The following is a 141,869-nucleotide window of genomic DNA, read 5'->3' as shown; positions in this document are numbered from 1 at the left end:
TAACAATAGATCTGCCATTGCCAAACATGATTCATCTTGTATCAGAGGGAGCTTTTGATCTTTAAGTCTCCAAATTCCCTACCACCACCGCCATCCCTACAGTCTAAAAATTACTTACATGTCACCTAGCAACAGCCACAAGGCCGAGTGATGTCGCTGCCAATGAAAAGTGAAACAGCCGAACTTCAAGCGTGCGGCTGCTCTTGTTCTCAGTGTGAACTGACTGTTGTTGTAAATACATCTTTTCCTCCTCAGGTTCAGATGCTCTGTGGTGAACTCTCATGTTGCTGTAGCACATTTTGTTTCCTCGTGGACAAGTGTCGATATCTGAATGTCTCAGATTTGTGTTGTTGGTTTGACTTTGACTCGAGCGGGAGTAGAAATCACTTTTTTTTTAACCTGTACTTTGCAAAGTTTGACTGAAAACAAACTATGAATGTATTCTTTATTTTCCTTGAGGCATACTGTGCACAAAGTTTTATTATTCTCAGTCTTTAAATAGTTTGCAACAGGTTTTTGTGCAAAACTGAAATAGTCTCCTAGACAACCAGAGGAATCACCTTATTTGACATGCAAAGCCATATCTACATAAAATAAACTGAAAAATTAAATATGCCACGACTGCTAAAGAAAGTAGAACGCTTTTTGAAGTTTTCACAAAACGAAAAACTATCTGCTGCACATTAAAAACAACCCGGTCTTACTCTGAAGTTGTCGAAATCTGGCGCTTGGGCAGTGACTTGGTGTCAGACACGGACCAAAAAAAGCCGTCCCTTAATGTCAGCATGATACATGCTTTTATTTTGAAGGAGACTATATGTAAACGGTAAATTTCCTGTGAAAACAGAAGTGTATTTTGAAAGAACACAATGCATGTAACAGGCTGACGTTGACACACAGGGTACCTTGCATGTCGTATCTGGACGTGGAAAGTCCATGACTAAACGTCGATATATGACGAGGTCGGAGTGAGGATGTGTTGTGAAGAAAAAAATGATCCGGAGCACATACAAAATATTTTGCTGCTCATGAAATACACTCTGGTGCTCATCTGAAACTCATTGCTGCACCTAATAAACCTCTGTGGCCCTGACCAGAAACATGGACAAAAAACATTTTGCTCATGTCCCCGACTTTTTGTGTTACCATTCCTGCATTGGTAGTTTCCTGTGTGAGCCAAAAAGTAGTTTGACAAACTGTTTCTCTGCACAGGATCCACTCAGGAGCTCTGAACCAGCGCCCTCATTAATGTAAAGAGCAAATGTCTGATAATGTTCTCCAAACAGCCTTCTTAACCACAAACTCCAGAGAAAATGTGTTTGTGAATTTGGGCTCTCCAGTTAGATTTTACAGCTTGATGTGACGTTCAGAGGCATCAGGAAATCTCACAACAGATCTTAGTAAAAATGTGAAAGTAAAACGAGTTGTATGACTCCGTGAATGTAGAGAGACGAACAGGAACTACTGATGTAGCTTCATGATGTAGCTTTGTAAAATCATCACTTCATCCACTGTCTTGTTTCTTGCTTTCTTTCCTCTTGTCTTCCTTTTTTACTCTCTTTTCCTACCTTTCCTTTTCTTTCACTCAAAGACATCATCTGGTCTTTTTCATCAGGTTTACATATTGCAGCTATATGTAAAATTTTCATCCAGGTGAGTCAAGAAATTCTAACATAAACCCCAAAGTACCATTTTATAACGTGTGTTATCGGTCTTATCACGACATAAGATAGAATTAAGAAAAAATAAGACAGGTAGCCTCATGATACCGTCTACTGACAGTTTGTTTTTCTTTTATTTTGGTGGCAGGTCGTCTTCACGGTGCTTTGTTCTAATTTGCTCCGTACAATAAAACGATCCATTGCCCCACTCATATTATTATCATCCATCACACTGGCTGCCAATCAGGAGCTTTTGATGTGTCACACGCTTATAATGTCTACGTGTGAACACTGACAAATAGGTTCCCCATAAAGTTTTTTTTTTTTTAATTAAATTCAATTTAATTCAATTTTTTAGCCAGAGTTTGCCTCTTTATTAGGAAAAGTGTGCACATAGTATATTGATACAGTCAATTAAAAACTCATTCATATGAGGACATCACACTTTGGGTTTACTTGACCCTTATACTTCATCCTTCTTAACTTAGACCTGTTGTCTTCATTTGTTGACCCTTTTTTCGCCATCTAGTGGTAGTAATGGCACATTCCAGGCAACCTGTAACTCGTGTTTTTACAACCTTCTACCCGTGAACGTGCACTGGAACGGCAGTCAAACCTGTAACTTCCCACTCGTGAACACGTAACAGATCGATGTACTTCCCTCTAAACCAATTAGCTTACTCCTCTAAACAACAATGGCCGCCCCCGTGGATGCGGTGCTGATGCAGGTGATACACGGTGAGAAATAGACAAAAAAAATAACCCTAATGTTAACGCATTATTGGGAGCCGCTCTAACAGGTAGTTTCCAGTGCAAGAATATATCAATACAAAATACGTTTCCAAACACAGATAACATAAAATAAAAAGTATAATAGCATCTGTGACCTTATGCGCCGTTTCTCCTCTTCCGTTTCACTCAGATGAGCAAGGAGCAGGCACCTATGGTGACAGAAGTGATCATAAACAAACATAAACCCCACACAGTCCGCCATGTTGCTTTGACAGTTTGGCGTGACTTGCCTGGAACACTATGAAGTCGTGAGTCGTGACTTGAAGTGGTGACTTACGGGCTCAGAAACTTGCCTGGAACGAAGCATAAGGGTAGTGTTGTAGTACTCGAGATTGGTCTCGAGACCATTTTTTGAGGGTCTTGGTCTCGTCTCGGAATCGAGGGCATTTTTATTCGGTCTTGTCTTGGACTGGGCGGACTCAGGTTTTTTGAACGAGACCGGTCGAGACCACCACTGATGCTTTTTGTCCGTGCTTTACTGATAAGAGTGAAAAAGACCATCTCAAAAACAGCTAATGACTTCAAATCATTGGTAGCATAAAGATTTCCCCCAGCTGCAGCTGCTGCCTGCCCAGTGTCAGTGTGAGTGACTGATATACAGAGGATGGAGACGGCAGGAGGAGAGGCTGTGTGAACTCTAAGATTTGTTTGATTGTGCTCTGCAACAACAGAGCAGATATTGTTTTTGTTGTTATATTTATTTAAAAGCAAACTTAAATGAAAAAAAACTCACATTTTGTTGTTTTGTTATGATTTTCCTTCGATGTATATGGTCTCGGTCTCGGTCTCAGTACTCTCTGGTCTCAATAATGTCTCAGTCTCGGTAATGTCTTGGTCTCGGTTGGTGTGGTCTTGACTACGACACTACATAAGAGCACAACACACTTATCCATATAAAAACAAGATGGCAGCCATCTCTGCCAAGTCAGTTTACGACTAATGTACAAGCTAAGACGCTGTTAATTAGGAGGTACTCGTTTGACGACATCGGGACTTTATTGTCATTGGCTGTTTTTAGTTTTTTATACTTATCAGGTCCTACTGATCCCAGTTAGCTAGGAGAAACAAAAAACATGCAAACCAAACAGAAGTTCCAGTCTCAGGAGGATATGTTGGTGTGACTTGACTCATGGAAGTGTTATCGGTAATTGAAATGCATAAACCGGACAAAATAGACCGAATAATTTCTTTGAATGTTCATCCTCTATACTTTCTTATTTCTCTGACTCCCTTAGATTATATTTTATCCCTTTCCTCCTTAGTTATTTCATTTTCTCCTTTCTTTCTCCTCATGTTCCCATTGTTTTTATTTCCTTTAAAACATTTTCATGTTTGCTCTTTCTGTCTTTTAGTCTTTCTTTCTTGCTTTAAACCAGTCGGATAAAAGTTTTGCTTTTAAGAAATTAGCAACTTGTTACAATCAGTGTCACAAAAACAAAACAAATACACAGAAGCATAATGCATTCAGCTGGGGGGAAAGATCGGCTCTGTTTTTTCTGAATTAAGGAGATCAGCCCGTTTTCTCATTAATTTAAAAAGATTTATTTTCATGGGTTTTTTTCTCATAATTCTGAGATAATATTTTAATTAATCCAGAAAAAGTGAGCAGATTTTTTTCTCAGGTAAACGCATTAAGCTAATGTACAAATATAAAAACAGAAACCTGTATGATAAAAAGCTCACTCACACTTTTATGAATCAGATTTGTTTCTGCTGTCAACTCTTGTTTTTCTTTCTGTATCACATCATTAATATTTCAGTGCCGTATAAAGTGTTTTATTTTTGTTCTCTGGACTTCTCCTGAATCATTTGTACTCTCCAAAGAAAATGTAGCTTCACCGTAGCATTTATGTGTATTTTTACGAGCTGTTGTCGTCTTTCTGTCTGAGATGAATAATGTTAGATTTTCTATCTGAAGCCATATGCTAAGCTGTGAACTGCAGTGACATCTAAACTTTAACTTTATTTTGCTTCTTTACCATAAAACGTGTTTAATTTTACTCTTACAGATGTGTTTTAGGTATTTGATGAGATTTTAGTTGATATTCTGATTTATTTCCTCCTTGAGTTAATTAAACACTGTAAAGTTCAGTAACTGATTTCTGACATGGATGAAAATGTGTTTTATTTTACTTTAATGTATTAACACCATTATAATTATTATTATTGTTATTGTTGTTGTTATGATGAGTCTTTCTTTTCTGTCACACCTTTGTACTCTGCACTGTGTCGTCTGCAGGTATTTTGTCGTCCTCCATCTCCTCTGAACCTCTGCTGTGTACCATGTGACCCAGGTAGCCGCTTTGTCCATGTTTTAATGATAACGATGATAACTATAGTGCCTGATAGAGATCTTTAAATAAAAACACATTTTATCTTCACATGGAGTCGCACTGCAGCCTTTTGTGCTCGTCCAGCCTCACGTTAATCTCAAATGAATCATCTCCCAGATCTTTATCACATTTATTTATTTTAAGTTTCATCATTATAAACAGGTGTAATCTGCTTTGTTGCAGCCCAGTCGCCAGAAGAGGTGGCCATTGTACGTTTCTGCAAACTTTCTTTCATGTTAAGGTTTCTAAAGTGACGTGTGAGCTAATTTTGTCATCAGGAGGACGGTGGATGGTGAGACACCTCGGTGAGACGCCTGCCAAGCTCCACACAGCTGTTCAACACCATTAAACAACAATACTGGTTATTTTTTGGCGAGTCATTGCCGTGTTTCCAGCAACTTCTTAGCCACAAAACATGGGTGATTGTTTGCAATCCCTCACTTTTTCGTCTGAGGTTAGTGCCACAAAAAATGATTGTTTTTCAACGAGACATTGCTGCGTTTCCAGAAGGGTTGCAACGATACACTGGTTTTAAGTTATACAATGATATATAAGCTGATGGTTATCACACCGTGTATATTTGCTTATCTATGACTGAAAAATTTGTTCAACCAAAAACAAACCCTCTATTTTCATTCCTTTAGCGGCCCATCTGACTGATAAAAATATAAGTAATGCTATGATAAACTGAAACCGCTATATTTTCTAAAATGGTTGTCGTATTGTGAAAATCTCATACAGTTGCAACCTTAGTTTCCAGCAAGGATCGTGCCCCAAAACTGGGTATTTTAGTCAAAACATGCTCTTATTCTGACAGTAACCACGTGGTTTTTGTGCCTAAACATATCCATACACTAACCACAGTGTTGTTGAAACATAAAGCTTCAACGTATCCACTACATTACAACGTACAAATGTAATGTATCAGTGGTTTGCAGAAATGTAAATTTAATTTTTCTATAGGCTGACACAGAAGTTAGCATCACCCTGGTTTATTTGGGTTTGGGTTATTGCAGAACATAAGCTCTGTGGCGAATTAATGTTTACGATACTTATATATTTTGTTCAGTTAGATAATTTTCACAAATGAACACAACATTTTTGAAGCCTAAATGCAATTGCCAGAAGTAAAAAGCTAACGTTAGGCTATGAACGAACTGCAGTCGCTTGACTTCAGTGTCACCACCACAACAAGGCTGTAAAGCCAAGTCCAGTGTGATGATGCTCTGTAGCGTCATTGAGCCACTTGTTAGCAAACACCTTTTTAAAGACATGTAAATGCTACTAAATTTACAGTGGGGTATTTACTGACATATTTTATGTAGTAGAACAAAACATGGCAGTCTCTTAAGCTTGTCTTAACCACAGACCTTATTTCAGACATCTAACCAAAAACCCTCTGACTTTGAAGCAAGGGAACCGGGAGTGCTAAAATGCTGAGTCATTCCAACAGCAGTCTGTTGCCAACATTTATTTTGGTGATTGGTTGTTGTTGTCATAGAAAAAGCTCAGCTGTAGTGGGGAACCATATTGCCTTGAAATGTTATCATAATATTTCAGGGTATTTTTGCAACAACAATATGGTGAAATACTTAAATATAGTGTAGAGTAGCTACTATCTTTGCACTTTCTTCCTATATGTCTGTCTGTCCCATCCTTGTAAACAAGATGTCTCAAGAACGCCTCAAGGGAATTTCTTCAAATTTGGCACAAATGTCCACTTGTGTCAACAATGAAGCAATTGTTTTTTGGTGGTCATAGGCCAGCTAGGTTAGGTTAGGTCATAGGTTACTGCTGGTCTGTCTCATTCTTGTGAATGTGATATCTTAAGAGCACTTTGAGGGAATTTCTTCAAATTTGGCACAAACGTTCACTTGGACTCAACGATGAACTGATTAGATTTTGGTTGTCAAAGGTCAGTGTGACCTTGCATCCATTTCATTTTCGTAAACGCAATAGCTCATGAATACCTCAAGGGAATTTCTTTAAATTTGACACAAACATCCACCTGGACTGAAGAATAAACTGATTAGAATTTTGTTGTCAAAGCTCAAGGTCAGTGTGACCTCACAAAATATGTATTTGGCCATAACTAAAGAATTCATACACTAATTTTGACAAAACTTGACACAAATGTCTAACAGGATAAAATATTGAAGGTCAAAAGGTCAAAGGTCATCTTGACTGTGACATCATCATGTTGTAACGTCATATCTCAGGAACAGAAGGGGAGACATTTGGTCAGATACTGAATTGGTGACTCTAATCTTGAAACTGTGCTGATTGTATAGATCTTCTGTGTGTGAAGCATCCATGTTTTCACTGACATGGATGGAGACTGTCAGAGACACTGGACTGGTGGGCGGAGTCATACAACCACAGGGTGGACTGGTGGGCGGAGTCATACAACCACAGGATGGTGATTCTAGTTTATTATTATTTTGGGCATTTTATGCCTTTACGGGATAATGTAGAGAGGAAACAGGAAATGAGGTAACAACAGAGGTCAGCCATGTTGTAATAAACCTGAATGTCATTTGGTTTTGTCTGCCATATTCGTCACTGCATGTCATACTTATTGAACTCTGTCAAACTTAATGACAGCAGTTGTTGTCAGTGATGAAAGAAGTATTCAGATCCTAAATGAAGAAACACTGAACAAATGATGGAAGGACATAAAAACAAGGGGAAACAATGACAACATAAGGACAAAGAGAAGAAGAAAAAGGTAGACGAGACACGAACAAAGAATTAAAAAGGTCAATGGAGACGCGGCGTGGATGTAACAATGGTGCAGGTTTGTTTGGATGTGAGTGTGTCTTTCCTTTCATCTGTCCTCCCTCTCCTTCACCCTCATCTTTATTCTTTCATTCACAGACCCCATCAACATGGAGAGAGTTGAATGGCCTCCTACCAGACAAGAGGACACACACACACACACACACACACACACACTCTTGTATCGCCTCAGTCAGACCACTCGTTCTTTAAAATCAATGAATATTCAGCGACTCTCTCACACACACATATTGACCCTCTCCGACCTTGGACAGGAGCGTTAATATGAGACCACTTAAACACACCAAACACACACTTACACTGCTATCACATGTTTTATCCAGTGCTGAGAAGTAACTAAGTACATTTACTCAAGTACTGTACTTAAGTACAGTTTTGAGGTACTTGTAATTTACCTAAGTATAGCCAGTTTGTGCTACTTAACACATAATACTTTTCCTTTCCTACTGTTTCAGAGGAGAATATTATACTTTTTACTCCACTGCATATCGTTAATGTATTCTGATATTTTACATAAACAAAAGCAGTGAAGAAATACTCTGATACAAGTAAAATTTCAAAAATAAGCGAGGTATAATTATATAATTAGAGTACCAAATGTAGATGGTAGTCATTATGCAGAATGGCCCAATTCAGGATAACAAAAATTATTTCAGTGGATTAGAATTATTAAAATATTAATCATTTTAATGTTGCAGCTGGTAAATGTAAAGCTAATGTTCTACTGATATCTACACTTTGCAGTAATCTATAATAATACACTAGAATTTAAAAGCTTATTACATTTTGTTTAACAATAATCTGGACCCCCAAAGTAACTTCAGCTGTCAGATACATGTAGTGCAGTAAAACGTACAGTATTTCCCTCTGACGTGTGGTAGAGTGGAAGTTTCTCTGTTAATTTATCTAAATTTTAAGAGACTGACACCATTCATGGTCTTGTTTTTAAATTGTAATACAGGTTTACAGTCTGTTGGCAGTTGCTTTTATGTCTTGTTGGCAAATATTACATCCATAAGGATAGAGTGTTTACACCAAATGTCCTTGACTCTGCTTCTAAGACAGCAACGAATAAGAAAGCTGTTATGACCTCTCAGATAACTGGCAAAATTATATCTAATAAAATCAAATAAAGTGTATTATATCTAGGTTTTCATCCCCCTCGCACTGTTTAATGTATGCATTATTATTATTATTATTACATTATATTATAACAACAATAATAATAATATACTTTTTTGTCTATTTATTTATTTTTTTCTGAAAAATAATCATTCAAAAAAGGCGGTAAAACAAGGAAGTCCCGCCCCCTGCGTTGTAAACAGCGCCCCCTGGGCTGTCACGTGAGGTGACCCGTTAAAGGCTGTGGTCACACAGAGTACTGCAGTCACACTTTGACCGTCAAACCAATCGGATCCACCGGAAGACGCCGATAGAAAGCCGGGGAGGTGACTTTGACCGCTTTTGACCAGAAAACCGATCCGGTCTCAGTCTGTCTGGTATAGTCACAGTCAGTTTAGCGGTACACCGTCGAAGGTCCGTTTCCTTCGGGTGTAACTACCGAAATACTTTCACAAAGAGCCGAGAAAGTTTTAGCTAGCTAACTAGCTAACGGCTAATGTTAGCTAGCTAAGTTTAAGTCGATCATTGGTTAGCTTAGCGCTAACACGGAGGTGGACTAAAGTTCAGAGGAAATTACTCGACAAGGATATTAACAACTTTCATTAACAAAAGGAGAAAGGTGAGATTAATATAAACTCTCTCTTCCTGTCTGTATGTATCATAACCTTTATGTTTTTTGTTTGCTTGCTTAAAGTTTGTGGTTGCTACAGCTTAGCTAGCTTAATAGTAACATTACTACTGTAGTACTGTAATGCAGCAGAAGACAGAGTATTTCTTTATCATACAATTATATTTATTATTTATATATCTGTATTTATATGCAGTGCTTTAAGTGCTATGTGAACACTTCGTTCACTTCAGGTAACCGGAGTAGACAAAAATAACACTTACATATAGTCATTTCACTACCCAGTACATAAAGGGCAATTTTGCTGAATGTATTTATTTATTATTAAAGTTTAAGTATTAAATAAGTACCCAGATCTTTTATTTGAAGTGAGAGTAGCAGTGCAACAGTATAAAAATGCTGTAACAAGTAAAAGTCCTGTGTTCAAAATCTGATTTAAGTAAAAGTATAAAGGTACTAGCATCAAAAAGTACACCTAATTCAGAATAGCCCATTTAAAGTAATGTATATTATATATTTGGGTTATAAATAGTCATGCATTAATGTGTTTATCACTTTAATGTTGCATTTGGTAAAGGTGGAGCTGATTGAGGCTGATTACTGGGTATCTTACAGTGATTCATAGGACATCATAATTTATATAGTGTATTTTTATTTTTTTTTTTTTTTTTGCTTTAATCTAAATCTGCAAAGTATTTAAAATTATGAAACTGTTTAAGTTGACCAGTCTTTTTTCTTCGCTCCTCTGTGTGCTGTGCAGGGTACTTCAGGGGACATTTGTGATCTGTCGTTAGCAGCATTAGTTTGTTACTATATTACATGAATGCTGCTGTCACACTGAACATCCCGCTGAGGCGCATTCAGACTTTAAAACTTTATATTGACTTCAACACTGAATATTCGTATGAAATGGCTGAATCTGATTCGACTGAAATAATCTGAGTCGGGTACAGCCCTAAAAATAACAGCACAGACAAAGAGGACGCTGATGCCTTCACAGACACAGCTGGGTGCTGAGGTAAAATCAAGAAGCCAACTTTATTCTTCTTTCAGTTACTCCAGTGCAGTGGTGGAAAAGATACTCAAATCTTTTACTTCAATAAAAGTAGCAGTACCACAGTGTAAAAATACTCTGTTACAAGTAAAAGTCCTGCATCTGAAAAGTAAATCTCTACATTTCACTTTGTAAAATGATAGCAGTAGAGTCGTCTATGCCTCATAGTGTACATTATACCTTTATATAGAGATACTTCCTTTACTATGACATTGCTAAAATGAGCGGTTAGTAGGGGTGTGCCATATCATGTTCTTCTTCACAAAAATACCAGTATCATTTTTGATATGATATGAAAAATTCATATCGTGATACTCGCCATATTTGAAAGCAAAATTATTAGTTACTCCGTGCTGGTTCCAAAAAGAGGAGCAGCTTCAGTAGTGTGAGATAAACTGTGGCGTCCTGAATGTTTTACTTCTCAGACTCTTTTAGTGACTTACCGCTCAGAGTGAACTCATTCAGCGGCTCCTCTGGCAGCAGCACAGTGTCTCTCCCTCGCCTCTCTCGCTGCGTCATCAGGTGATTTTGTCGTAAACCGACGTGATGCTCGCAGCTCCACAAAAAACTCCATATTTGTGACTGTGCGATAGTTGTGGTATCATAACAGCCTGTTACAGGTTACAGTGTGATGATTAGAGGAGAAATGGCAGAGCATAAAGGTCCAGGTGGGGAAAAAAAGCAACTCAATCATTTAGGATTTTACTGAAAGAAGGAAATCACCTGTTGATTTATATATATCGATCCCAGGGGACATTTTTGTATTTGGGAGCTGTTTAAATGTGTAATTTGTGGTAGATTTTATTTAGTTGAACTATTAATATTGTAACAGAATCTGAATCTCACTCTGAGTTACTGTTGTTGTTCACAAACTAAAGAAATGAGAGATCATTTTTGTTTGATTTTTACTGAATATTTGAAGCAAACTGTAAAACTATGTCACTTATTTTGTTCTGTGGTCTTGAATTAATAATCATTTATTTTTACTAATTTGTCATATTGTCAATAATATTGTTATCGCAAACATACCCTGAAATATCGTGACATTATTTTAGGGCTATATCGCTGACCCCTAGCAGTTAGTTCATGAATTACCTTCATTATCCTCTTCATAAGACCAGCTTCTTATTTCTTCTTATTTCCTCCCTCAGCTTCAGTCGCCTCTTATTTTAACCGTCATTTAGCAAAGTCATCAGTGAGAGCAGCTGCTTTAGTGCTCAGCTGGATCAAAAACCTGCAGACTCTTGGCCCTCTGTGACCATTTAACACCTTAACACTTCCTCTCAGCAGCAGCATCCTCTCATCCCCATAAATATTAACAGCACTACCATCAGCAGAACCACAGCCTAATTGAGAGCAGTACATCACCTCCCTTCAGCACAAAAAGAAAAAAGACCTGAATGACCTCAAACTGTCTTTTAAGCTTGGTCTGTGTTCAGCAGTTTGTCCCAAGCCTTAGATCAGAGTCCCTCAAAGGGTCGAAAGATAAATGTGACAGGTAAAACAGGAGTAGGGACAAATAAAAAACATCTTACCTCTGCAAAAGATAGTTAATTTTTCTTTGATAATCCCTGAAGTTTTATTAATTTAGGCCTTTTAATGGAACAACTTGAGTGTTGTTCGGTCTTAGTTTGCGAGTCCCTAAACATTTATGTAAGTGCGACACTAAATCAGTTTCAGTAAATTTTCTGCTGCTGTTGTCTTTAAATCAATAGCACAGTTTAAACTCTGACACACTGAAGTAGAACGCTGCAGCAATTTATCAACACGAGAGTTTTTTATTGACAATCAATACGTCTAAATTACTGCGTTTTGGAGCCACGGTCGATGTTTGTCTCCACATCAAGTGAACAGGAGGATCTGCTCTTAGTTTTGTTTTGTGTTTTAACAAAAACTTTAAAGAAAGGAAGAGCATGCTCATAGATATTCAGAAAACTAAAATAACTTTATCTTGTCTCCTAGACCTTGAGCTCTCCCTCTGTCTCCTGGTTTTGATGGTCTTTTTAATATCACGTGGAGTTTGTGTGTTAAAGTAAAGAATGTAAAATGTCAGGCACTCAGATAATGGAGGCTTTGAAAGGTCATCTCTGAGATATTCTGCTCCACCATTAAAACTCAAACAGGACTCGTTTAGTATCTTGGGGTAATAATTCACCACAACGACGTGCTGATGGGAATGAAAATGAGCCTTCTGTTAGAAAAATAACACAAGTTCAGCTTCAGGTCGACGTTAACAAATGCAATTGTGTAAAGACGAAAACGCTCATTTAGATTGTTGAGCTGATTGTAGCTCTGATTTGGGATCATGACCTGTCGGATCAAGTTGGACTGTGTCCATCCCAGTGTGGCTCAACTGACTTCAGGAGATAAGGTGAAACAATGTGTGGTTTTTAATGGTTTTATTGTTTGTGTTTTGATCCAGTTGTTTCCCATCAGTCTTACTGATTGTTGTTGGTTTTTACTGGAATCAGGACTGTTGACATCAGGAGAATTAATCACTTTTAAACATGTCTGAAAACAGTGAGAATAATAATCCACTTCATCGCTCCGCCTAAGAGTTCAGGCCTGCCAACCTGTACGCACTTTGTGTACCAGACACGCATTTTGACATCAAAGAACGCTGGTACGACAAGTTGATGTCCGGTGAGCATAGGCGAGTAGGCGGAATGAAAAGATTTTGACCAATCAGAGCACTGCATAGGCGAGATGGACATACACAAGATGGTATAACTCCACTTTAGAAACAAGCCCAAAAAAATGTAACCTGTGACTACCAATATTTGTAAGCGACTTTACAAAATAACAAGCCCAAAGTCGCGGCTTTTAAGCGCAACCAAACCTGACGTTGTTACCTGTTTGTGTGACACCGTTGCTAGGTTACCAGGGAGCAAGTGAGTGTGTTCATGCAACCAACCTTGCACAGCCTGACTCCGAGGGTAACATGCGCAGCTTTCCTCATGTTTTTCCCCGACAGAATAAAGTATCAAAAATACAGTATCTAATGTTATATTGAACGTTTTTTTTATCACATAAGTGTTTATCGCGAGACGATATGTTATCGTTTTATCGCCCACCACTTGCTTTGAGAGCTTCTGTCTGTAAACAGTTAGCTTGTGTCTATTAGAGTTAGCTTCTATCTCTTAGCAGTTAGCTTCTGTCTGTAAACGGTTAGCTACAGTCTCTTAGCAGTTAGCTTCTGTCTGTAAACGGTTAGCTACAGTCTCTTAGCAGTTAGCTTCTGTCTGTAAACAGTTAGCTACAGTCTCTTAGCAGTTAGCTTCTGTCTGATATTGTCGGGATTTTTGCATTGAAAAGTTCATTTCTTAATGTGAAATGTCCTATTTAGTACATAACATAGTCACAGTAGTTATTCAACCCAGTTTAAGGTGTTGTGTTTAGTTTGTGTTGCAGAGCTGTGATGCTGTGGGAAGCTTTGACCAAAGTTACATCATGAGTTTCTTTCAGAGTTTCTGAGCAGCACAGTGAAACCTAACCTGTCACTTCTGAGCGAATGTCCAGCTTGTTACTGGAGTTGTGTTTTCCATGACTGTTCATGCTGGCCGGACTTGTTTGTTCCTCTTTGAGCTCACTGTCATGACTGACTTGAAGCTCGTGGGACGTCGGCTGATTTCTAACTTTGTCTCTGTATAAATCTCTGCCAGGACGGAGAGGAGAGGAGGATGAGCTGGAGGTTTGGTCCTGAGGGACTGGGGCTCACTGTCAGGGACTCCTCGACTCTCTTTTAAGCCCCTGATAGCTGCTGTATCTGGGTTACCCAGTTCTGCTCTGGCCTCAGCATGCCCTAGATCAATATGGAAATCAGAAGTTTCACAGATGCAGAGTAGAAAAGTAGCTGGAGCTTTTTCTGTTACTTTCTGTTTTCTTGCCTGTTTGTTGGGACAGATTTAATCACCTGAGCAGCTGAACGGGTCAGAGTTACACAAAATCATAAAAGGCCTCACTCTTAAAGGAACATTCAGATATTTACGGGAAGCCCTTGTTTGCTTTCTTTACTGGCAGTCAGATAAAATCGATATCAATTTCATCTTTGAGTGTACAGAGGATGTTTCACTCCCATTTGCACACTTTTATCTAATGATGGTTTCAAAGGAGTATAAAAGACTGAAAAGCTTCCTGAAATTGTAGCTTCAAGATGTCAGTTTTTTAAGTGTTTGCTATAAAATAATACAGCCGCTCAAATTGTCATAATGCAGATTTAAACATCTTCTGTCGTCTTTTTAGAGTTAAATCCATTAAGTTGCTGATGACTTTCCCCCTTAAATCATTTAGCTTGTGGTCTTTCCTCTTGATAATGGAGCCTGACTTTCCTGTAAGAAGAGGGACTGAAGCCAATTATCATTTTCATTATTGATTATTCTCTCTGCATTATTTTTCTTGTGAATCAGTTTATTGGTGAGTGTACAGTATATTTCCCAAAACCCAAAGTGGCTTCTTTAGTCATCATGTTTTGTTCAGCCAACAACACTAAATTTGTTTCACCTAACTTTGTCACATGTGTGTATTATCTGTGACATCACTAAGTCGCCACTATGGAGGTACAGCTACAGCCATGTTCAGACTACACAACATTTTTGTCTGTTCCAACAGTCGCCATGTCAGATTAGATGATTGTGGGGTCATAAAATCTTTACGTAACTCAGCCGACCAATTAGACAGACTACATGTTGGACCACGACCAATCACACCCGGTCATCTTTCACAACATGTGTGAGATGTCATCAGATTATTTGTGTCCTATTTTTATTACTTTTACTATTATTTCAGTCACTGTGTCTGTTCATGTGCCAGCTGAACTGTTACTGTAGTAACGTAAAAAGTGTCACCAGGTGGCAGGGCCTACATTTGAAGTACGGTCCGCAAACTATGCAAGTCATTGAATCCTCCACAGGAAGTTGCTGCAAATGTTTCACAATAAAAGCCTATTTAGAAAATGAAGGGATTCTCTCAAGAAACAAACATTAACATAATTTGGCAGTTGTTTTAATAAGCACTTAATAATCCAGTTTACAGTGATGTGACAGCAGGTCGTTAAAACTGCATTACATTCTCACTATAGGGCTGGATGATATATCAATAAAATATATCGATATTTATCTTTATGAGTATAACAAACTTATTCTAAAATCATAATATAATCAAACTTATTTTGCTAGTCTTTATTATAAGATCACATCATAATAATATCGAATTGTCCAGTCCGATATTTCTCCATGATTAAAAAACAAATCATTATATCCTCAGAAATAAATCCATAAAACAAATGATGATTTAAAAATCCTCCAGCAGTCGAGACAAACAGAAAGAAAACAGGGTTCACCAAATATTTAATAATTTTGGACTTGCAAGTGTGAGTTTGTCATTGATGTCAAAAGTTTTAAAAACACAAAATCGGATTTATTTTGTTCAGACTGCTGTGATCATAAAAAAAAAAATCCACAGACTCCTCAAATATTTTAACAAAATTGCACAAATTTTTCAGATATTTTCACAGCAAAATCAATATTTTAATCCCAGCAAGTACTTAAACTAAGGGAAAGGGGGAATTCCTGTTTTGTATTCAGACTTTTATTCAAAATGTTCTAAATTCATTAACAAGTTTATGAAATAATGTGATTATATAAGTTTATGAGTGTTTGTATTTTTAGAAATGAACAAATGTCACAGTAACTTAAAGTCTGAATACAGCAGGTTATACTTTATGCAGCTACTTGACGTGTTTGATTTTATAAATGACACACCGAAAATATCTAAAAATCGCACAGCATAAAAATGATTGACATACAGTTTATATTCAGTAACATATATATATATATAAAAAAAGGAGTATTACATCAATATTTACATACAGCAATATGTGTAACGTTTTAAATAAACAGCTTATATGGAGCAGTGAGTGAGAACATACAGTTATAATCGAAAAAATACATGGCTCTTTCCTTCCCTGTGATTGGTCAGTTATAATGCTAGCTAACATCAGATGTCTTTAATAACCACCAGCAACCTGAGATCAACCCGTGTTTCCCTTTAACACTTAAGACTATCGTTAACCACATTAATGTAAAGGATTCGTCTCAAAAATTAAAATGTTGTTGGGACACTTTATTTTAAAAAGTTGCCAACAGGTCACAAATTGAACAAAATATCAATTAACAATAGAGTTTAGCCAATAAAATAAGCTTCCCTGTAGTCACAGCACATAACAGGTACATTTCCTGTTCATTAAAATATGTTCTTTGTGTCTTGTTTTTCCTGTAGTTGTGTCAGCATTAAACTTCCATAAACTGGTCACACTTACAGTCTGACAGTAAGTCAAGAACGTGATATAAAAACAGGGATACTGAAAATCTCTCACATCATTTATGTGTCGTCTTCACTTTTATACATTTCTGTATTTTTCTTGTATTGTGTGATGTGTAGCTGATGCTCTGTGTTAACTCAGATAGTTTTGATAATGTCAGAATGAGCTAACGTAGCATCGTTTCTTCTCTATTGATCAGACGGATGTCATCGTCTCTTCAGCGTCCGGTGTAGATGAAATCTGAGGAGAGACCAACAAACAGAGTTTTAAGGTCAGTAAAAATGCTTTGATGAATACAGTTAAGTTAAAATATACTGCAAGTCTTTACAATTCAGTCTGTGAATATTTTGTTTAGTGTGTGGTTACTTATTTACTAAAGTAATTAGTTGAATGTGTACTTGTTGATGTTACAGTGAGGTTTTGAGGTTGTCTCACCTCGGCAGTACTCGGGGTTGAAGTTTTCATAGATGGGGTAGAGAGGGTTCTCCTGTTCACTGCGATGTTTCCGGGCTCTCAGGACGTCCCGTACACACTGGTGCAGGAACGCATACTGGCACTGAAGCACACACACAGGAAATGAGTTATAAAGTGTAATGGCTATGATGATATTTAGGATTATTATTAAAATTTTACTGATATTCTGAAGGAAAAAAGTGTTACATGGTTTGGCCCTATAATTACTATTTTTTTAATCCTAGTTTGGCACTTTAGTCACTGGAGTTTTAGCCTTAGTTTGGTCCTATAATTACTTGTCTTTCAGCCTTAGCTTGGTGCTATATTTTCTGTTTTTTTAGCCTTAGCTTGGTCCTGTAGTTACTGGTGTTTTAGCCTTAGTTTGGTCCTGTAGTTACTGGTGTTTTAGCCTTAGCTTGGTCCTGTAGTTACTGGTGTTTTAGCCTTAGCTTGGTCCTGTAGTTACTGGTCCTGGTCTTTTCGCTTGACTGGTCCTATATTAAATGATGTTTCAGGCCTAGTTTGCTCCAGTTGAGGGAGGCAGGGTTTGTGTGTGACAGAGTGTAGCAGTGTGGGGAGTGTACCTCAGTCTGGACCATGTGTTGGCGGTGCAGGCGGAGGTCAAACACACAGCCGTACAGGTCAATGTTTCCTTTAGAGTCCAACTGCTGCAGAACCCGATCCAAGGCGATGAACGTCCCCGTACGGCCAACACCAGCACTGACAAACACACACACACACAGAATAAACCATAAAGCAGCATATCCTCATTTAGAAGAGGCTAGAAGATTTTTACTAAATAATTAAGTACATGACTATAGAAATAGTATGTGTTTTGTTGGTTTGATTAATCACCTAATCGGCCAATTGTCTCAGCTGTTGTTGACTCCCAGTGAGGTTTTTTTGTCGGACTCTGGTAAGCTCAACAGCACAGAGGTCCACAGAGGTCACACTCACACTCTTGTGTCCTACCTGCAGTGCACGATGGTTGCTCCGGTGCTGGGTGATCGGTCCACGTAGTCCCGGACCGTTCTGACAAACTGGATCAGGGACTGGGTGCTCTCTGGGACTCCATGATCGGGCCACACAGTGTAGTGGAAGTGACGCAGCACCCGAGGGTAAGTGCAGCTGCTCTCCTGTCAGGATTAATTGATTATATATTAATAAAAAATGTATATTTAGCTTAACTATCAGGAGACAAAGCATCAGTGCAGTGAGGTACAGTCAGAGATAAAGAGCAGGTACCGAGGTAATCTTGAACTCTCTGATGGTCCATTCAGGCAGGACGGACTCTGACAGCATCTGAATAACCAGGTCACCATAGTACAGAGGCTCTCTGTCTGCAGGCCAGTACTGATCACACTTCACCTGCAACACAAAAATTCATCCTTCACATATTAAAATACTTTTCAGTAATACAGTTCCTTCATCATGTTTTTAAATGTTCGCTCTGTAACATACAAAAAAGACCCATTTATTCAGTTGTAAAGTTGCATATTTTTTCTTAATCATATCATTGTAAACTGAATATCTTTTATGCTCTCACACGTGCCCTGTTTGGTTCGGTTCAAACTAACTCAAGTTTGTTTGCCCCTTCAGTGCAAGTCGTTTGGGCACTGTTAAACAATAATAAACAATAAAAATAGTCTCTGATTAATAAAAATAGGTGTTAGTAGCATCCACAGTAATTTATTTTATTATGTTAATATTTAGTCTCCTATAAACTTGCTGTTAATCTGTCAGAAGTAACTTAAAAGCTTGATAAAAAGTAAACGTTGGAAAATTGTTCACTTCTTACTCAGGCTGCAAAATGATGGTAACAGCTACAGATGACAGCAGATATTTTGTCTAAGGCTTTTTATTCTTCTTGTCTTGTCTTTTCATCTGGGGATTAAACGAATTTCCAGCAAACTGTCTATTAGATTTTGATATTTATGTACTGGCCCCCCAAAACAAACCATGGAAATGGTCCCATAATGAAAAGGCTCCAGATATCAGAGTCTGGCCTCTTGATGTTGAGATATTTTACTCTTGACCAGGACAATAAAACAAAGAGACCCAAAATTAAACTGTCAGTGACTCACCCGCCCCTTCTCCACACACTGCGTCACCATGACGACATTGTAGACGCCGTGCTCCCACACCATCCGCCAGAAATCGTCCTTAGTGCCGGGCAGCGGGCCCTGGGTGGCAATGTACTCCCTGCGGTAGTTATTACCCTGCACACACATGTAGAAGAGAGATATTAGCACTGTGTGTGCAAATGTGTGCGTGTGTGTGTGTGTGTGTGTTAAATATGTGTGAGTGTGTGTGAACGTACAGGTATGTAGCTGGCATTGATGTAGTCAGAACAGGGGTCGTCCTCCAGGTACGTCAGCTTCACTCTGGTAGAATCATCTACAGAAAACACACATTATTTATTTACATGAGTTTAATAACGTACAGTTAGTTGCTAGTTTGGGAAGTCTTAGTGTTTATTGTAATCTGCTTTGTTAAAGCACAGGTTTAAGGCTTTTAATGTAATAATTTAGAAGCTAAAGATATTTTAATATTTATTTCTTAAGCTGCTAAATGTTCCACTTTCACTGAGCTGAAATGCAACGAGTGATTAAATGATATATTTTGGTGGTTTGAGTTGAAGGTGTGAGAAAGAATAGTGTCAGTAACATTGTTAACACTGTGCTACATTACAGAGAAATACAAACTGTACTAATGAACCTTCATTAATATAGGCCTATATTTTATCTCCAAGTGCACGTCACACACTGAGCGAGCCGCCTGTTAATGACGCTGTGGGCTAATGGGCATGTAGCTACTTCCATGTTTCAGATGATACGTCATGTTTGTAGTCGACCAATGAGGATGAGTTTACATATCACCTTGGGTTCGTCCTTCACCTTCTCAAAATGATCCCACACTTTGGATTTCCTGCCCGACATGTTATTAACTAGCCTGTGGAATAACCGCAGGTACCAGCCCTGGAGGTTAACCTGACTCCTGTCTGACTGCTGAGCGTGGACACTTCCTGTGTCTGTCCTTTCAAATGATAGGTTTGGATTTATTGACAAGGCACAGCTCCTTATAGAGTTTCACATTTGTTTGAATAATGTCACATCAAACTCTCTCAAAGCTCCAGCTGACATTTTTAAATCGTACTTTTGGCTGGGCAAACAGTTTGAACCCCAAATATATTTAATGTACAAAAATATGAAACAGAGAAAAGCTCCAGTTAAATAATTGTTTTAAACTAACTCGTCCGCTGCAGCAAACTAACAACACTCAGCTTTCTTCTTCTAAATGACACCAGCTCTTATCACGTTCAACAGCTTTTCAGAGGCTTTTATTACTGTAAGTGAGAATATTTGTTTAAATGTGAAGAGGTTCAGCTATGACTCACACACACTGAAGAGGATGATCCATTTTACTATATGACTGTGTGTGTGTGTGTGTGTGTGTGTGTGTGTGTGTGTGCGTGCATGTGTGAGAGATTAATTATAGAGCTGTAAATTTATCACCTCAAGTCACAAATTATATTTTTCTGTTCGTATAGAAAATTGGCTGCAGTTACACATGACTGACACTTAATTACTTTATTCACACTGTGATACTGATGGATACATAACTCTGTAACACACACACACACACACACACACACACACACACACACACAGATGTCAACTCCTCAGTTAGATTGAAAAACACAGTATTGTGTCATTTTCTGTAGCCATAATTAAATAGATCCTTAATAATTCGTTGTAAAATTCTAAACTAATCTTTGAGCATTGTCGAAGCAGAGATCGCAGCGTTTGACAGGCACCAAAGAAGAAGAGAAACAGACAGGAAGAAGAATTATGATGGCCGTCATTGAGTTAAAAACAGAGAATGATATCTAAACATATGGTCTTAATTTAACTAAACTGCATTTCCTGCTACAGCACGAACCGTCATCTGCATGTTAAGTTGTGTAGTTATTAATGTTTTATCACCTCGCGGCTCGACCCACAGACTGGTGCATCGCTGTTGCCATGGGAACACGTGCCGTCTCATTCATTAAAGCTCTTAACGATGTCATCATTATAATGATTTTCACATTGATTGATCAGTTTATTTTTTTTCTCACTGAGGGACTCGATGGCGGGAGACTATCTCTGTAACTTTGTTATCATAAAATGTATTTCTAGGCTCAATTTATGTCATTTAAGTTTTATATAAATACAGTTTATTTAATGTTAATGATTCGAGAAAACATTTAATCATGCAAACATGTAACTAACATGGCAGGATGTTGTTGTAGCGGTTCTTCCCTCGGTTCTCCGGCAGTCGGGCGACGTCCATCGTCTGGTTGCGTCCAACATCCTTCAGATCCTGAACAAACAAGAGATGATTCAGTGAGTCTCAAGTATTTTGACTTTAAAATTAAATTTCTGAATGTGTTTTTTTTTATTCAACAGATGAAGCCAAACTTCTGAAGTGTGGAGTGCCGTCTGAACACCAGCAGCAACCAGAGGTGACATGTAAGTGTATTTCCACTTTATGCTACTTTCTTCTTCTCCATCTCACCAGTCAATATTGTATTTCTTACTGCACTACATCTTTTCAGGGGTAAGTTTTTCCTCCCCTTTCTGAAAACCATGTATCTCCAGATGTGTTGCTGTTGACTGTCTGTGATAAACTGAAGGAGGAAGTGTTCATTTATGTGTTGAGAAAATTCTCTTCCTTCTGAAGCTGAATAAACTCTTTAAAAACCCTTTTAGATCAGCTGGAAAAGTAGTCGTCACAGAGCTAAAAACAAGATGTTTTTTCTGACTTTTTAAGCCCAGTTCAGACCAAAGATTGACAACAAGACGATTTGAAACAGGCAGATACTTGTAATGCTCCATTCTGCAACGTTATAAAAACCTGCTGCTTCACACCAAGTCACCACGATTAAACTCCCCAACAGGATATAAAGGAGCTTAAATGAGCACAGTCTTAAAGTACGTTGCATTTTACAGCTGTAGATGTTTAAAAACATTTTACTGATAATACATACTTTTACTTAGGAAAGATTTTGAATGCAGTGAAACAATTTGCTGTAACTAAATCTGATCACAGAGCAACTTTTACCTCAAACTCCTCAGACAGCAGGTAGTTGGAATCGGCCTGCAGTTTGGTCAGGTGGGACTCAAAGTGACAGGCTTTGATCGGACTGGACACAGACAGTTACGAGATATGAAAACAGACATTGTTTGAAGCCAATAACAGATATTTCCAACAGTTTGAATATTTTGGTGTTAAAATAACTATCAATTAAGATCTGGTGCAACAGAAGAGATTCTCACCTGGTGACTCGGCGATTGCTGCAACAAGAAGAAAGACAGTCAGCTTATATTTAAGCAGCTATTACACAGGCAGGTTATGAGTCATGTGTCACAGAGTTAATAGTTTTTAGAAAGTTTAGGAGTTAGATTAATAATTATTTGTCTTTTTTTTAGACAGGTGTAAACATGTATATTTATGTGGTTATAAAAGGTCACAACAGAGGGCATTTTAATTCTGGAAATGTTAACATGACCAGACAATCAGCAGGTATACAAATTATAATTCTCGATTTATTAGAGTGATGTAATGTTTTCTCAGCATTGTAATTACTTTATCTTTTAAAACATTTGTCAGTGTTTGAGCCTTCACTGAAAACAAGAAAAAACTAATGAAACAAAATTTTCAGTCACAATTTGTCCACAGTCATTTATTAAAATAAGTTAAGCAGCAGACACAACATGTAGCAGCAATCTGACAAAAATAATTTGAAATATTTAAAAAATAAATAAAATAAATAAATTAATTAATTAAAGCCCAGCCAATATAATATTTGAGGGTTTTTTTTAAAAGGATGATATATTGGCAGATATTTAATTAACACATTTTATTTGTACAGTCTGTTAAATATTATCTTTGCAAAAACATTTTTAATTGTTTGATTATAATATTGTTCAAAAAGTGGAAAAATTGAGAATTATTTTCAACATAGAGTAAATTTCATGATTGTGCGGTCCTGTGAGGCATCTTTTCTACCGAAGTGCTAGAAAGCTTTTGAAAAACATAACAGTATATCCCAAGATATATAATCATTTTTTATTTGTACAGTCTGTTAAATAACTTTTTTTGGGTGTTGATGTTTTTAGAAAAATGTAGACATTTCAAATGATTATTTTTAAACATATAGGAGTAAATTTTATGAATGTGCACTTGTGTTATAAGGACAACTTAAAGCTGTTATGAAGCACAGAGAAGCTCAGAAATAAAAACTTAATGAGTCGTGATGAACACATAAACATCTGCACACAAACAAACAAACACACACTCAGGTTATTAAACAGATGCTGTGTACTGTGGTGTCTGAGTGATGAGGTCATCTGAGAGAGAGACAATACTTTTGGAAGCTAATACCTCACACACTCACATATTGGACGTAGGAGGTATTGAAAATGAAAGACTTTCTCACACACATACTGGAGAAAAACAATTACACACTCAGTTACCTCCTGACACCCAGGTATAATCCTGAGGCCGGTACTTCTTTCCACATATTCATCCTCACCACTGGATTCTCCTGAACAGCCCTGCACACATAAACACACACGTACAGATACACATTAGAAAATATCTGCACCAAACAAACTGTTTAGAGTACCTGTAGACATAGCTGTTGTTGGGAATGTTGTAGACAGATTTTTTTGTGATAATGTAGCTCCGGTTGTAGTTTTTACTGTCCTAGTTTTAGTGATTATATATATTTAATGTATGCATTTAATAGCAAGAAATACTCCAATATGTTTAACACTATAACATGCATTTTTATTACATACTATACGATGACTTTGTTTGACATATCATACTGTGACTTTTTTTGACATACCATATGGTGACTTTTCCGACATATTATACGATGACTTTTTTGGACATACTATATGATGACTTTTATGTACATACCATACTATGACTTTTTTGACATACTACTATGATTTTTTATGACATACCATACTATGACTTTTTATGACATACTATACTACAACTTTTTATGACATACCATACTGACTTTTTTGACATACCACTATGACTTTTTTGACATACTACTATGACTTTATGACATACTATACTGACTTTTTTGACATACTACTATGACTTTATGACATACTATACTGACTTTTTTGACATACCACTATGACTTTTTTGACATACTACTATGACTTTATGACATACCATACTGACTTTTTTGACATACTACTATGACTTTTTTGACATACTCTACTACAACTTTTTATGACATACCATACTATGACTCTTGACATACTACACTATGAATTTTTCGACATACTATACTATGATTCTTTTGACATACCATACTATAACTTTTTTGACATACTATACTATGACTTTTTATGACATACTATACTATGACTTTTTTGACATACTATACTATGACCTTTTTTTGGATTTTCTTGTGTATTTTTTTTTCCTTTGTTTTTAATGTTTTAATCACATACTGTACTTTTATATCATCTCAGTCAGGCATAAGCCTGGAGGGAATTGTACATTTGGTCATGTATTTCTGAGTGAGTGTGTGTATTCATCTGTCCGCAGCTCATCTTGCAAACTAATGGACCAAGCAGCTTCATATTTTATGTGCATGTGTATGACTATGCTTAAGGACGTCTTGTGGTTGTGATGATTCATAATAGTTTAAACGTGTTTTAATTGACTGTTCAATATCATCATATCCACCAGGTCCAGCTGTGACCCTGTTTTGTACTGTTCACCACAGGGGGTCAATCTCACACCAGGAGCGTTTCAGAAGCAGAGGGTTATGTCTGCCTGTTTTTGTAGACTTACAGATTTGTTTGATTTGGTCACTTCTCCTCTTATCTTCTACTACTACTATAAGTCTGTTATTACCATATGTCATTAAGTAAGCAGAATGTGTAGTTAATGGTTTCCTTTTCTCGTCTGTTTTAGTTGTGTTTATCGTTGTTATTTCCGACCCCCTTGTGCTGTAGCCTGCTCACGAAGTTAATAGACTTCAAAGTCCAGTTATGAATCCATGGATGGAAGATTTCTAGCTGTCTTTAAGTCATTTAAAACACATTAATCCTCACAGACAGTGCCTGTTAGCAGGGAAATTCAATCTGCTCTGTGCAAGGCGCCGTGACTCAAAAAATAGACGAGGCATGTATTTTTATTAGCTTCTGAAATGTACTGTGATGTGCTGCTAAATTACAGGAATTGTCAAGAGTGGCCACTATCAGCTTGGTGCAAAAGTGCATTTTACTGAGTGTACTTTTCTTGTTGCATACTTCGTTTTTTGTTTTTTTAATTACAGTGGCGGGTGTTTCTGCGTTCTTTCTCAAATCCACAACAGTCTCAGTGCTCTAAAGATAGTGAAGATGGTTGTAGATTTAAGGAAGCAAGCAGCCCCACCCACCACTATATCTCTGTGTCATCTCCCCAGTTGATGCTGGACCTTCAGTGGGAGCTGAACATTGGCACCTTCATCAACAACTTCCTGCAGCAGTAAAGACAGTGGTGCTCTTGTACACTGCCATCATCGAGTCCATCCTCAACCAATTACGCTGCTGCTAAGGACTAGCAGAGTGCAGCGTATCATTCACTTTGGGGAGAAAGTGATTGGCTGCAATCTGCTGTCCCTCCAGGACCTGTGGCAGGCAGGGAAGATTGTGGTCGACCTCTGGACCCTGGACGCAAACTCTTTGAACCACTCCCCTCTGGCAGGAAGCGGTCCATTGGGACTAAAACCTCAGGCCACAAAAAGTTTCCTTTCATCTTAAGCAGGCCTCATCAAAGACACCCACTGACACTAGGCTCTTTGGACATCTTTTAGACTGTCATCTCCGTACATGATGGGACATAAATTCTCTATACAGTATACTGAGATCTTTGGCACATTCTTGCCGTTCAAAAACTGATGAAAATGTCATAGTATAGTATGTCGTCCTAAATGCGCTAAAAATGTCATAGTATAGTATGTCGTCCAAAATGTGATAAAAAAAAAAAGTCATGGTATAGCATGTCGTCCTAAATGTGATAAAAATGTCATAGTATAGTATGTCGTCCTAAATGCGATAAAAATGTCATAGTATAGTATGTCGTCCAAAATGTGATTAAAAAAAAAAGTCATAGTATAGCATGTCGTCCTAAATGTGATAAAAAAAAATGTCATAGTATAGTATGTCGTCCAAAATGCGATAAAAACGTCATAGTATAGTATGTCGTCCAAAATGTGATGAAAAAAAAAATGTCATAGTATAGTATGTTGTCCTAAATGTGATTAAAAAAAAAAAAGTCATAGTATAGTATGTCGTCCTAAATGTGATAAAATTGTCATAGTATAGCATGTCGTCCTAAGTGTGATTAAAAAAAAAGTTATAGTATAGTATGTCGTCCTAAATGTGATTAAAAAAAAATGTCATAGTATAGTATGTCGTCCTAAATGTGATAAAAAAAAGTCATAGTATAGCATGTCGTCCTAAATGTGATATAAATGTCATAGTATAGTATGTCGTCCTAAATGTGATAAAAAAGTCATAGTATAGCATGTCATCCTAAATGTGATAAAAATGTCATAGTATAGCATGTCGTCAAAAATGTGATTAAAAAAATGTCATACTATAGTATGTCGTCCTAAATGTGATATAAATGTCATAGTATAGAATGTCGTCCTAAATGTGATAAAATTGTCATAGTATAGCATGTCGTCCTAAGTGTGATTAAAAAAAAAAAGTCACAGTATAGCATTTCGTCCTAAATGTGATAAAAATGTCATAGTATAGTATGTCGTCCTAAATGTGATAAAAATGTCATAGTATAGTATGTCGTCCTAAATGTGATTTAAAAAAAAAGTCATAGTATAGCATGTCGTCCTAAATGTGATATAAATGTCATAGTATAGTATGTCGTCCTAAATGTGATAAAAAAGTCATAGTATAGCATGTCATCCTAAATGTGATAAAAATGTCATAGTATAGCATGTCGTCAAAAATGTGATTAAAAAAAAGTCATAGTATAGCATGTCGTCCTAAATGTGATAAAAATGTCATAGTATAGTATGTCGTCCAAAATGTGATAAAAAAAAGTCATAGTATAGCATGTCGTCCTAAATGTGATAAAAATGTCATAGTATAGCATGTCGTCCTAAGTGTGATAAAAAAAAAAGTCACAGTATAGCATTTCGTCCTAAATGTGATAAAAATGTCATAGTATAGTATGTCGTCCTAAATGTGATAAAAATGTCATAGTATAGTATGTCGTCTAAAATGTGATTTAAAAAAAAAAGTCATAGTATAGCATGTCGTCCTAAATGTGATATAAATGTCATAGTATAGTATGTCGTCCTAAATGTGATAAAAAAGTCATAGTATAGCATGTCATCCTAAATGTGATAAAAATGTCATAGTATAGCATGTCGTCAAAAATGTGATTAAAAAAAAGTCATAGTATAGCATGTCGTCAAAAATGTGATTAAAAAAAAGTCATAGTATAGTATGTCGTCCAAAATGTGATAAAAATGTCATAGTATAGCATGTCGTCCTAAATGTGATAAAAATGTCATAGTATAGCATGTCGTCCTAAATGTGATAAAATTGTCATAGTATAGCATGTCGTCCAAAATGTGATTTAAAAAAAAGTCATAGTATAGTATGTCGTCCTAAATGTGATAAAAATGTCATAGTATAGTATGTCGTCCTAAATGTGATAAAAATGTCATAGTATAGTATGTCGTCCTAAATGTGATAAAAAAGTCATAGTATAATATGTCGTCCTAAAAGTGATAAAAAAGTCATAGTATAGTATGTCGTCCAAAATGTGATAAAAATGTCATAGTATGTCGTCCTAAATGTGATAAAAAAAAAAGTCATAGTATAGTATGTCGTCCAAAATGTGATAAAAATGTCATAGCATGTCATCCTAAATGTGATAAAAATGTCATAGTATAGCATGTCGTCAAAAATGTGATTAAAAAAAAGTCATAGTATAGCATGTCGTCAAAAATGTGATTAAAAAAAAGTCATAGTATAGTATGTCGTCCAAAATGTCATAAAATGTCATAGTATAGCATGTCGTCCTAAATGTGATAAAAATGTCATAGTATAGCATGTCGTCCTAAATGTGATAAAATTGTCATAGTATAGCATGTCGTCCAAAATGTGATTTAAAAAAAAGTCATAGTATAGTATGTCGTCCTAAATGTGATATAAATGTCATAGTATAGTATGTCGTCCTAAATGTGATAAAAAAAGTCATAGTATAGTATGTCGTCCTAAATGTGATAAAAAAGTCATAGTATAATATGTCGTCCTAAAAGTGATAAAAAAAAAAGTCATAGTATAGCATGTCGTCCAAAATGTGATAAAAATGTCATAGTATAGTATGTCGTCCTAAATGTGATAAAAATGTCATAGTATAGTATGTCGTCCTAAATGTGATAAAAAAGTCATAGTATAGTATGTCGTCCAAAATGTGATAAAAATGTCATAGTATAGTATGTCGTCTTAAATGTGATAAAAAAGTCATAGTATAGTATGTCGTCCAAAATGTGATAAAAAAGTCATAGTATAATATGTCGTCCTAAAAGTGATAAAAAAAAAAAGTCATAGTATAGTATGTCGTCCTAAATGTGATTAAAAAAAAAAGTCATAGTATAGTATGTCGTCCAAAATGTGATAAAAATGTCATAGTATAGCATGTCGTCCTAAATGTGATAAAAATGTCATAGTATAGTATGTCGTCCTAAATGTGATAAAAAAAAAAGTCATAGTATAGTATGTCGTCCTAAATGTGATAAAAAAAAAGTCATAGTATAGTATGTCGTCCTAAATGTGATAAAAATGTCATAGTATAGTATGTCGTCCTAAATGTGATGAAAAAGTCATAGTATAGTATGTCGTCCTAAATGTGATAAAAATGTCATAGTATAGTATGTCGTCCTAAATGTGATAAAAATGTCATAGTATAGTATGTCGTCCTAAATGTGATAAAAATGTCATAGTATAATATGTCGTCCTAAAAGTGATAAAAAAGGCATAGTATAGTATGTCGTCCAAAATGTGATAAAAATGTCATAGTATAGTATGTCGTCCTAAATGTGATGAAAATGTCATAGTATAGTATGTCGTCCTAAATGTGATAAAAATGTCATAGTATAGTATGTCGTCCTAAATGTGATGAAAAAGTCATAGTATAGTATGTCATCCTAAAAGGAGTCTCAGTGTTTGATGTGTGTTTTTGTGCACTCACACTTTGCGGAGTCTCTGTCTGTAGACCAGCAGAGAGACGACAGCCACCATCATTCCAATCAGGAACATCCCCGCACTCAGACCCTCTACGACGCCACCTAAAGGCTCTGATACACAACAACACACAGTGAACCCCTCGCTAGATACATGCATGGTGTGTGTGTGTGTGTGTGTGTGTGTGTGTGTGTGTGTGTGTGTGTGTTACTCACCTGATTGTGTCCTGAGTGGGGCGGACAGGTAAGTGTCAGTGAAGAGCGGCTGAGGAAACTCTCGGTGGTTTTCATCAAACAGTCTGGTGAAAGCTCGGACACTCAGCCTGAACACACACACACACACACACACATATAAATACACACTCCACAAACTGCACATGGAGAATTGTGTGTGTTTGTGTGTGTCATACCTGTAGGAGGTTTTGGCTTTCAGTGGCCCGTCACAGAAGCCACCGTAGCTGTCGCTCAGGTAGAGGTCGTCGTCATGGTAACGGTCACAGGTCCCGCCCAGCCGATCCCCTCCAGCCCCGAGGTTCACCTCCACCACCTGATCAGATATTGACTGAGTAAGATTGATTTGATACACACAAAATAAAAACACCAACATGTACAAACAGATTTATATCTGCAGTGATATTTACAGAGCTGTATTTGGATGATTTGTTAAAGATTTTATTACAGGAATTATTGTCCCGTTGTAATCGAGGTGTTTTCACTACATTTATTTCTAGTGCTACAGAAAATGTTGAAAAATAAATAAAATATATATATATAGTATGTCCCTCACTCAACTGAGCTGAGAAAAGGATTTGTTATTAGTGTTAATTTGAGTTTGAACGCTGTTAGCTATCAGAATCTTAAAAAGCGTCTTCTGAACTCTTCTCGTCACCTGGCCGCCGGCGGTCTCTGTGTCCTGTGGACAGCGGCTGGCGAAGTAGGCGGTCTGATATGCTCTGACGGAGGAGTTACTGATGTAGTCGCGGTAGGAGGGCAGAGGGTGGCGCTGCTCCGGCTGCAGCATCTCATTGGCTGTCAGGAGAGATAAGAACAGTCAGTGGACGAGCTGACCGTGTGTCAGTACAGTCTGACCTAAAAATCCTGCTGACAGTCGGTCAGTTACAAACTGAGCTTCAACAAAGACGTATCATCAGTGGATTCACGTAAAGTATTTAAAATGTGTGTTCGTACCGTCAGACTCGGCCACGATCACGGCGAAGTATCGCACGGCTCCGTTGGCGTCACTGAACCAGGAGCAGTTGAAGCGAAACAAGATGGAGGACGACGTGACCTTCGACGTCTTCTCACTGACACGAACACTGGAGGGCGGGACCGGAGGGCCTGAAGGAAACAGATTAGACTAATCAAATCAAATAAAGAAAACAGCAAAACTTTATTTCATCTCATCGTAACTTTATTTCTGTTTGTTCATTTGTTCTAACCCCTGTTTTTACTGTATGTACTGCCCAGCTCTGTGTTTGTTTTTTTGTCAATAAAGGTTATAAAAAAGTAAAGATTAAAATTATGAGAAAGCAAAAATTTAAACTTCTAAGTCACAATTTATTATCTCTGTAGACATAGATTTGACGACAGAGTCCAAACAGATGAACTGTCTCAGCTCTCTGTGTGTGTTTCTCTTCTGCTGCTCTCGTCTGTTTGTAGGTGAACTGTTACTAATAAAAAAACGTTCTTGGGGATTTTCTGGAGTCGTCGCCTTTTTTATTTCTCGTTCTTTTTCTGTTTGTGTCTCCCAGTCCAGTTGTGTCGGGATGATTTATATTTCAACACAGGCAGAGAGGAAGAGGAGGAGAAGAAGGAGGAGGAGGAGAAATGGACGTGAAGAGAGGAGCAAAGAAAAGGGTTGTAACGAGAAGAAGGAGGAAAGTTTTCAGAGTGTTTTGGGGTCACAGAAACTTTTTAAAAGAAGTTCAAACTTGACCTGGTTTTAGTTTCATAGTTTTATTGTGAAGTGGAGATCACTGCCTCAGTCACCATATTTTAACAGACATTGGTTGTTACTAAACAAACCAACTTCCTGTCTGCGGCTCTCAAATACACAGTTAGTTTCAAGATTCACCTTAGAATTCTGTGACATGACCCCGCTAACAGCTTAATATAACTCATTTTATTCATTTTCCGTAACCACTTATCCTGGTGGGGGTCGCAGGTGTGCTCGAGCCTATCCAAATAAACTGGGGTTATTACTATTTATTTCATCTGTAAAGTGCTGATGCTGTGACCTCGTTTCATCACTGACGAGTTGTTTTGACTAAGAACGGGAAACAGACTTTAAAGTTAGTGAGTGAATCCTGCTGCTCTGCGTCTGTTTAAATAGGACAGGTGGTCATCTGGGACACACACACAGCTTTTATTTAAACACCAGACTCAACTACAGCACCTGAGGGTGTGTGTGTGTGTGTGTGTGTGTGGACTCACGGTCTATCATGGTAACAGTGGTGTGTGTCGCTGGCAGACTCGTCTGTCCGGCTGACGACACTCGGACCGTCACCGAGTACTTCCTGTACGCATCCAAGTGGTCCAGCGTTACCGCGGTGACGCCCTCTGCCAGCCGCAGCGCCGAAGTCAGCTCTCCGTCGTCATGGCGACGACACTCGACCTCATAGGAGTCAAAGTCGGAGAGAGGAGGCGACCAGGAGCAGGACAGGGACGAGGACGAGAGAGGGTAGCAGTGGATGGACTTCAGAGGGGACGGACCTGAAGGAGGAGACGAGGAGAGGAGAGGAGAGGAGACAAGGAGAGAGCAGAGGAGGCAAGGAAAGAGGAGAGGAGAAAATAGGAAACAAGGAGAGGAGGCCAGGATACAAGGACAGAAAGGAATGGAGGAAACAAGAGTAGAGGAGACAAGTAAAGGAGAGGAAAAAAAGGAGGAAAGGAGACAGGAGAGGAGGAGAGACAAGGAGGGAGGAGAGGAAGCAAGGAGAGTAAATGAGGCATCAGGAGGAGAGGAGACAATGAAAGAGGAAGGGGATGCAACAGAGGAGACGAGGAAACGAGAGAGGAAAAAAGGCAAGGAGAAAGGCGAAGAGAGGAGGCAAGGAGAGGGCAGAGGAGACAAGGAAAGAGGAGAGGAGAAAAGAGGAAACAAGGAGAGGAGACAAAGAAGGAAAAGAGGCAAGAGAGGAGACAAGGAGAGGGCAGAGGAGAGGAGACAAGGAGAGAGCAGAGGAGAGGAGAAAAGAGGAAACAAGGAGAGGAGGCCAGGATACAAGGACAGAAAGGAGTGGAGGAAACAAGAGGAGAGGAGACAAGTAAAGAAGAGGAAAAAGGGAGGAAAGGAGAGGGGGAAAAAAAGGGGAGAGGAGAAGAGACAAGGAAGAGAGGAGAGGGAGTGAGGGGCCAGGAGGAGAGGAGACAATGAAAGAGGAGGGGAGAAAAGAGGAAACAAGGAGAGGAGAGGAGACAAAGAAGGAAAAGAGGCAAGAGAGGAGACAAGGAGAGAGGAGAGGAGACAAGGAGAGAGGAGAGGAGAGGAGACAGTGAAAGAGGAGGGGGAGGCAACAGCGGAGACGAGGAAACGAGAGAGGAAAAAACGTAAGGAGAGAGGAGGGGCAACAAGGAGACAAGATAGGAGAGGAGAGGATTTAAGTAGAAAAGAGGAAATGAGGAGTCAGGAAGAGAGGAGATGAGAAAAGGAGACAAAGGAAAGGAGAGGAGACAAGGAAAGACAATGAGAGGATAAAATATAAAAGATAAGGAAACAAGGAGAGATGAGATAAAGAAGGGAGAGGCAGAAAGTGAAGGAAAAGAGTGGAGAGGAGAGTAGGAAGGGAAATGAGATGAGTGAGGAGAGGAAAGGAAGGAGAGAAGGAGATGAGATGATGGAAGAAAGGAAAGGAGGAGAGTAAAAAAAGGAACAAGGACAGAGGAAAGGAGAAGAGAAGTAAGGACAGAGGGAAAAGTAAAGTTAAGCAAAGGAGATAGGAGACAAGGAGAGAGGGTAGGAGAGAAGGAAGGTTAGTGCATGCCCAGGTAACATTTCTTTTTGCTGAGTCACAGTTTGTCTTTTTCACAGGAAGGTCGAAATTCAGCATTTAAACTAATGAGGTGACGTCTGCGGAGCGATGAGTCTGCGCTGGAGGAATATTTGTCCCGATGAGACGATAAAAGTGTCTCCTAACGGGATGATGAATGTGACACAGAGGACACAGAGACCAAGGTGAAGGGGACATTTGTCTTTTTCTGGCTCGCAGCGAACTGAAGATAAAACCTGATGAATTCATACCAAAATATCTCTTCAGGCGTTTGTGGGGGAAAATGGGCTCGTCCGAAACATGAGCGTTAAAATAAAGTTTAAAGATTCATTCTCAGATTTTTTATAGTGTTCTCAAAAACCTCCACATTTCTTCTTACAGTTTAATTTAAAGGGACATAGTTCATTTGTTGGGGACTATTTTCAGTGGCGGATTAATCCACACTTTGTTTACTGTTGGATCTTTAAATGACATTTGTTGGCACACAACACACACACTCCATCTGCACCACTGAAACTTTGTCTGCTCTTCCTCCTCTAACTGTGTCTCAGTGTCTGACTCGTCTCTTTGGCCGACCTCAGCTGAAAGAAACCAGGTCACTGTGCACATATTTATAATGTGTGATTTTATTTATTCCTTCTGGCGATCAGTTTGATCCCTGCAGCCAAACAACCTCACAGAGAAACAGAACGTGATTAAAAATGGATTCAGAAACAGACGGACGGCAGAGTGTGTTCTCATTTCACTGTCAGACTCTTTGTTATGTTTCCATCTGGTGGTGAGAACGAGAAACTCCACCCTGTCTGATGCTATGACCCACGTCAGGCCCTTTTCGTTCTGCATTGCTGTTCTTTTGTCTTGTTTCAAATGTTGAGAGTTTAGATCAGAAACTTGTCTTTTGTTTCACTTAACATTTCATCCACCACATATCCATGCCGAGGGAGGCTCAGGTGAAGTTTTAGAGTCCTCACATCACTTGCAGAGATCCAAGGGGAGAGGAGGTAGCAACACAACTCCACCTAATGGAGGCTGACGGCGCCCCAGATTCAAACGTCCAAAAACACATCATTGAAACCACAAAATATCTCCATACTGCTCGTCCGTAGTGATCCAAGTGTCCTGAAGCCCCGACATAAAAAGTTGTTGGAAAAACCTCATTTGAGCTCTGTTTTTAGCCTCACTGTAGCCTGTAGCTCTGACTGCCTCTCTGGGCACCACGCTCATGCGACGTTTTTCCAAACAACTTTTTATGTCGGGGCTTCAGGACACTTGGATCACTACGGACGAGCAGTATGGAGATATTTTGTGGTTTCAATGATGTGTTTTTGGACGTTTGAATCTGGGGCGCCGTCAGCCTCCATTAGGTGGAGTTGTGTTGCTACCTCCTCTCCCCTTGGATCTCTGCAAGTGATGTGAGGACTCTAAAACTTCACCTGAGCCTCCCTCGGCATATGGGTGAGTAGATAATGGCTGAATTTACATTTTTGGGTGCACTATCCTTTTAAGCCAGTGTGGAGCTACAACCGACCTCTGCAGCCAAGAAGGGCTCACTTTTGGTGGGGTGTATTTCCTGGAGCTTCAGGTCATAGTAGGTGTTTCAGAGCACAAGTTTGAAGATGTGGTTTTTGCGGTGAAAAGAGTTTCAATACCAAAACCCGCAGCAGCAGAGTTCATGTCATCTTTCTGACAAAATCAAGGTAATGGGAATATTTCCAGCTGCTAAGGTAAAAAGTGATTCCATCTTTCAGTCTAGCTTGCTACTTTGTAACGAGCATGCGCAGCACTTAATTATAAGTAATTAGTTATACTACTCATTACAGAGAAAAAGTGGTATCAACACAGGCCCAATGCTGGTCGCCAGCAAAGGTTATCACTGGCACGAAGGCATAAAAATAATGTATATGCAAATTAAAATAGTTGTAATTTGACTCAGATTCTTAAAATGATCTGAGTGAAGCTCTGTCCCACAGACGTGTGATGCATCCACCTGAGAAAACAGAAAACTCTGCTCTTTTGTTCTGAATTAACGAGATAATAAAGTCGAGTCAGGTTAGCTTAGCTTAGCATAAAGACTGGCAGCAAAGGGAAACTGTTAGCTATTTGCCCAAACTTCAGAACAACACTTGCCAACACCAACAACGTCTTTCTATAAAAATCAACATCTGTAAATTTCAGACTGTCTCCACCTACTTGTCCTGACGTTCCTCTGGATTGGCTGGCTCCTGACAGAAGGCCCGCCCCTGGCCCCACCCCCGCTGACAGTCGCCACAGTGAAGTTGTACTGTCGCCCCGGGAACATGCCGCCCAGGATGCGGCTGGTCAGGTGCGTCTGTGTGACTGACAGGCGATCCGGAGGGCTCCACTGCACGCTGAAGCTGTCGTAGTCCCCGGTGACGGGACCAGACCACATCAGCTCTATCGTGTCATTGGTCGGGCCTTGTTTGACGGACAGGTGGGTGGGCGGCTCCGGAGCTGAAGGGAAGAATGGAAACAATATTAACTCAGAGTATAAATGCGACTCTTCACTCTGTGTTTGTGTGTTTCTATTTGAGTTACCGGTGCGTCCGAACGCTGAGATGTTATTGGTCAGTTCCCCGCTGTGTGTGATGACCTCAGCACGGTACAGCCTACCAGGGGTGAGCCCGGAGAACACGTGACTCGTGTGTTCTGGCCCAAGTGTCTGAGTTCCCAGAGTGGCTCCAGAGGCATCGTACAAAACCACCTGAAACCAGACAGAGTGAACAGGATTTATACCCTGGACAGGTCGCCAGACTATCACAGGGCTGACACATAGAGACAGACAACCATTCACACTCACATTCACACCTACGGACAATTTAGAGTCACCAGTTAACCTGCATGTCTTTGGACTGTGGGAGGAAGCTGGAGCACCTGGAGGAAACCCACGCTGACACAGGGAGAACATGCAAGAAGGGCTCCTCCACCCTGAGGGTTGAGCTGGGAACTCTCTCGCTGTGAGGCAACAATGCTAACCACTGCTCCACCATGCCGACTTTAACTTACTTAATCACAATAAAATGAATGAATGATGAACCTGATAGCTGCTCCAGCTGCCCTTTCCGTGCTGCCAGCTGACCGTCACTCTGTCCGTCCGTCCTGAACTCTGAACCTGAAGAGATGACACTGAGGAAGGGACTGCAGAGCAGAACAGAGAGAAAACATTAAGGACGAGAATGATAAATAAAAAAGGACAGAATCCAAAAATCATGTAACCATCAGGACTTACAATATCATAACTAATAATACTCATAACATGATAGTAATGAATGCACTGACCCGTTCTGGCGAGCACTGAGGAGTCGCTGCTCATGCCTCTGCTCCAGCTCACCACCTGCAGTCTGTACAGACTTCCTGCTCGCAGGCCGGAGAACACACAGCTGTCTGCAGCTGGACCCACTTTCTGCAGGTCCAGCGGCTCGCCCACCGCCTACAACACACACACAGCACATCACATCATCATATTAAATATATATAAGTGATATTTCTTACACATAAACTTGTGATAAACTGAAGGTCAGAGTGTTCCTGTATGTGTTGGGAAAATTCTCCTCCTTCTTAAGCTAAATAAAAACCCTCTGGGATCAGCTGGAAAAGTCATCACAAAGCTGAAAACAGGCTGTTTCTCTAACTTTAGAGATACATGGTTCTCACAGGACAGGCACACTACAAACATATTTTAGACCATGATGCATCGCTGTACATTAAACTACCTAACAGGATATAAAGGAGATCAATTTTAACATAAGCAAAAGATGAAACTGATGAAATATTATAACCCACCTGGTGATGCTCCTTCCTGCTTTCTGCAGCATCCTGATTGGTTGTCGCCTCGCTGACGCTGTAGAGTGACAGGTCATAGATGTCGACGTGGCCGTCAGAGGGACGCCAGGTGAAGGAGAGAGAGGAGGTGTTGGCCGAGGTGACGGTCAGATTACTGACTGCAGCCGGACCTGAAACACAGACAGAGAGAAGAATGTAACAATTTATTGTTTGCTTCTGCATCTCAGAGTTCAGAAGTTTTGATATAAAAACTGTCATCATCAGTAGTCACACTGAGGAGAACAAAATCCAGAACAAAAAATAAACAGCTGTTATTTAGTCTTTTAGGTTAGATGGCCAAGGCGAAATGTTTCACTTTCAGTTCGCAACTGGAACCTGTTCATGGAAACGCACCTGTTTCTTTTTTGCAGCATTTCAAAAGTTCACTTCAAATTCAGTTGACAACTGAACCGAAACACGACTACGTAGCTCCAAAATTTCCTCCTGATAGTTGTGTATTTAAGAAAAATCTGAGTCACATGTGACAACTGTTTGTGCTGTATCGTAACGTAGTGACTTACGAGTTTGTCCCTCCGCTGTAGCCTCCAATGACGGGACTCCACCGCTGAGCGTCGCCACCTTCACTCTGTACCACTTCCCTGATGTCAGACCCTCCAGGCGCTCGCTCCGACTCTCCACAGAGACCGACCGATTGGCCACAACAACGCCGGCCTCGTCCAATAACTGCAGGCTGTAACTGTCGTACACGCCCACCGGCCTCTCCCAGCTGACCGTCAGACTGTGGGTGGTGTGGTCGTTGTCGGCCTGCAGAGCGGTGACTCTGGCCGGAGCTGAACACAACAGACAATTATCATATTATTACAATATTAACACAGTCTTTTCTTAAATGTAAATGAATCAAATCGGTCAGTGTCATACCAGTTCTGCCAGTGGCTCTGTTGCTATTGGTTAGCTTCCCACTCAGTGATTGGATGGTGATGGTGTAGGCATTGCCTGGGATCAGATCCAGGAAGTCCAGGGAGGTGACATGTTTTGGGACGGGACGAGTCTCTATGATGACGCCATCCTTGAGACAGGAAGTGACAACAGCATATACATAAACACATCATCTCTTAATTCATCCATCGTCTGTTCCTCTATCCATTATAAATAAATCCCTCCGTCATCAAACATCCATCCATTCATTGTCTTCATTCATCTTTTTCTACTTCAAGCTCCTGTGGTGTTCCACAGGGATCCATTTAAGGCCCAATTTATTTCATTTTTTTTTAGACACCGTTCTTTCTAATGTAGATACACAGACGACACGCAGCTGTATTTTCCTCTTAAAGATGGGTAAGTCATATGATCTGTAATCATCTCTTACACCTCCAGATGTTAAATGTTGTGAAACGACAGTTATTTTTTGTAATGTAATATCTCATTTCTGCTCCCAGGAGTACCACAAGGGAAACAAAGGAATGTACTGCTGTGGATGGGGGCAGCAGCAAAACATATTTTACACACCTAAAAATATCAGTGTCAGTTTAAGTATATGCTATATTTAAAACATTTTCACTCTCCCCGTCCACAGCAGTGCACTGCCAAACAGCATCTATTATAGGTAATACAGCGACTATGGATAAGTACCTTACACGACCCCACTTCAAAAGATCCAAATTAATCCCTTAAAACAAGATTTAAAGTAGTGAGAGGTGGGTAAAAGTAAACTGTCCACAGTGTGCGAGCAGAAATGAGATGTCACATTACAGGAGATAACTGCCATTTCACATTTAACATCCTGGAGACAAAAGAGATGATTAGAAACCATGTGATTCACCGGGCTTTATGAGGAAATTAAAGTTGTGTGTCGTCTGCGTATCTATGATGAGAAAAAGAAACCACCTCCTGTGGAAGGACACTGTATTAAAAAATTCAATAAATTGGGCCTAAAATGGATCCCTGTGGAACACCACCAGAGCTTGAAGGATTAAAGGATCAAACCAATAGTAGACAAGGGACTACTTTATTCTGCAAGGCAAAATTACAGTTCTTCTCACTGGAGCTTTAACAAGAGTGTAGATGGGCAACTGAAGCTGTTAATGGCTTCTCCGTCTAAAAGGGTAATAAGCTGAAAATATTCTAAATATAGCATAAACTTAAACTACTTTTGATTCTTTTAAGTGGCTAAAATTCATCTTGCTGCTGCCCCCGTCCACAGCAGTACACTGCTTAGCTTTCATGGCAGTACTCCTGTCTGCTTCTCCAAACTGGGGGTGTATCAGCTGCTCTCTACTAAAGGTAATACACTTATACAACCCCATTTCATAACATACAAACTATTCCTTTGAGACTCCTGCACTTACTTACCTTGATTTAATCTAAAATGTTTCTGTAAAGCACGTTAGTCAACATTTCTTGATGCTTTAAAAATAAGTTGACTTTATACATCCATCTGATGTTTTTGCTCTGTTCGCATAAATACTGGTTTCATTCTCACGATGTGAACCTGGCATGCGCAACCAAACTCACCGTGGTGGATAAGGACACAATATACATGTCCATGTCTCCGTCTCCAGGTGTCCAGGAGACCAGCAGCCCATTAGCAGAGTCTGTCAGGCCGGGTCGAGGAACCATGTGAAGGTTCCCGACTGCACTGGGAACTGGAGAGGAGAGAGTAGCTTCAGAAAAACTGGACTCAGTGTTGATCTGAAAAATAAAGTTGTCTCGATCGTCTCACCTGTCCGTCCCTCGATGAACTGCGGTCTCTGGTACGGCCCGCTGAACGTAGACACCACGATCTTATAAAGACGCCCAGGGGTCAGAGAGGTCAGCTGGTGGTGTCGCACCTCGCTCCCTAACGTGACCGGCGGGAAAACACGAGTGTCGTTGAAGAGCAGAGTCACCTGGGAGGCAGAAAAGATTGTTACAGCCTGCTGGTGCAGAGAGTATCAGTAAAAGTCACGTCTATAGCGATGACAACATAAAGCAAAATGTAGAAAATAGAAATGAGCCAGATGGACATTTATTTATGTAAAATAAATATAGGATTTTGTGAACTTGATTAAATGTGCTCTGATCAATATTTTATGTGTTAAGAACAGATTAAAACAGATCTCTGAAGCTTTTGAGCCTCTTGTTTTAATTTTTGGTTCAGTAAACTCTCCATAGGACTGAGGGGAACTGTAATGTGGTCATTTGAACCATGTGCTTGTATAAAAAAATGAATAAATAAATGCAGCTTTAAGTAGTAATAAAGTAAAGTTTAAAAATACAAACACACACCTCATAGTGGTCCACATCTCCGGGGGCGGGGCTCCAGGTGACCGTCAGATCACCTGTCCCTGCGTCACCGAGCGACAGATTTCCAACAGCTGCTGGAACTGAAGGGAAACAAAACTTTAACTCAACATCATCAAAAATAAAAAATAGAACTGAATGACAATATTTGTCTTCTTCATTTCAGACTCACAGGTGCGTCCGTCGGTGGAGACGCTGCTGACGTAGTCCCCGCTCCAGGTTTCCACAGTGACGGTGTAGAGTCTCCCCGGTGACAGGGAGGAGAAGACGCACTCGTTGTGTCCGGCAGAGACGCTTTTGTTCTGCAGGACGCTGTTGTTGTAACGGATCAGAACCACGTAACGGTCCAGATCTCCAGCTGCTTGACGCCAGTACACCTGGACACACATCATGATGATACATTATGTATATTACTTATAAAATATGAAGAATAAGGTTTCTTATGATAAAAGGCAAAATAATGATTTAACATTTACTTGGATTTGAAGTTTCTTTCTTCTGGAAATAAACGTAATGAACCAAAGTACAAAAACATTTCTCTCCATTTTCTCTTTACTTAAAGTTATTTTCAGGAAACTCTCTGCAGCCCACTTTGGGTCCCAAGATTAATTTGAGCAGCCATAACATGATTGAAGAGTAAGAAAGAATAATTTATATTTACATTTCATCTTTTCTGTAATTTTTCTCTTGTAAAATACTGACAAAACTTTAAAAAGAAATCTGAGGAAAAAAATTAACATTAAAGTGATAATCTTGAGGATTTTTAAATGTAAATAAATATCTGTTAAGTTACTATCTATCACTGGATGAGGTGACACAGTGGCGATGGAGCTTGAGGCCCAGATAAATATTTGCAGTATTATGAAAGTTACTGCTGATGCTGACCGAACATTTCCTGCTGCTTCAGTTTCACATTAAAAGTCTTTAACTGGCGAAGCATGCATTCAGTTTGATCATAAAGGGGTCACAGAAATCGCAGTGTGTTTTTCAGTAGGTTCAGCACTTACTGCTATCATTAAAAATGCAGCTACAAAACAAGACAACAGCTATTTTCGGCATTTGTTTACATCCAGTCAGTTTGAACTATAACAGGAAGCAGTGGAACAATCAGGAACAGCCACCACGAGCTGTGAGATGAAGAGACCTCCAACTCAGCGAGTCAACGAGCTCCTCCAGTGTGCAGCGTAAAATCAAATCACAGTAAAGTCTATTATTGTCTGACTTTTTAATCAAAGCAACTGGAGTTTGTTGCTGCTTCCAAAACTCTGTGACCTGTAGTGTTAATAAACCACTTTGCTGCTCCCTCCAGTAACTACAGGTGTCACCAAATCAACTGGGACTGAAATCTTTCAGGTTTCCACTTTAATAAGATGCTTTAAAACCTGTGAAAAGAGTTAACAAGCACAAATGTGTCTGTTTTGAGGGCTCACATGCAAAAAGGTTTTCTAATACTGCTTAATAGTAAAGGTGAAATCTCTCTCTCTCTCTCTCTCTCTCTCTCTGTCTATATATATATATATATATTTATTTATTACACGGCTCTATTAAATGCTGTATTCTGATTGGTCAGTAGCGGCATTCTGCGGTCTGATATTACTGTGTAATGACCGCTGCTAGTAGCAACGGTCATTACACACAGTTGCTATGTAGCCCAGCGTTGCTAGGGATGCTGCCCTGCAACACTGCAGCTGTCAAACAACTTCCGAGGGAAAAAACAAACAGAAGTGGCTGATTTTAATGGATGCCACTGAAGAAAAAGAATACCTACGGACTTTCTCTGCCAAAAACAAAAGAAGACGGATTTGAATACACACTCGGCAGTCATGCTTAATGACATTTTACGCGAGTTTTATGCCTCGGTTCAGTCCACTAAGCCTGGGTGAGTACAAAACTTTCACCAAAAGTTGTCCTCCGCTGTGCGTCAGGGTTCTATTCCCCTGTCGGGAGTTATTTTCCCAGTATTCACCAGCTCATTATACATTATCCCTTACATATATATATATAAATATATATATATATATATAGATAGATAGATAGATAGATAGATAGATATAGATATATAGATATATAGATATATGTGAATAAAGTGAGTTATGACAAACACACCTTGAGGAAGTCGTCTCTTGCAGAGTGGACAGCTGTTGGGTTTTGCACCGTCGCAGGTTCTGCAGGAGAGATGGCACAACAAAATACCAACAGGCAGGTTTTATGACATCACTCTACACAGAGTATGGTTTTAAATTATTTCGCTGTGGCCTTAGGTGTGGAAAATATTACTGTACATAAAACATATTCACAAATAAAAGAAAATGCACATGAAATAGAAAGTGGACTGAAATATAAATAAAGACAAATACACATAAATGTCAAACATACGTGTTCGTGCTTTAACCGTGGTGGTGTTCTCCAGGCTGCCGCTCCTCGTCACTATGACAACAGAGTACAGACGCCCGGCGACCAGCGAGCTGAAGGAGCACTCAGGTGGCGAGGAGCGGGACACTGCCCGTGTGTGGACGGTCTGGCTCCCATCCTGAAGACGGACCAGGTACCTGTCCACCACACCCGCCGCCGGGTGCCACGACACCTGCAGAGCATCCGACCTGCCGCCGTTAGCAACAGTGACCTCTGACACCAACGCCGGGGCTGAAAGACGAAGATGAGATCAGTTATAAAGGAGGAATTAAAATTAAAATTTTCTCACCAAGTATCACTAATAATCTGTCAAACTTTAATTCAATTCACTTCAATTAAACTTTATTCATTCAAAAGGAAATTCTTGTGCCAGAGGACACTTCAAACTACAGTAACACTGAGTGCACAACAACCAGTGGGTCCAGTTTTAGAAACAACAGAGTTTTAAATATCTGGAAAATATTCAAATATACACATAAGAAGTGTTTTCAAGGAGCAGAAGCAAAACCAGTGCCTAATGGAGAAACAATAGGACTAAGAGATGTACAAGAGTCAATAAAAATGAACTAAAATGGTGGAAAAGCAGAGTGTCCTTTGGTTCAGCCCTCCTCCGTACAGAGGGGGGAGGAGTTACAGTTTGATGGCCACAGGTCAGTGGAATAGTTCAACATGTGGGGGAATTCGCTCTTTTACCAAGGAGGTCTGTGTTTTAAGTTTGGAGCTGGAGCTGTTTTTACATTTCTGTTTGTGTCACTAATGTAACCACTAATGTGTCACTCTGAGATTCTCAGAGGTGCTGGTGTCGACCATAGACTGTATGAAATAATGGACGTAGCTGCTCTGATGTTGCTGATCGGTTTGTGAACCCTCATTTTAAAGCCTCAGGTTTAGTATTTCATCGCCGCCATCTTGGTTTTTTGGAGCCAGAAGTGAACATATTTGGCCACGAGGTTGGAGCTGTGGAGGAGCGAGGGGTGGACCTGACGCATTAGCTCCTTTTACACTGCCAGATTTTCCGTGAATGTTGGGCCGTTTTGCCGGCAAGCTGCGAGCGTTTAGACACACAGAGCTGGATTGGCGAGTTGATCTGAGGTGCCCAATTTTCCTCCTCGTAGGGTAGACATATTGGCCCTTTTTAGACAGGAGTTGTGGAAATTTGCAGGAAAGCCCAATCAGTCTTTTTTCAGCATTGGCAGTATAAAAACAAAATCGGGGAGTGCAGCAAAATGCCGCCTACCTACTTTTGTTTATACAGAATGCGCCTTTTTCGGGGCAATGGGGGGCGTGAGCAAGTAACAAAACGTGTAGCTCAGCGTGTGACGTAAACAGTGACGTGGGAGGGAAGCCGCGGCTGGTCAGTCCTTCGGTGATTCTCTCGTAAGTCGGCCCGTTCTTCACCGTCCCCGTCATCTGACGGTTAATGGCCTCTTTGTTTGCGAGGACAAGGAGGGCGCACAATTCCTTGTCTCCCCAGTTGCTCATCTTTACAGTGTCTGTCAGGTTTGTGTTTCCCTCTTGCTACTAGCTGCTCGCTAGTCGCTAGCTTGCTTATTATTGTTATTATTTCTGCTGTAAAGTTTCAACATGGAGGTCTGTGGAGACTGACTTGCTCCTGAGTCAGCCTCAAGTGGCCATTAGAGGAACTGCAGTTTTTGGCACTCCAGCGTTGGCATCACTTTTCAACACCAGATGTCGCTGCTCGGCGTGGACGGAGCGAGGCGAGCTGTTTCCTTTGTCTCCACTCTGTATGCTGAGATAAACTGACCTCGTCCTGACATCAGACTGACGTCCATCTGAAGAGGAGGAGGACTTTCTGAATGTTTCCACTTGGTGGCGCCAGTCATCTGACCAGTGTGTCTGTAGTTCTTTGTATCGACCAATAGGAGGTCATCTGAGGGGGCTGGGGGCGGGGTGCGTTTTTGTTTTCGCCAACCTGCTTGCTGATTGGCTGGCAGGTGAACCCACACACAAACAGTCTGTCCTGAAAATAACTGGGCCATTATGTGGGAACACAATAGGTGCTTTGAGCAGGAATGTGTGTGTGTGCGTGTGTGTGTGTGTGTGTGTGTGTGTGTGTGTGTGTGTGTGCAGGAAGTCTTTGAGCACTGGGAGTGTCTTTGTGTGTGTGGAACATTTCAAACCCTCTTTCTGGTATTTCGGCCATTGTTCTAAAAACTCTCTGATGTTATCACATAATACACTTTTACTGACACACACACACACACACACACACACACACACACATTAGGTTAACGTGTGTTACAAATATTTATAGGTCCAGAGTAGTTGACCTGGACCTTTAAATATTTGTATATCTGATGTCGTTCAGATAAAACAGATTTGTCTCCATCTGTGAAGTTTTATTTTTGTGATCTTTTTTTTTTTTATAGTGATGATGATGATGATACTAAAAGTGGGAAAAGGTGTGTGTAGAGATGAATTTCCCATGATGCAGTAGTGAAAGATCACAGTGTAATAAAGATGATGTAAAGCAGGAGGTTGTTAAATCAACGTCTTGATGCTTTTTTTTGGGGTTGCAGAAATCACCTGCTGTATCAGAACAAAGGTACGTGTCTGTACGACATCTATTGCACGTCTGTCCGTCCTGGAAGAGGGATCCCTCCTCAGTTGCTCTTCCTGAGGTTTCTACCGTTTTTTTTCCCCCGTTAAAGGGGTTTTTTTGGGGAGTTTTTCCTTATCCGCTGTGAGGGTCTTAAGGACAGAGGGATGTCGTATGCTGTAAAGCCCTGTGAGGCAAATTGTGATTTGTGATATTGGGCTTTATAAATAAAATTGATTGATTGATTGAAAGGAGCATTTAACATGTGACTGTGTTCAAAAAACAGAAATGCTTTGTTGTCTTTTACAGTTTTAAGTTATTTTCCATAATTATAAAGGTAAATAATTTCTGAGACAGTTACGAAAACATCTGTGGCCCGTCTCTGATCTTACAGTAAAGGGCAGTATCAGACAGTTGTAGTGTGACTGTTGGCTAACGCTCCTGTTGGTTGTTTGGTGAAGAGGGTCAGAGAGTTTTTCCTGTTAACAGCGGCTGAATGTGTCTGAGGGGGAATATTGTTTCCACACAATGAGAGTCTGACCGACCGCCAGTCAAACAGTCTTATATAACTCATCACGTTTTTATGGTCTCTCAGGCGCTAACAAAAGTCACTGCTCTGGTTGCGTGCGAAAACAAACTTCCACTTGTTTCACTTTTGTTAGTGATTTTTTTTTTCTCCTGCTGTAAATCTCACGCTGACACACAGAGCAATGCTGTTTGAATCTTTCCACTGACACCACGACGTGTGGAGCAACGAAAGAGTGAAGATCTAACTGGAAATATAAAGTTTGTTTAATTTTCCAGACATTTTCTATAAATAACTGTCAGTATTTTAACACTGTGAAGAATAAAGGACCGTAGACGAAGTCAAGTCTTAAAGGGATAGTGCACCCAAAAATGAAAACTCAGCCATTATCTACTCACCCATATGCCGAGGGAGGCTCAGGTGAAGTTTTAGAGTCCTCACATCACTTGCAGAGATCCAAGGGGAGAGGAGGTAGCAACACAACTCCACCTAATGGAGGCTGACGGCGCCCCAGATTCAAACGTCCAAAAACACATCATTGAAACCACAAAATATCTCCATACTGCTCGTCCGTAGTGATCCAAGTGTCCTGAAGCCCCGACATTAAAAGTTGTTTGGAAAAACCTCATTTGAACTCTGTTTTTGGGCACCGCCTTCATGTGACGTTTTTCCCAACAACTTTTTATGTCGGGGCTTCAGGACACTTGGATCACTACGGACGAGCAGTATGGAGATATTTTGTGGTTTCAATGATGTGTTTTTGGACGTTTGAATCTGGGGCGCCGTCAGCCTCCATTAGGTGGAGTTGTGTTGCTACCTCCTCTCCCCTTGGATCTCTGCAAGTGATGTGAGGACATTTTTGGGTGCACTACCCCTTTAATTCATAGAAATACTGAAAGCTTTTTATTATCTATTGGCCTTAAAGTACTTAAATTTAAAGCTGGAATAGGCAGTTTTATTTTGGCATCACTGGGCAAAACCTCATAATAAACTTTGATGACGTTACAATCCAAGTGAAAACTAGACTTCTGATCCTCCTCTGCCTTCGTCTTTTATTCAGCTTTGTAAAGCACTTTGTAACTGTGCTTTGAAAGGTGCCATATAAATAATTTTAGTTATTATATATGGACACTAAAGTTTCCATCAATAATTAATAAACATTTATTTTGGGTTAAAATGAGCACTTCTTTGCAGGAAAAAAAGGAAACCTCAGATGAAATTATTAATAAATTTAAGACCCATAAAAAAATAACTTTATCTTAAAAAACCTGACTATCCATAGAGAGATAATAATTAAAATACTGGTAACAATGACAATAATAATAGTAGCTGAATAAATTTAGTGTATCGCCTACATCATATTAAGGGACTACTTTGTGTTTTAGTCACATGTTGTTGCCTGTGTTGTGAGGTGTGTATTGATCTGTACGTGTTGTTAAGTTTAGATTCAACCAGTGAAGAATCATAAAACGTTGGAAAGTGTATTTATTAATAACATAACTGTTATTAACCGCACTACGTGTTTACTCACCTGTTCGTCCGTCCAGACTGATGTTCTTGGACTGCAGCCCCCCGCTGACGGTGGCGGCCTGCAGCCTGTAGAGGGAGCCGGGGATCAAACCAGCCAGCAGCAGAGAAGAAGAGCCGACGGGAACGCTGTGGTTCTGAACCACCACACTGAGAGAAGAAAAGAGACGGATGAGTGTCCACACTGAGGTGAATCTTTCACTGTAGACAAATCTGCTCTCACAGCTGTCAAAATATGAGACCCTGTCAAAATAATAGTCCTCATAGTGTGGTTCAACCACTGGTTCACTACGTTTTTTAGCATCTGGCCCAGTTTCAGACGTCTGTCTTACTCCTGGGGGGGGCGGCAGCAGCTCACTGCATAGGGACCTGGGTTAGGAACCTGAGGGTCACTGGTTCGAGTACCCATACGAACTAAGTATGGAGCACAGACTGGTAGCTGGACAGGTGCCAGTTCAGCTCTGGGGCACCACCAAGTGCCACAAGTGCTCGGGAACAGTCTGATATCTCTCCACATGCTCCATGTATGGGTCCTGTTTGTGTGAGTGTGTATTTCCGGGCTGTGTGTCTGTGACAACACATTCTTCTTCTTCATTTCAATAACTGAGGCCCAAAGAGGTCTCAAATGTTTCACAACAAAAGCACAGATCTGAGAAGAGTCCTGAACAATAAAAACAACAACTTGTTCCCTGAACTCTCCAGATTTATTTTAAATAATCAAACACTTTGTTGAAAACCACTGACGTTAAACTTCTGGACATGAAGTTAAAAGAACGAACAAAAATGGAGGTCAACAGCTGTTAAAAATACGTAACGACAGTAAAAACATCGCAGATCCCGACTCACTGAGACTCTGGTTAGAAACACACCTGTCCTGCAGCAGAGTCAGTGTGAACGAGTCCACGTCTCCTGGTGGTTTTTCCCATGATGCCTGGAGGCTGTTGACCCCAGAGCTTCTCAGAGTGATGACACGCAACGCCATGGGGACTGCAACACACACACAATTCAGTTCAACTGTATTATTATAATATTGTTGCTAATTTAAAAACAGCGTAGGTTCAATACAAAAATGATGTTCTCTCCACTAAAACAAAAAGGGATTAAATTCGTGTTTATTGTAGATGTTCAGTCATATATTTTTCCCTTTTTTAGACCTAAAATATATATTTAATGTCAAAACAAAACAATGTACCTGCCTTTAAAAACTCCATAACGTGTAACTTCACATTTTAAAATGTAAACTGCACAGTAAATATAATCTGTGTCCTCAGAGTGCAAATACCTGCTTGTTAACATGTAAGTAAGGTGTATTACTGAACATTTACAAGAGTTTATTTTAAAACAACTCCTCTCCTGCTCAGTTGAAACCGTTTACAATAAATCAAAGTCCCTGAAGTCATTAAAGTTTGAAAAATAAGCGCCCTGACGATGTATTTCTACCTGTAAGATATACTTCTGGACTTACAGATACAGACACATAAGAACACACCTGTCCTCCCCTCCACTGACACAGAGGTGTTCAGGTTCCCGCTCCTGGTCGTCACGGTGATGGTGTACTGTCTCCCAGGTGTGAGCACATTGAACGTGCACTCCCTCATGTTTGGCTCCACCTCTCTGGTATCCACAGTGATGTTACCTGCAAGATAAATACAAGATATCATCGAGTGTTTCTGTATTTCTGTGGTAACATTTTTATTTTCTGATATTATTTCTGTAGTAAAATATAATTTTTCTGACATATATATTTTGGTAAAATACATATTTTCCATATAATATTTCTGTTGTAACATAATTATTTTCTGTCTTATATTTCTGTGATAATATTAGTGTTTTCTTTCATATTTTTATTCTTATTTTCACATTTATATTTTCTTTATATTTTATATTTTCTGTCGTGTATTTCTGCAGTAACATAAATATTTTCCATTAAATATTTTTGTAGCAACATAAACATATTTTCTGTCATATATTTTTTTGTATTTTCTTCCCATAACTTATCGGAGAGTGACAGACGCCGAAATGATTCAGTTAATCTATGAAATCTTAATGACTGATTACCGTGGCGAATGGTCAGGAAGTAGTTGTCACGTGACCCAGAGGGGGCGTGGCTCCACATGGCGCTGAGTGAGGTCTCGTCTGCGTGTCGTATGTGGAGGTCCAAGACTGAGGCGGGAACTGCAGAGACAGGAAGTACTTTAGCTCAGGTGAGGTCAGGCTCAAGTGTCTCTCTGGTGGAGAATATTTTTTATTGTATGTTTCTGCACTTATAAAACATATATTTGTATATCGTTATATCATAAATATATTTCCTGTTGTACACTCCTGCAGTGTTCTGACCTGTTCGTCCGTCACAGCTGCTCTCTGCCGTCAGTCCTCCACTCTCCACTCTCAGCACAGCTCTGTACAGTCTCCCAGGCGTTAGTCCCGTCCCAGGGAAGCTGAAGTTCACTGCCTCTCGCTCCAGAGTGGTGCTGACTAACTGCTGGGAGCCATCAAACAGGAACAGTGTGTAGCTCTCCCAGTGGCCAGCGGGGGGCGTCCAAGACAGTAGGAGGCCACCGGAGGAGGCGGAAGACAAGGACAGGAGGGACACCGCCGCCGGAGCTGGAGACACGACAAAGACAGGATGAAGAAAAGAAACAACGAAAGAGAAAACGAGAGGAAGAGGACAACACCTCACCTGTCCTGACAGTCATTTCTGATTGGCTCGTCAGTTTGCCGCTCATAGACGTCACCACGACCTGATAGGCTGAGCCAGGAGTCAGCTGATCTATGGTGACCTCCGTGGCGTCCGGGGGAAGCATCGTCTCCCTGCGGCTCGTGCCATTGGTCAACACAGTGGCGATGAGCATGTCCAGGTCGCCTTCAGGCTGTTGCCACGACAACAACACGCTTGTGCTGTTGTTGTGGTCGACGGTGAGGTTAGAAACAGCAGCGGGAGCTAGGAGGAGATTTAGAAATAAGATTTACTTCCTGCAGTATTTCCTTTACTTCCTTCCTGTCTCCTCCTTCTTCTTCTTCTCTCCGTACCTGTCTGAGCCTCCATCGTCTGGCTGTTCTGCAGCCCACCGGCCTCCGTCACCATGGTTACGTTGTAAAGTCGTCCAGGCGTCAGGTCAAGGAGTGTGTGCTGCGTCGCCGTGCTCTCTAACGTCTCGTTCCTCAGCAGACCTGCAGACACAGGTCAAAGGTCACATGACTGTACTCATAGAATTTTATTTTACATTTTATTTTGGAGTTTCATATTTGATGAATGTCGTCCTTCAGCACAGGAAGTGCTCAAATTTTTTATCAAAGTAAAAGTATAGAAATATGTGCAGTGAACGTGTGAGGGAGGAACAGTTGAGTTTGGTTTTTTAGGTGATTTTGAAAAGGATTGAAAAGGAAAATAAGTAAAGCATTTCAAAACACGGGACATTACAGAGGCACAGGGTGAAAGAAGACAGAAAGAAGTTAAAATAAGAAAATAAAGAAAAAGAAATTAAAAAAAAAAATACTGTAAAGTAAACACAAATATACCCCCGAAGTTTAGGAAAAGAAATACTCTAAAAACATTAATCAAGACACCAGAACTATAAACTCTACTGAACAGAACCACTTCAGTAAATGTTGTATCTTTGCACCTCTCGTCGTCACTCTCACCTGCACAAACTGAAGTGAAGGAAGAAACACGACAGCGGTCAGATAAGCGTCTGCTGCTCAAACACTAAAGTTTCCACTTTCAATATATCATGCAAAAACAAAATAAAGATAAACATAGTTAAAGTACTTCCTGGTTTTAAAGAGTATTAAGAGGTCGACACATTTGTTTTCTGCACGATTCCAAAATAAATTAAACCTCTAAATCGACTTTAATGAGTCTTTGTGTGTTAATTTTGTAGTGTGAAGGTTTTTCCTTTTGATTAGAACTTTATCGTCCTCCACACACTGTTACTGTAAATAAGACTTAAACTGTGATGTCTCGTTAGCGCCCCGATGAGGTTGCAATGTTCATAACATGATAAAGATTTGGATCAAACAAACATCCGTACAACATCAAGATGTCAACAGAAACACCAGGATTACTCCTCTGAGGTTTATGAATATCTGCAGCAGGTTTTTGTGTAAATGATAACTTGCAGACTTCAGGTTGAAGTTTGGGGGGTTAGTGTCGAAAACTGTGTTTAGCAACCCCTGTTTTTTTAGATCATTTCTTGTATAATTTGCCTGTTTTATTAGTGTGATCCATCCAGGACCATTCTGTATAAGTGTCAGATCATGTTACAAGGTTTTCGGGATGAGTCTTTAACGTGACAGCTCCTCATTACGTCTGGTTATAAACCAGCTGTGATAAAAACATGGAGGACGTACCTGTCTGGTCCCACAGCTGCAGCCTGAAGCGCTGCGTTCTGCCCGGGCCGGCCTGCCAAGAGAGACCGAGGCTGCTACATGTCCTGGAGGTCACTGTCAGGTCGCTCACTGCTGACGGCCCTGATGATACAACACAAACACAAACACACACAGTCAGACAATAAGCCTTAAACTCCATCACTCATGCAGCGTGTGTGAGACCAGGAAACACTTTTCTACCTTCATCATCATTAACAGACACTTACAGTTTGTCTGAAAGACAGTAATGGAGTGGAACTAAGTACAATTACTCTTTAAAGTACTGTGTAGAAGTGTAATTTTATGGTACTTTATACTTCCACTACACTGACTGGGCAGCTTTGATTTCTTTCACATTATTAATATGAAAAAATTAACGATGATGTTTTATTACAGATTAATTAAAACTGTAGGCCTATTTACAGTGATTAAAATGAGCGCCACCTTTACCTGCTGTAAAATTAAAGTGATGAACACATTAATAACTAATAATAAAGCTTAGTTTTGTTCCTACTTATTTTAATGGAACACACTTCAGTTCCTTCACCACTTCATCACAAAAATTAGAATCACCACCTCACAGCTGTACACCTCCACGCACCAGTCCACCCTGTGGTTGTATGACTCCGCCCACCAGTCCACCCTGTGGTTGTATGACTCCGCCCACCAGTCCACCCTGTGGTTGTATGACTCCGCCCACCAGTCCAGTGTCTCTGACAGTCTCCATCCATGTCAGTGAAAACATGGATGCTTCACACACAGAAGATCTATACAATCAGCACAGTTTCAAGATTAGAGTCACCAATTCAGTATCTGACCAAATGTCTCCCCTTCTGTTCCTGAGATATGACGTTAAAACATGATGATGTCACAGTCAAGCTGACCTTTGACCTTTTGACCTTCATTATTTGATCCTGTTAGACATTTGGGTCAAGTTTGGTCAAAATTAGTGAATGAATTCTTGAGATATGGGTCACACTGACCACCAAAATCTAATCTTTTTTATTATTATTATTTTAGATTTATCTTTTTTTTTTTTAAAGATTTTTTTGGGGCTTTTTTTGCCTTTAATATACAGGACAGTGTGAAATGGGGAGACAGAGAGAGTGGGGGGACGACATGCAGCAAAGGGTTGTTGCAAGCCGGAGTCGAACTCGCAACCGCTGCAGCGAGGCATCGCCTCTATACATGGGGCACCGGCACTATCCACTATGCTACCAAGATTTATCATTTATAGTTCATCATTGACTCTAAGTGGACGTTTGTGCCAAATTTATGGAGACTCCCTCAAGACCTTTCTTGAGACATCACATTCACAAGAATAAGACCAACACAAGGTCACAATGACCTTGACCTTCAACCACCAAAATCTATTCAGTTCATCTTTGAGTCCAAGTGGACGTTTGTGCCAAATCTAAGGATCCTCCCTCAAGGCCTTTCTTTAGAAAGGTTCACAAGAATGAAATTGACACAATGTCACAATGAACTTAGTCTCGCTCACCAGACCTTTCTCAAGAAAAGAAAGGTCTGGCTGCGCCGACTCTCACTTTAAGATTGGAGAAAAAAACACCCTGGCTGCTTGTATTTCTTTCAACCAATCACAATCGTTCTGGGCGGTGCCACAGCAACGGTGCACTTGCAAAAATATTGCCGGGGGGAAACAGGTTTTGGTGTAACACGCCCACAAAAATATCACCTACAGGACGCGAACCATGGCAGAAAAATGGCTACATCCCCGCAAGATCAAACACCACAAAAGTTAGTAAAGGACGTGTTGAAAACTGCTACACAACCGGAAGTGGTAGGGCGGGACTTAAGAGGGTGGCTCGTTCCGCCCAATGAGAGGCTGATCTATGCAGCGAACTTCTGCCCACTCAGACTACAATGAACTTGACCTTTGGCTACTTAGTTCTAATCAGTGGATGTTTGTGCTAAATTTGAAAAAAATTCCCTCAAGGTGTTCTTGCGATATCACGTTCATGAGAATACGACACACGAGGTCACAGTGACCTTAAACTTTGACCTTTGACCACTAAAATCTAATCAGTTCATCTTTGAGTCCAAGTGGACATTTGTGCCAAATATGGAAATTCCCTCAAGGTGTTCTTGAGATACCGTGTTCACAAAATCAAGACAAACACAAGGTCAAGGTTACGTTGACCTTGTGTTTGTCTTAATTTTGTGAACACTTAATTCTAATTAATTCATCCCTGAGTCCAAGTGGACGTTTGTGCCAAATTTAAGGAACCTCCCTCAAGGCCTTTCTTGAGACGTTCACAAGAATGAGACGGACACAAGGTCACAGTGACTTTAAACTTTGACCTTTCGCCACCAAAATCTAAACAGTTCATTTCTGAGTCCAAGTGGATGTTTGTGCCAAATTTAAAGAGGACAGACAACCAAAAGCATAATGCCTCCAGTCATGGCTATCTCAGGCACAGAGGCATAAAAACATCACCTTAATAAACAGATGAAAACAGTAATGTTTTTCATGTCTGTGACGGGCTGTAGCTCCTCAGTCCGCAAGTAATGTGTCCTGTTACTGTTGCAATTAATAATACGTAATACATCACATATATAAATATATTTTAAAAATATCCCAACATTTGACTTTTCTTAGCTGTGATTAACCCCATGAAACTCCCTCAGCTGGTCTGAAACACAGTCAGCATAAAACTGATCAGAGGAGCTCCTGTTAATTGTTTGTGAGGAGGATATTTCTGGAGTCAGACGAGAGGATGGACATCCGTCTCATCTCTGAATTTACTGCGTCCTAAAACAGTGGGACTGTTCCTTTAAAGTGATGAATGTGTTTTGAACATGAGGTTCAGTCGACCTGCAGGAAAAGGATCCACCACTTCAACCTGTGGCCTTGCCATCAAAGTCAGAGCGCTGTGGGAGTCCTGCTGACACTCCCACTCCCCTGCCTCTCTTCAAGCCATCCGCCTGTCTGAGAGCTCCGGTTTTTCCCACAATGCCTGTGCGTGTGTGTGTGTGTGTGTGTGTGTGTGTGTGTGTGTGTGTGTTTGTGCCACCGTGTCGCCACTGGTGCTTCAAGCTCAGGTTGAACAATATAATCAGCCGTTGAGATCTCTGCCCTGAGTGCCACACGGAGACAAACAAACACTGAGTGTCTGCAGACGCTCTGCTGATGTCTCTGTGTCTGAGCTTTGAGGGAAGTGACAGTTTAAATCATCTAAAGAGTTCTGGATGGACTTCAGTTTGTGATGAACAAACTCTGCAGCTCTGCAGACCCTTTTAGCCTCTTTTAGCTCCTTGTTTTGGTTTTTAAGGCACATTTCCTGTCTGTATCTCAGTTGAAAGCAGAATGAAGGATATTTCTAAGTGATTTTTAACATATTTGTCAGGAGAGGGCAGCAGAGGAGATACTCAAACACCAATGCTACTGGACAGCAACAAAAAAGGTTCACAGGCTGAGATGCAAATTAAAAGGTCAGTTTATTTAGAACATGCGTGCACAAAACTAAGAGTGCTCAAAGTGCAAAAAATACTGAAAAGGTGACTATAGACAGCAGCAAACACGTCAGTCGTTGACTGTATCTTGACAGCACCTTGACATCTCATTCCTGCAGCACTCTCATCACAATGTTTAATGACTTTGTCCGATAAACTGCAGGTATCGGTCAATTCAATCGTTAAAGACCTGGAAAGTTGCAATGAGTTGTAATGATTGTAATCAAGTGACGACCTTACAACTAAATGTGTTAAAATGTTCTATGAAAGGTTTTTATACTTCTTAGAAATGCTTAACATAGGGGTTGGTTAATGTGACTGTTCATCCCAGAATAAAAAAAAATTGATATTTATCCTCTTAAGTGGGATTATACTTTTGCGTGGAACCAACGTGCACCTTCCCAGAAATGTAACTACAAGCCGCGGTGACGCAGACCTTCTGTCTGTCTCTGTGAGCTGAAACCATTTCCCTCAGTGGAAACAAAGCTTTGATTTACTTTAATTTCACAGATAAGAAACAATAAATTGTGAAGACAATAAAGCCTCCACTAAAATAGCATTTTAAGTCCTGTGTGTGATTTATCCTGGCTTCATATCAGCAGAGGAAATCTCTGCTAGCTGCTAGGCTAATTTATACAATGTAAAATGCCATAGGCTTGTGCTAATAACGTTAGCATGTTGTATTTGTTTGGAAAACATGTTTAGTATCAGACAGTTGTTTTGTCAGTGAACCTTGTGAGCTGTAATGGAGCTGAATTTTGTAATGTTACCTTTGTTAAATGTTGCTGTTGTCCCTGGTTTTATATGAGTAGAGGAAAAGTCTCCTAGCTGCTAGGCTAATTTATACAATGTAAAATGCCATAGGCTTGTGCTAATAACGTTAGCATGTTGTATTTGTTTGGAAAACATGTTTAGTATCAGACAGTTGTTTTGTCAGTGAACCTTGTGAGCTGTAATGGAGCTGAATTTTGTAATGTTACCTTTGTTAAATGTTGCTGTTGTCCCTGGTTTTATATGAGTAGAGGAAAAGTCCCCTAGCTGCTAGGCTAATTTATACAATGTAAAATGTCATAGGCTTGTGCTAATAATGTTAGCATGTTGTATTTGTGTATGTGTCCAGATAAAGACAAGTGTTTGTCTGTGAATGCTGCGAGTTATAGTGAAGCTGATTTGTGTTTGAAACTGTCTCTATTAAGCCATGTTTAATGTGTGTTTAATGTGTGTTTAATGTGTGTTTAATGTGTGTTTTGGGTCACCTAAACTTTACAGCACTTCACAGAAACCCCACCGCCAACTAGTGTTTTGGAGACAGACACCTCTACGGCCGATATCTCCAACACTCTGCACCTCACACCAAAACTATCTAAACTGATAAACACCTCTCCAGATGAGAGGTAGAATATGTATTTTTGATTTTAGGGTGAACTGTCCCTTTAAGGAAGCAACTGACACTTGCGTCGGCACCTTGAAGACCTGAAACAGGTAAAAACAAACCTGCAGAGGTCGTGTGAACTCTAAAGGTCGGTGGATGTCACTGTCAGAGTGCCTCGAAAGATAAGAAACCACAAACACCACAGAACAAGTGTTTTGCATTGCTGAGAAGGTTTACTGTCGGGACTCGACTGGGTGCAGTAACACCCTGTTTCCTACACACACACACACACACACACAACACATTTTTACACACCCTCACGCCCTTTCCCAGTGCTTCCCACAGAACAAAGAAACAATGGAGGCAGGAAATGGCTGAACCCGGAGCTCTGCCCACGATGGAAATACACACTGAGGGTCCAACTTCTGTTCTGGACACCGGCCAGCGTGCAGCTGCAACACACACACGTACATGTACTGTTACTGCTCTATCACTCTCTCTCAGCAGGGCTGTGGTTCCTGTAGCTAATCAAAAAGCTACAGAGAGGGGAAGCTACATGACATTAACTCTGAGACACACACACACACACACACACACACACACACACACACACACACAGACTCAACACGACAAGGAGGTCAAGTCGTGTTCTTGCACTTCAAAAGACGAGAGGTCAGAGGAGACAATGGAAACAATAGAACACAACAGAAAACAAAAGACATTTTGACTAAATATTGTTAAAAGCGCCAACGTTTAACGCTGCAGGTTTGTACAGGTGATCCAGGAGATCGGTCTATTTTTAAATATCCAAGGTGGAAAACACACTCTGATCCTTTTGGTTAAGTAAAAGACATCAGAACTTTCTTCATAACTGTCTGTCTTTTTAATGTAGTCTTCACACTACGAGCAACAAAGCAACAGCATGACCGGCTACATTGTTGTCGGGTCACCATTAAATTGCTGTTCAAGTTCTTGTTGACAAATTTACGTCGTCATGGGCTTGCTACAAACACCTCGACTCATTTAAAGTTCGTATTTGGTCAAAAATAAGGGTGGGGAAAATAACGATACAGCATAGTATCACAATATTTTGCGTGGCCTTTATTATAAACATGATCAATTTTTGCACATTTTATTACAACTTTTGGTACCAGAATAATAAAATCAGTTGCTTTTTCTGTCCACTAGATGGTGCTGATGTTTAGTTTCTCAGTCAGCGGCATTTAGCAGGAAGTTCATCGAAACATTAGCCCTTTTTAAACAGGAGCTGTGCAAATTTGCAGGAAAGCCCAATCAGTCTTTTTTCAGCATTGGCAGTATAAAAACAAAATCGGGGAGTGCAGCAAAATGCCGCCTACCTACTTTTGTTTATACAGAATGCGCCTTTTTCGGGGCAATGGGGGGCGTGAGCAAGTAACAAAACGTGTAGCTCAGCGTGTGACGTAAACAGTGACGTGGGAGGGAAGCCGCGGCTGGTCAGTCCTTCGGTGATTCTCTCGTAAGTCGGCCCGTTCTTCACCGTCCCCGTCATCTGATGGTTAATGGCCTCTTCGTTTGCGAGGACAAGGAGGGCGCGCAATTCCTTGTCTCCCCAGTTGCTCATCTTTACAGTGTCTGTCAGGTTTGTGTTTCCCTCTTGCTACTAGCTGCTCGCTAATTCCTGCTATCAGCTGTTTCCTGTTTATCCACCGCCAGTGGCTCGCACGTGCAGCGTCATCAACAGCCCCTCCCACAAGTCATCAACAGCCCCTCCCACAAGTCATCAACAGCTCCTCCCACAAGTCATCAACAGCCCCTCCCACAAGTCATCAACAGCTCCTCCCACAAGTCATCAACAGCCCCTCCCACAAGTCATCAACAGCTCCTCCCGTTGCAGAAGGGCACCTCTGTCTGTTTAAACCATAAAGGTTCCACCAATATGTCTACCCTACAAGGCGGAAAATTGGGCACCTCGGATCAACTCGCCAATCCAGCTCTGTGTGTCTAAACGCTCGCAGCTTGCCGGCAAAACGGCACAACATTAACTGAAAATCTGGCAGTGTAAAAGGGGCTAAAGACGGAGGCACCAGAGACAGAAATCAGAAATGTGCCGTCAGCATTTAAATCAAACATCTGGACATATTTTGGATTTTCTAACACAGAAGAAGGACTTGGATATGACACGTGTTATTTCAGCAGTGTCATAAGAGAATAAAATACTCTGGGGATACTACGAACATGACAGCTCACCTCACGCCGCCGTCCAGAGATAGCGTTAGCTGCTGTCAACCAAGCTAACGCTAAAAATCAACACAGGACACACTGAGCTCGACACAACTACCATCAACTGTGAGAAAGAAAGAAAATAACACAGTCCATCAGCTTCTTCATGTGCGAAGATCTGCGTCCATACAGCTGCTGAAACCAAGGCTTTTGTTACATGCTAAAAACACGTGAACCCAGGTATGTGACTCCGCCCCCTCACAGCCGTACCCAAGCTCTACAGAGAAGTGAAGCATAAAGCTGAGGAAGCTTTGAGTACAGCAGGAAGGGTGGCACAACAAGTCAGAACAAGTCAGGACATGGACCTTGAGCGTGTTGTCTACGCACTGACTGGTTTATGTGTGGACTGGGTGAGGACTTACTGGTGTTCAGGGTGATGTTTGCTGTCTCCTCGTCTTTCTGGGACTGAACCTGCAGCAGGTAGGTGGTTCCAGGCTCCAGGTGATCCAACACGCAAGTGAAAACACTTCCTGTCTCCTTGTTCCCTCCATCCTCAACTCCTAGCTGGTTTGTTCCCAGATAATTAGCTCCCGTCTCCTCCTCCTCCTCCTCCTCCTTCTTTGTCTCCTCCTCTCCTTGCTCCTTTCCTCCAATCTCATTAGTCTCTATCTCCTCATCTCCTGCTGTTCTTCTTCTACATTCGGCGCCGTCTGCTCCGGCGTCTGGTGATGTCACAGTGAAGGAGCAGTCCCGTCCAGGTGTGCTGACGGTCAGTGAGATGGAGTCCAGACTGGATACTGGTTCAGTCACAGAGATGCTACATGGGATGGACTGGGCCTCAGTGGGAGCTGCGCTGCTCACATCCTGACGAGGAAACAAGACCACAAACATTAAGAAGATGAAGAACTGATAGACTTTTGAAAAGCTTTGATTTGCCACCAAAAACCTGTAGTTCAAAGGAGTTCAATCTGACATCACTGTCTGAAAGAGAACATTCTCACACATGGCCTCCTGCAATTCAAGGTCTTACACCCCCTTCGTCTACCCAAAGAAAAGTGAGCCAAGATTTATCTGGCTTTATCTGGAAACAGCGAACACGCCAAATCTTCATTGCCAAAACTAAAAATATATTAAATATACTGCTTTAAAAAATATCTGGATATTGTTCAGATAAAATCTGTAAAACCAAAAACAATGGATCTTTTGTGTCGCTGCCAGGAAAGCATCAAATGGACTGTTGTGGTAGTTTATCAGCTGCGGCTATTTCAAGGACAGTTACTGTGTGTTTTTATCACTTTTTGGGTTCAACCAACCTTTGACCTTGTGCATGTGCGTGTGTGTGTGTGTGCTTGTATTAACCTTTGATACTGTAAAGCAGTGCAGAAAATAAAATCATTCATCACTGATAATGAGGTTCAGGGAGTTTAGAGAGGAACAATGCTGCAGGGAAGACAGAGACGGACGGACAGATAGTGAGACAGTCAGACGGGAAGTGAAGGAAATGACAGAGGAAAATGAAACTGCCTAAGTATCAGTGTAACACACTGTGAGATCCTGCAAGATATCAGCACATTGGTCCTCTCTCTTCTCTGTCTCTGTGAGTCCAGTACAGAGACAGATCCATGTCATGTTTAGCTTAGCTTAGCACAAACACTGGGAACAGGGGGAAATTGCTAGCCTCCTGCTAGCTCCATCTAAAGTTTAAAAAAAAAAAAAATCCATCTTCCAACAACTCAAAGTCCGACTTACATGCTGTACACCAGTCAGAATTGTAGTTAACATCCACGCCAGACTTTTTACTATACTGTATGAAGTGAAGACTTAAATTAAAGGTATTAAGTGTATTTTAAAGCAAAATATTGACAGGCAAGAGTCCAGTGAATAACTTCTAGAAAGAAACTTGCCTCAGAGATTATTTCTACAGGAGTACAGAGGACTGACGAAGTGCTTCATCACTGGTGCAACGACAATCACCTGTATGAATTCCTAAGTTGCGGCCTAAAACATGTTTTGTGAGGTAACAGTGACTTTTGACTTTTGACCACCAAAATCTAATCTCATTGTTGAGTCCAAGTGGACGTTTGTGCCAAATTTGAAGAAACTCCCTAAAGGTGTTCCTGAGATATTGCGTTCATAAAATTGGGATGGACGGACAACCCAGTGACGGCTGTCATGGACGCTGAGGCATTAAAAAACACATTGTAGTTTAAGCAGCAGTTAGCATTGGCGCTATTTGTTGACGGAAAACTACCTAAACTTTGTCCAAACTCGACTGGTGACAAGCCTGGGAGCTATAAAGAAACAACATGCACAGTAAATCAGATCTTTGGAGTCATTCTGGTTTTGGGAAAGTAGCGTACAGTAAGCTTTTTGTTAACTTTCGTGCAGCAGGTTGCGTACAACTAGCTCATGTTAGCTTCCGTTCTTGGAGCATGAGCCCACAGGAAACCAAAACTATGAGATTAATCTGGCTAAAACTTGGTTAAAGCTGCAGTTTGGTGTTGATTCTCAGTTGGATCGGCAGTACGAACGTGTTTTTGAGTCATTTCATTAGGATAATAAAAAAAATATTTATCATTTACTTTAAATTTTAAATAAAAGTGCGCTGCTGTTTGGCATGAGGTGCTTTTCCACACGACCACTAGGGGGCACCTTCAATTCTACATACAGATGCTTTAATTTAACAGCATAATAGTGTACACAGGTGCTGATGAAGCGAAGCCGAGCTGCTACAGCCAGAGATAATCTTTCTTTACTGCAACAGTTTTCTTTTGTAACTACAAAGTATCGTCAAATAAGACGGATTAGGCACATACCGTATAACCTTATCATTATTGGTTAAATTCTATCAGAGGATTTTGTTGTATGTTATTAAACTCTCTCTCTTCACCCAGTTTTCGTGTCAACCTCAACTCAAGGATTCAAGAATCATTTATTGTCATCAACAAAATGCAGGATGTGGTCCCTTTAGACGTCACAAGGAAGACAAAACAAAAACATATTTTGAGTTTGCATCAGGAGGAAGGTAAACAGCAGCAACAAAAACTCTGGTGAGCTCTCTGGACAGTTTCCATTTGATCCCTGGCGTCAGAATCTTATGAAAACGTGTCGTTGTTTGTCTTTGTGCGTCGTCTGGTTCAGGAGTTAAGAAAATCAGCATTTTTCGCCGTTAGCGTGGACATCAAGATGGCCGCCAACCGAACCCCATGGGCCATGAGTTGACCTTAGCAACAAGTAAAATTCTTACCTAGACACCAAACCAGGTTACAAAAAACGGGAACTTGTCCTGCTAGACTAAATACTGTACGTCCGACATCTTAACTAAGATTCACCTTCAAGAAAACATGGTCTATCAATCCTGACAATGTTTGAGCATCAAGCATTTCTTTTCGAGACAAGCTTTTTATCCCTAGTTAAAGGAGAAGATGTTGGCTGAATGACTTCAGAAAGACGTTTAACACACATCAGCCGCCTCACAAAGAGCTGCAGGCCTCTCCAGGACTCTCACAGTAAGGCCTGTATCAGGAGACTTCAGGGATTTGGTCCAAACTTTGACTGGATGGATGTGGTTACTGATAACATGTCCCGAAAAGGCATTTATGTATTTACATTTCCTTTTCTCTTTCTTATTATCGTATATTGGTGCACCCTGCGCCAGTCTCTGCACTGCTTGGCTCTGATGAAGACGAACCAGGTGCTGAAACGTTCGTCTTCACCATCAAGTCTGTGCACTCCGGTATACTTTGGACCGAATCGCTGACGTCTCTTCTGATACAACATGACTTCAATTTCTCTTTAGTGAAACAGATGTTGCACTAAAATGCACAGCCGGAAAAGTCCTCCTGTAGATAGCTCGCTCCCGTGCGTGCAGCTCACAAGAGAAACATTTTATACCCTATAAAGAAGTCTTTTTAATTTTGATTGATTTTTCATTGATTTTTTTTACGAAGACAAACATTTCTTTTACATTTCGTTACGACACAGCATCTCATCAGAGAGAAACATCTTACTTTCCCTTTCTCTCTTCAACTTAACTCTTGTGTATGATGGTAAATAAAAACACCTTATTTATTGTATTATATTCTACACTTGCATGCAAATATGACGGGAACTAATGTTTAATTTTGGAAGCATGGTGAGTAAGTAATGATGGACTGTGGTGGCTGATGGATTCTTTGATGTAAAGCTGCGGCTTTGTTTTGATAGAGATACTTTTTCTGGTGTAATGACAAAATACAATAGATATTTTAAATACTAAAATACTAATACTGTCCCTTAAGATGAGGCTCGACTGCAGCAGCACGCAAACGTGTCGACTTTTAACCATTTAAACTCATAAAAATTACATCATTTTCACTTTTTGTTTCACAGAATAACTTGAATTGCATCTGAAACTTTACAGTGTGGAACATAAACATGAGAACTAAAGGAAATGGGAGCAGACTCACCCAGAGCAGCAGCAGAGAGGTGACCCACAGGCAGCAGAGATAAAAGTGAACTTTACATTTCAGCATTTTGATCGTCTTTCAGATCTTCAAGCAGAACAAACTCCACCATAATCCTGAGGATGAGGTAGAAGACGTGACTTTATATTCACCCTTTAGAGACAGAAAATATTCCTTTCTTTTGTCTTTGAGGTCCGTTTGGAAAATTAAAGTCAGTGGAAACGAAGCAGCTGGAAATTTAAATGTATCTTAGAAAGACAGAGTAAATCCCTTTCATCTGATTTGTTCGTCGTCTCTTCTCGGTCTCATGTCCATCCTCAACTCAGACTTCAAACTCAGTCTTTCCTCTCTTTTCTCTGGACTCCCTGCCTGTCTCACCCTCAGCTGTCTGTCTCTCTTCCTGTCTGTCTGTCTGTGTGTCGGTCAGACTCTATAGTGTCGAGGTTGGGAGTCACTAACGGACTTCCTCAATCAAGCCAACAGCTCTGTGAGTCACGACAAAGGCACGACAACACCAACTCTGCCTGGATGGAGGCTATAAATAGGCCTGTAACTACAATGGCAGCACACCTAGCCGCACCAGCAGCAGAGGTAGATGTTAAAAATAGAGACGAGTGTTTGATTAATTCCCACTGAGATGAGATCGTCCTGGAGTTTAACGTTTGCTCTCTTTCTTTTCATGACAGCGTCGTCTTTTGATGCGGCTCCATCTGTTTCTCAGGTGTAAATTTAGTTTGGGCTCCACATTAACATCGTCTTTGGTTTCTGATTTATGGTTCTGAAGACACATTAAAAAGTATATATATTTTATTATCACTGAACCAAATAACTGGGTAATAGTAGTGCCAATCCAACTGAGAATCAACACCACACTGCAGCTCTTTTACTCACTTTGAACTAAGGATACAAGATCCTCCGCAATATTCATTGCCTTATAGAAGCTCAGTTTTAGGAAGTTTTCCAACTTTTGCCAAGAGGGAACTTTAGATATTGCTCCCTAGATTATGTTCACCCAGTTTCATGCAGATCGCTCAAACTTCCTAGGAAGAGATCCATTTGAAGTGTTTTTCAAAAAATTCAAAATGGCGGAAAATCTATATAAGCGGAAGTTATGGGTTCTTGAGGCAAATGTGTTCCTCATGAGGAGAGGCATCTCTGTGCAAAGTTTCATGTCTCTACCACATACGGGGCATGAGATATGCCCATTCAAAGTTTGACATTTCAATGGGTTGCTATAGCGCCCCCCTTTGGCCAATTGATGTAATATTGCTTCATTGGCATCCTCCCATGACCCTCTACCACTGTGCCAAATTTCACATGGATTGACCAAGTCAGTGAGGAGGAAAACATGGAACAGACACACACACAGAGTTTTTGTTATAATATAGTAAAATTATTCCAACAATAAAATTATAGCTGATAAATAGGGCCGAGACTACAAAGCCAGAACAGGGTTGGAAATTAACTTTTTTGCCCACCTGCCACTCAACTGACCTTTCCCTAAGACCCGCCCCTTTGTGATGGTCCAACAAGTTGTCGGAGTAATGGTGCGTTCGTTTTGTACTCGGAGGTCAGAAATTCCCAGTTCCCAGTCGGAAGTTTAAACTCGAACGCACCCTGAGATCGGATTTCCAACTCGGAAACTCGGAGCAACCGTATCAACCCCGACTTACGAATTCAAGATGGCTGCCGGTCACATACATAGTGAGTAAACACTCTGCTAAAGTACTGTTTATAGCAATTCTATCTTATTTGTTTTACATCAGGTCAGCCTCATCTGCGGCGTTCATCAGTTGGAGTGCATGATGGTTTTGAAGCTGTCTATACTCCGAAAGTGCAAGGGAAACAAAGGCTTTCTTGCAGGCGTCCATGTTTTTTTCCAACTTGTCCGCCGTTGTCAACTAGAACGCAAAAACTGTTGTCAACTCAGAGGTGACGTCATTCCCACTTCCGACTTCCGACCTTCGAGTACAAAACGAACGCAGCATAAGCATGGAGCCCACACTGTAACTAACTGCACTCCCTGAAGAAAGACAAAGAGGAAGAACAACCACAGCACACTGACGAGAGAGACAAACATGTCGTCACTGGTGTGGACGTCTTTTACAGTTTCAGAGGAAGACAACTGGTCTGATCCCCGACCACCTGACTCCCCACCAGATCAGCAAACATCTTTCTGCTGTTAAACAGGTTAGACACGGCGCTGAAGGACTGTCTGTGGAGCCGATTCTCTCACTGCAGTGGTCAGTGTCTGCCCTGTTAGCACAAGCTAACACAGCAGCAGTGGCTCACATCCATCACCGAGCCTTTAAGTAGTCCCAGCATACACACACCAGCCTGTGTGTGTGTGTGTGTATTCTTTATATTATTGGATTTATTACAGTTTTATTGACTGAAAAATACATCTTGAATTCTGTTTTTGAATTAGTGACAGAGCCAGAGAGCCGAAACAGGCAGAGACAGAGACATGCGCTAAGTAGGAAGAGGAGAGAGGAAGAGACTGATGATGTCATATTACTGGGGGACATGTTCAAATGTCACAGAGGCTTCAAAAAGAAAAGAGACAAAAGAAGAAAGTCTTAATTTGCACAAACACACACACGCAGCAGCAGCCTCTTAGTGTCTATGTGGGGAGGTGGAGGGACTTTACTTTCTGTCTTCTGTTTCCGTTGTGTACACGTTCACACGTCTGTTTTAATAGATTACCTTGAAGCATTCAATTTACATTCTCAGGCAAAATGCTTCACATGTTTCTGAAATACTTCACAAGACAAAAAAAGAGAGTCAGAACGTTCACTACCTGCAGCTCAAAAGCTAAAACACCATTAACAGAGAGGCTACATTTCTCCTGTATAAAGTTAACTCTTCTGTCTGCAGCGTTACGAGTTAAAAGCCAAACCGCTTTTGTTTCAGTGGGTTGCAGCTACTTTTAGTCATCCACACCTCTTTCCTTCCTTCCTGCTCCCCTCCGCACTCCCTTTGTCTCACTCTCTCCTCTATTATGACAGAAAGTTTCTAGGAACGGCAGCTTAATCTCCAAACATGAAGTAATTTCACCATCATGACTCACTGGAGTTACTCCGAACCAATCCTCAGAGTGAGCACACAACAGTCAGCGTGAGCAGTCAGTCAGTCTGTGCAAATTTCTGTACACTGTACTTTAAGCTGCACTTTGTTTTTTTAAACCACTGACCATGACTTCGCAGATTTAAATTACTGATACAAAATATAATCAATTAAAACTATCTGGTGTGTTTTTATTTTTTAAACTATTTTATGTTCTACCAAGCCTCCTGTGACCCCGTGTCCTCATACTGTATGAGGACATCTCATTTTGGGTTTACTTGACCTTATACATCATTCTACTGTACTTAGACCTGTTGTCCTCAGTCATAGACACTTTATTGTGCCATCTAGTGGCCCTGAAGGTTTTTGTCTTTGAACGTGCAGAAGAATAATTTGCACAACACACTAATCGATGTAAAAACAAGATGGCGGCCAACTCTGCCAAGTCAGTCTGCAGCCGATCCCGACACAAAAGTGGACAAGGTCCAAAACCTGATCACATTTAATGGTTGAAATGTGTTTATTTATGATTAATAATGTTCGTAGTTTGATAAGGAATACAAATGTGACTAATTTTAGCAACAGTAACGAGACAGTGTTGAAATAAATCAGTTCTAATTATCACTGATTGAGTTTTTTATTGTTATCAGGTCCTACTGATGCCAAATAGCTCGGAGAAATTAAAAATGCAAACCATCAAAAGTTCAGGTCTCAGGAGGATATAAAGTCATTAAAATGAGCTCCATTTTTACCAGCTGCAACATTTAAGTGCACCAGTGTACAGTAGAATCATTTTCAAAAATCTAAATGTACAATACTTTCAAAATGTCATAGTTCTTTTTTTACTTATTTATTTACTTACAGCAAAAGACTAAAATGATCTTGAGCTGACTTAGAATCAGCCTGATTATTCATCTTCTAATATATTATAGAAAACTGACCCTGATCTGCCACAAATGACCCAGTAAGATCTAAATGGACAGTCAAAGACACTCACAACCTGTTTTTGTTTTTTCATGCTTCATGTTGCAGACAGATGCTTAAAATATATATATATCAGTGGTCCCCAACTGGTGGGTTACAGTCCAAAAAAGGGTCCTGGGTCCAATCTGAACGGACCGTAAGTGACTCGCAAACGTGTCAAGCTTGTGCAGTGAATTTCCTGCCTCCTGACTAACAGACAGCTACCTGACAGAGACAGAAAACTAGCTCAACGACATGGCCAAACACAAGTATGACGCTGAATATATTAAACTGTGTGGACCTTGAACGAATGACTAAAGAGAAATCTGGACCTTGTGACTGGACCAGTTGGTATATATAGTTTTCTAGTGTTTAACGGTAAGTTATCCACACAGTGCTAATGTTGTTGTACTTTGTTTTGCTGCTGTGACACTTCGCATTAACCTGCTTCAATAAAATGTATCTGATCTCGTGTTTGTTGTGACTGTATTTTATTTTTGATACAGTTTAAGTATGTTTAAATTGTTTGGTTTGTATAGTTAGCCTAAAGTTTGGTTTGGTTTATGGCACAAAAACACGATATGTGTAACACACTAGGATGCATGGTGTGTCCTGCAGCCTGCATAATAATGAGCCAAAGTCATGACATCACTTCAACACAATCTCTCATTCAGCATTTCTTTTATCTGTCTGTCAATAGAAATGAAGAGTGTTCCCGAGCTCCACTACAGCAGCTTGAAAGTTTCGTTATTTTAACAAAGTCAAGATTACTCACAGTACTGTGTGTACACGAACACGTGGTTTCATACATATCCATAAAACTAACCCTTAAACATAATGATTCTGAAGCCTTTGTACAATTATCTGGTCACACATCAGTCAGTCAGAGTCCAAGACAACATGAGTCAGAGCGCCATTGTTTTTATGTCCAGTGTTTATGTACAGATTACAGGGAACAATATATATGTAGATAGAGTAGATAAAGAGGTTACAGCACTACTCAGTGGCTAATGTTTCGGACTATTACAACATTCAAGTTGATTAGTAATACAATTAAAAAACCACGTACCGTACGTACACTATTTAGCATCAGGTGTACTCTGACTGAGCTGTGACGCCCACACAGCAGAAGTTTAAAGGGACACTGACATTTTTTATTTTAATGTGGTAGTTTCAGTTTGACAGCACACTAATGTATCAGAAACTACTGTTAACATGTTAGCATTAGCATGAGTGTCCTTACTAAATGAATCTGCTGGCTAGTTGATGAGCTAATCGTTATTCTCCTTGAGTTAAAAGTTTACTGGCAGATTTGGTGTCTTTGAAAAGCTTTAAATAATGTAAAAGCAGTTTGAATGTGCAGATCAGGACCTGTTTATTCATTAATGTGCAGGAAATATAATAAAGCATTTAAATCAGTTTTAATTAATTAATTTGCTACCATCTGTTCTTAAATGCAAGCTAATTAATTAATTAATTCAAAGAGCTTTGAACTTCTGGACTGGACAACTTTACATGATCTAAAACTGGTGCTTACACTCTGTAAAATTAACAAAAACTGAATATGTACATGAGCTGAGATTTTTTTCTTCACTAACTAAGGTAGCAAAAGAGCAAAAATTTACATTAGCTAAAACTGGCAATGTCATTGGCTAATGTTAGCAAAACAACTTTAAGATGAGCTGACATTGTTTCTTTAATAACAAACATGACCAAAAGAACTATCTTTGACATTAGCAAAACTCGGTCATATGATGAGCTATGATAGTAAAACAGCATGTACTTCAGCCAAAATTGGTCATTCCATTAGCTAATACTAGCAAAACAAATTTTTACCTCAGCTAAAATTTGCTGTAGTTAGCAACACAACTTTTCTACAAGCTAAAGTTGGTCATTCCATTGGCTAACGTTAGCAAAACAGCCTTTGCTTTAGCTAAAGTTGGTCATTCCATTTGCTAATACTAGCAAAACAAATTTTTACTGCAGTTAAAATTTGCTGAAGTTAGCAACACAACTTTTCTACAAGCTAAAATTGGTCATTCCGTTGGCTATTGTTAGCAAAGCAGCCTTTACTTTAGCTAAAATTGGTCAGTTCATTAGCTAATACTAGCAGAAAAGAAACACAAATTTTACTTTACCTAAAATTAACTAAAGCTAGCAAAATAATCTTTACTTTAGCTAAAAAAATTACCATTTTATTAAACTTATTTTAGCAAAATAACATATGTAAGCTAACCCTTTTTCTTGTTATGATTAAAGTTAGCAAAACAACAAATGTATTCATAACTTTTTTCTGTCTCACTAACCAGTGTTGCCAAAAAAAAAAAAAAAAAAATCTTTTACATTAGCTAAATTGGTTATTTTACAAGCTAATGTTATAATTAAATGTTCTGCTGTTATGGTACGATTATCTTGTCAGCTTTTTCCTCACATTTCACATGCAATTTTACATCTTTAATCAGGCTTCAGTTTCTTTGGTTTAGACTAAATGTTACCGTGGAGTAAAGTGCAGTAGCATCGTAAACTGCGACCGGAAGTTCTGATCCAGGTGACAACGATTAAGTGATGGGGCTAAACAGATTATTCTGAGGAAAGCTCACAGGAACTTAATTAGTGCCTGGGTGCACACTAAAAGTTAAGGTTTTATTTTTGGGGTCTGTGAGTTCCCAATATTTTTGTAGCAAGTTTCCTGGAAAGAACTCAGCTATATAATTTGGTACTGCTCACAGAAAATAGACAAAAACTTTAGTTGTGTTGAGTTTATAAACATTTGTTGATGTCCAGAGGACTTTCGAAACTTTCTTTGTCCGTATATGTTGAATTGTGTGTTTGCCTGTTGCCACATTTTTGCATATTCAGCTGGCCTGCACTGTCTACAAGAATCAACAACAATTAACTGGAATTTTGTAATTACAAGAGTACCAATCGAACACTAGTTATTTTCAGTTTCATACTGCAGAGTCCTTTACGGGAAACTTCCAATAAATACGCAGTTACAAATAATTTCTCACTAGAAAACTAGTGGATACTATGTAACCTGTAAAATAAAACCTCATCCACAAAGTGCAATCCTAACATTATAAACCAGTAAAATAAAATGTTATACAATTAAATTAAAGTGAATACAGTATATTTGTTCTGTCTAAAAATGTCAAGTGTCCCTTTAAGAGCAATCGAACAGTCAACAACAATAAAGTACAGGACATGAACCACCACCTACTGTATATACACAATACTAAGTCAGAGGCAGTGTGTGTTGTTGTACCCGCTTCTGCAGTGGGTATGGAGGCTGGGCTCAACTCACTCTCACTTCAGTCAGTTCAAACAGGATCTTACGTCACTATCACACTTCAGTGCGCCAGATTTTTAACCACTTTGAGTCTGAGATCGACCCTGAACTGACTGAAGTGAAAACTGGGTTAATGGTCCCATGGAGGCATGTTGGACATGTAGACAAAGAGACACTGGTCCAAAGTCCCTTGATTGTATCACAAGAAAAGAAATAAATAAAAAATACATAGAAAAAGAGGAGTTTTCAAAGTTTCTCTCATTTATTGTCCGTCAACGGTCCCAGCGGTCCCAACGCTCCAGTTTTAGCAGCAAGATCTCCGTGTTTGTTTGTGGTCTGTGGATTGGAAATTTAACTGCCCACATTAGGTTTAATAGCACTTTAACACGTACTGTACAAGTTGTCCCGATCACACGCACAGAGCAGGTTAGATGTATAATGTTAATGTTCTTCGTTACTGGCATTACTGCAGAAACCTCACATCTCTAAACCATATCAACAAACCAGGAAGTGACAAAACATCCGATTTTTGTTTTGCGATCCGTTCTTATGTTGGACATCTGAAAAATTAAAAATTACTGCTCTATCATAAACACAGGGAGCCGTACACAGGGGTGCTTATTCAAACATCACTTTTCTGGCTCAGACGAAAAACAAAGAGTCAATAATTATTTCCACTCAGCTTGTTAAGTTGACGATTCAGAGATGATGAGGTTTGAATCCTAAATAGCGAGCTTACATGCGAGTCGAGAGATGGCTGACAGCTGCTAAAACACATCGAAAACATGTAAAAACAGTATAAAAATAAAGTTATTATTACTTTGATGCATCAAAAATAACGTACTCACTCGATAACAATTTACAACAGCACATCGATGAGATAACTGCACCATTGTGACGTAAATTCTTTCACATTTTTGGTATAAAGCAACTTGTCACACAACAGGGGAATTGTCGATGCAAGAAACAAGGTTAGCCACTGTGCAGAGTGTAAATTCTGAGATCAAGCACCACAACATTTCTCAGAAAACTATGCTTTTTTAATTTGGCTGAGAGCTGAAAACTAAACTTTGACGTAAATGTCAAAATATTTTAACAGTACTGGGCTCAATTAATCAAATATATTATGACTGGAAGCGAGCGGCTACTTTTAAGCTAGCTTGTTTTTCTACTAGCCTCCATTTCTTTATGTGTTTTTGGGTGTTGTTAATTTAAAATAAAAGATAAAACAATTATTTTGTTAGCATTTAAAAAGTACAGCTCCCATAATTCTTAGACTCGGTACTGCTTTCAAAGGCTCATGGGAGCTGTAGTTGTTGGACAGTATAAAGAATAATTGTTGTAGCAAACTAAGTACTACTTTAAATGCATGGTTTAGCGGTGGAATACTGGATTTAATTGGTTTAAACAATATTGCATTAGCATAGCAGGCTAATATTAGCATGAGCTTATAGGTTAGCATCTATCTATTGACATTAAAGCACAAGAATTAACACTGAGCCACCAAAGCTAGAATTAGCCTCTATGGAAGATTTCTGTACTACGAGAGCTAGCTTAGCAGGAGCTTATTTGTTACATTGGTTTGTTAGCTTTAGCATTTGAGCTATGGCTGAAGGTTAGCGCCATTTGTGACTTCGGCACTCCGTGAGTTACCGACCCAAAGACAGACGCAGTTACTAGAAATAAAGATTACAAAGTTGGTTTTTGATGAAAAATTACTCGATTACAAATTAAGTAGCACTGTATACAACAAAATAAAGCTTGCGTACTCAACACCGTCTGGTTAAACACAATAGCACACTTGGAAACATATCATAAAGTATTGTTAGCATATAAATATGAAAAAAATGTAGTTATCAAGTGTCAGGTGACTTGGGCTGACACACTTAGTATTTCTGAGAAGTTTAAAATAAGTTTCAGTGGTTAAGACATCTATGAGATCATGAAAATACCTTTGAAGATACATCAAGTGTTTGTTGGGAATCACAGGTAACGTACGAAGGACCGAAGTCACAAAGGCGGTGTGGCAGGAGGGGTTGGTTCAACAGTGGTATATTAGCTTAACCAAAGGTGCAACCAGCTAACAGTCATTTTTCAATAGTCTTTCTCATAAGAACACCACGTTACAAAATAATTTTTAAATCCTATAAGACACAGAAACACAACAGTGTTATTGAACAATGTTGATCAATTCCAGTCGAACTATTTCTACGTCTCCATGACAGAAAAGAGGTAACAGGACAGTCTGGTTAGTTAAAAACGACACGATCCCACAGTCAGTTAAGAGAAGTGAAGTGAGTCTTTCGAGTTCCTCCAAAGAATCGCTCGCCAACAACACACGAAGAAGAAACAGCAGAGAAGAAGAAGAAGGGGTATATTCCATTTCCTGAAATGTACCTTTCCTCTTTCCGTCAGCAGGCCCCGCCCACAACAGTCCTTATTGGTTGTCCATCAAACTCAAAGACCTCCGAGATCATACCTGCTATAAGGACTTCGCTATGTTAGCGCACTTCCAGGTTTAAGTCAATGCCTCCTGTGGTGGTGGTGTGAGCTCATTGGCCAGTTTCTGCAGAGAGGCGGGCCTCGTACAGGCTCAAGGCGTGATGGACGAACTCGTACTGCTCACCTGTCTGGATCATACCTCCCCTGCAGACGGATAAAGAAACTTTTAGTCATTGTGAAAATGACTTTTTAACCATTTCTCACCACCAAATTCTCATCAGTTCATCCTTGAATCCAAGTGGAGTGTGCCAAAGTTTATGAAGTTCCCTCTCGTCGTTCTCCACCCAAAGACATAATGCCTCAGGTCGAGGCTGTCCCCAGAGAGGAGGCATTAAGTAAAGTAAGCATCCAGTAAAGCGCTTTATAAATCAAATGTATTATTACAATTATTATTAGTAGTAGTAGTATTGTATGCCGTACCTGTAATGGCAGAGGAAAACTGAAGCAATAGAAAATAAAAACTGAAAATATGTTTCGACACTGGGGGCAAAGAGCTGGTTCCATCACACATTGCTTGGGACATCAACTTCATAACACAATAAACCAAAAATGTAAAATGCAGAAAACTGTGGCAGTAGACAAAACTCTGAATGTACAAGCGTTGTGAGGACACACTGACATTATGGGGACATGGTGACGAAAGGCTCCTCAACAACTTGTTGTGAGATCATTTATTTTATGATTTTCAGAGGCAGCACTGCAAACTTCATTTTCCTCTCCTGTTTCAAGGTTTCAGGATAAAATAAATATGATTCCCCCCTTTATTCTTTCATATATTTAATGTTACAATGTCGGATGTTCGTATGAAACGTGACCAAAGTTTTAAATAATGACATAAACTTTTGTAAAAGTAATCAATGTGAGCAAAAACCTCAGGCTCTGTTTCAAACCAGACAAGCTGACATCAACCCGTGACAGATTTCTTTATATGGTCATCTGCTCCTGGTTCACTACTGTAAGTCTCTATGTTGCATACACTGCTACATGTAGCCACATGCTAACGTCATGGAAGTATATAATCTAGGTTGCTGATTTTAATTTCTCATAAATGTTTGATCATATTTCTCTTTTAAAGTTTTTATTGGCTATTTTTTGACAGTAGAAAGTGATGCTACTCTCCATCACAGTTGTTCCTCAGCTGTGATGATGGTGCAGAGACGGTAAGATGTTTAAAGGGATAGTGCACCCAAAAATGTAAATTCAGCCATTATCTACTCACCCATATGCCGAGGGAGGCTCAGTTGAAGTTTTAGAGTCCTCACATCACTTGCAGAGATCCAAGGGGAGAGGAGGTAGCAACACAACTCCACCTAATGGAGTTGCTCGTCTGTAGTGATCCAAGTGTCCAAGCCCCGACATAAAACCACTTGGATCACTACGGACGAGCAGTATGGAGATATTTTGTGGTTTCAATGATGTGTTTTTGGACGTTTGAATCTGGGGCGCCGTCAGCCTCCATTAGGTGGAGTTGTGTTGCTACCTCCTCTCCCCTTGGATCTCTGCAAGTGATGTGAGGACTCTAAAACTTCACCTGAGCCTCCCTCAGCATATGGGTGAGTAGATAATGGCTGCATTTACATTTTTGGGTGCACTATCCCTCTAATCAAACATCAACTTCAAAACATAATAAACCAAACATGTAAAATGCAGAAAACTGTGGCAGTAGACAAAATTCTGAATGTACAAGCGTTGTGAGGACACACTGACATTATGGGGACATGGTGACGAGAGGCTCCTAACAAGGTCAGCAACTTGTTTTTAAACTTGTAAAGGCCTTAGTCGTTTAATCAATAAAGTGTCCTTGCAGTTATAGTAGATGAAACGTTTGTATGTCTGTGTCACCTGTCAGCTCGCAGTCGGCAGGTGATGCTCAGAACATCCACCACTCCCTCCAGCTGCAGCTGTCGACAGCCTATCGTCGTGGCGATAAAGCAGCCTGTTCGGCCAATCCCAGCGCTGCAAGCAAAGGAGCATGGGTAATGGAGTTATTTCAAACCTTAACAGCAGCAGAAGAAGAAGAGTGTCCCAGTTCACTCTGTCTCTACCTGCAGTGGACGATGACCGGTCCAATGACGGCAGCCGTCCGTCTGTCTGTCTCAACGTCAGTCATCAGCTGCAGCAGCGGCATCGTGGAGTCGGGAGTTTTGTGGTCGGGCCATGATGTGTACCAGTAATGCTGCAGCACGCGGGTTTGATTCCCACACTGCACACACCAACACATAAAATCTGAATCCCAACACAAGCTATTAACACAAACAGAAACAACAGAAATATAAAGTGTGTGTACCTTGAGTGTGAGGCTGCGAGTGGTGTAGTGTTCACACTCTCTGATGCTGTTCACCAACACCTCCACCTTCCCATAGATTCCCCTCTTCTCCGGCCAGTACAGGACACACTTCTACACAGACAGAGACAGAGACAGAGACAGGGGGAAAACCGTCAAAGGATCGTACATTATCCCATCCCACAATTTCGTTTCTAACTTTCCATGTTTATTTGATCCTATTCTGGGTTCCACTTTCCAAAAATAAATACCGAACCTGTCAGATGGAGAACTGGACTTCAACCTCATCATCATCATCATCATCTTCCTTTCCTGCTTTGTTTTCTAAATGTTATTAAACTTTATTTAAACACCTGTCACATTACCTCGTTCTTCTCCTTCAGTTTGGTGATCATGACGATGACGGGTGCCTCCTCCTGCCACGCCATCTGCCAGAAGTCGTTCACCGTGTTCACCATGGGACCCTGGGTGGCGATGAACGCCTTCTCTTCGCCTAGGTAACCCTAGAACAAGAGCCAGTTTAAAGAATGAATAAACATGAAGCTGGGAGACTTCATAACGTAAGGAATTTATTTATAACGTCACTTTTTCTGACAGCAGTAGAGCTAAAATATATTATGATTTTATTATTAATCATTGGTGCACTGGTGGAGGTCTACGCTGTCAGTGCCCTTCATATTACATATATTTATCATACACAGCGTTAGTGTGTACAGTACGATGAAGAATTTGTTCTCTCATGTGGTCTGACAGTGTAAATTGTTTCAGTGGAGTTTCCTGCCAGGAAGAAAGTCTATTGTATGGGAGTCTGAGAGCGACATTACAGACTTCTGCAGGAGTATACTTTCACTGCATGCATGTGTGTGTGTGTGTGTGTGTGAGACATTCCAGATAGATGATGTGATAATGTCAGTGTGTTGCGATCGTTTCCAGGTTTAGAGACGATCTAACAAACAAATGTCATCGACCCGATGAACAACACAACTGAAGAAACGACCGTCACCTGGAGACAAAAGCACTGATTTTTTTTTTTAGCCTGAACAAGTGAGAAAACACGGTGAACTACACTCAAAATGGCGGCAGACTACATGGTGTAACAACAACCTCCACACACACCACGAACACATGATGTCATGTTGGAGTGAACCAGAACAAAAGGGACAAAAGGCGAGGAACTGGAGCTTAAAAGCTGCATCATGTGTGAAACAGTGGATGGAATAATGTGGCAACATCAGAAAACTAAAAACTAATGTTGTCTGTATCGTGCAGACTGATACGACTCACCCGTATGTAGTTAGCGTTGATGTAGGAGCTCAGCAAGTCGTTGCAGCTCTTTGACTTCAGGATCACTCTGGAATGAGGATCTAGGACAGATGGCAAGGAGAGGAGATGAGGACACAAGGGAGGGAGGAAGGTCATTTTGGATTCACTGTGCGCTCCAACACCTATACTACAAAACTATACAGTACGCCAGAAAAAGCTTAAGTATGTAGTATTGTCAAACGCAGTATGCCAAAAATACCAGGATGTTCCACTACACCCGGTTGAATTCTGCAGTCTGCAAGCCGACATGACTTTTCTGGCTGTTCTGACCCACAATCCTTTGTGCAGCCGTAGATTTGTCACATCGACTGAGCTGCAGACGGATGACAGCTTGACAACTCATTGAAGTCTGTCAGAAGTCTCAGTGATGGATGGCAGCACATTCAGGTGACTGAGGACCAGTTAATAACAGGAATATGAACTGTTTAATTAAACAAAAGGTCATATAATATAATTATAGAATTATATGAATATAATATGTTACAAACTATAATGTATGCAGTTATTATTTACTGCAAAATACAGCATCAGAGCTCTCCAGGTTGACCTCCGTCTCCCGTGAGCTTTGTTTCATCTCCAAGGTAACAGACGTATGAGTAAGAGGGTCAAAGTTCAGGGCGTAACAGTATGTGGAAGTGGTACGTCTCCATTGTGTGCATACTGCATTTAACAGGACATACTTTTAAAGGACAGCTGCAGGTTTGATCCTGACTCACTTATCACTCTTTTAAACTCGGTCTGTACGTGATCTCGAGCCCTTTTTCATCTTGGTTTCCAGGTTCTTTTCAAACTAAGTCGTGTGTTTGTTTTGTGTCATTCTGGACTTGATCTTGAACTGCTTTTAGACTCAGTCTTGACTTGATCTAACCCCCTGTCAGATTTGGTCTCATGTTCCTGTTGAACTCAGTCCTGACTTGATTTAATGTCTGTTTTAGACTCAGTCTAAACCTCTAAATCAGAGGTTCTCCATCATTCTTCAGGAGTTCTGCTGGGATCAACAGATGTGAAGTCTGGCAACTAGTGGCTGCTTGCTCCGCTGCCGTTTAGCGGCTACCGAGCGGAGCTAACTGCTAACAGCCACCACTAGAAATCCATTCAGCAGCTCCACCACCCACAGCCAGACACACACAGCTGCTCCAGTGTGACTCTTTCTGCTGGCTACTGAAACATCCTGGCACAGACTATTTACTGGAGTTTATTTACTGGAGCATTTGAAGATAATGACAAACACAGCGGTTCTCGGCTTTCAATGTCCAATAGTCCACCACGAACATTTTCACCACGTCTTGTCTCGTCAACAAAAATGAAACATAGATTTTGTCTTAGTTTTTGTTGTCAAGATCTATTTTTAGCTCGTCTCGTTTCCGTCATGGAAAAATGGACGTTGATGAAAAAGCTTTGTCATAGTTATGGTCAAAAACATGTTTTGTGAGGTCACAGTGACCTTGACCTTTGACCACCAAATTCTAAATAGTTCATTCTTGAGTCTAAGTGGACCTTTGAACCAAATTTGAAGAAATTCCTTGAAGATGTTCTCGACATATCACGTTCACGAGAATGGGACAGACGAACGTATAGGCGTACGGACGTATGTATGTATGGACGGATGGACAACCCAAAAACATACCGCCATAATTAATATTATCCATTCAACTATTACATTTTTGGAAACACATATAAATCATTACATGCTTGTGCCACAGACCCACTTTTAGAATCACTACTCTAAATGTTATCTAGGTCTGATTTTCGACTCCTGACTCAGTGTCGAGCCTCTCTTCCACTTCAGCTCAAACTGTGCTGATGACGGCCCCGGACAGAGCCACGAACATTTCAGAAAAGATGAAACTTGAACACAGGAAGTGGTTTGATTGACAGCAGCTATAGGTGAGCATTCCTTACTCTTGATTGGCCGGAAGGAAGGAAGGAAGGAACCCCCCTCCTTTACTGTGTATTGATAACCCCTCCCCCTCTCCAAAACATGAGTGTCCGAACTAAAAACTGTTGTGTGTGTGTTACATAACGTCTTAATCAGGCTAAGTGCTTGGCTGGCGGTGTGAGAACAAACTGTTCTCTGAGGAACATGTATTGTTCCAGTATGTGTGTGTGTGTGTGTGTGTGTGTGTGTGTGTGTGTGCAGGGAAGAGGGAGGTGCGATTTTAACTCGTCCTTGAGGTTGATGGCCTTTGACTTTGAGCTCCTCCCACATAATAAAACAACTTCCTGGTTCAACAGGAAATGAGAGACAAGGACTGTTTTGGGACGGTTTCTGCTTCCTAGCAACACTGAGATTATTTCACAGACACACACACACACACACACACACACACACACACACACACACACACAGCACTCACTGGGCAGTATGGTCTTGTATCTGTTCTTGGTCCCGTGGTTTGGAATATCGAGCTCTTTCGGATCGATGAAATTCATGGGGATTTCCTGAGATGGAAAAAAGACGTTCAGTGTTAGAAATGTGTTAAAGAATTAATCCTGCAGCTGCACTGACAACCAGACAGGTACATTTACCTACAAGCACTCTGACTGACATGTAACGACTCAATCGGTACACCTGGAAATGTTCTGTATTGATAAAAAGTCTATACCATCAATTAATCAATATCTTAGTTTGTAGGAATATAAGTTATATATCTGTTGCAGCTCTTTTGTTTATTATTTAACAGACTTCTTACAGTGCTGACTGCTGCTTTATAATAGTCCATGTTTCCAGATGGTTCTGGTAGTCCTTGGTTTCTGGTTTGGAGACCAGACTGCTGCATGGTCACTCCCCCTGAACACAGGCCGCACCGCTCTGCAGCCACCTCTGAACGGAGCACAGCAGTGATCCGCAGCAGGAACAGGACAGCGCCTCACATTTCCACCATCACACCAGTCAACTGAAACAGCCCTGGTAAAAATCACCAGTGACCTCCTGCGTGCAGCTGACTCTGGACTGCTCACCATCCTTATCCTCCTCGATCTCAGCGCCCCCACTACTCCTGGAACGCATGGCTGAAATTGGGATCACTGGTGTTGCACTTTTCGTGGTTCACGTCATATCTTACTGACAGACAACAGTTTGTCCAAATGAGGAACCACAGGTCGAGGCGTTCTGCTGTGTCAATGGGTGTCCCCCAGGGGTCAGTATTGGGTCCACTTTTATTCATCATCCACCTCACTCCCCTGGACACAATCCTCCGTCACCATGGTGTTCATTTCCACTGCTATGCAGACGACACACAGGTCTACATCTCCACCAAACCCTCCACTGCCCTTCCTCCCGCCTCCCTCACCACCTGCCTTCAGGACATCAGGAGTTGGCTGAGCAGGAGCTTCCTGAAACTCAACGGAAGCAAAACCGAGGCCCTGCTCATTGGTTCCAAAAACACCCCATCCAAAATTCAAAGCACCCATGTGATTGACAGAGAATGCTTAAAATTACAGTAAAATTAAGTACGGTAAGCACAATTTTAACGATTCACAACCAGTAACAGCCAGAGTATTAAATATCTGGCAATCCTTATTCAACGTTAAGCACAGGTCGGGATCAAAAGGACATTACAGTTCCTGATATCCCGTTGGAAACTGATGCTCAACACCTGTACAATGGCTAACAGGATGCTAGTTCACTTGACGCCCATTCTTCTCCACCTTTCCTCGATGTTTACTGATGTTTAAATTTGCAAACCTCGACCTGGCTAGCAGCTAGCTAGCAAGAAGTCAGCAGAAAGAGAGTTTACAGATCACATTACATTATGATTTCCTGCAGCCACACGCCACCACCGTCCAAAGCCAAGCACAAAAACCACCACCAAGACTCGTAAAATTGACATAAGAGCCTGAATTTAGCACAAATTTAGCGGAGCTGGCAGAGAGGCGACTGGAAACGTCCGCACTTCTATATCGCGTCATTGTTACGACATGTTCCTACTGTACCTGATATGAGATGAGCTGTTAGGGTGCTGGAGTATCACAGCTGGAATTCAGCTATCTGTTTTATTTTTGTCTGTTTTTAAGTAGTTTGAAAATACCAGCCAAATCAAGGTGCTTGGTGGGCGGGACTTGAACCGCCAACCTTGTGTTTCTCAGTGAAGCCATCCTGCCTCAACATTTAAATTAAAGAAAACAGTGAATGTGGGATGAACGATGTGTTTAAGGACTCACAGCGAACTCGGCATGCAGCTTGTGCGTGTTGATGACGACGTCGCGGAGCTGCTGTCGCGTCAGAGGCCGGCCGGCTGACAGCAGGTACTCCCTGGCCGCCGCCTCCCTGGGGGTTACCACAGCAACGTTGAGCGGCTCCACAGAGCCGAGAGCCGACATGTCCAACACCAGAGAGACGTTAGAGCCACGTCTGGAGGAGAGAGAGGGTGAAGGTGATGGAGGGAGGACAGGGAGGAAGGAAAGAGAAGATAATAATGTTAGAAATGAACAAGGCAAGAAGTTTCTCTTCCTTCCTGTGTTTCATTCATCGAGTTTATTGACCTGTGCTTTGTGGTTTATAACAACGTGTTCTCCACAGTTACTGCGCTGATGAAGTTCAGACTAATATCATCTGGAGTTTACAGACATGACAGTTTTCTAAAAAGAAAATAAAACTTCAGAGGAAAACCACAATTGTCTACCAGACGGAGAGATTGAGGAAATGAGTTACTCATGTCAAGACACATTTATGAGACATGAAGTCACATTTACTCTGACGAAATCATGAGTTATTCAGTTAGATAACAGTATGAGAATTACTAAATAAAAACTATGATATAGTAAGTAATTTTTTTAAATAAGATACTTAATCAAAATAAGGACATTTATCAAGTCAAAATTGATGATATTTATGAGATGACTTTTATAAATAGGAATTTGAACAAAATTATTAGATAAAATACTTTAAAATAATGAGTTTATCTGAATTAAAATTAGGAGTGAAGGAAAGTTCTTTTTAAACTAAATCAAATTAAATTATCAAATGGCTACATTCTTTTATTTGTTTTTAAATTAAATATGAAAATGAACTGAATTAATTCTTTAAAACTAAATTAAATGGTTTTAATTTTTGACCAGGCCCTGGGTGAGTGAATGAAAATGGAAAATTAATGGTTTCATTTTAAAAGAGGATCTACTTTTTAAATTAAATTAATTAACTATTAAACTGTTGCATTCATAGCAGGAATTTCTTTTTGACTAAATTAAGATAAATTAAATTAAGTGAATGGTTAAATTTCTATAGATAATTTTTTTTAAAGTAAGTTAAAATATCAAATTGTTGAACCAATATATAGAGGATTTTGTTAATTAAATAATAGAATTTCAATAGTTTTTTTTTTCAAATTAAATTAAATTAATACATTTACATAAAGCAGGGCTTCTCAAAATTGTTTTATAGATTTTTTTTTTAGAATTATGATGTTTAAATTAACATTTTCTAAAACTTCCACGTAGCCCCTGAAGCACCACTTTAGCAACACTGCAAAAGAGGATTTTTTTCATTTCGTTTATTAAATTGAAATAAATTAAACGGTTGCCTGTAAACGGAGGATTTATTTTTTTAAATGTGAATTAAGAAAGTTTGACAGAATTTCAAGTTAAATTCGTTACGGGAACAAAACTGCTGAACTGATTTCAGACGAACAGCGATTTCTGTGGGTTTATCAGAACAGAAGAAGAAGACGACTGAGCAGAAAAGACAAGGTGTGCTTTGGCGGGGTGTGGGCGGTGGACTCTCTCCGTCTGGCTACGTGTCAGCCGGCTTCCTCTCCAGGATGCTGTTACTTCCTATTCGTCTGATTGCTGATTGGCTGCCATCCAGAGTGGACAGCGCACACACACACACACACACACACACACACACACACACACACACAGACAGACACCAAGAAAAACATCCTGTTCTCACTCTGAGCCTGAAATCTTCCTTCCCTCTCTTACCTTAAGGATCACAGGGTGTTCTCCACACTTTAACACCCTCGCTCTGAACGCTGATGTAACCAGAACAAAATGGGTTCAAACCCACAAGTCAACGGAAGAGTTACGAGCAGCAGATAACGGCTAAAGTGCTCGCCGCTGAGCGGAGGCGCAGATAAAGATGTTTTCTTTACTCTTATGAAACTACCTCAGAGGGAGAGTTACGAAAGAGCCGTTAAAGCAACATTCTGAGGTGACATTTTGAAAAATGAGGTTGATTTTATTTTACCAACAAAATCCATGTTTCTCACGCCCAAACTTTGTTTTTAAACTCGTGGAAAATTTACTTTCAAATAAACTTTGAACGGTCCTTCAGCACTGAAAGACGAATTCTGACACTGTGAGAATACTCCACTACGAGCAGAAGTTCTGCTATTTAAAAGTATGTAATAATTATCAGTGTGTGTCATTTTCCTGCTGTAGATGTTTAAAGTTGAGCTCATTCTAACTCCTTTATATCCTGTCAGGTAGTTTAATCTACAGCGATGCATCATGGTCTATAAGATCATCATCTCTTTGGGGCGTCGGTGGCTTAGTGGTAGAGCAGGCGCCCCATGTACAAGGCTGTTGCCGCAGCGGCCCAGGCTCGAATCCAGCCTGTGGCCCTTTGCTGCATGTCACTCCCTCTCTCTCTTCCCCTTTCACACTTGTCTGTCCTATCAATTAAAGGCTTAAAAATGCCCCCAAAAAAATCTTAAAAAAAAAAAAAAAAAAAGATCATGTGTTCGTAGCGTGGCCGTCCTGTGAGAAACACACATCTCGAAAAAGTCCCCCCAAAAGAACCTGTTTTCAGCTTTGTGACGACGACTTTTCCAGCTGATCCCAGAGGGTTTTTAAAGAGTTTATTTAGCTCAAGTAGGAGGAGAGTTTCCTCAGCACATAAAGGAACACTCCATCCTTCAGTTAATCACAAACATCAACACATCTGGTTTCCTCCTCTCTTCATGTGCTGCTCAGGTTCATTTTGTTTTGTTGCTTTTCCTTTTTCCCGGCTCAACCAACAGCCTGCCAACACACTTCCCATAATCAGGCTGAACTGCCCAAAAATATTTTTGCACCAGGAGGAACCCAGGGCCCTCTGCGCCAGGAGGAACCCAGGGCCCTCTGCGCCAGGAGGAACCCAGGGCCCTCTGCACCAGGAGGAACCCAGGGCCCTCTGCGCCCAGGAGGAACCCAGGACCCTCTGCACCAGGGGGAACCCAGGGCCCTCTGCACCAGGAGGAACCCAGGGCCCTCTGCGCCAGGAGGAACCCAGGGCCCTCTGCGCCAGGAGGAACCCAGGGCCCTCTGCGCCAGGAGGAACCCAGGGCCCTCTGCACCAGGAGGAACCCAGGGCCCTCTGCGCCAGGAGGAACCCAGGGCCCTCTGCGCCAGGAGGAACCCAGGGCCCTCTGCGCCAGGAGGAACCCAGGGCCCGCTGCACCAGGAGGAACCCAGGGCCCTCTGCGCCAGGAAGAACCCAGGGCCCTCTGCAACAGGAGGAACCCAGGGCCCTCTGCGCCAGGAGGAACCCAGGGCCCTCTGCGCCAGGAGGAACCCAGGGCCCTCTGCGCCAGGAGGAACCCAGGGCCCTCTGCGCCAGGAGGAACCCAGGGCCCGCTGCGCCAGGAGGAACCCAGGGCCCTCTGCGCCAGGAGGAACCCAGGGCCCTCTGCGCCAGGAGGAACCCAGGGCCCGCTGCACCAGGAGGAACCCAGGGCCCTCTGCACCAGGAGGAACCCAGGGCCCTCTGCACCAGGAGGAACCCAGGGCCCTCTGCACCAGGAGGAACCCAGGGCCATGGTGATTCAATGCACAGAGCCAGTAAAATAACAGGAATTGATCCTTTATTGTAACGTCTGGATGAAAACACACCTGATGATTGTCCGCCATGTTTAGAGACGGAAGTGTGTGAGTGTTTGTGTGTGTTTAGAGAGCAGTAACCTCTAACCTGTAATTGTTGGAGCGGACAGGTGTTGAGCTGCGTACGTGCCGATGAGGAGGCTTTAGACTGAGGTATGTGTGTGTGTGTGAGTGCGTGCGTGCGTGTGAGAGAGTGTGTGTGTGTGTGTGTTCTGTTTTCATCCTATAGCTCTGAAGTATCTCGTGGATTTACATTCACATAACGATGCAGGTTTCCTTTATTAACAATGTACACAGAGAACATGAACACGTCCTGAGGCTGTGTGAAGGGAGGCGTCTTCCTCTGTGGTGTTTCTCCTCATGTCGGGAGAAATGGACGTTAGAGCTGCTGTGAGGGAACACATGACCTCTGACCTTCCAAAGATTAACCTGTTTTGTTCTCGTGTTATCATCATTACAAATAAACGCTGTGTCCAAACTGACTTAGACACACACTGATACACGGAGGGGGCGGAGCTTAAACACCTGTCTTCTTACCTTTCTTGCAGGCCTGCAGCAGGTTTCATCCTGAAGGGGGAGGGGCAGGGCTTTAGCTCGTTAGCGGCTGTCACCGGGGCAACGCTGGCCAGGGGGGCGTGGTTGTTACTGCTGATGATGGGGACGGGGGCGGAGCTAGGAGGAGAGGCGCAGTCAAACATGTGGTTCATATTAATTTATGGGAAGTTTTGGGACACGATGTCAGCTGACTCACCTGGGCAGAGGGACGACAGGAGGAGCGAGGCGGCGGCAGGGTACGATTGGCGGCGGCTGGGGAATGGGCGTGGCTACAGCTGGAGGGAGCTGGGCTTGGACCATACTTCCTGACGTCACAACCTGGAGAACAAATAAGACACATTATCAATCAGTCATTTGTATGTTTTATATACATGCTTATGAGCAGAAATTGGCGTCTGGTGCCGACCTTGGCGCCCTTTGACTTCTGGGCAGAGTCTGATTGGACAGTCGGGGTCAGGTGGACATCAGGGGGCGGGGCTTTCAACTGTCTGTCAGAAACCTGAACCTTCTCCTTAAGTCGGTACAAAACCTGCAGATTAGACAGGAGAGAAAAAACTGAGTTCACTTCAAATAAAGATCTGATGACACCTGTGACTGAAAAGAGAAATCCAGGAAGTAGTCATGTCCTGACAAGGCATGTTTAGATTTATGTATAAATACTTCAATACTTTTTATAACTTTTTAACCAACCTCTCTACAGTCCGTTATTTAACACAGATTTATTGGAGAATTTGTCCAATTTTGTTGAATTAAAACAAAATAATTAAAACATTTTCACATTCCTCAGACCAAGGAATCAAAAAGGGTATTGTTTTGGTGTCGGTACTGACGATACCAGCACTACCCAACTCTATGTTTAGCTTTCATGTTTATTTTTGATCAGTAAATAAGTTGTGGAAAAAATAAAATTTTTTTTTTTTTAAAAATCAATCAGTACATTAATATAAAAAAATTATCAATAAATAAAATAATAAAAAAGACATTTAAAAAAAAAGTTAATTAAACAAAATAATTCTAAAAATTAAATAATGTGTTGAAAATTTTTCCAGCGTCTTGTAGTCACATTTATCCCCAGATAATAATGTCAACTATTTAAAGTTGTGTAGAGAGGAGTGATGTTTTAACTACATAATTAAGATCTGTGAGACAAATGATTGCTGTCTGGAGCTGCAGCAATAAATCATTTAGTTGTCAACTATTAAATCAATCACCAACTAAATTTACAATTGATTAATCAGACTGAGTAATCTTTAAAGAAACATCAGAATTATCTAAATTAAATGTGAATATTTTCTGGTGTATTTCCTCCTCTGTGACAGTTCACTGAACATCTTTGGGTCGTTGATGAAACATTTGAAGATGTCGTCTTTGACTTTGGGAAACACTGAGGCCAAAAACTAAACAATAAATCAAGACAATAAACAACAGAATAATCGACAATAGAAATAATTTTTCTCTTCAAATAGTTGCAGCCCTGATAGTGTCAGGTAATTCTACTCACACTAATTATTATCAAAAATAATATGCAACACATAAAGCTCATTTTTTCCCCTTTTAAAATAAAGATTTTGTCTTATTGCTGCAACTTTCTAGTCTTGAAAAACTTCATGTGTAGTTGTTTGTGTCGTCTTTAAATTGTGCCTGTGTTCTTTCAGTCTTGCTTTGTGAAGCTCTCTGGGCGTGACGGTGTCTGGGTTACATATCCACAGGTTTATATGAGTAGAATACAAACGATCTGCTGTTAAAAGGGTGCAATAAAATAAAGATTTAGGTATTTTATGGCAATTATAATGTTTCATTTGTTCCTAATATTCCCACTCTTGGAAACTCCAGACTGTTGAAAGGTTTTATGATGTTTTATGGGACAGGAGGGAAACCTGAAACTCCCCTGAATGTTGTTTTTACGAATTTCTCTGAACACGTTGACCTGATTTCACAGATCAGTAAAAACACAGCTCAGAGACACACAAGAAGAATTAAAGAGTGACTGTGAAACTACTGCTTCCTTCATATGATTTGAGGATGAACGGCTGAAGTGTGAGTAGAGAATAAAATCGGAGAGAAAGGACAAAAATATGTTTTAATTCAGATTCATTTATCTGAAAATAGATCAGTTCTTTAATGCAGGTCTGAGAAACATTGTAATAATTACATGAACTGAATCCCCGTCTGCTTTCTCTGTACAAGTGCTCCCTCCTGTGGGAGACACGTCACACTGCAACTGATACAGGAAATAAAATCTGACTGTTTAATTATAATAAACTGAATTATTAACATTAAAATATCTTCTATAAATGTGAATATTTATTGCTTTTATTTTGTGTTTTACAGCTGATATAATCATGTGAATAAAGGCTCATACATCTGCGTGTGTGTGTGTACAGTGTGGCTGGAGGCCAGGACACACTGACCTTTGACCACGGCCACAAATTGGCTAACGGCAGTCTGCTGCCTCAGCCAGTCAGAGCAGCTGGTTTAGCAACGTGTTGCATGATGTCAGTGATTATGCTGATCTCTGTGTGTGTGTGTGTGTGTGTGTGTGTGTGTGTGTGTGTGTGTGTGTGTGTTGTATACCATCAAGCAGGTGATGACGATGACGAAGACGGTGAAGAAGAGGACGACGGCGTAGAAACCCTCTCTGCTCCACACGTGATCCCTCTGCTCGCCCTGCAGCACGTTTTTCTACAGGAAACAGAAACAACCAGTTTCAAAATAAAGTTTCTGATCGTCCTGGTGTTCAAACACATCGTTATAAAATCCCAGATGCCTTCGTCCTTCCTGTGGCGAGGAGCAGACATCATCCGTATCAGACATGTCAGCATCACTGACAGACGTGCACGCTCACATGGCGCCATGTTTATAAAGATGTAATGGTGCAAGACACTGGAAACCACTTCAAGATTTCTACATATTCAGACGAACAGTTCAGTGAAGGCCCAGTTTTTCCTCTCACTGGTCTCATAAGTCACTGATGCAGTGTTGTACAACTCCAGGTATTCAGACACCAACACCATCAGCTCCTCCATCTTGTCTTCCTGCGTCCATGATGCCCGCCCCCTTCTGTTCGACCGTCCAAAGCCAGGTGGATACCACCAGAAGTTTAACACAGTGACGTCTGTGCGGTGCAGTGTAGGCAGCAACTGCTTCACACTCCTACTGCCACGTCTGAAACCTCCTCCTCTCTGCCACCTTCCCTCAGTGTGAAGCAGCTTAAAGGTGACGGAGCGCATAAATTAGCATTAAAGTAGAGCTTGTTATAAAAAAAAAAAAGTGCCAGGGGAGGAAGGGAAGTCCCACATGTCATCAAATCCTAGAAACATCCCTGTGTACATGTGCGAGGCCTCTGACCTCCTGTCAGGTTGCAAAAGTTGAGTATCCCTGCTGTGGGCGAACACCTCAGGTCAGCCTGACACCAAATGACTTCTGAAGTGATGTCACTGTCACAGACGAGAGATGCCTCTGTCAAGACATTTTCCCAACAGTTAATGAGCCCATGACCAGCGGTGTAGTGGAGGGTACACGCACCTCTTTCAATCAGCCAAAAGCGGCTGGAAAATATTGTGATGCATATCCACTTCCTCTTTGGTAACCGACCCATCTACCTACAGTAGTGATCATAAGTGCGAGTGCCATGAGAGGTGAAACATCTTCAAGAAACACAAGGACGTCCAGTTGCACTTCTGATCACCATGACCTGCATGACTGAGAATCTTCACCACAACATCTACCTCGTAGTTTTGTGTAAGGTGGTCTTTTTCTCATCTCTGCGTGCCAATAAAATCAAATATATTAAATACTATCTTAAGTTTTTAAGTCTTGGTTCCTTTGGGTTTTGTAAAGGGCTACAGAAATAAATGTTGATTGGTTCATGCAAACAGTGAAGTTAAATCACTCACACCAAGCCTCATTCATGAAATGTTAATAAATCTGCGAGTAAATTTGCACATAAAAAAAACCTAAAAACCTACTCCAGATTCATGAAAGCTGCAGAAAACTCTGATTTGATTGTAGGCACATGTGTATCAGTGTGTATCACTGCTTCCAATCAGCTGTAAACTGATGAACAGCCAGTGACCGCCATATTTGGATAATTACAGGTGTGTGTTACAGGTAAGGACAGGTGCCTCCTGTTGACCTGCGAACATGGAGCAAAGAAAGAAAGAGAGAAAGAAAGAAAAACTTTTCCGACGCTGAGACCGAAGTTATTTTAGGTAACGTGGGGTCGAGAAATACATTTCGTTTTCTTCTGTTAGTGGTGGTGTGACAGGGACAGGTAAATCAAAGGCCGTTAACTTCATGTCCTCTGTTGTAAGAACCATTTAAGAAGTTAAACAAAAATGGTTCGACATGAAACTCGATGCAAAAAAAAAAACGCACAAGTACACACAAAAAGCTACAGGAGGCTCCGCCCACTCACAGCTCCCTGCTGCAGACGAGCGCATTGCTTACATCATCAGAGAGAACTCTCTGTCAGTTTGTCCTCAGCCTCAGCATCGTTTGTCACTGTTGTGAAATCAAACCACCATTAAAACATCTTAATACAGGCAGTCTGATGTCGGCAATAACCCACCGTTTAACAACAAGTCAGACAGTCTGGTGTAAATCACACCGTCTCCCTCCAACTCTCTGACAGCTTCAGATTCACCAGCTGTCCGATGTGACCGCAGACAGACGCCGAATTGCTTTCCCACGTCCACCTGTCTTTTTAAACCAAAACTGAATTTGAAATAATGTTTACGTCTCACATATCGCGTCTGTAATAATTAAATTAAACAAAAATGACATTCAGTTTGGGGCTGTGGTGCGTAAAGAGCACAAAGGAGGAGCGCGCTGGTCAGAGTTTTCCAGGATTGTATTAAGTCAATTTAAATAACTCATTCACGTTTTTAAGAAACCTGATCTGAAGCTTAAACCTGCTCAGTTCCAACTTATTTATCTAAATGTGTTATATTTCTAATCTTTTGTCATGTTTAAAGGAGCTCTATGTAAGAAATCTAAAGCAAATAGTCATAAAATCCTCCTAATATGTCACAGAGACTGAGGAATAATGTTCATATAACATACTGATCTCACCAACAACAATAGTACAGCCAGAATATTCACATTTAAAAAACATTTTTACAGTCCGCAAATCATGTTTATGTTTTGAATTTGTGTTTTGGCCTGTTGCGCCACCCACCGCTGTCTACCAGTCACGCAGTCAGTAGAGTCTCAGCATCAGTTACAGTTACGACTGAGCTACAATGGCTGACGGTGCGACTAAACCCAAACGACCTCGTTATGATTCCCAAAAACGCCAAGACAAAACTCGAGGCAAAGCGAGGGTCTATATAGGAGATGCTTTGAACGGTGGAGACGTTTGAAAGCGGAGAAGAATTTGAAATCGGATGTCGAAGTGGCTACTCTTCTCCTCGACAGGTAAGCTTTAGCCAAAGTTGGCTAACTAGCATCATGGCTAGACGGGGATGGACATTTCGAATACTTTCAACTGTTATTCATTTTCGATCATACATTGTAGCCCATGTGCAGGTGGGTCATCGACCCGACTGATTTTTTTGAGAAACAAACGTAAGCAGCACGGCCAGCAGCATTAGCAGTGTCCCGGTACATAGCATTAGCAGCTGGCTCCTCCTCAGCTGCATCCTGGCAGCAGCATTAGCAGTAGGGCTGCCACGATTAGTCGACTAATCGATGACTAATTAACTATTAAAATAATCGGTGACTATTTTAGTAGTCAACTAATCGGTTTGAGTCATTTTACATAGGAAAGTACTATAAAAGTACCCAAAATACTCTTACTGCAGCTTCTTACATTCAAATATTGGCAGCTTTACACACTCTCCCGTGACAGTGAACTAAAACCCTTTGGCGTGAGCATGAAACAAGACATTAGATGACGTAATTTTGGGGTTTGGGCGAGACAGACCGACATTTTTCAACATTTTAACACATTTTTCGATGAAATGATTAATCGACTAATCGAAGAAATAATCGACAGACAATGAAAATAATCGTTAGTGGCAGCCCTAATTAGCAGTGTCCCGGTACATAGCATTAGCAGCCGGCTCCTCCTCCGCTGTATCCTGGCAACAGCGTTAGCAGCAGAGAAGCAGGACTTGCCCGAACAGTCCGCTGGAAAACCGAAGATCAAGGACGCGGCGACGCGGCCCTGCCACGGCAGCCGCCCGTAGGTAAACAAATCAGTCTCCAGCGTGCCGCTGTCCAGCAACCTCGAATCTGTAGAGGAGGGGGGGCGGACACGACTCGCGGCAGTATTTTGAATTTGAGTGCAGTAACCGTTTTGGCCACATTCTTACATACGGCGCATTTCAAAGGCATGTGTGTGTTGTGAACACAAAAGAGCACAATATGAAACTAGAAAAGCAGTCAGAGTGCAGACCTCCGCCAAGCAGGTGATATCCCCTCCCCCTCTGCATCACTATCATTATTAGGTTATATATGTCTTCACCATGGAGACACTGTGGTGTATTCACTACGTTTTTTTTGTATTTTTCACTTCCTTTCTTTCCAACACAGAACATTAATTTCAACTTTAGAATTACAACAACATTTAGCAGGTAGAACGAGACGTGCTTTCCAGCCACCAGATGGCGCTATTTTAGTCTTTAGAAATTGGAATTGCTGCTGAGGCTGTCAGACAATAGACTTTATTTTTTATTATTTTATCCACTTTGCTTCAACCGATCACCACCAAAATGTTATCATCTGTTCCTTGTCCCATTATCCACCTTTCCTGAAAATTTCATCAAAATCTGTTAAGAACTTTTTGAGTTATTTTGCAGACAACAGACCAACGCCGGTGAAAACATACCCTTCTTGGCGAAGGTAATGAAACTCATTTCTGATAATGACAAACATTTATGTGCAGTATCTTATTTACACACAAATTTGTTGCGCTCACGTTTCATGAATGAGACTTGCTGTCTTCAGACGTGAGGAGGTGTCACACTTCTAGTTGATGGTAACAACATTCACGTATGTTTATTTGTGAAGTGATGGGGGGAGCGACAGGCTAAGCGTTTGATTGTGGTGTAATGTCCCTTTAAAGCGGCAGACAGGCCTGTTTTATTGTGTCTGCTCCTGGCTGACGGTCACAGGGAGTCTCTGATGTGTTGCTGTAGCATTATTAGAGAGGAGCTGTCACATGTCTCACTGCAGGACGCACAGTAATAATATTAATACAGCTGCTCTGTTCGTCCTCCGGCTGATCGATGACACTTTAATAGTTCCATTAAACTTTTAGCAGCAGCACTCTGCTCTCTAATAATCCCAATCCATCCTCTCCGTCCGTCTCCGCGGGGACTAACGAGGCCGCTTAACGAGCTGCAGTTACCGTGGAGACGACCCCCCCCCCCCCACACACACACACACACACACACACACACACACACCTCAGTGGAGACCTCTGTGATGCCAAAGTGCCCCAGGTGGCGATGAAGGACCCTGACGTTCAGTGACTGGATGACCTCTTCAGCGGGGCGGGGCTCGGAGATCCCCAGCCTATCAGAGGACACGAAGAGCTCGATGCCATTCTTCTTCTCCTGCAAGAGTCAATCAATCACTTTAACAATCAATCAGTCAGTCAGAGGAGCGTCATGTTGGAGTGGTGTGTGTCTTACATTCAGCCGGTTGATGTGCACGTGTCCCGGAGGAACGCCCAGCGCTGCCGCTACGCCTTCCCGAAACCAGCGAAGAAGACTGACGTTCAGCCTCCTCACATCCACAGCCAGGTACTGAGACACGGAGAGAGAGACACGTTATGACCTGCTGTTGTTTATCACCTCATATTGTTCAGTGTCTGTTTACACTGCGCTGGTGTGAGACAGTGTTTCCTCTGGTGTGAGACAGTGTTTCCTCTGGTGTGAGACAGTGTTTCCTCTGGTGTGAGACAGTGCTTCCTCTGGTGTGAGACAGTGCTTCCTCTGGTGTGAGACAGTGTTTCCTCTGGTGTGAGACAGTGTTTCCTCTGGTGTGAGACAGTGCTTCCTCTGGTGTGAGACAGTGCTTCCTCTGGTGTGAGACAGTGCTTCCTCTGGTGTGAGACAGTGTTTCCTCTGGTGTGAGACAGTGCTTCCTCTGGTGTGAGACAGTGTTTCCTCTGGTGTGAGACAGTGCTTCCTCTGGTGTGAGACAGTGCTTCCTCTGGTGTGAGACAGTGCTTCCTCTGGTGTGAGACAGTGTTTCCTCTGGTGTGAGACAGTGTTTCCTCTGGTGTGAGACAGTGTTTCCTCTGGTGTGAGACAGTGTTTCCTCTGGTGTGAGACAGTGTTTCCTCTGGTGTGAGACAGTGTTTCCTCTGAGCAGCAGCTTCATTTGGTTTCCTTCGTCTTTACTGGGCAACATTCACAAACACATGTTGAGTGTCAGTGTCCATCCCTCCATCCCTCCATCCCTCCATCCCTCCTCACCCGACTCCCCCTCCATCCCTCCATCCCTCCTCACCCCCGACTCCGCCTCCATCCCTCCTCACCCGACTCCCCCTCCATCCCTTCATCCCTCCTCACCCCCCGACTCCCCCTCCATCCCTCCATCCCTCCATCCCTCCATCCCTCCTCACCCCCGACTCCGCCTCCATCCCTCCTCACCCGACTCCCCCTCCATCCCTCCTCACCCCTGACTCCCCCTCCATCCCTCCATCCCTCCTCACCCCTGACTCCCCCTCCATCCCTCCATCTCTCCTCACCCCCGACTCCCCCTCCGTCCCTCCATCTCTCCATCTCTCCTCACCCAAACTCCACCTCCATCCCTCCATCTCTCCTCACCCTGACTCCCCCTCCACCCAATCCATCTCTCCTCACCCCTGACTCCTCCTCCATCCCTCTATCCCTCCATCTCTCCATCTCTCCTCACCCTGACTCCCCTTCCATCGCTCCTCAACTCACTGACTCCCCCTCCATCCCTCCATCCCTCCATCTCTCCTCACCCCAACTCCCCCTCCATCCCTCCATCTCTCCTCACCCCCGACTCCCCCTCCATCCCTCCATCCCTCCTCACCCCTGACTCCTCCATCCCTCCATCTCTCCTCACCCCTGACTCCCCTCCATCTCTCCATCTCTCCTCACCCCTGACTCCCCCTCCATCCCTCCTCACCCCCGACTCCCCCTCCCCCTCCATCTCTCCTCACCCTGACTCCCCCTCCATCCCTCCATCTCTCCTCACCCCCCCCAACTCCTCCTCCATCTCTCCTCACCCTGATTCCCCTCCATCCCTCCTCACCCTTGACTCCCCCTCCATCCCTTCATCTCTCCTCACCCCCGACTCCCCTCCATCCTCCATCCCTCCTCACCCTGACTCCCCCTCCATCCCTCCATCTCTCCTCACCCCCGACTCCCCCTCCATCCCTCCATCCCTCCTCACCCTTGGACTCCCCCTCCATCCCTCCATCTCTCCTCACCCCCGACTCCCCCTCCATCCCTCCATCTCTCCTCACCCCCGACTCCCCCTCCATCCCTCCATCCCTCCTCACCCTTGGACTCCCCCTCCATCCCTCCATCTCTCCTCACCCTGACTCCCCCTCCATCCCTCCATCCCTCCTCACCCTGACTCCCCCTCCATCCCTCCATCTCTCCTCACCCTGACTCCCCCTCCATCCCTCCATCTCTCCTCACCCCTGACTCCCCCTCCATCCCTCCATCCCTCCTCACCCCCGACTCCCCCTCCATCCCTCCATCCCTCCTCACCCTGACTCCCCCTCCATCCCTCCTCACCCCGACTCCCCCTCCATCCCTCCATCCCTCCTCACCCTTGGACTCCCCCTCTATCCCTCCATCTCTCCTCACCCTGACTCCCCCTCCATCCCTCCATCCCTCCTCACCCTGACTCCCCCTCCATCCCTCCATCCCTCCTCACCCCTGACTCCCCCTCCATCCCTCCTCACCCTGACTCCCCCTCCATCCCTCCATCCCTCCTCACCCCTGACTCCCCCTCCATCCCTCCATCTCTCCTCACCCTGACTCCCCCTCCATCCCTCCATCCCTCCTCACCCTTGACTCCCCTCCATCCCTCCATCCCTCCTCACCCGACTCCCCCTCCGTCCCTCCATCTCTCCTCACCCCCCAACTCCTCCTCCATCCCTCCTCACCCTGACTCCCCCTCCATCCCTCCATCCCTCCTCACCCCTGACTCCCCCTCCATCCCTCCATCCCTCCTCACCCTTGGACTCCCCCTCCATCCCTCCATCCCTCCTCACCCTTGGACTCCCCCTCCATCCCTCCATTGCTCCTCAACTCACTGACTCCCCCTTCATCCCTCCCCCTCTTGTTTGGCTCCTCTGGTTTTCCCAACAGTCTCTCAGCTTTCAGCAGAAGTGATACGGAGGCAGGTGAAACACAAACACTAATGACTCATCCTGGATTTTACTGTAATCACAGTGTGTGTGTGTGTGTGTGTGTGTGTGTGTGTGTGTGTGTGAAGACAACCCTGAGGGCTTGTAAACACACACAGAGTTGATTGGTTTGTGTTGCTGATGTTGCTCAAAGACACACAGACGCCTTCTTTCCTCCATCACACTGAAGAAGGTCGAACTCATGTCAGTCAAACCTTCATGTAAACGTGTAGGTGAAGAGGTTACACCTTCAGGCTCCGCCTCCTGTAACTACAGAGGTACCGCTATAGACAACAAGAACTACGACTGGTCAACCTGTGATTTGACGAATATAAAGTACGCTGAAAAAAAGACTCAGTTATCTTCTGATTTTTAGTAACACACATCCAGCAAAGACATCTCCACTGCAGACACTCTGCTCGCTGAGATCATCGTCATCGTGATGTCAACTTGCACGATTAAATTAAGTTATTTTCTTTCAATATTTGAACTCAACAATTAATTTGCCATATATTAGTCCTGAAAACAGAGGACAAACAGAACTGAGCACACATGAATCTGTTAATTTATCACAACTAATATTGTCATCAGGATATTCAACATTACTGCCTACTGCGTAAAACGAGACGATGTCAACCTTCTTCCTTATCACAGAGTGAATAAAAGACTGTAAACACAGTTTGTTTCGAACGTTGAAAACGTCACTGTCAACATTTATGTTGCTATAGATACATCCACTAGATGGTACCAGAGGGCGGAGTCAGAAGTTTCTGACAACAACAAACATGGCGATGGTGGAGGAGGTCATATTAATGGACCTTTTAACAGAGGCATTGGTGTAGATGGTGATCTGTGACGCCATTACTGGATTTTTTGCTGATATATTTGGTATGTCGATATGTAACAACTCATTTGACTGATAACCATTACCGATATATCCATGTTTTACTCCACCTAATTTTGGAGATCGTCAAACCTCTTCTGTAGTGGAATTAACATCATGTTATACAGACATACTCTTATCGTGACGGCCCACCAGCAGATGGAAACGATATCGGCCGATACCGATGACATGCCGATATTATTGTGCATCCCTTTGGACATATGCAAGGAGAATTCTTTTCAGTATATAACCAATTATTTCTGATCTGCCATTTTTGAAATGTCTTAGTCGTGACCTACGGTCTCGTTTGGACTGTGCTACACTGCCCAGCGAGCTCCGGTGGTACTGCTCCGTTTCGTCCATATCCGTGGGCTCTTAGAAAATGTGCAAAAATACAGACGACATGAATGCAGAGTACAAACAGAAGGCTCAGTCTGCGTCTATATACGTGTCTAACTTTGAGCAGAAATTAGCCCTTAAACTCCTCTGTCTCACACAACCAGCTGACAACAGGATGGATTCGTGACCACTGACAGTTTAACACAATGGTCGGCAACCTGCGGCTCCAGAGACACACGTGACTCTTTAGCAGCTCTCCGCGGACTTCCTGTGGTTTTGACAGCAAAATTACATGGAAATGAATAACTGTTATTGTTTCAATTTTCATTCCTTGTCGTAGGCGTTAAGTAATTCAGAAATTCTTCAATTGTTTTCTCAACTAAATATGCATCATACGACTGTCGCTGGGCGCCGTTTCCTCTACAAACATCACGAGCAATGGCTACAGCAATCCTGAGTCTCCAAAGGTAGGCTAGCTGTGGATTCCAAATCCAAACAGGGTAGCCACCTTGTGCTAAAACATATTCATGAAAGCTTATTTAGATCTATTAGTAATTAATAATGTTGATGAATTTGATTTATTACTTAGGCTGTATTACCTTTAATATGAGGTTCAAACATGTTTAGCAGCTCCGGACAGATTTTTTTATTTTTATTTTTTGGCCAAAAATGGCTCCTTTGATAGTCAAGGCTGGCGACCCCTGGTTCAACATGATGGACGCAGCCACTGCGATGTCACCCACTGGTTTGTGGAGTAATGTTCTGAAGCCTTGGGTCTGACATTATGGCCAACGTCTTAGGATTTTAGAGCGAGAAGTGACCGTACAAACGGTTTCTCCTGATGGAGCTATGCTAACAGTTTCCCTCTGCTTCCAGTGTTTGTGCTAAGCTAAGCTAAACATGTCCTGGCTCTGTCTCTGAGAACAGATGAAGCTGGTATTGATCATCCTGTCCAACTGTGAGCGAGACAAAAAAACATCAAGTCTGACGTCTGCAGCTCAAACACACTGACTGCTGCTGCTCTGTGTGTGTGTGTGTGTGTGTGTGTGTGTGTGTGTGTGTGTGTGTGTGTGTGTGGGCGGCTGTTTGCTAATGGCTAAAACAACAACATGTTCTGTTGCCACTTAATTCAATATCAGGAACAATAAACCACAGCCAGACACACACATACACACACGCGAGCGCGCGCACACACACACACACACACACACACACACACACACACACACACACACTGATGTTATTATCAGTCTGCCTCTGGTCACAGTTTGTTCTGTTAAACAAACTCTTATTTTTCTGTCTCACACTGGAAATAAAATCCTGTGGAACAAACAAACAGAGCAGCGCTCACCTGCAGTCTGAAAAGCAACTACAATAATGTTTTATTATAAATATTTGTTGGTTGATTTCTACATTAATCAGTCATTCAGTCAATAACGTGTCAGAAAACTATTTAAAAAATGCTCCCAAAAAAACAAGATGGTGTCTTCTAGTCCGACCAACAGTCCAAAACCCAAAAAGATTCAGTTTACTGTCATAAAACACAAAGAAAACAAAAAAACTCAACTGCAAATCAAACAGTTTAAGCAACTAAAAGCCATTTAAACAGTTTAATAAAACCTACAAGCAAAGAAATCAACCAATTAAAGAAACAATCCAAAGGATCAAAACACAAACTAGAAAAATACCACAGCCGATAAATAGTAATAACAAAAACAACTAAACAACCTTACCAAGTAAACATGTAAACATTGTTGATCCTCCCCGTCGACCACAGGAAGCTTTCACTCAATGAACACAGAGAACAGCAGAGAGAGAGAGAGAGAGAGAGAGAGAGAGAGAGAGAGAGAGAGGCTGGCCGCCTGTCAGTCAGAGCTCAGGGACTTTTCGCTCCATTTCCTGATCTAATCATTCCCTGATCTGTGATTGGCTTACAGCTCAACCTGCCACCTGATTGGCTGTCGTCCAGGTAATGCCATTATCCCGCTGCGCTTCCTGTTAGGATCAGGTGCTATTTATGTCCAGCAAACACACACACAGTAATAGCCAGTAATTAGCTGATAGCCCTCGGGGCAGATGGGGCAGTGGGAGAAAGGGGTGAGTGGGTGCGAAATTGTCAATATAATTTATAAAAATATATCAGATGTTTAGAGAATAACGAAATGAAGAAAGAACTGGTCCAAAATTCCCATTGAAATAAAAATGAGACATGATAGTGCAGAAAATTAATCAAAAATCTACCAACCAGAGCGCTCCTCCCCATAGCAACAGTTGCTAACGTACTGGGGTTCAACGCGGATAAATCAGTGATTTATATTATTCTAACATAGTTAAAAGGTGTGCTTGGGGTGTCGGAGTAGTTTTTATTTTTTATTTATTTCATAATATGTGATGTGATCCAACAAAGTTATGCTAGCTACAGACTGTTGTTAGCTCGCTATGCTAACCTGTTGGGCAGGCCTCAGACAGGCCCGGCTCGTATTAGACGTTAACTTGCTGGCAACATTAACGTTTGTAGAGGACAACATTGCTGTTTATATAACATCAGCTAACTATTACTGTGGTGTTAAACTTGTAAACACTCTCAATATAACGTTAACGTCGGGCAAGAGAGAGCTAGCAACCGTGGGGGGACAGCTCACGTTAGTGGCCATGGCTACCATCGGACATCGGGACAAAACAACGATTTTCACCAGTTTTCGGATATGTCATGTAATGTCTGTTCAGTCAACTGTAGCCACGTTTGGATCCAACGTTTTGGACAGAATGATCGATTCTATTCGAATTACGAGAAAGTTAAATCTCCCGGTACTTACCATTGTGTCTTATGGGAATGAACCCCCACGAGACTAGTTTTGTCGAACCCAGCAACAGTAACCAAGGAGGGAGGGTCTTGACAAAGGTGAATTAGCTGATTAATCAATTAGTTGACTGACAGAAAATTCATCCACAGCTATTTTGATAATTAGTTAACTTTTCTACGCAAAAATATTTTCTGGTTCCAGACGCTCATTTGCTGTTTTTCTTTGTCATATATGACAATTAATTTATCTCAAATTAATCTCAAAGTTTTGGACTGTCAGACAAAACAAACAAACCGGAGACGTCACTGTGGCCTCTGAGAAACTTACAATATAATTTTTGAAACCATTAATTGCGAAAATAATCAGCAGACTCATTGATAATAAAAATAATTGCTAGTTACAACAGAGTTGAAACACCATCAACCCTGGCGCTGTGAGCAAGATCTGAAAACGCACCCAGCTCTGCTCAAAAATACAATAAAACAAAAAATAAAGCTGAATTTTGGACAGTTAGAGGCAGTGCCAGTGCTTGGCTTGTTCCCCAAACATGTAATTTATTACTCATACTTTTGATAAGTAATATTAATTTACTTATTACTCCCTGCCAAGAGTTATTCACTGCAGTACTCCGAAACTCAACTGTGCCCCTCTGTGTAAATGTCAGGGTAACCTCTGTAAGCACAACTGAGGCCAGATAGATAGCAAATTATTTTCTACGTAAGGATCTTCCGTTGCCTGTGAACGGCAAGGATCTGCCTGAGAGTTGGAGAGTCAATTGTCGTGATAGGCAACATTTCATTTCTTTTATTTAGTTTAGTTTTCTTTAGTTCTTTGTCAGTTTTGACCTACAGCTGTCTGCGATTAAAATCCAGTTTTGATTTTGTTTGCTGGGCTACAGCCAACTACCACGGCCAAAGAGGGCTCACTTTTAGTGAGGTGTGTTTCCACGAGCTTCACATAGTTGTGCTGTTGGTCGTAGTCTGTGTTGTAGACAGTTTGAGGTAGTAGTAAGTAGTAAGTATATTTCCAGCTGCTGAATGTCAGCGTTGCCATTTTTCCAAGCTAGCCTTCTGCTTTGTGACATGTGACATGCACAGTGCGACGAATACAAAAATTAATCTGAGGATGCGACTGATTGTTGGATTATAAATCAGCAGGTGGGTGGCAACAAAACTGAGGTTGTCAGAAGCTGACACTGGGTGAGAGGCAGGGTTCACCCTGGACCAGACTATCACGGGGCTGACACTATAGCCCCTTTTACACTGCCAGATTTTCAGCGAATGTTGGGCCGTTTTGCCGGCAAGCTGCGAGCGTTTAGACAAACAGAGCCGGATTGGTGATGATTGATCCGAGGCGCCCAATTTTCCTCCTCGTAGGGTAGACATATTGGTGGAACCTCTTTAGTTTAAACAGAATGAGGCGGCCTTCTGCAACAGGAGGGGCTGTTGATGACTTGTGGGAGGAGCTGTTGATGACGCCGCACATGCGAGCCACTGGCGGTGGATAAACAGGAAACAGCTGATAGCAGGAATTAGCGAGCAGCTAGTAGCAAGAGGGAAACACAAACCTGACAGACACTGTAAAGATGAGCAACTGGGGAGACAAGGAATTGTGCGCCCTCCTTGTCCTCGCAAACGAAGAGGCCATTAACCGTCAGATGACGGGGACGGTGAAGGACGGGCCGACTTACGAGAGAATCACCGAAGGACTGACCAGCCGCAACTTCCCTCCCACGTCACTGTTTACGTCACACGCTGAGCTACACGTTTTGTTACTTGCTCACGCCCCCCATTGCCCCGAAAAAGGCACATTCTGTATAAACAAAAGTAGGTAGGCGGCATTTTGCTACACTCCCTGATTTTGTTTTTATACTGCCAATGCTGAAAGAAGACTGATTGGGCTTTCCTGCAAATTGGCACAACTCCTGTCTAAAAAGGGGCTACAGAGACAGACAACCATTCACACTCACATTCACACCTACGGACAATTTAGAGTCACCAGTTAACCTGCATGTCTTTGGACTGTGGGAGGAAGCTGGAGCACCTGGAGGAAACCCACACTGACACAGGGAGAACATGCAAACTCCACACAGAAGGGCTCCTCCACCCTGGGTTCGAACCAGGAACCCTCTTACTGTGAGGCGACAGTGCTACCCACTGCATCAGTGTGCCGCCATTTTAACTTCATAGAGTTCTTTTGGTCAGTTTCTTTATTGATCAGCTTTTAGCATTTCTGATTAAACACGACCAAACTATCACTACTGTACATTTCACTGGGCAGGTCTAAGTCCTTACCATCTGTAAATTACTCAAAAATCAGAGTTTGCTTCAGAGAGCGGAGCATAATCCAGAGTCATGAGGCAGAGCGACTGGCTGACACACGTAAAGATATTTATATATGTTTCTATGAGACATTTTATTGAATCAGCCAGAGCAATGAGATTACTGCAAGCGAGTCATTTCTTGCAGCGTGTTAGCTGTGCAGCCTCTCTTCAGAGCGCTGACGGGAAAAACGTGAGCGCCACGTGCAACATCCAGCTCAATGAGATCACTCTCGCACACACACACATGCAAACACACAGCTGAATGAGTGGGTTGACGTGAGGTTAGATTATTCACGCTTGTGTTGGTTCCTTTGAGAAAGAATGGCTCCAGTTCAGAGCGGAGCAGGCTCAATAATCTCTAATCCGACATGAAATATTCCCTTTATTTAATAAGTGAGTGTGGAATATTTTACTAATTTATACTGCAGTAACATCACCGTCATCATCACAGCTTCATCGCAACACAAATATGGTAAATTACTTGGTTACAACAACCAGAGGCTTTTTACAGGAGTTGCTGGTTGCTCTAAAACTAAAATTCTTTTTGCAAATACACTAATATGTTGAAAAAATAAAACGTTAAAATGTGTGTTTATACAGGAAACAGATGAAGCTGCAGTGGTATCACAGCCTCCTGGATGAATCACGATTCTCTCTGTGGGTTTGAAGTGGCGTCAAAGTTCCCTCCACTAGCAGACGTAACACACACCGCTGACATGAATAATTTAATAGTTTCTCTCACACACACACACACACACACACACACACACGCAGTTTGGGTAGTGTGTAGGCTGAGATTTGAACTTGAGCACAGCAAACCCGCCTGCTGCTGCTTTCATGCTGCATGTTTAAACATTTGCTTTGTAGCTTTCACTGGCACAAATACACAGATCTGCAGGTAACGCAGCAACAGTCACCTCAGATATGAAAAATAATCACCATCCTGTGGTTGTATGACTCTGCCCACCAGTCCACCCTGTGGTTGTATGACTCCGCCCACCAGTCCAGTGTCTCTGACAGTCTCCATCCATGTCAGTGAAAACATGGATGCTTCACACACAGAAGATCTATACAATCAGCACAGTTTCAAGATTAGAGTCACCAATTCAGTATCTGACCAAATGTCTCCCCTTCTGTTCCTGAGATATGACGTTAAAACATGATGATGTCACAGTCAAGCTGACCTTTGACCTTTGGACCTTCATCATTTCATCCTGTTAGACATTTGTGTTAAGAGTTGTCTGAATTAACGTATGAATTCTTGAGTTATGGACAAAACATGTTTTGTAAGGTCACACTGACCTTTGACCACAAAATTGTAATCAGTTCATTATTGAGTCCAAGTGGACGTTTGTGCCAAATTAAAAAAAAAAAATCCCTCAAGGTATTCTTGAGATATTGCATTCAGGAGAACAAGACAGATGTGAGGTCACACTGACCTTGACCTTTGATTTAAAAAAAAAAAAAAAATCCAATCAGTTCATTGTTGAATTCAAGTGTACGTTTGTGCCACATTTGAAGAAATTCACTCAAGGCGTTCTTGAGATATTGTGTTCACAATGATGGGACAGACAAGGATTTGGACATGGACGGACAATGCTAAAAAGAGAACTCCACAGATCTAGCATTGCACTCATACAACGCTGTCAGGCTGCTTTCACACCTGCCCTGTTTGGTTCGGTTCAATCAAACTCAAGTTCGTTTGCCCCCTCAGTGCGGTTCGTTTGGGCAGGTGTGAACACACCAAAGCAACCGGACTGAGACCTTCTTGAAGAGGTGGTCTCAGTCCGGTTCCAAAGGAACTCTGGTGCGGTTGGTTTGTGGTGAGAAGGTGTTGTGACCTGGATGTGAAGCAACTGCAGTCACATGACACATTGTTTGGGTTAAACATGAGCATGTTACAGTCCTGGAGGATTATTAATGTGCACCTCCTCCTGTACTGCCTTAATATGCACATTCAGCACATCCAATGCATCAAAACATTGTTTTCTAGTTGGAGCCGCGTTTGCCTCGTTTTCAAACTGTATGCTTTGACTAAAATGAACAATGACAGCAATATAGTCCACGATGAGCAGCGCTAAAATCAACCTGCGTAGTTGTCCCTCCATTGTGACATTAGAAAGTGTCACATTTATCTTGCAAGTGTACTCTTCTTCAACGTTTGCTTTACTTCCTGGATTTTTCCCACATGGAAATTCTGACCAATCAAGAGCAGCTTTCTCACACAAGGCATTTGATCTGGTCTGCTTGTAAATGCTGCTGTGAGAACACCAACCAACTCTAGGCAATTATACAACTTTGGAACAACATGAGTCCCTGATTCAGACCAAAGGAGACCACTCTAGGGCTGACAGCAGCCTGAGAGACTCGTGATGGACGGTTTGAAATAAAAAAAGACTGAAATTGATGCAGCAGTAAAGCATCTCAGCAAAAGCCCACATTTCCAATCATCAGGAGAAAAAACACCTACTAGACTTGAACATCAACAGGTTTTTGGATACACAAATATCACAACGCCGACCTGTTCAGGAGGTGGTTAAAGGAATGAGAGACGGAGGTTGTGCTCACACTAACCAACGAGTCAGCCACTGGTAAGGAAACCAGCCGTTCCACTGTTCCACATTTTGACACGATGAACAACACGTCAGAGCACGTTAATCAGAGTTTACACAGCTGCAGGTCAACAGGAGCATTAATAAAATATTTAAACAGCTCAGTAGGAAAATTGTCTTTTTGGGAACGAGGGCCAAAACCGGAATATTTTATGCGTGTGAACTCAGAGACTGACGTAGTGGCACCTTCTCTCATCAACTGAAATTAAAAAATGAAAGCACAGTTCAGAGTCACTCAGCAGCTCTCAGCTCCACCATTAGTTTTTCATGCTCCAACAAATAACTTCAATCTAACACACACACACACATTTGACTATAGTGTGTGTGACAACCAGCTTGCACGTGCTGTGAGAACCTGACAGGAGAGCAAAGGCCACACACACACACACACACACACACACACACACACGCTGCAGTGTCTTGCAGGCATGTGGTGTGATGCAGAGATGGGAGGTGACTGGGTACCATCTGGGACTTACACAACCTCTCTGCCTCTCAGCTTCCACACAAACACATTTGATTCTGTTAGATTAGAAGGGAATATACAACGACTGATAACGAGTTATTACAGATCAGAAGATAGGATGTGTGCTTGGAGTACATTTTGTAAAAACAGAAAAATAATCCAGTTAGTGACACGGCTGCAACTGATAATGATTCATGAGAAAATGAAATCAGCCTCTGCTGTCAGTGAATGTGATCTCATGTCTTCTTATGTCATCGTCAATAAGGTGAAAACTCAACAGTATTGGTGCATCCCTAATAAACATGAAATCAGGCTATCTGCTTATTATTTCTAGATTAATCATATGATAATTTGGTCTAATAAAATGTAAGGTAATGGTTTTTAAAAAAGGCTGTACCAGTCTTCTGAAGCTCAAAGGTTTCGTCTTTAAACCACCTGTTTTTGTCTAACAGTCCAAAGAAATACAAGTTAGAGCTGCAACAACTGACCTATGGCTAAGTCCCGCCCTCAACGCAATGAGCCAATCACAGTGCGTATAGCCATTCCCATACACTGGGACATTCTCTGCCTGGACGTCCATTGAAATGCATTACAGAAAGTCAGTTTGTTGGGTTTTATGAGCTTTTTCTGAGATTTGAAGTTTAAAAATGGTCAAACGGTGTGCATGGGGTACATGCAACTCTGACACAAGGTATCCTGAGAGGCTGGGCGACCAGGTGTATTTTTACACTTTAAACCACATCTCAAGCGAGAAAAGTGTCTCCTTTGGATAAAGTTGTGTGGTAACGTTAGACCACAACATCAACTCAACGTGAATAAGATTAACAATGATGTCTACATCTGTTCTAAGGTAAGTCAACATTGTGTTTGAGGCAACATATTGTCACTTTGCTGGAAAGAAATATAAAGTTATCTTTAACATCTCTAGCTAACGTTAGCTAAAGTTAGCCTAACGTTAGCTCCTAGCTGCGTTGTTCATCATGTCACCTTGTTTGCTGGGAGTTCATTAGCCTATTTTGTTCTAGTTTTGTACTTTGGTGATGGTACATCATTGTTAGCTGTTGTCCAAAGGGCTCTAGTTAAGCTAACGTTAACTTCTGGAGCTTAGCTTCATTAACTTATCTGTAATGGCAGAGATAACAAAGGTTGGCAAACGTTATGCTGAATGATTCAGTGTAAATACTGTAGCACCAAACTAACGGAGAGACACTCTTGGTAAAGATGGTAAAAAGGCCGTTATCCTTTTCTCATATTCTGAGCCAAAAACCTTAACTTCAGTGGCACTTTAACTTGTTGTCTTTGATGGTGACGGCAACCAGATGCGGTTCACAAGCGTACACTGTGACCTGTAAATTTTGGCTTGTAATTTAAGCTTTTCATCGACCTTCTCAACAATAAAATGATGAATATATCCCTCCAATGCGTAGTTTAGGCCCTTTTGGTTACTTCTCAATGACATCTGATCGTTATGTCCCCAAAAATCATCAGTTGCCTCCTGTGAAATGCCGTGTACTGTGACACCTGCCATAGCGCCGGGCACTGAATGTTGATGGTTTGTCCAGGTGAGTGGAGGGGGGCGTGGCTTAGCCATAGGTCAATTAGTCGACTGAACTATTTCAATAACCAATCAATAATTTCAATCTTTCTGTAAGCCAATACTCTGGTTGCAGCGTCTTACAAGTGAGGATTTTATTTTATCATACTCACACACACATCATGTAGGTGAAACGCTGTCAGAGCGTCACTGATGAAAAGGAAGCACCTGCATAATTATGTCAAAAAAGTTAAATGTTTTAATCTACTTGGATCTTCATAAGGTCAGAACTGTAAGTCAGTGAGCAGGTGTTACCTTTAACTTTAATAAACCAAAAAATAAATATATAAAAAACAGACACAGATAAATGTTTAACATATATTAATTAAAGTGCTTTGAGATCTGATTCTGTCATTTAACTGCTTTTTCTTTCCCTCCTGGTGACGTGATGGTGTGGCAGCAGCCTGCAGGGACAGGTCATGTGACCATGCACACAGGAAGTCAATTAACACAGAGCAGCGTTACGTAATGCAGCACTGAGCCTCACAGCGGTTTCTCATTGATAAAAGCAGAGGACAGTCGGCCACAAATGTCAAGTTACAGTGTGATTACAACTGACAGCTCCTGCTCATCAGCTAATCCACAGTTTTAAAATACTCACAAAATAAATACCTTTGTTTACATTTTATTTCCTGTCCTGTGACTTTGTGCTACATCAAAAAAATATGATAAATAATAAAGATCATTTTAGGAACAATGAATTAATTTTTGAGCCATGCCTCCTCAAAGTCCTGCTCGTTCAATCAATCTACCTTGTCTGGACACTGATGGATGGTTGCTAAGGCGTTACTAAGCAGTTGCCACGTGGTTGCTGTGCTGTAGGTTACTATAAAAACCGAATCACAGTGACGTCATGCTAACGACAGTAATTTTTAACATTTAAAGACAACAACTAAACAACTTATCCGACATTCCTCCTGTGCTTATTTTACGTACTGTGCCGCTTCACCATCACCTTTGATACACCAAATCTACTGACATGGAAGCAAAGGAATGTACTGCAGACGGCAGCTGCAGCAAAACGTATTTTAGCCACCTAGAAATATCCATATTAGTGTAAGTGTACGATATAACGATATATATAAGTAAAGCAGTGAAAATAAATATATAAATATAATGTACATTTAAACTGATATTTATTTTTTCGGAGGGTCTTTGTTTAGGCGGATAAAAACTTAAGTGCAACACACACTGCCGCCATATGCCGCGCATCAAAACGCCCACCTCCATTATATTCTATGAACAAACCCACACTGGCACCGGCCGTCGTGCCGCGCCGCTCTGCTTCAGCCCACTGCCCTATTTCCAGCATGGCCAGCGCTGCAAGAAAAGCCTAAGTAACTGAGGCATTTTATGTACGTGACACGAGGATTTTCTACCCAGACGTTACTGTAAATAAACAGTGATTCATCTATAATGTCACGTAAATGGTGCTAGTTGGTTTCTATGGTGAGTCTGGTGGTTGCTAGGGAGTCCTTTGGATTGGTGCGGTGTTATAAGTACAGTATCTTCTGCCATTGTTCCCAACATGTTTTGCACTTGTGACCCGTGAAACAATGAGTCACATGCTTTGGTGTAATACAGGCATGTCCAAAGTTCGGCCCGGGGGCCAATTTTAACTGGCCCTCAGCTTGACTTTCAAAATATACCATATGTGGCCCTTTACACAATAATGGTTAATCGAGCAAGATCACTTCACATTTTTACCCTTCACCTCACAATGACAGGACCATCATACAGTTTGCAGACAGGCGTCACGTATCAAATCAAATCATTGAAAGATAAAAATGGTTGCATTTGTCTCACTTTTTTTTTTAAACCCATTTGATGTGAGAATCAGTTTGCCCCCAGGTATTTTCACATTATTTTGTCTTTTGTTCTCGTCCTTTAATTCTCTTGAGATCCATCAGATTTATCTTGGGATGTCCTGGAGGGTCTCAACCTGCAGTTTGGGCATCACTGGTCTACAGTCTACGGGAGGCCTTTGCACAGAGGTAGTTTAGTTTTATGCAACAAGCATTAAAAGCACATTGAGGAACTTTTACATATAAATGTCTGTTACATTCAGGCCCTGCTGCAAAACAAGTTCACACAATGCTGATCAGATCAGTTATTTTATAATAGATTCATTTAGTTTTTGTTGTTTTTTTCTGTTCTTTATATTTCAAAATAAAAGGAAGGAAGGGCACACTGCAGCCATGGAGCAGCAGTCAGGAGTCTGGCAGAAGCTATGGCTAAAAATCCTGAGAAGCATCTAACAAAAGTTTGTTGAGTGGATACTTCAGATAAAAAAAAAAAAAAGACGTCTTTAATTTTTTGTTCTTTTGAAAGGCTCTTTACATAACTGGTCCTTCACTGTAGTGGTCCAGAAATGTCATCACATGACCAGGTAACCTGCAGATGAATACATATACATTATTTACTAAAGTACAAATTTAAATTTCACATTAATCTTTCATCGCACTCTCAGCGAGTGAATGTTTTATTCATCAGGCGCTGTGCAGGGTGACCTATATCCCACTGCGAGGACCCCTGGACCCTGACGGCTGTGGAGACTGAACCAGAGAAACAGTCTGCAAACAGACAGACAGACAGACAGGTAACCCGTCCAGCATTCACGTCTGTCTTTTGGTTTCCGCCGTAGGTTCCTCCAGATTGCCTCTCCCTCCCACAATGCATCTGTGGCGACGACACCTCTGACTGTGTTGGCAGAGGACTGTGTGAGTGTTGGCGGTGAGACCTCGGTTAAATTAATAATCAGAATATATTTCTGCAATAAATAAAAGTCTGAACACTGAATCAGATCACATTTACTAACAACACTTCATCCATACTGAGTCCATTATACTGCCCTTAGTACACAAGTCATTAATATATAGTGTTAAATACTAATATTAAATGATGTGAGATGTGCACTAGGAGACATCAGAACACAGAGATAAAGTTTTACAAATAGAAATGCATGTAATATTTCTATACGCTGAGTTTACATCAGCTGGCATGTGCCGTTTTTTTGCCGATATCACGTGTCGGACAGATGAAAATATCAATGGGCAAAATGTCTGTTGGGAAATCTGCCAAGTAAATAAATAAACTCATTACTAGCATGTTAAATAGCCAAACATTGTGTGACCTTTAAGATCTGCTGCCAAGACAACTGATTCTATCCAGACCAGATCTATTGATCCAAAGCAGCTGCACAGAGTGTGTCCCTGCCCCTTCAGAGCATACGCCACACCCAGTGGTCACAGTCTTCCTCTAACTGTACGTTCACACCAACAGCAACCAGAGCTTCCAAAACGGCAGAAGTCATTCATTTTCAATGAGAGCCCGGCCACTTGGGCGACCTGGTCGTCAGCCGTGCGTCTTGGACACCAAAGCAACCAGAGCAGCTCCGGAGCGGAGTAAAAACTCGTTTAACTTCATGGTAATGAGCTCTGACGCGGTTCGGGGGCAACCAATCAGAATGCCGATGTGCTTCGATGAAGCGGGTCCCAGAGAACGAGCCATGTAACTTTGGTTCCTACAGCACACTTGTTCCGACAATGGATATTGAGAAGTTCATCACTTGCGTTGGCGCCCACTCAGTCCTTTATAATGTGTCGCTGTTCGGTTACAGAGACCAAAATAAAAAGAACGAGGCTTGGGACGGCGTCGCAGAGGTAGCTGGTTGGTCTGGTGAGTGTTAAAGTGTGTAATGTTCGTAATAGAGGAGAGAACTACAGGCTAATGTTGTGACGTAGCATGCAAGTCTTCCTTGCTTGGTTTGAATAGGATGACATAACTTTGGACTGGACGACAGCAAGCAGCAACTACGCTGCTTTGAAGCCAGTAGTCTCTTTGCGGCTCCTTTAAATTGACAAGCACGATCGAAAGTTCAATGATTGACGTGATGAGCGACTAGAGCGACCAAAGCTGCCACAGATATTTTTGACAGTCGTGCTTCTTGGGCGTCCGCGAGAGACTTTGCCTCTTTGGGAACGTCTGGTGTGAACGTACAGTAAGCGTTTTCAGTGTAGTGAGGTGACGGCATCACAGATCAAGCTCTCCAGTCAGACCCTCAACACACCGCAGGGCTCCTTGAAGAACACACCAGAGATACATAAAGATAGAAAACAACTGTCCACCTCACTCAGTGTTGAAGTCCATGGTTTAGGCAGGAAGTCCAAACATGCATCCAAGGCACTCTGACTGTAAAGATTCTTTATTAAAACATGGAAAAACCAACGTGTTTCAACTAGACCAGAGACGCACTTTACTCCACCACAGAGAGCCAGACGGTGGATAGCGACCTCGGTGATTTATGATGACACTCTGCGGACCGAGATCTTTTCCTCTTTTGCCTCTGCCTCAAAACCTGTGATTAGCCACTGTACAACAGACAGCGTCTTCATTTAGCTTGTTTTCAAGTTACCAGTATTTAGTTAGTTTATTGCTCTTTAAACGTCAGCTGTTATATGGCTGTTTAAAACATATGTCCGGTAGCTGTTCTATATGGCTGGAATTCTGGAATATTAATGGCCAAATTGTCCGTCAAAAATTGAGATGGTTCGGGCATCTGATCAGACGCCTCCTCAGCACCTCCTGTTGGAGGTTTTCTAGGCACATCCAACAGGTAGGAGGCCCCGGGGCAGACCCAGAACACACTGGAAGGATTATATATCTCATCTGCCTTCAGAGCACCTTGGGATCCCCCAGGAGGAGCTGGATATTATTACTAAGGAAAGGAACGTCTGGATCCCCTTTCTCAACCTGCTGCAAAGAGTCCTTGTTAGTCTCAAGAGATGCTGTGTCTTAGGAATGTCAAGGCGCCACATATTTTGACTGTTGATGTGCATGTGTTATGGGAACTATAAAGATAGCAGAGCTGGAGGACTTCTAGCCACTCACTGACTGACTGTTCATGAAATAGTTGTTTTGCCACCACAACCCGACCCCCGAATAGACGGATAGAAATATGAGGCTGATCACATGGTCTTTTCGAGACCAAGGTGGCAAAGGCCTGTGGCGGGGGGGCATCTTGACAGCTGTACTTTTTGATATCCCCCCCCCCCCCCCATTAAATATGAAAGGAGGCCCCCACATGCTTGAGCTCTACACTGCTGACTTGTATAATCAGAACAGACATGTCCTGTGATTTTCAGCCTCCTATGATTACAGTGGTGGAAAAAAGTTTTCGGACACCCCATGCATTTGTGAAATATTGCATTAAGAATCACTCTTAGGTCTTCAAGTGCAATTTCTTTTAGTACAGTCACAGCCAAAATACTAAATAAATCCTAAAAAAAAGCCATTAAAAACTTAAAATTGATTGGTTCTATAAAAATACATAAAAAATTTTGAGTATTGGCTCATTTTGGTACCAGTGATGAAGGTCGTTCTTTTTATTAAAAGACACAATTTTTGTTGCCAAGCTTCGTGTCTACATAAAGCCAGCACATTTGAAAGTTCTTCAGACACAAAAATGGCTAAAACAAGGAACCTAACGCAGGAAACACGCCTGAAGATAAAGATTCTCAGCCAGGAAGGGTACAGCTGCCGCCAGATAGCCAGGAAGTGCAGATGCAGTCCTTCAGCAGTTGGATACACTCTGCAGAAATACAGACGAACCAACAGCTTGGAAGACAAAGCGAGATCTGGGCGTCCAAGGGTTTCTTCAGCAAGAAAAATGACCGCATCCTGATCCGCATGTGCAGGCAAAACCGCCGAATGACATCACAGGAGCTTCAGCAGCAGTGGTCAAACCAAACTGGTGCCCAGTGTTCCACCCGCACTGTACGTGGCTGACTTTTAGATCACGGCTTAAGGTCCTACAAGGCTATCAAGAAGCCCCTGATCAATGAGAGACAGAGGTTAGCCCGGCGTCGTTGGGCCCAGGCACACAAGAACTGGACAGCCAGGAACTGGAAGAAGATTTTGTGGTCAGATGAGTCCAGTTTCCAGCTTTATCTTCCTCCTACTAATGTGAGGGTACGGAGAAGGCCAGGCGACATTATCTCCAGCATGTACAGTACCTACTGTCAAGCATGGTGGAGGCAGTATCATGGTTTGGGGATGCATGAGTGCTGCTGGTGTTGGTCATCTCACTGTCTGTGATGGCACATTGAACTCTACCAAGTATTGTACCATTCTCCAAACCCACATGTGGCCAGCTCAATCCCCGGACATGAGCCCCATTGAAAATCTGTGGTGGATTATCAAAAGGTCTGTTTCAAAGCATAAACCAAAGAATTTAGAAGAATTAAAAGCAGTAATTCAAGAAGAATGGGACAAGATTACCCCTCAACAGTGTGAAAGGCTCGTGGGGAAGATGCCAGCCAGGATTAGAGCTCTACTATGTGCCAATGGCAGGACTACTAAATATTAATTTGATGATGTGATGGTTTATTTATTTTTTGTTCAGTTTTGAACACATTCTCTGTTATTTGTTGACTTTGATACCGACAATGTTGAGAACTGACATATTGAAACTGTCAAGAATTTAGTTTTGTTAGTTTTTCTTGTAAACAATAAACAAAACAATATAATTTGTATTTGTTTGTATCTGTCTAATGCAGCCACACCTTTTGAAACACAAAAAAGAGTTTTTACACAAATATTTCATGATAATATTTGAGATTGTGTAAAATTTTAAGGGTGTCCGAAAACTTTTTTCCACCACTGTATATTTACCCTTTACAGCAGGCACATCCTGACAGCTGAGAATATTACTGTCAGGTATTGTCCCCCCTCTATTAAATATGAAAGGAGGCTGAAAATCACAGGACATGTCTGTTCTGATGATACAAGTCAGCGGCCCTGAAATGTGTGTTTCTCTAATGTAATTAGGTTCGTTTTGTCTACTCAAAATAGATTCAGTGTAGAAAGTTTCTGTTTTCCAGACAATGAGTTTTTAAGGAGATCTAGTTTACCTTGACATGTTTCGACTGTCACTTCAGTCTTCTTCAGAAGCGTCACCTGACGTGTGTCATGACGTGTCTTTATCAGCTGGTAGTAACCTAGAGGCCAGCCTGGCAAATCGGATTGCCAGGCTGGTCACGCCCCCCCACCACCCATTGGAAATGTTGGATCAAGGAGGCCATAGAGATCAGGAGGCGGGCCAGGGACACCATCAACCGGGGTGAGGGGGCTTTCATGCTGTCGTACACCTGGGACTCTCTCCTCCAAAGAACACCGGGCGGCTGGTCACGCCTACGGCATACTACCAGCTGATAAAGACACGTCATGACGCACGTCAGATGACGCTTCTGAAGAAGACTGAAGTGACAGTCGAAACATGTCAAGACAAACTACATCTCCTTAAAAACTCATTGTCTCGAAAAAAGAAACTTTCTACACTTAATGTGTGTTTCTCTTCTATAATACACATTCTACATCTCAGAGGCGACGTCTTTCCACATATCGGCTTCCTTCGCCTTTCAAACAGGGCAGAGCTCCGTGGGAAACAGTAGGGGAGACACAGCCCGAGGAGGAACCAGGATCTGACACAACACCGGAGGGAGAAGCAGGTCCGTGGAGCTGTGCGCCGGACGAAAGAATCAGCACTGAATGCGCGCGGCTATGGCGTTGCTTTGGGTTGTGAGCACACGTGACGCGCATCTACATTGAAAGTAATGGATTTGTGCTCGCAAAAGACGCTACATCTGGATGCCCCCCATGCGGCCAAAATCACCCAGGCGACCCACCATTATCTTAGATAGGCAGGAAAGACCCTGTGATCATTTCTGGATATTAACCAAAAACAAGACTAACAGTCTGCAGTAGTGTTGAGAGGATAAATTAATCAATCAAGAAAATAGCTGCCAGAATTCTTGATAATAATAATTTTAAAAAGTCCCAGAGTATAATATGAAAATATGGGTAAAACTCAGCACTGAAATTGATTTAAGGAAAACGTAGTCAACACCGAAATGGAATTATGAGTCTCTTATTTTTTATTTTCTTTTTCGTCCTTTTTTCAGCTGTGACCTGTCGAGTGTTGCACTGTGGGACAAAATGTCCATCGACAAACGATTCAAAGCTGCTGTCATGGTAATGTCTGCATGCTGCCATTTTGTTGTGGACCATTTTTCTGTGTATCATTTTCAGTGTGAACACAGTACAGACGGTAAACACAGCTGTGGCTGAAACACACACACACACACACACACACACACACACACAGTGTTCAGTATCTGGGACACAGTTTGTTTCTGGTCTTTTCCTCTCTGACAGTGAGAATCTTTGGTCATCTCATGATTCAATTTTTGATTTAAAATGATTCTTTGACTAAATTAAAGGAAACCAGCGCCCTGTGCGCCACACCCTCGACTCCTGTCCTCAATAGTTAACCATTAATCAGTCTGTCCCACAAATGCTCGATCAGACTGGAATCTGGGAGATTTTGAGGCCAGGTCGACGCCTTGAGCTCTTTGTCACGTTCCTCAGGACGTTCCTGAGCAGTTTTTGCGATGTGGCATGATGCACTGTCCTGCTGGGAGCACTGCTGCCATCAGGTGAGATGGGTTTTTGGTCTGCGACAGTGTTTGGATGGATGAAGTGTGTCTACTAAATGTCTGGTGTCGTGACGCGCCTGGATGAGGTACAAATTATTCATACTCCACAACATTACATTATTACAAAGATCAATTTTTGCCATTTGTGAACTGATTCAGAATCATAGAAGGATCCAGAACACCTGTCTGTCTCTCTGTCTCTCTCCATCTGTCTCACTTTGTCCCCGTCTCACCGTCTGTCTCTCTCATTATCAGCCAGCACATACCTGTCTGTGTCTCCGTCTCAATGTCACCCTGAAGGTCGCTGCTGTTTATCTAAGAGTTATGCAACCGCCCATTGTGTAGGTAAGTGGGTCTCTCACACGCACACACTCATGATTAGTGTTTCCATGGCAACAGAGAGTGCTGCATCTCTCCTCCGGCACCATGGCTACAGACGAGTCTGCAGCTCCTCATCCGTCATCCGCTCACTGTCTGTTTGCTCCGACCTCTGACCTCCTCACTGTCAGCCGCCTGTGACCTCACCGAGGGAGAGGGTGAACCTTCTTTTATCAAACGCTCGCAGCAGCTTCCAGCGACGTCTCATCTGCAGCCGTCAGCCGCTCGTTGTCAAACTGAGGCTCTCAGGTTTAAAGTAGCACAGTAAACATCTGCAGCTGCTGATGGTGTTTAACTGCATCAGAGACATGTGTACACCTTCAGTTCACCCTCACTGACATCAGACTGTCTCCTTGATAATGACAACAATGGAGTCCATCACACGCCAGCATATCGATGACACAAACTGAACTGATCATACACAGAGGAAGTGGTCAGAGTACAGTAGTCAGGATGTGCAGAGGGCTGATGGTTTGCCTGTTTCTTAAGCAACGTATAACTGCGGTTTGGTGGCTTAACACCAATTCATTTGCATATTTTGGAATAGCAAAGGCATGACACGCCCTTCTCTCCCTATGACTGGGTAGTACTCAGTGCCTTTGTTGGATTGGTTGGGGTAAGATTTGCAAATTCAGAGAGCAAATGTAATAAAATTTGTGCTTTTCTTGAGTGCTCCTGAAGAGAAATATAACAGTGGTGGATCCTGATGTGTGAGCAGGTGCTCTGACGTGCACCGGTGTATGTCGTCTTTAAGTACCTTTCAAAGACTGGTGAGGTATTTACATATTTATGCAGCAGCAAAGTAAATCTTGTATTTCTACAACCCTCCCTAATCCTTTTAAACACATCACACAGTGTGTCTGCCTGCCACAGATTTGTCACAACACTGCACGTCCAATACACGTTTAAATGAAGGGATCATTCAGTGGAAACAGACTTTATGCAGACCTGCAACCTTCCAAATCTGACCTCACAAAGACCAAAACTAATAATACATTCAGGCGTTCCACAAGTCCATATTAAATCACCAGAACACATGAAGTGTGTCCACAAAATCTGAGCAAGAAAAGACATCTCCTGACTTCCTGATTGGAGATGGAATACAAACACATTTTGCAACCATGGAAAAAAAAAACCCTCCCACCTCTCACCCAATCAGGGAGCAGATTACTCACCACGGTAACCAGATGGCGTGCGGACACCACAGCGTGCTCCGGCTGCACCTCGTGATGTGGTCGTGCCAGAAGGTCGAGGGTTCGCTGGCCGCCAGGCTGATGACGAAACCGAGACTCCAGCAGGGCGGCGGGCATCACTTTGGCTAACCTGGCAGGGTGCTGATGGTGGAGGTGGTGATGATGATGGTGGTGGTGGTGGTGGAGGTGGTGGGGGTGGGTCTCTGGAAGGCTGTCCACATCAGGCTGCGAGTTCAGGTCGTGCTGGCGGTGAAGGGGTGGAGGGAGATGACTGGAGCGACGAGAAGGGAAAAGACGAAGCTCATGATCACCGGAGGACGATTCTGAGGGGAGATAAAGATGGAGGACAAAGGTTTGGAAACTTGCAACTAGACAATCGATTGTTCGCATATGCCTCATTTTCACTGCATGGTTGAGCTCAATTCACTTTTGGTACCAAAAATTCTCAGCTAATCGCCATGGCAACACCACGTAAAACTGCTGTGACTTCATTTTGGACACAACACTCACTGGATACTTTTACGCAACCAAACAGAAGAACGTCTGCACTTCGTTACATAATTTTGTGGCTGCCATTTTCTAACATTTGGGTCAAAAATTGCAGTCACTATATACGGTAGCTTGGCTATTTCAAAATGGCGGGTTTGCAAAGGATGTCCCATGTTGCACCTGTAACGATTCTCTCTGACCACTGAGTGGTTGCCAGTGTTTTAACTCCACCTTCTGGTATCGGCTCAGCTCGATTGGAACCTCAATTATGGTGACGGCAGAAAAAAGCACCAGGTGCTATCCACAACTTTCACCAGTGGAAAACCAAAAAAGAGCGAGTCGATTGAGTAGAGCCGTTATGCCTTCTAAAACGGCATGTGTACATCTTACAAAGATAAAAGGTGGCATAACTATAAATAACTCAAAGAGACTTTTGAAACAGAAGGTTGCTAAATTCAGGAAGAATTAGACAGACGCAACTTCTCATTTTTATGCAACTGTCAGATTTGCTAACTGAAATATAAACTGTCACTGGCAAAATGTATCAACTGTACCTAGCTAGCTAATTAGTGTTTGCTCCAAATGTTGGTTGAAACAAGTTCTCCTGCCCATTTATGTTCATGACTGAAAAAACAGTGAAAGCTTTAAAATTTGGGTCTTAAAATTAAATTCATCCCAACTCTGAGATGCCAAGACTGAGGCCGAAGCTAACAGGTCCTCTGCAAAAAATTAACATCATCGTTCACCTCGTAGGAGATTATTAGTCCAAGTGAGAGGACAGTTAAAGCTCGTCATTTACAGCATTATAATAGACTAATGTTGTGTCCATGCATCGCGTTACTTGTGCAAGTTTCAGCACTAGAATATTTTGTGTTGACTCGCTTCATATGTGCATGAAAAGGCTAAATCGATGAATGAACTTCCGCCAGTGAGTCCTCGGCGCCATAGCTCCCCGGAGGATCTCAATGCTGGTTGGCTATCAAGGAGCGAATTGGTCGCTGCAGTTCAGATTTTTCAGCTCTCACAAATAAGCGTATGACGCAAAACCGTGCTACTCGCTTTATTTGGTCACTCACATCGCGTCCATCACGCCACCTGATGTGAATTCACGTCTAATCGCATCTTAACATTGACTTCACATGTAATTAACTTGCGCTAATTGTTTTATTTGCACCTGGTGTGAACACAACATACGGAAAAACTTGTACAAGCAACACAAATGTTAGATTTGTGCTTCATTGTTCACATTTTGAAGATGATTTAAGCATCATAAGTCAAGTATTAAAGTAAGCTCGAATGTGCTTAGCTTTACTTACAGTACATACTTGTTTGCATTTCCAAAAGAAAGACCTGCAGGATGAGAACTAACTGAGGTGTTTGGCAAAGTAAAGCTCTTTCAGGATATGGGATGACATGCCATCATTCAGACGGCTCAAAATTACGACAGCCCATAGTCCAAAAAATGTCCAATTGTACAAAAAGCCCGGTATCCTGAAAAACAACCGTACATTGCTCTGAAGGGTTGTTCCTCCAAAAATAGACTACAAACAGAAGCATATGTCGTAACACACGGCATGTGTTTTGTCTGTTGAGCCATATTTTCTCCATAATCGAAAATATTTCCACACTGCTGATTTATTCCTAAGTAAGTAACTTTATCGCCATCACAGAATTTCAAAATAAAGGCGTGACCTAAAGATGACATATAGGCTGATGTTTTCACTTTGCATTGATGATATTGGATTGCTGATCATCATCTATCCTGGTGGACAGACACACCATTGCAACTGGTTTCTACAAATTAAACTTAGGTGCATTACCAGTCGGCCCCTTGTGCTCTACGTCATCACGGGGGATCTCATTAGAGCTACGGGCCCAGCCAGGCGACGACAGGGACCTGTCACGGATCGGTCAGGACTCTACCATGGACCAAACGGAAATTTGAAGTGGCTGCATCTGTATCGATCCAGATCAATGGATCTTTAGACCCATAGTCCTGACCAGGTTAGGTCTGCAGCAAACGTTATCATGGAGATCTAGCCCAATCGCAAGAGAGAGCCATCTTTGTAGGACAGAAACCTCAGGCTTTAGACTCAACGTACCTCGCCAAGCCACTAATGCTGCTTCATGGTACAGAACTCTGAATGCTAACATTAGCCTGAACACTGAAAGCATCCAGGACCAGCTCCCACACAGTGACTGTCGGTCCTGAGCAGGTTTTCTCTACAATATCCTGTAAACCTACAAAGTATTGCGCTTGGATAATGACATGCTAACTCTCAGCTAACTAAAAAACACCATTTGGTCCATTCCTTAAACATCTGCATGTGTTTTTTGTTTTTCAAAGGCACTAAAAAAAGACACCACCACACACTTTATATCTGAGGACTGGCTGGGGATTTATCTAACGGTCATTTATTGACTTTAAAGACTTGAGGAAGAGGAGGAAGATCTGCAGACAAGAGCGGTTTGACTCTTAATTATGGCACAGATCTACCTCAGGATATAAACAATCACCTCCCTCTTCCTCTTCCTCTTCCTCTTCCTCCTCTAATCTTTTAAAAATCTATTCCTCCAACGCAGCACATTGAGCAGCACTCGCAGAGAGACGGCAGAATAAGAGATGAGAGCAGGAGATCCCATCTGTCTCTCTCTGCGCTGTCACAGCATCTTTGGTCAGGATGGAGGCTTTCATCAGGCTGCAGGCAGGCTCAGAGGAAACCCCTGCACACCGACTGAACTCACCCAGCCGTGATGAATATGAACACTGCATAATTCATCCCCAGTCTTTATTTATCCTCCGAGATAAAAAAATATCTACTGAGTGAAGCCCTTTTTAACTCCGGTAACATCCGGCCTCTCGTTCACAGCTACAGACGTTCATACTGAAGATGGATCTGTCTATTTAAAGACAACGCAGACAGGAACCTCAGCTGGACCTGAGCCCTGCGCGCCTGATCTCCACTGTTTGCTGACCGCAAAGATTAAATGGACAAAAAGCCAATCTCCCCCTGTCAGCCATCAATAACAACATCTTTATCTTTGTGATTTAGCAAAAACTAAAGTCAGACTTTTCCTTGAATAGTCAGTTTCTCTGTCTGATGGCTGCACTCCATTTAGTTAATTTAACATGTACAGTGTTAGCCAAGAGGCTCATCTGGACAGATGCTGCATTGACTAAGTGTCAGAAATGGGCCAATATTTTATTCAGACAATGCTTCTGTCGGCATTTTTATCAGATCAGGCGCCACTGGAGGAAGAAGACTCAAAAGTACAACATTTACCTCTGAGATGTAGTTGAGAGGTATAAAGTTGTATAAAATGGAAATATTCGAAGTACAATTACTTTTTTTTCTTTGAGGTTTTCATGTCACTCAGTAGCATCCCAGTAGTATTCCTAATATATTCAAATTGAAACATTTGTTTTAGCATCAAAATGTTATTTTCCTAAGCCCTTCTACGGCGTTTTCCCATGTGACCCAACGTAGGTGATGCCATATAAACCCTCTAGGCCACCGTAATGTGCGGCCCACTCTCATCGAAAAAAACAACCACATAGGTCGACCATGCAAGCAGCTTATTACGACCAGTGTTGTGCTAATTACTGAAAAATAGTAACTAGTTACCGTTACTAGTTACTTAATTAAAAAGAAGGATCATGTTTTGGGAAACTCAGCCCTGCAGCCCAAAACATTTCCTAACTGTATTGGCTCGTAGCTACATCGCCTAAGAGACAGCGGAGGGAGTTTAACCAAGGAACTGTCAGACTACAAATTGACAAAACAATTGAACGGTATAGGAAACATGCAACATGTCTTCTACAGTGGAGTCACTCGCTGTCAGGCAGCTAAATGTTTTACAACTACGGTAGTTGGATACAAATATGGAAAATGAGCTAAAGAGAACATTTGAAGAGCTACATGATGATGTCGAGTCTGTCGCCCACCGCAGACATTGTCTGTCCACAACAAAAGCTTCCTCAGGATAACAGCGGATATCACATCACTGGATATAGCGTTACTGGGACTAAAAATCTACAGAAGCGCTACGGCTTGATGTAACGTTACAGCACTGTGGTGAGGCCAGCAGGTCAACAGTGACTTCAGAGAAAGTGAGAGACGTGTTTCATTAAGATGCTCTGGTAAGAATTGTTCATATACCTCTATCTGACTTGACTATCTTTTTTTGTTTAGGGCTAAAATGTTTTAGTGAAAGGAACTTCAGTTTGTGAAGGAATACTGCATGCTGCGCGCCGTTTTAAAACCTGGCAAAAAATAACGGAGTAACGCAGCGTTTGGTGACGGTAACTGAGCTACTGAATTTAAAAACTAACGGCGTTACTAATAACGCGTTACTGCCCAACACTGATTACGACCCATGCTTGTGTTTAATATAAGGCAGTGCCCTCAAGTGGCCGTAGTAATTATAACAGGAGCAAAGGATGCGGTGACGTGACATAGCTTAAAAAGCGTCATAATCCACGTAATGTTGTACAAATATTGCAGAAGCCCCGACAGCGGCAATCACCAACAGGCAGGACATGGACGACGTCCGGCCCACCAAAGCTTTAGAATAATAACTAACACAGAAAATATGAGAAGGGAAAAAATGCATAACAGTATTTCGGATATCTAGCATTTTTTTTATGATATATTGAAGCAACCCAAAGCAACTGGGATTGAAAAAAAAACATTGTGTTTGTTTTACCAACCCCAAATATGTATGTTTGATTGGCAGGTACTAAAGAACACAGGACTTTCACCCAGCAGACAAGTGTTCATGTGTTCGCAACATATGTCATGCTACGTTAGTGACAAAAATATTTATTTAATGCAAAAGCATGATGTTTTTCCTGGATCAAACCTCATAGTTCTGTTGCTTTAACCTAACCAGATAGGTCTGGAGCAGAACTGCAACTGTTTCCTGACATTAAGGACGTGTTTAATACTGTGACCGTTAGAACTACGGCTGCCCCCGACTAAGAATTTTCCTAGTTGACCAACAGTCGTCATCAGGGTCCATCAGTGGCCTGTTAATGACGCTGTGGGCTAATGGGCATGTAGCTACTTCCATGTTTCACATGATACGTCATGTTTGTAGTCGACCAATGAAGATGAGTTTACATATCACCTTGGGTTCGTCCTTCACCTTCTCAAAATGATCCCACACTTTGGATTTCCTGCCCGACATGTTATTAACTAGCCTGTGGAATAACCGCAGGTACCAGCCCTGGAAATTAACCTGACTCCTGTCTGACTGCTGAGCGTGGACACTTCCTGTGTCTGTCCTTTCAAAGTAAAGTCACACATGCTCCAGTCATATAGGTTTGGATTTATGTTGACAAGGCACAGAAACCAAAAGTTACACAATTACACAAACAAACTAACCGATATCAGCAGTGCAACACCAACAGCTCCTGTGTTCTGCAAGGTAAAATTACTGGTTTTGTCAAAGGAGTCTGGTGGCTTTGAAGATTGTGATGTAACAGCCTCGGAAAGGGCGGTCTGACTGCAAGGTAAACGAGCGACTATATTACACTGAATATGGATAAATACCTCAAACAACCCAACTTCAAAAAAAATCCAAACTAACCATTTCAGTTATTATTATTTTAGCACTCTGACCTACATCACAACCCTTGAAGAACATTACCTGAATAAATCTACTTAGTTACATTTCACCACTGTAAGCAGCACAGTGAGGCAGAACAGGCATCTCTTTCTTGTTTCTCTCAATAAATGTCTTCTCCCACCGTGGCAGGGAAAGAAATTTGTTTCTCAGAGCTGACACTGGAGGTTTTTCTTCCAGCTTCAGTTTGACCTGCACACAGTCTGAGCTGTCAGACCGCTCGTCCGGGCGTCTGTTAGACTCGGCTGTCTGTTCTGCCAGAAAATACACTGAAAGAAAAATATCTGACAGCGTCCTCTGACTTCTGTCTCCCAGACTGTCTGCCTGCCAAGAACACGACGATTTCTCTTGGCTGCATCTGCGTCAAAAAATCTGTTGTGTGACTCAACAGATGCAGACAGAAATCACAAACTGTGACCCTGTGTTTGTTTACAGGTAGAATGTGAGATATAAAGACGTCTGACTGTTTTATGGGAACTTCCTGTTTCTGAAAAGAGTTAAGAAGCTGCATCAGTGCAGACTGAGTCATAATAAATCACAGTATGCACTGTATTCTGAGTTATAAACAACCTGAAGCAGCAGTTTCAGGAGGTTTCACTGACTGAATCAGTCCTTTGAGACGTCTCAGGAGCTGACACAGCTTCTCTCTCCACGGCCTCTTTTCTCCCTAACGACAGCGTCCTGGTTGCTATGCATGATGCCGAGCTGAGCCGCGCTCTGATTGGTCAGAGTCGGCCCTTGCCTCACCTCAGTGGGAGCGTCAGCCAATCAGAGGTCGAGTTAGAGAGGGCTGACCCGGTAAGTCTGTGGGGAGACACACTCCACAACACACACACTGGAAGATGACTGCATCTGATGTTGAGCATCTCTAATAAACCATGTGTCTGACTCACAGTCTCTGTGTTTGAAAACTGTCATAAAATACTCAAAACTTCACTTTGTGTCTTTAATGAAATTATCATTTATTCATTATGACAGAAATTAGCTTCTGTTTTCCTTAAAATAAACAACTGTCTGCTGCTGTGTGTTTAAATCAGTCATTTCTAAAACCAAAGCAGAACAACGTGTCTACATATTTAGGATAACTGATTGATAAACATCTCAATACTAATTATTAGGCTACTCAAACACAGAATAATATGAACATATTTCTAATATATACATTAAAAACAAGGACATATTTGTAGGGATGCACTGATCCAATCTGAAGCGTTGAAATCCACGTTATAAACTGATCTTGGTCGATGTCATTATAGAATTTAATGCTTACTCTCTCAATCTTTGGCCTCATGTTAATCATATAAAAACAACTCCCGTCAGTTTGACACAGCATCATATACAGAGTTTAAACCTGGGAAAAAGAGCGGACTGTTGTCAGACAGACTGGACCTTTGCTGCTCTCACAAAAACTGCGATAAAGTAGATGTGTAGGGATGTTGGTTTACAAGTTACACATGTCAGCCTATAGGTTCATTATGCTACTTTTCAGTTTACTGCACTATTCTCCACCTGGGTCAGGTGTGCGCTAGCTGTTGGCACCAATCATTCGTCAATTACTGCTAGTAACGCTGTTCCGACCCCACAGTGTTGCTATAAAAACTTCGTGCCCAACCACACTTTATGTGCCGGAATGTTGGTGGTAAAATTAACCGAAACAAACATCCCTAATTTTGAGCCTTGAGTTGTGTCATTGACAAACAGGAATGGAGGAACGAGTCCTCAACGCTTTGAGAAATTCCTTCAAAATGTTTGATGCATTATTGTGTCTTTGTTCGGTGTTGTATGACTGTTATTAGTGTTTCATTAGCCCTTTTTAAACAGGAGTTGTGCCAATTTGCAGGAAAGTCCAATCAGTCTTTTTTCAGCATTGGCAGTATAAAAACAAAATCAGGGAGTGCAGCAAAATGCCGCCTACCTACTTTTGTTTATACAGAATGTGCCTTTTTCGGGGCAATGGGGGGCGTGAGCAAGTAACAAAACGTGTAGCTCAGCGTGTGACGTAAACAGTGACGTGGGAGGGAAGCCGCGGCTGGTCAGTCCTTCGGTGATTCTCTCGTAAGTCGGCCCGTCCTTCACCGTCCCCGTCATCTGATGGTTAATGGCCTCTTCGTTTGCGAGGACAAGGAGGGCGCACAATTCCTTGTCTCCCCAGTTGCTCATCTTTACAGTGTCTGTCAGGTTTGTGTTTCCCTCTTGCTACTAGCTGCTCGCTAATTCCTGCTATCAGCTGTTTCCTGTTTATCCACCGCCAGTGGCTTGCACGTGCGGCATTATCAACAGCTCCTCCCACAAGTCATCAACAGCTCCTCCCACAAGTCATCAACAGCTCCTCCCGTTGCAGAAGGCCGCCTCGGTCTGTTTAAACTAAAAGGGTTCCACCAATATGTCTACCCTACGAGCCGGAAAATTGGGCACCTCACATCAACTCGCCAATCCGGCTCTGTTTGTCTAAACGCTCGCAGCTTGCCGGCAAAACGGCCCAACATTCACTGAAAATCGCTGTGCTGCGAAAGCCAATCAGCGTTGAGATTCTCTCATGACGCCAGTGACGTCTTGACGCCCTGACGTCCAGTTGCTGATGCCAAGATGGAGGAGAAACTCATCGTTGCGGTGTGCGGCTACCTGGAGCTGTATGATTCAACGTGTCTACTCTACAGAGACCGCAACAAAAAGGAGCAGGCTTGGGTGAAAGTCGCCGAGGAGACTGAAGGAGAGTGCTGTAAATATGTGTCTTTTATTAGTTTGTGTTGTTATCTAGTGAAAATGGGCGGGCTCGCTACTCGCGCAATAACGCAAATTAACAAAATGGTCCAGCGTCCAAACTCGCGCGTTACTCGCGAGTAATTCGCTTCACTTGCGCTCTGTGTGATCGCACAGTAGAAGGGGCTCAAGAGTGCTACACAAAAAATAAACCGATGGAGAAAATGTTCCAAGAACTGACAGAACTCTGGATGAATCACAGACTGAAGTGTGAGCGTAACATCACCTGTGGAATTTGGGGTTTACTGCTCGCCACAATAGGAAGCAAGAAAATGTGATTCAAGTTTTGGCGTCACCACTAATGAGTGCAGCACCCTGGTTCCCTCGTCAAAAAGCCTGTGAGAGTTTTCCATTAGATTTTGGATTATTGCAGAATATAAGCTCTGAGGCAAACAAACATTTCTCATACTTAGACGTTCTGTTCAGCGAGATAATCATCCCAAATAAAAACCCCTCTTGTGATTTCTGAAGCGTAAATGCAATCAGCAGCAATAAAAAGCTAACGTTAGGCTATAAATGAACGACTCCACAGTCACATGACTTAATGTCGCCAACACAACGAGTTTCAAAGCCGTGTCTGGTGTGATGACGTTCTGTGGTCTCATTGAGCTACTTGCTAGCAACTGTCTTTTCCAAGACACACAGAAGTAGGGCTGCACCAGAAGAATTATGTCAGTCGAATCAGATTCAGCTGTTCAACAGGTACATTTGACTGTTCAGGGTTTTTCCGTATCAAGGACACATGATATTGAATTTTTTGCTGCAATCCACGCCGATATAAAACAACTTACTTCGCCGATATCGGTATCCATTCATTTTAAAGCCACTACCGTCTGATACGGCTGACGTGCGAATATTATCATGCACCAAGTACAAACATTTAAAGTTTGAACGGGGCTCAGCGGGACGTTCACTGTGACAGCTGCATTCACATAATATGGTAAACAAGCTAACGGTGCTAACAACAGATATCAAACAAAACCCAATGTCTGTGTGGTGTTAAGTATCTGTGAGCTGTAAATTCACCACTTCCACGCAGAAGTAAGAAGATAATGTTATCTCAGAACCTTAAGATGGAAAGTTTCTCTCTAACTGTGCCGCTGCATCTCGTCTGCAGCTGGCTGAACCAAAGGGTAGAGTGAAAGTCAAGAGCGCTCATTCTGCAGCAAAATCTGGGGACTAAAACGTCCCCACAAGTTCACTGCACAGCACAATGCCCGGCAAAATGAGGCAATCTCTGTTGACCGAGGAGTCTGTGACTAACGATTCCAATCTCCAGCTTTCAAGAGGCAGCCCTACATGGAAGCTTCAGAATTCACAAGTGGGATATTTACTGACATATTTGACGTTATAGAACAAGACATAAAAGTCTCTTCAGCTTGTGTTAAACAGACTTTATTTCAGGCATCTAACCGAAGACCCATTTAAAAAGCCCACTGCTTCAAGCAGAGGGAGCTGAAGCGCGAAAATGCTAACCCATTCCCAGGTACATCACTGCATATCACTGGATCAGTATCAAATAAATAAAACACAAATTGATACTCAAATTTATTGATTCTGCATTTTGAAGAGTAGATAGTGACGGGGCAGCATCTAATGGTAATTACAGGACCTGCATCAGGGAGCCAATTAGGCTCTCGGCTCTGTGAGATCTCAGTCTTGTGGTTTGCGCTGACCTGAATTCAGTTTTTGATGTTCACACAGGAAACCCGTCATTAAACAGACGTGTGTTTGCATTTTGCGCTACGAGATCAAATAATCCCCACAGATATTGAGGAAGGAGTGAATGTGAAAGTCCTGGGGTTATGGTTAGATTAAAATACTGGCCTTAAAACCTCAGAGGTTCAGATCTACTGTTCTTCTCTGACATTTCAAGCTGAATCCGTTTGTGGGTTTTAGACTGTTTGACCTCTGAGGACAGAATCTGGCACCTCTCCACATACTGTATGCTCACTGTATATAACAATAATGTTCATAAAGATTAAGGTTCCCTTGAGAGGGCTCTTATTCCCCTTAACTACCACATGACTACACCATAATGTGATTATAATCCTATCAAATTCTTGTCAAGGTTTGAGCTTCTGTTTTCCTGATTTAATGTACAACATCCTGCATTAATCTGCAGATACAGTCCTGCAGCACTCATTATTTAAGGGTTAACCTGGTAACAGACCTGTCATTTCTATGGACACATTCCAATGGCAGGTTAAAGAGGTCATTTTGCTTCTTTTACCTGTGCACGCAAATATTTAAGGATCTGTTAGAAGCATTTTGGTTCACTTCAACACGGTGACTGACAGAAAGGAGCACGCAATTAACAAAGAACAGGCTAATGCACCGATGTGAGCTCTAGCATTTGTGCTTGGAGGCAACACAGCTACAGACAACAGACGCTTACCTGTGACCAGCAGCTGTGTCCACAGCAGACACAAGAAAAGGAACACGGAGAGGAGTCCTCCTGTCCCTCGTCTGCGGCTCATCCTTCCTCCTTTTCTGCAGCTCACACTGAAATAAATCGGCTCCTGCAGCTTCTCTCACTGCTGCAATTACGCATCAAGGAAAAGTGTGTGTTTCCGTGCATCTATCTGCGGGTCCGCAGCGTGCAGCATGAGGGAGGAGACGCTGTCAGAGCTCCAGAGATCCGCTCCACAACACCGGCCCCCTGCGACGATGCTTCCCCGCCCTGCGGTGTCCTACAGCGGCCTGGCTACAGCAGGAGCAGCCGCTGTGCAGCTGCGGCAGCACCGGGAGAGGCAGAGGTTTCCATCTGGCTCAGGGGACGACAGAGAGGGGTGTGTGTGCAGAGATGGAGCTCAGGTGGAGGCTGGAGATGATGAAGAGAGAGAGGGAGGAAGGGGAGGAGAAAAGGCGTGGTGGAGAGGAGAGGAGGAAGAGGAGTAATTCATAAAAAACCTTCCTCTTTAATGGCTTTTGAAATGAATGTTGCCTTTACTGCACCTATATGAGAATTTATAAGACGTGGAAGATTGTACAAATTAATGGAGTCTAAATTAACTAACTTTTACTTTATGACAATTTATATGTATTTATTATATTGCCTATTTTTATTATTTACAATGCATGCACTGTCATTTATTTTCTTATTTTGTTATTATTGTATTTCAGATATTATATTGTATTTTATTTATTTTTGTTTGTCTTTCTGAATTTATTTTTTCTGCTTAGACGTTGGGATTTTAATAGTGTTCAATCTGCCTTGTTTGTAATTGTGTCAAGGGAAATAAAAATCGTAAAACTTTAAGTAAATTTATATAGGCTACACATTAATTTAAATTAGACTTTTGGTGATTTATTTTAGTGACAACAATTATGGTGGTTGAATGCTCAGTTCCTTGTTATTTTTTCATTTTTATTTAATATAATTATTAGTTTATTTTTCATGTCTTGTAGTCATGTTAGCAACACTGCAACGTATTTTATTCTGTCTTCAATATTTTAATCCAGAGGTTAAATACATCTAGAGCTACTGATTGATTGCCATAAAATTATATTGACCCCCTAAAATATTTACCAAGCTTGCACCACCACCACCAGGCCACAATACTTCAAACTAGCTAACATTTTTTTTCCTGGTTAGCCTCTGTGTGGTTATGCTAACTTAGCTACCATGCTAAAGCTAATTAGCATGCTAAAGCTGCGTTTCTGCTAACGTCATGTCACTTTGCAGGCGAATTGCAGCCCAGTGGGATAAAATATTTGCCTCGTCCTCATGTGTAAAATATTAGCAACTATGTATTGTCAATAAATTTGGAAATTATAATATTAATGATTGTATAAATGATGAGCCTCCGCTAGCTACACTTGGCAGTTAGCATGCTAGCTTGTGTTCCACTTAGCATGCTAACGTGTTAGCAAAGTGGAAAATCATTCACACCATCAATTAAGTTGGTTTTAGTTATGAGTCGAAGATAAAAGGGACACCAACTGTTAGCACCAAACGTTTCTTTGACATAAAACTGTACTTTACTTTAAATTTCCATTTTCTGCTACTTTATACTTCTTCTACACGACATTAATGTGTTAAATTGAGTTACTTTACAGATTCAGTATATTAATATAAACTCTAAATCCAGTAAAATATTATAAAATATATAATTATAGATTGAACAACCCAGCACTATTCAAATAAAGTCATTAAAATGAGCTCCATCTTTATCAGCTGCAACATTAAAGTGATAAACACATTAATACATCAGTAATTACAATCCAATATTAGAATATATTGTTTTCAAATGGGCCATTCATGATGAGTACTTTTACTTTTGGTACTTGAAGTATATTTCAATGCTAACATTTGTGTACTTTTTACTTGTAACAGTGTATTTTAACACTATTTAACTGCAAATATTACTGAAGTACAAGATCTGATTATAGCCCGCAGCATTAGTTATCTCATCATCATTTTTATATTTTGAATAGATTTAAATAGAGTAAATAAAAGTTATTATGATTATTTCTGTTTTTATTTACTTTATATTTGAGCAGCAGGAAGCTGTTCTCTCTGTGATTTCTGTTGCAGCTGGTTTCTTGCTGCATGTCCAACTTTATTTGATTTATCTGTTCCATCTGATCTTCAGAAATTTAATTTATCCTCCATATTGCCAGACTTTAATATCGTTTATCATCATATGTATTGATATACTGTCAAACTTCAGTGCAACTCAAGTTTAAGAGCCACTACAGAAACCTGGACATGGTGTTTATGTGTCAGATTATTCAAAATTATATGGGTTTATCCAGGTTTCTGGATGTTTGCATCTGCAAATACATAACTGGGATACAACAAAGAACCTAGTCATAACTGTGACTCAGTGCATACAGCTCTTCCACTTATTTTTACGCTCACTCATATATTCTCTTGATGCTTGCAGTGCCTTTATTGCTATGCACCAAATCAAGACCATTTCCTTGTATGTGCAAACCTACTAGGTAATAACAATATTTCTGATTCTGATCCAGCACGGTGGCTCTCAAACTTGGGGTCAGGACTCTATGAACTGAGGCAGACACTTACAGTCCATGTAAACATTGTCAGGGTTTATTTTTCAGTGTATTTAATTAGTTTCTGGAGAATCATGTGTGTCCTTAAGGAGCCTCCTACACCTCCCATCTCTTACAGGAAGCCTTGCCCCTCATCTGACTCCTCGTTTCACTTTCACTGCCTGCTCCGATTGTCAGTCAGCTCAGCATCCCTGTGCAGCTGATGTTTCTCTGCTGCAACCAGCAGCATCATGACTCAGGTCAACCCCTGTCTGAGGCGTCTCTTCATCAGCTTCAACATCTTCTTCATGGTGAGTAACTGGACTTAAAAGCAGAAATACAGGCTCAGTTTTACCCTGAAGGTTTTTGAGCGGATACAAAGTGCGTAGAGAGAAACAGTGATGGTGACAGAGGAGCTACTGCAGCCGTAACAGAATCTGAGTGACCTCTGCTGGTGAAAAACATGAGGTGCATTCATGAGTCAGGCTCTGAACAGAAATATAAAAACATTTCTGCATCACATCTGTTTGTTGTTGACTGTTTAATTGACATGTTTGTTTATAATTGTGTCTGATTTACAGTCAGTTTGATGGATGGATAATGTCACAGATGACCTCAGTGTGGCTGCAGTCTGACTGTGACGAGCCCCGAGCTTCACTGTAAACTGAAACTTAACAGCTGCTCTACTAATATTATTACTTACTAATACTATCATGGATGACTTTAAACAGCAGGAACGAAAATGATCCATTAATCTGCCGACTGTGACAGTGGACGACGGTGGGAAAAAATATCCACTACAACTTCCAACACTTTAATGTGATGTCCTCAACTTAAAGTCCAAATCCCAAAGATGTTCAAATTTCCTGAATTCTTGTGTTGTGTTCTGGTGTTGCTCTTAAAGTGTGTAATGAGATTAAATATCTCAGCCATTATACTGTGAATGATTTATCTGATGATAGAGATAACCACAGGCAGTGCTACAAGTTGTACGCACAAGCTAATAAGCTGCTCGTAAATTCAGTAGTGTAAAGTAAAGGTAAAGTTCCACTAATTGTCACACACCTGAGTGTGTGAAATTTGTTCTCTGCATTTGACCCATCCCCTGAAGGAGCGGTGAACAGCAGCGCCGCGCTCAGGAATCATGTGGTGATCTAACCCCCCAATTCCAACCCCTGATGCTGAGTGCCAAGCAAGGAGGCAATGGGTCCCATTTTTATAGTCTTTGGTATGACCCGGCCGGGGATCGAACCCACAACCTCCCAGTCTCAGGGCGGACACTAGGCCACTGAGCTGGTAAAGTGTTCAGCTAATATGAAGAGAGCTCTTTATAGAGCATTTTGCACCGTGCTGTATACTGCCCACTTGTGGCGCTCCTATAGGAAGAGCAACATGCAGAGACTTTAGCCCTACCCCTAGCCCTTGGCCCTCCAAACAGAGTGTCAGGGGCTAGAAATACCCCCCTAAGAATTGGGACACCACTTCAAGCCCGCACACAGCAAATGTCTATAAGCTTGTCAGAGATGTGTAAATGTTTTTTTGTTATTTTTTTTGCACCAGAGTGACTCGACACTACACCTTAAGTTTCGCGAATTACATGGTAAGTGGCCGCGAGTTATGCTGTAAGACTGGAGAAAGTAGGTGGGAAATGACCAGGAGTTACATTGGAAGTCCGGGCAAAGTAGAACGTAAGTGAATGGGAGGTACGCTCTAAGAAGCAGCCTAGTTATACTGTAAAGGGGGTGATCACACAGAAATGAGACGCTAGAGACGCGGACGCTTCAAAGACGCTTGAAACACTGGAAGCGCTTTTTCAATGCGCGCTAGCTACTGGCGTCTGATGCTCAAAAAAGTTGAAAATATTTTAACTTTTCAGTGTCTACGCGCGTCTAAAAAGAAGTGTCGACAAAAACGCGTCTAAAAAGAAGTGTCTACAAAAACGTCTGTCTAAAAAGACGCTTGAACGCCGGCCAGACATGCCGTATCATAGGAAAACAATGGTTTTACTGGGGTCAGCCCTATGTTCCCACAGCCCAATGGTCCCACAGCCATGTTCCCACATTTCCCAAGATTTTTCTTAAAATTAGGCCCTATGTTCCCACATTTCTAGGACATTTTCAAAATTAGGTCTTGTGTTCCTACATTTCCTTTAAATTTAAGCCCTATCCTCCCACAAGAGTTAGGGTTAGGGGGATAATAGGTTGGTTGTAACTGGCTACCAAATTGGGAGAAAGGGGGATAAAATCTGATACAAATTTATGAAAAAGGAAATGTGGGGAGGAACATAGGGCTGTGGGAACACAGGGCTGTGAGAACATAGACCTGTGGGAACATAGAGCTGTGGGAACACAAGGCTGTGGGAACATAGGGCTGTGGGAACAGAGTTGAGGGAACACAGCTGTGGGAACATAGGGCTGTGGGAACACAAGGCTGTGAGAACATAGACCTGTGGGAACATAGAGCTGTGGGAACACAAGGCTGTGGGAACATAGAGCTGTGGGAACAGAGTTGAGGGAACACAGCTGTGGGAACATAGGGCTGTGGGAACACAAGGCTGTGAGAACATAGACCTGTGGGAACATAGAGCTGTGGGAACACAAGGCTGTGGGAACATAGGGCTGTGGGAACAGAGTTGAGGGAACACAGCTGTGGGAACATAGGGCTGTGGGAACACAAGGCTGTGGGAACATAGGGCTGTGGGAACAGAGTTGTGGGAACATAGGGCTGTGGGAACACAGGGCTGTGGGAACATAGGGCTGTGGAACATAGAGCTGTGGGAACACAGGGCTGTGGGAACACAGGGCTGTGGGAATACAGGGCTGTGGGAACACAGGACTGTGGGAACACAGGGCTGTGGGAACATAGAGCTGTGGGAATACAGGGCTGTGGGAACACAGGGCTGTGGGAACACAGGGCTGTGGGAACACAGGCACTCCCCGTTTTACTGGCGTCGTGTTTGTAGCGTTTCATCTCGGTGTGATCACTCCCTAAGACACAGGGAAATATGTTCGAGAAGTGAGCGGGAGTTACACTGTACGTCTGTGGAAGTAAAGTAGGTGGTAAGGGAAAGGGAGGTACACACTAAAGACGTGGGCCATATTATGTAGTGTTACCACAAACTTTTTTGTCAAGCTTGTTAAAAGTAAAAGTTCTAAAATACACTGAAACAACATAAAACCAAGCTAATTTGATGGGCTGTGGGAACATACAGGGCTGTGGGAACACAGGGCTGTGGGAACACAGGGCTGTGGGAACACAGGGCTGTGGGAACACAGGCCCTCCCGCTTTACTGGCCCTACGTGTTTTAGCTCATCTCGTGATCTCCTAAGACACAGGGAAATAGTTACACTGTGTGATGCTGGCATGAGACTACTTCTAAAACTTCCACTTCATAAATAACAGATTAACCCTGAGTGTCGTTGGAAGAAAATGTGATGTAACAAAGTGATAAACCCTGTCCCAGATTTTTTGGAACGTGCTGCAGGTGTCAAAAAACAATGAAGTTGATCAGTTTGAACATTAAATATCTCGTCTTTGGACTGTATTGAAATGAATAGAGGTTGGACAGGATTTACAAATCATTGCATTCTGTTGTTATTGACATTTCAACGGTTTGGAATTGTGTTTAAGTTTTTGGTACCTTTCCTTAGATTTGTTTCATATTTTTGTTTCAGGTTGTGGGTGGACTCATCATCATCATCTCCTTGGCTCTGCTGTCTCCATCACTGGACGACTTGCATGGTGACCATGATGGAAGACAGAAACACAGCTAACACCTGAGACACACCACAGCCCCAGTCAGCAGAGTAAATGCTGCTATTGTTCATCTCTACGCACCATGTTAACGTTTCTGAGGCGAAGTAATTCAGATTCCATGTATATAAGCCGGGTTACTCATCAGGAGGAGGACGGGGTGGTGAATGATATGACCCTGTGAGGGCTCAGCAGCAAATTACTGTTTGAGACCAACAAAAGTTTTTTAATGCCGGCCATGTTAGTTGTGACAAATCCCGGGATTATAAACCGGAGTGTACATTTTCTCAACCATAACCAAGTGTTTTTTAAAGATTATTTGTAGGCATTTTTGTGTTTATTAGAGAGGAAAGCACATGTGCTTTGTAGTCCTGGAGAACGCTTACGACCACGTCCCAAGGGGAGTCTTGTAGGGGATACTGCGGGAATACAGGGTGCCGGGGTCGCTGCTAAGAGCCATCCAGTCCTTGTATAACCAAAGTGAGAGCTGTGTCCGAATACTTGGCACAAAGTCAAACACGTTCTCAGTAGATCCATAAGGGTTGTCCCTTGTCTTCGATTCTGTTCATGATATTCATGGACAGGATCTCAAGGCGCAAGGTGACCTCAGAATTGCATCTCTTCCTTTTTGCAGATGATGTGGTTCTGTTGGCTTCATCACACCATGACCTTCAGCATGCACTGGGACGGTTTGCAGCCGAGTAGGAAGTGGTCAGGATGAGAGTCAGCACCTCCAAATCTGAGACCATGGTTCTCTGTCGGACACTGGCGGATTGTCACCTCCAGTTTGGGAGTGAGTTACAAGTGTAGGAGTCCAAGTATCTCAGGGTCTTGTTCATGAGTGAAGGTAGAATGGAGTGTGAGATGGATTGTCGGTTTGTTGCAGCGTCTGCAGTGATGCAGGTACTGTGCTGGACCGTCATGGTGAAGAGGGAGCTGAGCCAGAAGGCAAAGCTTTTGATTTCCTGGTCCATCTACGTCCCAACCCTCACCTATGGTCATGAGCTCTGGGTAGTGACCGCAAGAATGAGATCGCGGATACAAGCGTCTGAAATGAGTTTCCTCTGAAGGGTGTCTGGGCTCAGCCTTAGAGATAGGGGGAGGAGCTCGGACATCTGGAGGGAGCTCGGAGTAGAGCTGCTGCTCCTTTGTGTCAAAAGGGGTCAGTTGAGGTGGTTCAACATCTGATCAGGATCGTCCTGGGCGCCTCCTGTTAGAGGTATTCTGGGCACTTTGCATGGTAGGAGGCCCCGGGGCAGACCCAGAACACAATGGAGGGATTACATATTTCTCCTATAACCAAGTGGTTTTTGTACCTTAATGTAACCTCACGTTAATAACAGTGTGAATATAAAGTCGAAAAATTAAACTTAAAAAAACATTTCAACATATCCACTACATATGAAATGTACAAATGTAACATATCCGTGTTTCGTAGAAACGTACGATGCCAACATTTATTCGAGGGACTGGTTTGAACACACACGGGTCTATGAAGCACTAACCAGCCAATCAACTTTCTGTCATCCAGTTTGAAGGTCAGACGATCGGGCACTTCGTTCTCTATGTCGTCGGCTCCGTTACCATGGTGATCGCCATCTTGGGAGCCTATGGAGCCTATAAGGAGAACCAGGTGGCTCTGATTGTGGTGAGCAGGAAACACCTGAAACTTAACTACTGCATAATTTTACATGTAGCCGAGGTGTTTCTACTTTGTCTTTTTATTTATGAAATTATTCTTTTCTACTGTTAAATTTCTATATTTACAAAAGATTTGTGCAATTTGACTCCACTTGTAACAAAATGCTTTATAGGTGTTTCTAAAAAGAGGTGTTGCTACAGATTTTTGTAAATTTTGACCACCGCAACCTGAATTTAATTCACCTCTGCTGTGTTGGGGTGGGGGCAGATGTCACCAAACCTTGTTGAGTAAAAACCAAAACTATCTGCATGGAATATTTTGTGACACAGTTGTTTTTGTGACTTCGAGCTGGAGTCCCTGCTGCTGCAGCCCGACCCGAGGTAACAACCCCGACTGTTTGAGAGTAAACACAACAGGGAGAGTTTCAGAGCAAATATATCAAACCTCAAATGTGACGCACAAGTCCTCTCCAGTGCACCACACTCAAGGATAAAATTATCATTATTATTTGTCTCTGAACCTTTTGAATGACTCTTTCACAAATCCCCCATCGTCATATATCAAAGCTTCTCTTGTACAACTGAATATAAATACATAGATCACTGTTATGACACAAGAAAGATCACTTTTGGTGGAATACATCTAAAGAATACAGCCATTAAGATTAAACGTCACAATTCACTGGAGCTCTGCTTCCCGACCCCCCACTAGGGGTCACCAAAGCTCTACAGGTCATGATGCCATCTTAAATTAGGGGAGTAAGAAAACTTAACAAATAAATAAATATATGTATTAAAGAATCCTAAAAAGTGTGTATGATTGACATTTTTTAGGCTGCATGTGACATCACACTGGTGAAGTTGTCGTCTTCATTTACTTGTGTTTTGTCTGTTTGCAGTTCACTTTATTCAGCTTTTTTCCTGACATCAAGTTTAAACTCCTCCAGACGATCAGCTCTGGTGTCTTGTAGGCTTTTTAATTGGTGATGTGTTGGTGTTTCTAGTTGGAGAGTGTGATGGAGGGAAGGTGGAGGTTGTTACTGCCTTTGGATCAGGCTTCAGACGACATCAAGAATCAGGCTGACGCTCTGCAGACTTCAGTAAGATGCTCACACACTCACAGTTTGTTGCTGAGAGTTACATGAGACGAAGGATATGGACCTGTGTGTCTGTGGAAGAAGAGATGAGTCATCAGTGTGTTGTTCTGTTCTGTGGGTGTAATGAACACTGCAGCCTGTAGGGGGCGCTGGCTCTTCTTCTTCTCTTGTGTTCAGCTGCACTGCTGTGGTGTGTTCAGTCAGGAGGACTGGGAGGACAACATCCCCGACTCCTGTCTGTGTAACCTGGAGGAGGAGATGGAGGGAAAGTGTGAGACAGTCAGATACAGAGTATTAACACACAACACAAAGTATTTAAATACTCCTGCTGATATTTTACCTGAGTAAACAAGATTATGAGTTTGAGTTGATATTTAATGCAGCTTTGATGACTTGATGCTTTTAAATATTTGGTGCTATGGATCTGAAATATTTCACCAGACTTGTCAAATTGTTTTTAATTTATTCTTTGAACGGAAAGTTCCTGATTTACTTCAAACTTTTGCCAATTTTACGCAAATTGTTTCGGCAACATTTGAGAGCTTTGATGTTTTGATCATTAAATGAAGAAAGGAGTTAGTGAAACATTGTGTATGTCACAAAAAGAAGGGCTACAAAGAGGTTCCCAGTTACAAAAAGTGTTTGAGTTGTTTAAGAATAAGAAGAAATCAAATCAAAGAAGCATCAATGAAACATCTGAGAATAAGTAGGTTTTGAGATGAGCTTCAAAACACAACTACGACAACGTATTAGGGCCAAAAATTTAATAAAAATATGAGTGTAAGAAAGAAGGGTATTATCCTGAGAAAAAACTGTATAACCTGAGATTAACGTTGTAAATTTGAGTCGAGTACACTCATAGATTTAGACAAAAACCTGAGATTACAAAGTCAGAAATTTGGAAAAAAAAAGTTCTTGGAGACTGAAGACACAAACTTACAAGAAATAAAACTGCAAAGTTGGATCAACCTCATCACACCACAGACGCCACAACGTGATCTCATCTCGACTCATCATGCTTTGTTGTTAACGAAATATCGTAACCATATGGGCGAATGGTCGACTGATGGCCCTAAATGACGATTGTTGGTCGACTAGGAATATTCTTAGTCGGGGGGGGCAGCCCTAGTTGACTCACACAGGACACAAACTCTGGTCTCCTGGGTGAAAGTCCTGTGCTTGACCCATTCATCCATCACTACTTCCTCCCTGCCTGTCGCTTTTTACACTATGTCATGTGACTTTCTGGCAGCAAATTAGTGAGTTTTTTCTCGTCAATTTACAACTTTAATCTCACATATTATCAGTTTTTTTTCTTTGAGTATTACCTCCTCTCACAGATCCTTTTTTATTCCCTACAATGGTCCTAATACACAATCGTAGTTTGCTGACCTGACCTCCAGAGGGACAGCACAGTTTACTAAAATATCTTTAACCATGTCTCAAAGCAGGGCATCAGAAAGTTGTGTTTTTGTACTTGTACCGTGCTGTGTTATGTTAAATGGACACTAAAAGGTTTCCCCCCAGTCTGAACCTAAACCTAACTGACGAAGTGACGAATGGATAAATACACTCACTGTGCTCCTCAATATCAGGGTCTAAAATGTCTCCACACAATCAGACGACTGTTAAAATCAGGTTTCTCTCTTCCAGAACTTCCTGTCGAACCTTTTCTCACAGAGGAGGTTAGTCTTCAGACAGGTCAGTGGACACAAGATGTATTATTGTAATCATCAGTAAAACACTCTGATATTATCAGCATGTTATAAAGCCTGAGAGGGAATGACATCATGGTGCAGGTCACTCATTCAGAATAAGAAAACATGTTACGACCTTTTAACCACAGAGCGGTCCTTTCTGATCGTTCATACAGACTGGAAACCATCAGGGGAAGACAGAAAATGTGTTGTCATGTAATTAGTGTGAACTGACCCTTTAACGGTGGCTCCTCTCTCTCCTCCCATCACCAGAACTGCTTCCCTCTCATCATGGACTCCGTCACAACAAATGCTGACATCACAGTGGGCGTCGTCTTCACTCTGTTTGTCCTGGCAGTGAGTTCAGCTGTGTGTTTGTCAAGACAAAAAAAGATTTGTGTCAGTCATCACAAGATTTACTCAACCAAACCTTAGTCGACCAGATTTCATTGGTCGCTTTGTCGCAGAAAAACAAAACAAACAAAAGTGAAACTCTATCAGGAGCTGCACCTTGTCAGAATAAATCCAAACCTATATGACTGGACCATGTGTGACTTTACTTTGAAAGGACAGACACAGGAAGTGTCCACGCTCAGCAGTCAGACAGGAGTCAGGTTAATCTCCAGGGCTGGTACCTGCGGTTATTCCACAGGCTAGTTAATAACATGTCGGGCAGGAAATCCAAAGTGTGGGATCATTTTGAGAAGGTGAAGGACGAACCCAAGGTGATATGTAAACTCATCTTCATTGGTCGACTACAAACATGACGTATCATCTGAAACATGGAAGTAGCTACATGCCCATTAGCCCACAGCGTCATTAACAGGCGGCTCGCTCAGTGTGTGACGTGCACTTGAGAAGAGTCAACTAATGGACCTAAATGACGACTATTGGTCGACTAGGAAAGTTCTTAGTCGGGGGCAGCCCTAACAGTGAGGCAGAATAAGGGCAGGAAGTTACTGTCTTGAACAGGCAGTGTAATGTTGGGGGAGTCAAGGACGAGACAGTTTTCGCTTGTTAAAGAACGCTGAGCATCTAAATCATGATGTCTACCCTCACAGGAGGAGCGAGATAAATTTCAGCAGCATGAGTGACTTAGATTAAAATAACTTGTTGAATAAAAGACACGAGGTTTGGGCTGCTCCACATGTTTGTTCTCTCTGTCAAGATTCTGCTTATCAGTCACCTTGATACTAAAAGCACTGGGGAAGTTAAAACAGTTTTTTTTTTTAATCTTGTTAATTCAGAAAAAATAGCAGCACTATTTTTCCACATAAGGCTCCTGTAAGTTTTAATTAAATTCGATCTTAGTCATTTAGATTTGTATCTGCTTCCTTTTAAACAACAACAAACAAACAGTTGATGTTTATATGTCGTGTCTGAGTCTGGAAGGAAAATGCAAACAGAGTTTTTGCATTTGATTTGAATACTGTGACAATATTAGCCTCATGGCACTGTGTGGTTTGGTTTGTGTAATGGCGGCTTGTTTTGTGAAATCCAGTGATGTAACATCTGATAAGCTGTGTGGACACAGTTCCTCTGCTGTGGTCTGTGTCCAGACTCGTCCACTGAAGTGAATGTTTGGATTGTGATGAAATACAGTTCATCATTCATGTTCCCCTCAGGATCAATACTATCACAATTTTCACTAGAAGTTAGGTATTAGACATTTCTGCAAACCACGTTACATTTGTATGTTTCATATGTATCATATCAAAGTGACGTAGTATATGAGCTGACTGTCAGTGGATGATGGAGGGTATGGCTGATGGCGTGACACCTAGGCGAGACGCCTGGCACACTGCAGACCACAGACTTTCATTTTCTTAACCTAATCACAGAACCTATCAATAGACGTTTGTTTCCAAAACCTAACCAAGCACTTTTGTTTTCTAACCCTAACCACAGACTTTAGTTTTCTTAATGTAACCACAGAACTTTTGTTTCCTAAACCTAACCACATGCTTTTATTGCCTAATCCTAACAATGAACTTTGTTGCCTAAACCTATCCATGGAACTTTTGTTGCCTAAACCTAACCTCAGATTTTTGTTGCCGAAACCTAACAATGGACTTTTGTTGCCTTAACCTAACAACAGAACGTTGTTACCTAAACCTAACCATGAAACCTTTGTTGCCTAAACCTAACTACGTGCTTTTGTTGCCTAAACCTAACCACAAATTAACCATGGCATTTTTGAAACGTAAAGTTTTAACGTAAACTTTCAGTGTATCTACATTTTAACATACTGATGTAACGTATTCATGGTTTGCAGAAATGTACAGTGTCACCAACTTTTCTGCTGACTGAGTTGCTTTGATAAAATTTTCATGGTTCCCCTTACATACTTTTACTGAAGTAACATTTCAGTGGAGGACTTTTACTGTAACAGAGTATTTTTACAGTGTGGTAATAGTACTCTTACCCTAAAGGTATCTGAGTATATATAACACTTCATTTGATTTCTCTGCAGCATTCACATGGAACACTTTACAACAAACGTCGGTCAGTTTAAAACCATGGTACATAAATACTCTGTCTTTGAATGTAATTGTTTTAAATTGTGTTGTTACTGTCTTTTTATTGTTCTGTTTGCTTTTGCCTTTGTACTCTCGCCATCATTGGAAATGAGAGCAAGCCCTCAGTGATTCTTTGAGAATGAATAAAGGTTGAATGAATGAATGAATGAATAGAATGAGTAATTCCTCTACCACTCAGTGTAAGCCTGTTTGTTCGTCTGAACAGTGCACTTCCTCCAACACTGCTCATTACTGTGTAAAATGGGCTTGAATGTCAGATTGCCAGTTTTTGAGCCCCATAAAGCTCTGTGTGTTTCTGAAGCTATCTGACACACTGAACTGGCCCCATCAGCCTGGTTTATCTGCACATGTAACACCACAGTTGAAATATCAGAGAGTTAATGACAACAGTCTGAATGTGCAGCTCGTCTCCTTTAAAAGCAGCAGCAGGCTTGAGTTAATCACATTCCTCCTCACTGAGTCACAGCACCACTCCACACACAGAAACCTCATATCTCCCCAAGTCTGCTGTCCAGGAACAGATGGAGTTAGTGGGTTTCCATAGAACAACGCTGGTATTTTGATCCTTGTTTTCCCCTCCAGCAGGTTTAACACAATGCGTCTCATATTTCACTTTGCTTTCTCTTGCTCCTCCATCTCACCGTTTC

General features: G+C 41.7%; 2 protein-coding genes across 3 annotated transcripts; both read right to left on the bottom strand.

Annotated features, from left to right (window-relative positions):
- Positions 1-15,374: 15,374 nt before the first annotated feature.
- On the bottom strand, positions 15,375-63,802 carry ptprb (protein tyrosine phosphatase receptor type b). Its single transcript, XM_049566372.1, has 40 exons — positions 63,403-63,802; positions 59,377-59,818; positions 51,889-52,008; positions 50,569-50,709; positions 50,219-50,479; positions 49,876-50,142; positions 49,597-49,713; positions 49,028-49,174; positions 48,408-48,525; positions 47,543-47,688; positions 42,890-43,156; positions 42,620-42,678; positions 40,686-40,890; positions 40,499-40,596; positions 39,954-40,119; positions 39,746-39,876; positions 38,153-38,300; positions 37,795-38,064; positions 37,235-37,404; positions 36,731-36,881; positions 36,489-36,589; positions 35,990-36,155; positions 35,624-35,905; positions 31,878-32,156; positions 30,633-30,782; positions 30,334-30,473; positions 29,855-29,991; positions 29,661-29,767; positions 29,453-29,558; positions 23,683-23,763; positions 22,483-22,500; positions 22,268-22,349; positions 21,436-21,526; positions 19,482-19,558; positions 19,246-19,380; positions 18,407-18,529; positions 18,134-18,297; positions 17,746-17,881; positions 17,144-17,264; positions 15,375-16,948 (listed from the first exon to the last, which is right to left on the bottom strand). Exons 1-40 carry the CDS (start codon positions 63,466-63,468, stop codon positions 16,926-16,928), a joined length of 6,009 nt encoding a protein of 2,002 aa, XP_049422329.1. The 5' UTR covers positions 63,469-63,802; the 3' UTR covers positions 15,375-16,925.
- A 6,018-nt stretch (positions 63,803-69,820) lies between these two features.
- On the bottom strand, positions 69,821-128,317 carry ptprr (protein tyrosine phosphatase receptor type R). Of its 2 annotated transcripts, XM_049566374.1 has the most exons (16): positions 127,892-128,317; positions 116,599-116,939; positions 92,825-92,938; positions 92,597-92,746; positions 87,759-87,866; positions 85,591-85,713; positions 85,381-85,502; positions 85,167-85,301; positions 80,991-81,180; positions 79,184-79,268; positions 76,788-76,867; positions 75,869-76,006; positions 75,507-75,617; positions 75,265-75,422; positions 75,062-75,175; positions 69,821-73,363 (listed from the first exon to the last, which is right to left on the bottom strand). In XM_049566374.1, the coding sequence occupies exons 1-16, from the start codon at positions 127,971-127,973 to the stop codon at positions 73,270-73,272; spliced, it is 2,145 nt and encodes a 714-aa protein (XP_049422331.1). In that variant the 5' UTR covers positions 127,974-128,317; the 3' UTR covers positions 69,821-73,269. The 2 variants fall into 2 exon arrangements, with proteins under 2 accessions (XP_049422331.1, XP_049422332.1); XM_049566375.1 differs by lacking the exons at positions 92,597-92,746; positions 92,825-92,938.
- Between the last annotated feature and the right edge of the window lie 13,552 nt (positions 128,318-141,869).

Source organism: Epinephelus fuscoguttatus, linkage group LG22, assembly GCF_011397635.1.
Source record: "Epinephelus fuscoguttatus linkage group LG22, E.fuscoguttatus.final_Chr_v1".
NCBI classification, from domain to species: Eukaryota; Metazoa; Chordata; class Actinopteri; order Perciformes; family Serranidae; genus Epinephelus; species Epinephelus fuscoguttatus.
Note: the sequence above shows the minus strand (reverse complement) of the source record. Positions and strands in the feature narration are given on the sequence as shown.

Excerpts from the sequence above, each read along its gene's own strand:
- ptprb (XM_049566372.1), bottom strand. The coding sequence starts at position 63,468 with ATGCTGAAATGTAAAGTTCACTTTTATCTCTGCTGCCTGTGGGTCACC. Across the intron at positions 48,526-49,027 it reads GTCAGTGGAGGGGAGGACAG|TCCCCATGGCGTTGCGTGTC; the intron begins GTGTGTTCTTAT and ends TGTGTGTTGCAG. Across the intron at positions 30,474-30,632 it reads GATCGTGGCCGAGTCTGACG|CCAATGAGATGCTGCAGCCG; the intron begins GTACGAACACAC and ends CTCTCCTGACAG.
- ptprr (XM_049566374.1), bottom strand. The coding sequence starts at position 127,973 with ATGAGCCGCAGACGAGGGACAGGAGGACTCCTCTCCGTGTTCCTTTTC. Across the intron at positions 92,939-116,598 it reads CACGCCATCTGGTTACCGTG|TACCTGGCTGTGGATGTGAG; the intron begins GTGAGTAATCTG and ends TCCGTGTCTCAG. Across the intron at positions 76,007-76,787 it reads TCAACGCTAACTACATACGG|GGTTACCTAGGCGAAGAGAA; the intron begins GTGAGTCGTATC and ends CTCTTGTTCTAG.